This window comes from Dendropsophus ebraccatus, chromosome 1 (genome assembly GCF_027789765.1).
Source record: "Dendropsophus ebraccatus isolate aDenEbr1 chromosome 1, aDenEbr1.pat, whole genome shotgun sequence".
Taxonomy (NCBI): domain Eukaryota; kingdom Metazoa; phylum Chordata; class Amphibia; order Anura; family Hylidae; genus Dendropsophus; species Dendropsophus ebraccatus.
Window position 1 is genome coordinate 184,821,200 of NC_091454.1, and position 115,752 is coordinate 184,936,951.

The 115,752-nt window shown below is 45.0% G+C and overlaps 1 protein-coding gene across 5 annotated transcripts; it reads left to right on the forward strand.

The window, feature by feature from the left end:
- Positions 1-19,009: 19,009 nt before the first annotated feature.
- On the forward strand, positions 19,010-72,313 carry GLCE (glucuronic acid epimerase). 5 transcript variants are annotated; one of them, XR_011364802.1, is made up of 5 exons: positions 54,699-54,719; positions 61,387-61,961; positions 64,111-64,353; positions 66,174-66,353; positions 66,493-66,583. XR_011364802.1 is itself a non-coding variant. In XM_069986269.1 (4 exons), the coding sequence occupies exons 2-4, from the start codon at positions 61,400-61,402 to the stop codon at positions 67,515-67,517; spliced, it is 1,830 nt and encodes a 609-aa protein (XP_069842370.1). In that variant the 5' UTR covers positions 19,010-19,128; positions 61,387-61,399; the 3' UTR covers positions 67,518-72,313. The 5 variants fall into 5 exon arrangements, 4 of the variants coding, with proteins under 4 accessions (XP_069842370.1, XP_069842361.1, XP_069842378.1 ...); XM_069986269.1 differs by lacking the exons at positions 54,699-54,719; positions 66,174-66,353 and adding an exon at positions 19,010-19,128 and having other exon boundaries at positions 66,493-72,313; XM_069986260.1 differs by lacking the exons at positions 54,699-54,719; positions 66,174-66,353 and adding an exon at positions 21,256-21,312 and having other exon boundaries at positions 66,493-72,313.
- Positions 72,314-115,752: the final 43,439 nt, after the last annotated feature.

Here is a 115,752-nt window from a genome sequence, read left to right on the forward strand (position 1 = left end):
ATCCAGCTTAAGTTTTTCTTGACCTACAGAAGGGACAGAGACTAATGGTGCCTTTACACAGAGATTAAGTCAAAGCCAGGAATGTATTTGAAAGAAGGATCAAGTCTTTCCTTTGTGACCTGTTCTCTGTTTATAGTCTGTTCCTGGCTTTGGCTTAAAAAAAATCTGTCTGATAAATCTCTGCGTAAATGCATCCTTAGGGATGAAATAAGTAATTTTTCGTTTCCACCAATTAACGATAAATGATTGCAAACGAGCGCTTTTGGGAATGACCTGAAATCATTCACCATAATACATAGAACGATAGCTGTTAGTTACTATTGCAATAGTATATGAATGATAGTAATTACATACAAACGATTGGGGAGATTTATCAAACATGGTGTAAAGTGAAACTGGCTCAGTTGCCCCTAGCAACCAATCAGATTCCACTTTTCATTCCTCACAGGTTCTTTAAAAAGTTAAAGGCGGTAGCTGATTGGTTGCCGGGGGCAACTAAGACAACTCTACTTTACACCAGTTTGATAAATCTCCCCCAGTGTTAAGTGAAACTGGCTCAGTTGCCCCTAGCAAACAGTCAGATTCCACCTTTCATTTTCCAGAGTCTGTGAGGAATGAAAGGTGGAATCTGATTGGTTGCTAGGGGCAACTGAGCCAGTTTCACTTTACACCATGTTTCCTAAATCTCCCCTGATGTGTACATATACCAAAACATTTGTGAATGATTAGTGATCGATTAACAACGATTTTATGGTCAGCTCAAAAGATGCGATCAATGACATATAAACTAATTTTCATTGTTGCCTGCATACACACGGTAAGATTATCGCTTAAGTTCAAACAAAATAACATTTTTTTCCATATACAGTCATTGGGCGCTAAGTGCCATGGTGTTTATCCGTACTGAGGGGCATTGAACCCACCAACCCACAAATCTGAGCCAAGCAGAGTCATGGCTTCCTTTATAGATGGAAACCACAGCACTCATATGAACAAAGCCTTCCAGACACTACAATGAGCCTCTGATAAATGGAGCAAAAAGCATTTTTACTGTGTATCATGTTTGCATACACTGTCGCTTTATGGAAAGTATGGAACCATAGCCACTCTAGAAGCTCATGTAAAAAAATCAATGCATCTATAATAAAAAATAAAAAAAAACACAAAACAAATGCAAATTGTCTATTTCTGTAGCTCTTATGCAAACCTTAGTGTAATCTGATCCTGCAGCGATGTGCCCATCTGCCTCCTCTTCTACTGACTGTAGGTTACCATAAATAGATGACAGGGTTTCCTTGGACCTGTAACAGACCCAAATGGTAATGGAACTGTGGACACATCTGACCTCATTTTTTAAAGCTATAATGACTAAAACTTTATATAACAATAGAATTTTTTTTAAAATGGGTTCAAACTGAATTACAAATGACCTGCCCCTCCCCCCCACTGCGGTTGTTATAATGGTGCCTGATGCCTATAGATCTTCTGATCCTTGCCTTGACACACAAGAAATGTTGGCTTGGCTAATCACAGGGCACGTTGGTGACATGCCTCGGTTAATGATTGGGTGAGTGGGCGTTTCCTTGTGTCACGGCCCAGTAAGTGCTAACCAGTGGTGAGCAGACACAAATGGAATAGAAACAACAGGGGATCAGGCAAGTGAGTATCCCCGTTTTTTGTTTATGTGTTTATGCTAGCTTGAGATTTTAAAAATGTTTTAGTGCTGGATGATCACTTTAAAATTGTTCAAATTTGATCAAGTTTTACTTAAAGTGAATGTTCCAGCAGTACATTTGTTTTAAGTTTTTCACATGGATAGAATGGTGCTGGCACGGGGAAGCATTAGAATCAATGGAACCACATCATAGCGGGGGTATCCTCCAACTGGGGGCGGGCAGGCCCGCCTCCAGTGCTGCCGACGCCCGGGAATAGAATGGCACCGCACGCGGGAACTGGGAAAGAAGGACTATGGCACTGGCTTCCCTGCGCCGGCGCTGTTCTATCCATGTGAAAAGCCGAAAGCAAATGTACTTCTGGTACATTCACTTTAAAGTGTTTTTGTCGCCTAAGATTATATGTGCAAACCATGGGTGATAATATAAATAATTATGACAACTTGTATAACTTAACTTAGCAAGACTAGTTTCACACTGTTATGCAGTAAACCTCATGGCCCTCCAGCCGTTGCAAAACTACAATTCCCATCATGCCTGGACAGCCAAAGCTATAGCATGATGGAATTATTATATACAAAAAAGGTTCACAGTAGAGGGACTAAATCACCTTCAATATAAATACGGTACAACTCTAAACTGTAGCCCTAGGTGTCACTCTACCATATACACAGAAAAAACCCACCACAAGGATGAATACACGATAAAATTATGGGCATAAGTTCTGAATCATTGTAGAAAATATTTTATTTACCATGATTGTATTAATAACATGATAAGAACAATATAAAAAACACTTAAAAAGTATATTTAAAAGCAACCAAATCTTAATACAATTCCATATATTACCGACAAACAACATAGAATGAATGGATTAGCATTAGGTGCCTCACAGGGGATTGTCTAGTAAAATGCCACAATATTTATTACCATGGATTAAATAAAGTGAACTACTATTAAAGCAATATTTGTAAAAAAGACAAGCCACAAGCCCTTAGTCTTATCAGCACTCACCCATTCTTACTATGAGGGTCACAGCCGTCCCTCATAGTAACCCTCCGTGACCCTCATAGTAAGAATGGGTGAGTGCTGATAAGACTAAGGGCTTGTGGTTTGTCTTTTTTACAAATATTGCTTTAATAGTAGTTCACTTTATTTAATCCATGGTAATAAATATTGTTGCATTTTACTAGACAATCCCTGTGAGGCACCTAATGCTAATCCATTCATTCTATGTTGTTTGTCGGTAATATATGGAATTGTATTAAGATTTGGTTGTTTTTAAATATACTTTTTAAGTGTTTTTTATATTGTTCTTATCATGTTATTAATACAATCATGGTAAATAAAATATTTTCTACAATGATTCAGAACTTATGCCCATAATTTTATTGTGTATTCAGCATGATGGAATTGTAGTTTTACAACAGATGGAGCAGTGGCGTAGCTATAGGGGTCGCAGGGGTCGCCATGGCGACCGGGCCCCTACGCTAGGGGGGCCCGCACGGCCCCCCTTGCCACTTCCTCCTGTGCTCCCCCAATTCGGGGGGGCTGCGGCAGGGGCGGGCTGGACCGGGGGGCATATGCCCCCCGGCCCGGTCCCCCCGTGCAGTTAAATGACCGCGGCCGCCGGACCTCTTTAAGTTCAGTGAGCTTCCGGGTTGCCGGCCCTGGCCGGAAGCTCACTGATGCAGGACCGCGGCGCCGGGACTTCTCCTCCTCCTCGGCAGCTGACATGTGACGTCATCACGTCACATGTCAGCCGCCGTGCAGTATAGAGGAGAAATCCGGGCGCCGCGGTCCTGCATCAGTGAGCTTCCGGCCAGGGCCGGCAACCCGGAAGCTCACTGAACTGAAGAGAAGCTGGCAGGGAGATCAAGGATTCAGGTGAGGTGAGTTTATTTATTTATTTATTTATTCATTTTTTACATAAATGTTGCGATGTGGGGGGCTGCACAAGGGGTCTATACTGGGGGGGGGCTGCACAAGGGGTCTATACCGGGGGTTGGCTGTACAAGGGGGTCTATACTGGGGGGGGGGGCTGCACAAGGGGGTCTATACTGGGGGGGGCTGCACAAGGGGGGTCTATTTTGGGGGGGGGGCTGCACAAGGGGGTCTATACTGGGGGGGGGGCTGCACAAGGGGTCTATACTGGGGGGCTGCACAAGGGGTCTATACTGGGGGGGGGGCTGCACAAGGGGTCTATACCGGGGGTTGGCTGCACAAGGGGTCTATACTGGGGGGGCTGCACAAGGGATCTATACTGGGGGGCTGCACAAGGGGTCTATACTGGGGGGGGCTGCACAAGGGGTCTATACTGGGGGGGGCTGCACAAGGGGTCTATACTGGGGGGGCTGCACAAGGAGTCTATACTGGGGGGGGCTGCACAAGGGGTCTATACTGGGGGGGCTTCACAAGAGGTCTATACTGGGGGGGCTGCACAAGGGGTCTATACGGGGGGGGCTGCACAAGGGATCTATACTGGGGGGGGGCTGCACAAGGGGTCTATACTATGGGAGGGGGGGTACACAGGGGGTCTATACTATGAGAGGGTTACACAGGGGGTCTGTACTGTGGGGGATCTACACAGGGGGTCTATACTGTGGGGGGGGGCTACACAGGGGGTCTATACTGTGGGGGGCTACACAGGGGATCTATACTTTGGGGGGCTACACAGGGGGTCTATACTGTGGGGGGCTACACAGGGGGTCTATACTGTGGGGGGCTACACAGGGGGTCTATACTATGGGGGGCTACACAGGGGTCTATATCTACATTATCTGTACTCAGAGATATCACTGTGTTATCTGTGCTGTTACATAGGACTGCAGGTGACTACTACATTATCTGTACTCAGAGATATCACTGTTATCTGTGGTGTTACATAGGACTGCAGGTGACTACTACATTATCTGTACTCAGAGATATCACTGTTATCTGTGGTGTTACATAGGACTGCAGGTGACATCTACTGCATTATCTGTACTCAGAGATATCACTGTGTTATCTGTGCTGTTACATAGGACTGCAGGTGACAGCTACTACATTATCTGTACTCAGAGATATCACTGTGTTGTCTGTGCTGTTACATAGGACTTCAGGTGACAGCTACTACATTATCTGTACTCAGAGATATCACTGTGTTGTCTGTGGCGTTACATAGGACTGCAGGTGACTACTACATTATCTGTACTCAGAGATATCACTGTGTTGTCTGTGCTGTTACATAGGACTGCAGGTGACTACTACATTATCTGTACTCAGAGATATCACTGTGTTATCTGTGGTGTTACATAGGACTGCAGGTGACATCTACATTATCTGTACTCAGAGATATCATTGTGTTATCTGTGGTGTTACATAGGACTGCAGGTGACTACTACATTATCTGTACTCAGAGATATCACTGTGTTATCTGTGCTGTTACATAGGACTGCAGGTAACTACTACATTATCTGTACTCAGAGATATCGCTGTGTTATCTGTGGTGTTACATAGGACTGCAGGTGACATCTACTGCATTATCTGTACTCAGAGATATCACTGTGTTATCTGTGGTGTTACATAGGACTGCAGGTGACTACTACATTATCTGTGCTCAGAGGGATATCACTGTGTTATCTGTGGTGTTACATAGGACTGCAGGTGACATCTACTACATTATCTGTACTCAGAGATATCACTGTGTTATCTGTGGTGTTACATAGGACTGCAGGTGACAGCTACTACATTATCTGTACTCAGAGGGATATCACTGTGTTATCTGTGGTGTTACATAGGACTGCAGGTGACATCTACTACATTATCTGTACTCAGAGATATCACTGTGTTATCTGTGGTGTTACATAGGACTGCAGGTGACAGCTACTACATTATCTGTACTCAGAGATATCACTGTGTTATCTGTGGTGTTACATAGGACTGCAGGTGACCACTACATTATCTGTACTCAGAGGGATATCACTGTTATCTGTGGTGTTACATAGGACTGCAAGTGATATCAGGTGACTTCTCCAGGTTGCTGAAGTTCAAACTTCATCGTGCCCTGCTGACAGTTTATTATGGGAGTTTTGCATCATTTGGCTCTTCAGGTTGCAGCACTACAACCCCCATCGTTTCCAACTGGCAGTTCATGATGAGAGTTGTAGTTTTTCAGCTGGAGAGTCAAAGATTGGAATACAATGATTAGACAATGACACAGTACAGTCCATTAATTATAGGGGGCAGTAGTGCAGTACATGAGGTGGAGGCAGTGGCAGGGCATTAGAACATGGTGGCACATTAGAGTAATTGGATATAACGTTAGATAGGACTTTGCCTGATCGGGTGAGATGGGGGGCCCCAAGCTAACATTTTGCACCAGGGCCCATCAGCCTTTAGCTACGCCCCTGAGATGGAGGGCTGCAACTTTGACACCCCTGCCATAGACATACACATCAGGCGAAGTCCCTAATGTATTCGATCAATGTATGCATACTAAGTGCCATCCGTCATACATGGAGTCCTATAGTAAAAGGAAGTATACTGTGCGGTATAATTTCTTTACTGCATCCAGCTCAGTGGAATAGTGCAGAAGTTTGCGCTATTCTATCCAGAAGACTTTGCTGAATACATACTGAATTCAGGCCCAAACTACAAACTTTTGGCCTCTTTTGGGCATATGAGGGTCTATGGATCTGTTTAACATTTGTACCAGGACCTATTCTGGCGCTTACGTTAAGCAGATCCTGCTGTAAACTGCTTGATGAAGTGTTAAACTTGTGTTGGAGTTCCCATTTCCTTTGTAGCAGGTATTGTTATATGATGGAGCCAAGCTCATTTCATCATTCTGCTAAGGGCCCTATTACACATGCAGATTTATCTGACAGATCATTAAAGCCAAAGCCAGGAACAAGTCATAAAGGAAAGACTGAGATTTCTCCTCTTTTCAAATCCATTCCTGGCTTTGGCTTCAATAATCTGTCAGAATAATCTGTGTTTGTAATAGGGCCTTAAGACCTTATTCAGATGGCTATATTATATTATATTAACTGTCCATATTTCTGTCCAGCACTATAAATCCCTATGCTGATGTAAGTTTGGTCCAGTAGAATTGTATGTTACTGGTTTGCTCCTGTAGAGTTGCATGTTACTGGTTTGGTCCAGTAGAATTGCATGTTACTGGTTTGGTTCAGTAGGATAGGAATGTTACATCAGGAATACAGATGGCGAACTACAGGTAGAATCGTGACATCATGAGCAGGGTCAGGTGTTATCATAAGCAGGTCCATGTCAATGCTCTTCTGCCTTTAGCCATCAGAAAATCATCTTTTTCTTGTAAACTACGGCAACCTCTTATATATTTCTATGACAAACACAAGGCAATACATTACTATTACTATTGCCATTACTGTGTGTAATTCTTCAGCAGAACGATCACGTTAGATGTGTATGTCATCTTCCTGTTATATACACAATATAAATGGCATGAGCCTAACGTGCCCCGAGCTTGGCTGTAGTGATATAGTATATGACAGCTGTGAAGGCGGATGATCCTGATGACTCGCAGTCAGATCTCAGCAGCTTGGGAAGATGCCACTTGCAGCATAGACAGACATAGTAATTATAACCCATGTGCTGGTGCAGAAGGCCTGCTTATTAATCTGTCAGGTCTGAGAGTGCAGGAGAGAAGACGTGGACATGTTTCCATGGAGACATGACCTAAACTTCTCGCACCGATTCTGCCGTCAACTCAAGTGTATAGAGAGATAATGCTGAGCATTCATGTAGAGTCAAGTAATAAAGCACCTTACACTGTATACAAATAATGAATCTCTTCATAATATGCTGCCACTTACAGTCTTGCTAATCTTTCTGTTTCAGAATTTTTCCCTCCCAGATTTCTGATCTTTCCAAATCTCCACATCTTAAGCCGCCCAGACGTCGTCTACCTAGCACCTGTTCTTGTGAGACATGGCTCCATTCGCAGGACCCCCACTGTGTCAGCAGAAGGAGAACAATCACACGAACGTTACGACATGTGCCGTACCTTGCATATATGATGAGTCTCTGAAAGCTCCATGTACACAATCTTAGGTTTACACATGTGTGTGTGGGGGGGGGGGGGGGGTTGTTGTCATTAGGTACGCATGGCACAAAGGTCATTATTTTTATGGCGCAAACCCCACTATGCGTAAAGCCTTTGCAAATTTAAAGTGAATGTACCATCAGACCCACCGAATGACCCACAGATAGATCGGCGCTGGCGAAGGGAAGCTGGTGCTGTGGTCCATTTTTTGAACCGTGGCCCGATTCCCGTGTACAGCGCCGTTCTATCCACAGGTACCGGGCCGGGGCTGAAGCACTGGTGGCGGGCCGGCCCCAGTGGGAGGCATGCCCCGCCCCTCTATGACGCGGCTCCCTTAGAATCAATGGAACCGCGTCATAAAGAGACGGGGGATTACTCCCACTGGGGGCGGCCCGGCCCGCCTCCAGTGCTTTAGCCCTGGCCCGGTAACTGGGACACGGTTCAAAAAATGGCGCCGATCTATCCGTGTGTCATATTTAAGCGAATGTACCTGATGGTACATTCGCTTTAAGCAGTCTGTGCTGCCCTTACCAAGGGGATGAGAAGGGTGCGTGCAGCTATCATCAGAGGTGGCATAGCCAGTTTAATGATTATGCCGTTTTCTAATTAAACCTAGAATGATACACAGACCATTATTTCTTACTGCTTGGTCTGTAACGTTACTGGTTACCCATCTATTCCAGAATACTTTCCCTAACATTAAATACTTGTCTATTTTTTGTCTTATGTGTCCAGCCATGCACTGTGCTCTTCTACAGACCCCCCCGCTGTCTTCTTCCTTGATAACTATCTCCCACTCCTATATCTAAAGGCCCCCATACACTTTATATTTTTGTCGACCTGTAGGTATAAAGTGTATGGGCAGGGGTATAGCTAGGATTCATGGGGCCCATAGCAAAAAAGACTGTACGGGGCCCCAAGAATCTTGTATGACTCACCCCACATACTCACACAGCCTGGCACAGTACGCCATTGATACTACATTTTCCCAGCTCCCCAGTGCACAAGTGATGTCAGTTGTGCGAGAGGGAGCCAGAAGAATGATCGCTGGGGGACTACACCGGGCCAGGTGAGTATGAGTATGAGTATGCTGGTCCGGGGAAGGGGACGCTGGTGCCAGGGGGGTCTCATGGGTTTGGTCGCCGTCTGTGCATATTCTGCCTCCATGTTAGCCACAGCAGATTAACCCTCTCCACCAATCGTTCAGCTGACAGTTATTAAAGGTGTAAGACTTCTCTTCGTCTTAGGAATACCTTTTCCCATTTCTTAAGATGAAGGCCGGCTTACTCGAATGCTGGTCGCAAATAAAGCCCCGTCCCCATTTGCCCTGCCAGATTCATTAAGACTAGCATGCCTTTTAGTTAATCTGGCCTGACCTGCGCCTGCCATATGGCAGGCGCAAAAATGTACACCTGCTCCTGAGCAGATGTATATTTCTGCCACCAGGCGTAAATCACGGTAAATCAGGCGCGGAAGGGGGCAACGCCCATTGAGCGAGCTGGGGATATGGCAGGTGTACGCCAGGGAGAAGGGGCAAATTTGTGCCTTCTCCCTGGCGTACACCAAGGTTACAGCGCTTCATAAATCTCCCTCTAAGTGTACAAATCTTTAAAAACCCACATGTTCAAGGATGCCTAACAAAATACCTAGCTAATAAATTGTTCCGTGTGTTCCACCATTTTTATCTTTTAGCTGTCTATACTACCACTGTCAATATGCTGTCTCTGTAGCATAAAGAGGCTTTTGAAGCCTTGAATTGCTGATCCCTTAAAGCTATAGATTATTTCTGAAGACCTCTTGAAACCTATGATAAACCGTCGGGATTCTGCACCTAGGAAGCATCTGTTTTTCCTCCTATGAGCCACTGCTATTGGTCTGATCCATTTGCATCCTCATGACAAACCCACCTGGTTAGCTGTCAGGCCGATGAGCATTCAGATACTGGCCGTGTTTTCTTATTAATGCCTACAATTCTCATTGGGCCTATATAGGTCAATCCATTAGGGTGAGTTATACATATTATTCCAACATTACTGCCAGTACAGGTGCTTTTCCTCTTCTCTTCTGTATATATTTTTGGACGTTCTATGATATTATACGATGATTGCATTTCCTGTTTCCACTTTTTACAATTGTATTTGCATCCCCTGGATGCAGATATAGTTTAATACTCTCTATGGCTGATACAATCTCAACTGTACATGGATGTAAGCTGTTTTACTTTTTAAACAGCGTATTTGTTCTCTCTTATGTATATGTATATGGTACTATTGCTTCATGGGACAGCCCCCTTGAAGTGCCTGTGCACTTCTATAAGTCAACAATCTGATGGTCTTCTTTCTCTACATGCAGATCTGTAGGAGTGATAAATATTTCTATAGGAAAATCATATATTGCTTTGTCTAAATACAGCCACGGGATAGTCTGACACTAACAGTATATCATCTGTCTAGACTTTAGTGCACCACCTTTGTACCCTGTGACTACAATTATATTGAAATATTGACGAACTGGCCCATATCAAGTGATTTTTTAAAGACCAGGGGAGAAACTAGCAGGACCAAGAAATCACTAAGCTGTCTATATTATAGAAGCCTGTGAAGGCATCCTGGTGTGTTTCATCCACCTGCATAGTGCAGGCAGTAGCGGTCTTTGGCACCAAGCACCCCAAGCGATCGCTTGGGGCCCCCACGTCCTGCTCTAGTGCTCAAGACCGCTGGACAGGGCCGTTGCCCGGCTTGGTACTGCGATCTGAACTGTAACTAAGAGCACTCGTAATGAGCGCTCATAGTTACATGCAGCAGCAGCACTTACAGGGCGGGAGCCATTGGCTCCCTTCCTGTCAGTCACTCTTGTGGCCACAGAAAGTGTTTTCCCTGCGGTCACAAGTGGCCACTTTGTCCTTGTGGTGCCGGCGCTCCAGTGACATCACTGGAACATCAACGCCAGAACAAGGGGAGTGCAGCCTCTTGTGATCGCAGGGAAAACCCTTCCTGCGACCACAAGAGTGAAGAGAAGAGGAGACGCCCGGACCCAGGTGAGTACAAGTGTTTGTTTTATTGTGTTATATACTACATGGAAGGGAGAGCACACAGGGGTCTGTTTAACTGGGGGAGAGCACAGCGGGGGAATATATAAATGGGGGGAGCACACAGGGGGGTCTATATAAATGGGGGGAGCACACGGGGGGTCTATATAACGGGGAGCACCAGGGGGGCTATATATAACAGGGGGAGCACACAGGGGGGCTATATATAACTGAGGGAGCACACAGGGGCTATAGACTACTGGGGCTTCACAGAGGGGTCTATATACTACTGGGGGCAGCACACAGAGGGTCTATATACTACTTGGGGCAGCAGAATGGGGTCTATATACAACTGGGGGAGCACACAGGAGGTCTATATTGAAGTGGGGGAGCACACGGGGGCTATATACTACTGGGGAAGCACACAGGGGGTCTATATACTACTGGGGGAGCACACAGGGGGTCTATATATTGCTGGGGCAGCACACAGGGGGTCTATATATAACTGGGGGAGCACACAGGGGTCTGTATACTACTGGGGGCAGCACACAAGGGGTCTATATACTGCTGGAGGAGCTCACAGGAGTCTATATACTACTGGGAGAGCACACAGGAGTCTATATAATACTGGTGGGGCACACAGGGGGTATATATAATAATGGGGGAACCACACAGGGGGTTAATATACTACTGGAGGAGCACACAGGGGTCTATATCCAAGTGGGGGAGCACACAGGAGGTCTATATACAAGTGGGGGAGCACACAGGGGGGCTAAATACCACTGAGGGAGCACACAGGGGGGCTATATACTAGTGGAAGAGCACACAGGGGGTATATACAACTGAGGGCAGCACACAGTGGGTATATACAACTGGGGGCAGCACACAGGGGGTCTATATACAACTGGGGCAGCACACAGGAGGTCTATATACTTCTGGGGGAGCACATGGGGGCTATATATAACTGGGGGAACACACAGGGGTTTATATACTACTGCGGGAAGCACACAAGGGGTATATAATACTGGGGGTAGGACACAAGGGGTATATACTATTGGGGGCAGCACACAAGGGATATATACTACTGGCGGTAGCGCACAAGGGGTATATACTACTGGGGGCAGCACACCGGTCTATTGTTGTGGAGCGCATGTCCAGGGGGGGGGGTCCAGACATAACTTCGCTTGGGGCCCCAGAAATGCCAAGACCGCCCCTGAGTGCAGGATGATAGTCAGATGGAAGTAACAGGATCTCTAGGGAGCCCTCTGTTCCTGGGAGACTTGTTGGTAGACAGCAAGTACATGGAACACTTTGTCAGACACTGCACACCCAGGGTAGTGATACACATAGGGAAACTCTCTGGCATTGTGTATATGAACATTTTTGGCAAACCCTCTATATGGAGGCATATAGAACATGAATTCTGTCATAGCTATATGCTCTGCTAGTTCATCTAAATGGCAAATACTCTATTAAACCAAGCATAGTATATTCACTGCAGTGTGCCATCCCTGTGGGCCTGTGATTGGGTGTTGTACATTGTTATATGTGCCTTATTTAATGTACACTGATTTATAGTGTTTTATACAAATTAAATTGTGACTGTAGGTACCAGGCAAGGTTAAGAGCTATGTAAAGATTAAAGCATACCTGTGCCATTATTGAGCAGCATAGAGTAAGCAGCTCTCCCTGAGTTGTCTTCTTTGGGAGATAGCAGCTTTTCTTTAGAGAGAAAGAGATGGTGTGTTTACACAGGCAGATTTATCTGACAGATTTTTAAAGCCGAAGCCAGGAACAGACCATAAACAGGGAATGGGTCATAAAGGAAAGACTGAGATTTCTCCTTTTTTCAGATCCATTCCTGGTTTTTGCTTCCAAAAGATAAATCTGCCTGTGTAAACGTTTACACGGAACGATTATCGCTCAAATGCGATCGTTATTGCAAAAATTTGAATGATAATCGTTCCGTGTAAACACAGCAGTAGTCTGGACTCTCTATTGAGAGGGAGAGAGACTTAAATGAGAGGTTGTGAGAGGAGTGTAGTTCAGGTAAGACCTAGATTAAAAAAAAAGTCAGCCCAGGGCACAATCCTAACCTAGTCCTAATCTCAGTGCAGGAAGAAAAGAAGAGAGTAGTTTGGGGAGAAGTTGAGCAAGGGCCCACAACAAAATACCAACATGGGCTTCCAGCCAGGCCTAGTGCAGCGTGGCTTTCTGGCTACAAATCTTCAGATGTCCATCTGTTGTTTGGAATTACAGTAATGGTGAGACCCTGCACTGCTTTATTTAGCAGGTTAGTGACTGGAGAGAAGTCCCTATACGCTGAACTAATCACAGAAAATGATCTGTCATCTGATGGCCCTGAAGTTGCCTCTTTCCCTTTTGCTCTCATTGAGAAAGCCACAGAATCTGCTTACCCTGGGGGCAAAAAGGCTAGGTCAGACCCTGTTTATATTACATTTTGAGCCTTCTTAATTATACCTTAGTACGTCAGAAAACGGTAACATATCTCACTGTATAGACTCCCATTGTAAATAAATGAAAGTATATTGCATGGTGTATTTTTTTCACAGCTAGCACAGAGCCTACTCCCTGCTTTACTAATGCCTGTTATACATACAGGTCTGCATAACTGGGAGCCATGGCAGCCAAGGTGAAGAGCATCAGTCTGGGAGGTACATGTACATCCAGCTCTCCTCTTCTCTGTGTACACAGCCATTGGAGGATTTCCCACCATATACGTATGTATGAAGGCCAAAAAAACACCTTTGGTCTACTTTGAGCAATGTCATACCTATGGTAATGGAGGTTAGAAAGATGAATAACGGATGCTCACCCTAACCTCTCCCTACATAGGTGGCTCTGCCTATTACTGCGATATTACTGCCCTAAGGGCCCTATTCCACTGGACGATTATCGTTCAGATTATTGTTAAATCGTTCGAATCTAAACGATAATCGTTCGGTTGAAATGCAGTTAACGATCAACGACCGAACGAGTAATCGTTGATCGCTTTATAAGACCTGGACCTATTTTTATCGTTGCTCGTTCGCAAAACATTCGCAAATCGTTCGCATTGAATAAGGGCCCTTTTACACAGAAAGATTATCTGCCAGATTATCTGCCAAAGATTTGAAGCCAAAACCAGGAACAGACTATAAACAGAGATCAGGTAATAAAGGAAAAACTGGGATTTCTCCTTTTTTCAAATCCAGTCCTGGCTTTGGCTTCAAATCTTTGGCAGATAATCTGGCAGATAATCTTTCTGTGTAAAAGGGCTCTAAGACATAGTTCGGTTGTTCGCAATAGATACGAACGCAATAGCGAATAAATAGCGAAGAAAAAACGATCGCAATTACGATCATAAGTAACGATTATCGTTCCATGGAAATGAGTGAACGTTTTCAGGTCTTTCACAATAGCGGTCGTTTGAGATCGTTAATCGTTAACGATTATGCAAACGATAATCGTCCGGTGGAATAGGGCCCTTACAATGGTGATCTCGCTCTCGTCCCTCCTGGTGTACCCTTCTGGGCCCTATCCACTTCTAGGAGGAGGCAGTTCTGCAGTATGCCCAAACAATGTCAACAGGGGCGTAACTAGTAATGGCTGGGCCCCATAGCAAATTTTTGATTGGGGCCCCCTCTCCCCGCCCGCCCCCTCTCGACCGACCACTACGCCAACAACACACTCAGCTCTACACAGGTCCTGTACACCATATAAATTACAGTACAGTTATATCAGGTGACTTACAGGGGACGTCTTCTCTGATCGGAGTTCTTCCCTTTTCATTTTCTTCTCCATCTCCTTCTCCGAGCCACAAATCCACAGAATCTACCAGAAAAACATATTAGTCTCCTCACACTGGCACCATCCTCATCTCTCTATACTGCACATCTGCATTGGCCCCTTTACACCCTCATTTAGTGGGAAGGCTGACTCTATGATCCCATTTTATTATATGGCCCTCCTCTCTGTCGCCCCTCCTTATAAATAGCCCCCTTATGTTGCCCCCCTTATAGAAGCCCCCCATGCTGCCCCCCTTATAGATGCCCCCCATGTTGTCCCCTAATAGATGGTCCCCTATGTTGCCCCCCCTATAGATGGCCCCTCCTATGTTGTCCTCTTATAGATGGCCCCCTCTCCCCCCTATATTGTCCCTTTATAGATGTTCCCCTCTCCCCCAATGTTGTCCCTTTATAATATCCCTCTCCCCTATGTTGTGCTCCTCTCCCCTATGTTGTCCCCTTATAGATGGCCCCCTCTCCCCCTATGTTGCCCCCCCTTATAGATGTCCCTCTCCCCCCTTCCTTATAGATGTCCCCCTCTCCCCCCTTCCTTATAGATGGCCCTCTCTCCCCCCCTCCCTTATAGATGCCCTCCTCTCCCCCCTCCCTTATAGATGCCCCCTTCTCCCTCCCTTATAGATGTCCTCCTCTCCCCCCTCCCTTATAGATGCCCCCTTCTCCCTCCCTTATAGATGTCCCCCTCTCCCCCCTTCCTTATAGATGTCTCCCTCTCCCCCCCTTCCTTATAGATGTCCTCCTCTCCCCCCTTCCTTATAGATGCCCTCCTCTCCCCCCTTCCTTATAGATGCCCTCCTCTCCCCCCCTTCCTTATAGATGTCTCCCTCTCCCCCTTCCTTATAGATGCCCCCTTCTCCCCCCCTTCCTTATAGATGCCCCCTTCTCCCTCCCTTATAGATGTCCTCCTCTCCCCCCTTCCTTATAGATGTCCCTCTCCCCCCCTTCCTTATAGATGTCTCCCTCTCCCCCCTTCCTTATAGATGTCCTCCTCTCCCCCCCTCCCTTATAGATGTCTCCCTCTCCCCCCTTCCTTATAAATGTCTCCCTCTCCCCCCCTTCCTTATAGATGACCCTCTCTCCCCCCTTCCTTATAGATGCCCCCTTCTCCCTCCCTTATAGATGTCCCCCTCTCCCCCCTTCCTTATAGATGTCTCCCTCTCCCCCCCTTCCTTATAGATGTCCTCCTCTCCCCCCTTCCTTATAGATGCCCTCCTCCCCCCCCTTCCTTATAGATGCCCTCCTCTCTCCCCCCCCTTCCTTATAGATGTCTCCCTCTCCCTCCTTCCTTATAGATGCCCCCTTCTCCCCCCTTCCTTATAGATGCCCCCTTCTCCCTCCCTTATAGATGTCCTCCTCTCCCCCCTTCCTTATAGATGTCCCTCTCCCCCCTTCCTTATAGATGTCCTCCTCTCCCCCCCTCCCTTATAGATGTCTCCCTCTCCCCCCTTCCTTATAGATGTCCCCCTCTCCCCCTTCCTTATAGATGTCCCCTCTCCCCCCTTCTTATAGATGCCCCCTTCTCCCTCCCTTATAGATGTCCCCCTCTCCCCCCTTCCTTATAGATGTCTCTCTCTCCCCCCTCCCTTATAGATGTCTCCCTCTCCCCCCTTCCTTATAGATGCCCTCCTCTCCCCCCCCTCCCTTATAGATGTCCCCCTCTCCCCCCTTCCTTATAGATGCCCCCCTCTCCCCCCCTTCCTTATAGATTCCCTCCTATCCCCCCTTCCTTATAGATGGCCCTCTCTCCCCCCTCCCTTATAGATGGCCCTCTCTCCCCCCTTCCTTATAGATGCCCCCTTCTCCCTCCCTTATAGATGTCCTCCTCTCCCCCCTTCCTTTTAGATGTCCCCCTCTCCCCCCCTTCCTTATAGATGTCTCCCTCTCCCCCCCTTCCTTATAGATGCCCCCCTCTCCCCCCCTTCCTTATAGATGCCCCCCTCTCCCCCCTTCCTTATAGATGCCCCCTCTCCCCCCTTCCTTATAGATGGCCCTCTCTCCCCCCTCCCTTATAGATGCCCCCTTCTCCCTCCCTTATAGATGGCCCTCTCTCCCCCCTCCCTTATAGATGCCTCCTTCTCCCCCCTTCCTTATAGATGCCCTCCTATCCCCCCTTCCTTATAGATGTCCCCCTCTCCCCCCCTTCCTTATAGATGTCCCCCTCTCCCCCCCTTCCTTATAGATGCCCTCTTCTCCCCATCCCCCTTATAGATGCCCCCTTCTCTCTCCTGCCCCCCCCCCCCCCCCGGAAAGCAGGTTTAAAAAAAAAAAAAAAAAACTCACCTTACAACGCGCTCCCCCGTCGAGCCTTTTTCCTGTCAGTCCCCCGTCTGATGCGCGGCTGCCGGGGGTGTCGCGTCCTATCCCCGACAGCGCGCGTATCATAGAGCTCTCTGTGGGCTTGTGCTGCGGCCGCAACTTACGGCACACAGAGAGCTCTATGATACGCGCGTTGCCGGGGATAGGACGCGACACCCCCGGCAGCCGCGCATCAGACGGGGGACTGACAGGAGCGCTGTCGGTCGGTCCCGTGCTCCTCCTGGCCCAGTGACTCCTTTTCCCTATGGTTGGGGAAAGGAGTCGCCGGGTCAGAAGGAGCACGGGACCCACGTCACGGGCCCCCTGATGTGGCAGGGCCCCGTAGCAGCCGCTATGGCTGCTACGGCGGTAGTTCCGCCAGTGAATGTCAAACATAATGGTAGTAATGGTTTTGCTGGAAATACAAGTTCTGTTCATTGAGGCTTATTGAACTCCTGCCTGTCCTTCTGATTAGGCAGAGAGATGCATTTCACCCTGGGAGACAGCTGGGAGACAGGTTCTATGCATGAGTCATTTTAAAGGAGAAGTGCGGTGAAAATTTTTATTAAAGTATTGTATTGCCCTCCAAAAGTTATACAAATCACCAATATACACTAATTACGGGAAATGCACAAGTGCTTTTTTTCATGCACTTACTACTGCATCAAGACTTCACTTCCTGGATAACATGGTGATGTCACTTCCCGGATAACATGGTGATGTCACTTCCTGGATAACATGGTGATGTCACGACCCGACTGCCAGAGCTGTGCGGGCTGTGGCTGCTGGAGAGGATGATGGCTGAGGGACACTTAGGGACACAGAGCACTGGAGGGACAGTAAGCACCCCTTTCTTTTAGAGAGCAATACAATACTTAAATAAAAATTTTGCCATACTTCTCCTTTAAGTAGAATTAGGTTTGTACATTGATCCCAGTGGGCGCCATACCTTGGCAACCTGACTGTCCAGTAGAGAATGCGTAATTCCCATTTTAAAGAACTGGCAGTAGTTAAAGGGGTTATCCAGCGCTACAAAAACATGGCCACTTTCCCCCTACTGTTGTCTCCAGTTTGGGTGGGGTTTTGAAACTCAGTTCCATTGAAGTAAATGGAGTATAATTTCAAACTGCACCTGAACTGGAGACAACAGTAGGGGGAAAGTGGCCATGTTTTTGTAGCGCTGGATAACCCCTTTAAACTGGTACCCTCTAATCTGCTTGGTGTAGGACGCCACATTACACCTCAGAGGTTTTGTGCAGTAGATGTCTCCATCGGTCAGAGCTGATCAGTGTATAAAGCCAACCCACAAATACAGGCCACAAACCAATAACATCACTGTGCGCGTGACCTCACCAACATTACCATACTAGTGCCCCCTACAGACAGGTGCAGAGAGCCCCAGGTGGTTTACTGTAGTCTTCATAGACTTGTGTACTGAGGACCTTCCCATCATGGTTTCCCCTTACATTTGGAGGTCCCAGAGGTCTGACTGATCATAACATGATGGATTACACTAACAATAGCCCATCACTTTGTGAACACATTGGGGGAGATTTATCAAACATGGTGTAAAGTGAAACTGGCTCAGTTGCCCCTAGCAACCAATCAGATTCCACCTTTCATTTTCCAAAGAGTCTGTGAGGAATGAAAAGTGGAATCTGATTGGTTGCTAGGGGCAACTGAGCCAGTTTCACTTTACACCATGTCTGATAAATCTCCCCCTCTGTGTCCTGCAGTTTGTACATGAAGCCTTGGAATGAATAGCAATAAACGTCCCATCATGCCCGGACAGAAGCATTGTAGCTGTACAACTACTGGGGACCACTGCTATAGCTAATGAACCTTCTCCCTCCGCGCCTTTTATTTACAATTCATTTCAAAACCAAGCTGACGACGGGGACGTAATACTGCAGCCCCGCCCAGATTTGCGAGCCAAGCCTCGTTCTGAACTCGTCTCGCAATTCTGGGGGCGGGGTCTATCGGCGTCTACCTTTCAGAGAAGGTGTCTATATCGCTTTCTGATTTGCTGCTCAAGACAGCGAGAAACCCACGTGAACGACGGTTCTTGTCACTGATTGGCTGCTTGCGCCGTGCGGCATTTGCAATTTGATTGGTTCCGCTTTTCACTGTGGCAGGGATGCGATCCTGTGATTGGTTTTTTATTTTCTCTCCCAAGATCAGTACGACTCGATCTAGGAGCTGAGGCCCGGGAGGCAGCAGCGGATCCGGCGTAGTGAGCTGACCGCTCCCGGAACGGAGGTTTGTGCTGCGGTTTTTTTTCCTGTTAAATCGCATCGCTATCGTGTGCACTGGTAGTGGTTGTGTGTATATGTACCTAGAACGCTGTGTGATGAGTGTGTGTTTATACTCTGTAGTAGATCTCCCATCTCTGCAGACACAGTGCATTGGAGCAGATCTAGCTGCCTATTTAGAGTAACTGACAATCGGGAGACTTTGGGCCAATCAGATTGGATCTATTACAGGATCAGAGTAAGGAATCTGCTGACAAGAGTCCCCATTGTAGTCTATGGCTGCTGGTAGATTGCAGGGGTCAGATGGCAGTCCAGTGTCATGTATATAATGTGGAGACATAGTCACCTTATACACATAGTACTATACCAGGGGGCTCCATCCTGCAGCTGTCCAGGAAAACTACAACTCCCAGCATGCCTCTTGCCTGTCTGTGCATGCTGGGAGTTGTAGTTCCATAACTCTTGGAGACCATTGATCAGAATGCACAATGATGGTGGAAACTCAGTGGTGATTGTACGACTTGACCGTATATGTTGGTGCTATTTCATGTCACTGTATGACTTGCAATCATAATTCATTTTTATCTTTTTTTTTTTTTTTTTGCAACACTTGCACCGAAATGCAACACCTTTCACCAACGTTTTGCGCAAAGCCGCCATCTTTGTGTTGCTGGACAAGTCGCCATGTACTGTGCAACTTCATGTTGCCGCTGCACGACTTTTCCAGGACAGCTGAATAATCGGCCATTGGCTATAATGAGATGAGCAGAGTCAATAGGAAAGATAGTGACAACTTTCCTAGCTCTGCTGTCACTTTGTTGTAGTGGTTGGTTGGTTGGCTGGACGGACGGTCTGACCCCAGCCTGGTGAACGCTGTATAAGCAGTATGCCATCAGTGTCTGGTGGGTGTACTGGCATTGTGACTGCAGTGTGTGAATAGACCCATAGATCCAGTTACTCTTGTAGACGTGGCGGTGCTAGGATTTGTGCTTGTTCTGCACTTTCTGTTGTGTTTCAGCCTCATCCGACGTGGAGAGAAGCTGCTTCAGGCCGCCGTCCGCTTTATTTCAGGTGCAATCCTCACTTGTCGGGACACGCCGTCACAGTGCAATTAGATAGTAAAATTAATCACAGCTGTGGCCTGAACTAACCTGGGACATGAGGAGAATGTTTGTGCAGCAATGTTTAGGGTCCGCACCTTCCATCAGATGCTGTGAGGGTTTGTCTTATGACGGTTCATACTGGAAGCCATGAACAGATGTGACTAGAGGTTGACACTGTAATCTTGTACAGATATCCCTTACAGATCCTGATGCATCGCTATGATTTATTTTGTTGGCCATTAAAGGGGTTATCCAGCGGTACAAAAACATGGCCACTTTTCCCCCTACTGTTGTCTCCAGTTCAGGTGCAGTTTGCAATTAAGCTCCATTTACTTCAATGGAACTGAGTTTCAAAACCCCACCCAAACTGGAGACAAGAGAGGGGAAAATGGCCATGTTTTTGTAGCGCTGGATAACCCCTTTAAGGATTGACAGAAGAAATGCAACACGGCCTAAATTATAACTGTTTTATTGAAAGCCGGGATGGCTTATTATCATTTTACTTTATTCCCCCCCTCTTTCCTGCAAAGTCTGCCCAACTATTCCAGACTAGAGGCCGTAGTGTATCATTGCCTAATCACATAGATTTTGCATTCAGTACTCCAGAAAAGAGTGACACCTAATAATAATAGAGGCATACCGTAACAATTTAATTACTTGTTTTTTTTATTTTTAGCTTTGGCTGTCCAGGCATGATGGGAGTTGTAGTTTTGCAACAGCTAGAGAGCCTAGCTTCCCTACCCTAGTGGGAAGATAGCCCTATGGCTGTGTATCCACCTTCTGCAGCCATCGCTAATCAAATGCTACACTCTCTGGTGCGGACAGACCCCATCGTGCTTGAGTTGCTCTTATCTTTTGTAATGATAAGTGTTTTTGTGCCTTCAAAGTTTTTTTTTTTTTCTCTTTAACTGAGCCGGATACTTGTTCAGCACAGGAATATCTATCTATCTATCTATCTATCTATCTATCTATCTATCTCTATCTCAGGCTGTGAGAATTCAGATGAAGGCTTTCAGTATGGAGAGGAGCTGTCCTGTTCTCTCCCATTTGAGCAGCAGCCACCATCACAGGGTGTGAATGACCTCACAGTAAGTAAAAGTGAGTGACTGGAATGGTTCAACCAGTGGTATTTTGGCCGGAGGTTGTGGAAATCCTGTTTACAGTGTAGTCAAAGGGTTACTGACTTAGCGGAAAAACACTTGAAGCCCTAGAATAACGCTATTACTCATAATACGGCTGGCATTGAAGTCTGAATGGCAAACATACCTAGTTATGCACCTTGTGCATTGGCCATATTGTAGTTTGTTCTGCATGAAGTTGGAATAGTGCCCCCTAGAGGCACATGTGGCCATTACTGTACTTCAGCGTACCTTCATTTCCAACAAAGCCATTACAGTGTATGCTCCATAGGATGCCATATGTACTGAGGTATTCTCCACAGGAACATTGCTTCTAGGGAGAATACCTTCATAGCTGGAGCCCAGATGGAGCATGGTACGACAGCACACGTCCTCCCTGCGGCTCCATAGTATGGAAGCACATGGGACTGTGTATGCTGCCATATGGCCTCCTGCACACTCCTCCGCTTTCCGCATGAGGCCCTAGGCTCTGTTCATAACTTGTTTATAGGCTATGTCAGAAGAATATGTTTAGTTAGCAAAAAAAAAATTATATGTATATATTGATTGTGTTCATTACTATGGGCCCTGTCTCTTGGGCACGCCAGGGACGTTCTTTTGAGCATACTCTTACACTGTGGGACACTGGACACTGTGGGGGAGATTTATCAAACATGGTATAAAGTAAAACTGGCTTAGTTGCCCCTAGCAACCAATCAGATTTCACCTTTCATTTTCCAAAGGATCTTGGAGGGATGAAAGGTGGAATCTGATTGGTTGCTAGGGGCAACTGAGCCAGTCTCACTTTACACCATGTTTGATAAATCTCCCCCATGTGTCTTGGTGGTATTGAAAAGTGTAGTCTATCTCTATGTATACTGATTGACAGCAAGTAACTGCTCACGTTTAGTCTGCGACTATGTACATGTACAGTATTGGCATATAGATAGTCTTACATTAAGTAGAACAGTATGGTCACTATATACATTGTACAGATACACACACACACACACACATATATATATACACACACATACAGAGTTTCTCTGAAAAAAAAAGGGAGGTATACAGTATAGGGGCCTTACTGCAGAGGGGGTAGGGAGGTATACAGTATAGGGGCCTTACTGCAGAGGGGGTAGGGAGGTATACAGTATAGGGGCCTTACTGCAGAGGGGGATGTATACAGTATGGGGACTACCTGCAGAGGGGGATGTATACAGTATGGGGACTACCTGCAGAGGGGGGATGTATACAGAAAGGAGGAAGGACTACAAAGGGAGATAGGGAAGTATGGAGTATTGTGGCCTAACTGCAGAGTTGGGATACATTCAGTGGGGGGGGGAGAACTACAAAAGGGGAGGGAGTTATACAGTATGGGGGTGTAACTACAGGGGAACTTACAGTATAGGAGTCAAACAACATACCGTATGGCTGCTAACTACCGTGTAGAGTGGGGCTAGAATGTAGGAGCATAACGCAGTTCTTTGAAAATAAAACCTTCCCCAGAAATAAGCCCTAGACCTTTTTCAAAAGGAAAATAATATAGGACTGTGTCGGTTTTACAAGACCCATAAAGAGATCCTATTGTTACCCCTCTACCACCTGACACATGAGCAGCATGAAACAGCTGACCCAGTGCCTTGTTCTCAGCTTCACACCTATGATTCCTCTGCATCATACATAATTGTAATAAGGGATCCTGTCATGGTTGTATGCAGACTGTGGTTTGGGCAGCAAAAAATTGTCAGGTTCCTTTTGGTCACCAACCTTGCATAAATCAATAGTACAAGTCTATATCTTCCTATTGCACAGGGGACGCTATGTGTGTTACCCTTATCCTCTAGTCTACACCGTGCACTTAGTCGTTTACTCCTCGTTCCAGTAAGAGCATTAGGAGCACTGTCCATCCCCATAACATTAGATTGGCCTGCCAGGGAAGACCGGTGCTATGGCGGCGGGGCAGTGCTGCTAACGGGTGCTCCTGTACTCCTAATGGTCTCACCAGACTGAGGAGTAAACAACTAGGTGCACAGGAATGGCGCCAAGGATGAAGGTAAGAGACAAACCTTCATCCTCCTGCGCAATAGGGCGCTATCAGCACATTAGATATGTTTAAACTGCCTATAGTTCCCAGGCAGATTGTCTCCTATTCCTCACCTGTGTCAGCACGGCACATGGGCTGGATCGTTAAGGCACCTGTGCAGTGTTTAGACAGGAGAAAATGTTCCAGTGGCATGCCTAATGATAAAGAAGGTGGGGAGGAGGGACAGTGGTAAAGTTATGGCACAGATACTCTAAGCCCCGGCTGTTGGGCACAGGGCTGCATGTTTAAAAGTAGTTTTTTAGGACAATAACTGCATCACCTGCCGAATGGACCCCAGGACAGATCTTGGATTAAAAGCAGCTATCTGAAGGTACAAGAGGTTTGGGGGGGACAGATTATGGGTACAGAGTCACTTTAAAACAATGCCAAAAATCCACCTTTTAGATCTGCTCCAGGTTACAGCTGCCAATAGATGTCTGAGAGGGGGAAACTGCTACAGAGAGATGGCTGAAAGCTTTAATAAGTGTTCTACATGATCTTGATTTACAACTTACCCTGCTCAGTACTGCCCAATAATGTCATCCATACTTCTGCTTCTTCTGAGGATGCTCTATAGAGATATAGAGAGCAACATCCCCTCGTGTGTGTGTGCACGCGTGGTGTATGGAAGACATCATAGCAGCTAGTCTTTACTGATCAACTGAAAACATGAAAACTTGGGACCACTAACACCCATATTACAGAGGGTTATGTGGGGTCTAAAGTAAAAAGTAACCTCGTTTCTCAGTCTTTGTGGATGATGTGTAATCTCGGGTGTTTCTGGGGTATAAAATTTAATTTAAAGGTGTTATCCAGTGCTACAAAAACATTTGCCATCAGAGGAACTTACTGTATGTGATTTTTGTTGTTTGATATAATAGATAAAACGGAGTAAAAGACTAATTTAGTGGGTATGGCATAGCAATCCTGCGCTCTCTGTACAGTGAATTGATCAGCATGCTAGAGAGCCATCTATTATGTAAATCTCTTGTCTGGGTAATTGATGGCGGTCTGGGCGCTGACTGCTCGAATCGCATGATTGACAGAGCCTCAGTTCCACAAATAATAGGAAATCTGACCTTGCCTCTAATCTCATATGATCACTCACATCTAATAAGGAATATTAAACATGTTTATTTATATATCATTACCATCTAGAGCAGGCTCTCCAGCTGCTGCCACAGCCCAAGGCTGCCGTGGCATGATGGGAGGTGTAGTTCTGTTACAGCTGGAGAACACACAGGTTGGAGAACGCTGGTCTAGACTATTTGTACCGAGAAAAAAAGGTCATTATATGCGAAGTGTTAAACGTTACATGTGGAGAAGCCGTATATAGTGTATGAATAGAACTGCTTAATGTTCCATACTCGTGCCCTCATGGTGACTGGTACATCTGGTTACTATATAAAATTATTATTAATACCTCAGCAGCTGTGCCTTGCTATCAGTGAGTGAGATATACTGTATGTGTTGTTGCTTTACACATAAAGTTAGGCAGAAATTTGGAAGCATTTAAAGGGGTATGCCAGATGTGGGAGAAATCAGCTGGTGTTAAAAAGTTACACAGATTTGTAATTTACTTACTAATTTACTTACTATTTAAAAATCTCAAGTCTTCCAATACTTATCAGCTGTTGTATGTCCTGCAGGAAATGGCGTATTCTTTCCAGTCTGACACAGTGCTATCTGCTGCCGCCTCTGTCCACGCAGTAGCTTTCTATGGGGATTTGCTGCTGCTCTGGACAGTTCCTGTCATGGACAGAGGTGGCAGCAGAGAGCACTGTGTCATACTGGAAAGAATACACCACTTCCTGCAGGACATACAGCAGCTGATAACTACTGAAATATAGAGGTTTTGGTTTTTTTTTTTTAAGTAATTTACAAATCTGTATAACTTTTTGACAACAGTTGATTTGGAAGATTTTTAGAACCCCTTTAAATACATGGTCACCAGTGGATCGCCACTCAATGACGTCCATCTGCAGGGAGTGTGGAGAAACTTTCTCTACTAGGACAATTCCCAAATATTTGACAAAAATAAAACCTGAATTATAAAATAAAGGAAGAATGTTTTATGCGCTGTACATATATATATATATTTAGAAGCTAGACATCTGGCACATTGAGAAAATGCCACCCAGCACTTTATACCCATGGGCGCCTTCATGCAGTTTGGCATAAAAAAGCCTTGTGTCTAACTTAAGTAGAATTGTGAATGCACAGAACTAATAAAAATAAAATGTTAGGATGTATAGAACTACGGGGTATAGACCAAGAATCTCTGTGATCCATATGCCAAGAGTCCATAAATGTCCTGGTCAGGAGCGGTGAGGGGGTTAGATCTTCTTACTTCTGCTTTCTTCCAGACACAGCGCCATACCTCGTCACAGAGTGTGTTTGGTACTGCAACTTGGCCCCATTCACTTCAATGAAGCTAAGATGCTATAGTAGTATAGTTTGGTGATGTCTCTGGAAGAAAGTAGCCAGGTTTTTCGAGTCCTGGCATTTACAACCTCTCTTTCCCAGAAGGTATCAGTCTTGCACTTCTCAATGGCTCTTCTCCATCAGTAATGTTGCCAATTCAATTAATAGCCCTATAAATTCTATACTTGCCTGGCGTACAAGTTTTATGCAGTCAGCTTTAAAACCCTGGTTGTTGCAGTTGCTTTATTGCCGTCTTTTCAGACACTGTCTTAGATGTATAATACACTGTTGTCACATACACGGGGGATAATATGGGGTTCTGTGTACCCCCTGTTCATGGACATTTCAGCTATTCATGCACAGTACCAGGTGGGAAATAGATCTTGTGGGGTCACTGACATCCGTAGTCTCATGACATATACTCAAGCGTCAAGGCTGAGGCCTTTGATTGGCTGTAGCCAATAAATGATGTACGTGGCGGTGATGCTGGAGTGACAGCTGAGTATCCCAATCCATAGGCCTACTGACGCAAACTTATGAGGACCTATATGTTCAATTAACTTTTGTCATGTCACTCAGACAGTGAAGATCGGTCAGTGCTAGTCACCCCTGCCTGCCTGCCTGATCCCCACTCATTGCAGGCGATAGGGTCCAAAGACTTAAAGCAACTCTGTACCCACAATTTGACACCCCCCCCAACCACTTGTACCTTCGGATAGCGGCTGTCCTGGGGTCCGTTCGGCAGGTGATGCAGTTATTGTCCTAAAAAACTAATTTTAAACTTGCAGCCCTGTGCCAAACTGCCGGGGCTTAGAGTATCTGTGCCCTAACTTTGCACCACCCCTCCGTCCCTCCTTCCCACCCTCTTCATCATTAGGAATGCCACTGGAACATTTTATCCTGTCTGAACATTTGCACAGGTGCCTTAACGATCCAGCCCATGTGCCGGGCTGACACAGGTGGGGAATAGGAGACAATCTGCCTGGAGCATTCCTAATGATGAGGAGGGTGGGGAGGAGGGACAGAGAGGTTGTGCCAGCCTAATGCATACACAATCTAAGCCCCGGCTGTTGGGCATGGGGCTGCCAGTTTAAAAATTGTTTTTAGGACAATAACTGCAACACCTGCCAAACGGACCCCAGGACAGATGTTGGATTAAAAGCAGCTATCCGAAGGTACAAGTGGTTTGGGGGGGTCAGTTTGCTTTAAAGAGATTATCCAGAATAAGAAAAACATGGCCGCTTTCTTCTATAAACAGCCTCACTCTTGTCTCTAGTTTGCGTGTAGGTTTTGTGACTCTGTTCCATTCAAGGGAATGGAGCTGGACTGCAAAAACCAGAACCGAACTGTAGATGAGAAGTGCAGTTTCTGGAAGAAAGTGGCCATATTTTCTAATCCTTAATAACCCCTTTAACTACTCCTGCATTGAGTTGGGTCAGGTGGCTGTGTAGTAAAGTGCACTGATGTTATACCCTGCTATAAACTTACAATTGGAGGGGGTCTTAGCACTAAGACATCGACTGGTCTTAAAGAGGAAGTCTCACGAACGGTAAAAAACGTCAGGAGGGGTTGGGTGAGAAAACAAATAAACAAGTGAACACGCCCGTCACCCCCGGCTGGGTGGGCTATCATTTAGCCAGGGTTGTGATGTTGCAGCTAGCAGTGCTGCAGGACCCCAGCTGATGTGATTGGGAACCAGTAGTGGTGCTACAGAGGCACAAGGATGGGCGGGTTCACTTGTTTGTTATTTTCTTACCTACCCCAACCTGCCTTCCATTTTTACAGTTCATGGGACTTCTCCTTTTAACTTCTGAAAGTTTATGTAAATCATATAAGGGGCCATTCCTATGTCTGCAATATAAAGTCTGTGCACGAACTGTATACTGTGGACCAGACCTCGGAACTCCCGGCATCATCATTCATGGTACTGACACAACCAATTCACAGCTCCCAGCATAATGAATGATGATACCGGGAGGTCCGGGGTCTGGCCCGCAGTATGCAGTCTGTGCTTGGACCATATATTGCAGACGTGTCAATGGGCAATTCCTAAGATCCTCTAATACAGATGAACTGGTATATACATGAATTTTCTGAGAGCACTCATATATATGGAGGGGGGTCTTGCTCTGGGAGTGTGCACTTCCTGCTATTGTTAATGGTTTGAATGGGTTTTCAGGAATCTATAAAAGCCTTCAGCTTAACACGGTAAAACCACATAATCCACAATGTTCCTGTAACTGTTTTTTATGTTAATGGTATGTAAGATAAAATGTAGTCTCCAGAGCCGCTTTCATCCCTCAGTAACTGGCTGTCATAGAGGTGCACATAGTCCTAGGGTCAGACGTACACTAGTGGTTATGTGCAACCATAGCAAAGTTTTAGGATGAGATGGAGAACGTCCCAGGACTTGTGTCCATAAGCAGCGAATGGGTTCCTGTTTTATTTATGAAGTGTGGTTGTCACACATGGGGAATGTCAGGCTGCCTTAGAGGGCAAAGGCTAAACCTTAACCTGAGCGGACGGATATGAATGTCCTGACAGCTGTCATCCTGCTGGGGAAGGAATCCTGTCAGGGCTTATTACCTAAAGTGGATTGCAGTCTGTGGCCGTATCTCTGACCCTACTGGAGGCTGTGCAGTCTGTGGCTATACCTCTGACCCTACAGGAGGCTGTGCAGTCTGTGGCCATATTTCTGACCCTACAGGAGGCTGTGCAGTCTGTAGCCGTATCTCTAACCCTACAGGAGGCTGTGCAGTCTGTGCTGGTGTCTCAGACCCTACAGGAGGCTGTGCAATCTGTGGCTGTACCTCTGACCCCAAAGGAGGCTGTGCAGTCTGTGGCCATGTCTCTAACCCTACAGGAGGCTGTGCAGTCTGTCCTGCTGTCTCTGACCCTACAGGAGGCTGTGCAGTCTGTGGCTGTATCGCTGACCCTACAGGAGGCTGTGCAGTCTGTGGCCGTATAGCTGACCCCACATGAGGCTGTGCAGTCTGTGGCTGTACCTCTGACCCCACAGGAGGCTGTGCAGTCTGTGGCCGTGTCTCTGACCCTACAGGATGCTGTGCAGTCTGTCCTGCTGTCTCTGACCCTACAGGAGGCTGTGCAGTCTGTGGCCGTATCGCTGACCCTACAGGAGGCTGTGCAGTCTGTGGCCATGTCTCTGACCCCACAGGAGGCTGTGCAGTCTGTGGCCGTATCACAGACCCTACAGGAGGCTGTGCTGGTGTCTCTGACCCTATTTTTGTCTGTAATGCCATGGAGGTCTGGAAAGCTCCAGGAATTCCAGATGCTTTCCTGATGCACAGCATGAAAGCACCCGGAAATTCCGGACTGGTTGAGGAAGGGCACACCCTGCTGGACCCAGTGCCGGACCTCAGCAGCGATCCTCCGACCTCTCCTCTGCCCCTTTCCACTGGCAACTAAGTTTTGAGGTTGGGAAACTAATACATCAAGATGACTTCTGCAGTGTTGAACATGGCTGCCCAAGGGTAATGGATCTCTTCTTGTAACAATACAATCGGAAGCTTCATTATTTAGGATCCTATTACGTAGGTGATTTTCAGTTGTACACGGGGTCAAGGGTCTACAAAGAAGCCAATCACGTTTTAATCTGCAAAGAACATTGCTTGTTGGCCACGTGTCTCCCTGTGCATAAGGGGTTAGCCAGCACTCCAAAATTTTTAAGATGTTGCTGCCATATTAGTAAATATGACATGTTATACTTGCCTCTCCACGCTCCCCGAGTGTCTCAGTGCGGTTGCCAGTGTCCGCAGCTGTCTATAGCCGCCGTTACTTCCGAGACGAGCCCGTCTCAGGAGTGACAGCCTGCTCAGCTAATCACTGGCTGTGGTGATGTCCCATTTCATTCATTGATTGGCTGAGTGGGCTGTCACTCAGAAGACGGGCTCGTCTCGGAAGTAACTTCGGCTACAGACAGCAGGGGACTCTGGCGACCGCATTGGAAACCGAGGGAGCGAAGAGAGGTGAGCATAACATGTTTGTTATATACCAATATGGCAGCAACATGTTAAAAATGTTGGAGTGCTGGTTGATCCCTTTAAGAGGTGTCTGGCAGCGGTTAACTCCCATCTTTTCCTTGAGTACACTTGGCTGAGCCTCTACATGTATTGGAGTTGGGCCAGAATTTTTTTTTTCAACCAGCACCAAAATAAAAAAATTTCTTTCTATCACATCTACTGTTTTAGATTTTGATAGTTATAATGACGGTGACACTTTAAGCTGCCCCAGCTCCTTGCCTATCTTGGCTTTGTCCAGTCCCAGTAAAATTTGGGTTGGAGTTTCCTAAAGAGAAGAAATAATACAAAGTCCCAGACATAAGCCCCGGCTAAATGGAAACCGTCAGCTGGTGGGAAGAATATATTGAGCCCTAATGGAAGGTAATCACAGGGCTCAGCCATTGCTGTGTGTCCGGAATGATATGTTCCTACTAATCGCCGGTCGCAGACAAGCCTCCTCTCCCCGCTCCTTGGCAGAGTGGAGGGGCCTGTAATTCATATTGATTTCTCCTGATTGATGGCCCATTCTGGGACATGTTGATTCCAAGCGATATTTTATGCTTTTTGCTCGAACGCTAATGTATTCAGTCAATTTATGTGCGTGGGTTTTTTTTTTCCTTTTCCCTCCCCCTGTTCTCATGTCTAATGACTGGGGATTTGCACTCCAGCCCATGACTTTACTGACTAATTTATTTGTTGAGAATTGTTCATACTCCGTTTTTATAGGGCATGATACAAACGGGAACCGTGGGTTAAAAAATAGAATATAATGTTGCCTATGTGGCTGCACACCATTTAGGGTTCTCAAACATTCCTATATTGTTTTTCACACAAATGATAAAGAAGTTATAATTAAAGTGACTCTGTACCAACAATCTGACCCCCTAAACCACTTGTACCTTTGAATAGCTGCTTTTAACCCAAGATCTGTCCTGGGGTCCGTTCGGCAGGTGGTGCAGTTATTGTCCTAAAAAGCTACTTTTAAACTTGCAGCCCTGTGTCAAATTGCAGTGGCCTACAGTGTCTGTGCTCTAACCTTGCACTGCCTCTCCGTCCCTCCTCCCCACCCTCTTCATCATTAGGAATGCCCCTGGCAAAATTTCTTCTATACATCCACAGGTGCCTTAACGATCCAACACATGTGCAGTGTTCAAACAGGTGAGGAATAGGAAATCCTGCCGTGGGGCATTCCTAATGATGAGGAGGGCGGGGAGGAGGGATGGAGGTTGGGGTGCAAGCCTAATGCACAGACACTGTAGGCCACGCCAATTTGACATGGGGCTGCAAGTTTAAAAGTTGTTTTTTAGGACAATAACTGCATCACCTGCCACACGGACCCCAGGACAGATCTTGGATTAAAAGCAGCGATCTGAAGCGGTTTGAGGAGGGCAGACTGTGGGTACAGAGTCACTTTAACAGTCCCTGTGCCCCCACAGCACCAAGTCACCAGCTCACTCACCGCCTCCGCTCTTTAGTTTCTCACAGCTTTCTGTATCCTCACTCCCTGCCTGGCATTGGCTGCTTGGCCTTGGTCGCCGACTGGCTAAGCAGACATTTCTAAGCAAGGACCTGACGTCATCAGACCGGGAGCTGCAGGAGGGCAGCGGGGACACATTAGTATAGATTCTTTATTATGTCCCACCCCACCCCCTGCCAGAGAAGTCAGCGATATTTAAACATTTATAGCACACATGGACAGGGAGGCACATAATAAACAAGCTTACCTAACCTCTCTCCATGCCCCCAAAGCACTATCTTGACACTCCGGGATCCCTTGCTCCGGTGACGTCACGACACTATGGGTTGCCTGCTTAGCCAGTTAGTCACTGGGGCAGGACATCGCTGCAGTCACTGATTGGCAATCCCCCCTGAGTCATAACGACAACAACATTGTATCTCAGTGTGTGTGGGTGGGTGGGGGGGGGGTATTGGAATGAGTTTTGACCGGGTCCCGAAGCCTGTGATGCAGCCCATGGGGGCATGGGGAGAAAATATATAACACTGGTTTATTACTAGAGATGAGCGAACCTCGAGCATGTTCGAGTCCATCTGATCGTCCGGCATTTGATTAGCGGTGGCTGCTGAAGTTGGACAAAGCCCTAAGGCTATGTGGAAAACATGGATATAGTCATTGGCTGTATCCATGTTTTCCATACAACCTTAGAGCTTTATCCAAGTTCAGCAGCCCCCGCTAATCAAATGCCGAACATTCGGTTTCGGATCGACTCGAACCCGAACCCGGTTTGCTCATCTTTATTTATTACGTTCCCCCTGCTTCTGCCTGCTGCCAAATTTTAAAATTCACCCAACTTCTCCTTTTAAGTTCTTAGACAACCCTTTGAAAGAGAACCTGTTAGTGGAGAAATTGACATTTGGGAGTTACCATTTCCCTTGTCAATAATATGCGTCCCTTCAGTCTGACACTCCCACTACTGATTATAGGTGTACATTCACATGTACTTGCTGTGGTGGATGTTATTCTTTGGATTCTCAGGAGGTACAGAATAACACAAGGGTCTCCAAAATTATTTCATGTGAAACGTATTCTATTCCCCCACATGGCGCACTCTTACTTCTAGGTCGGCTGGGCTGCTATGATGTGGATCAGCCCTAGTCGGTGGGTCACTTTTTAGATGCTGATGGCATAATCCAGGCAGCAGGGATGTCGGAATGATTTTGGCCTGCCAGATGTACTTGCCATGAGACCAGTATCGTGCTGTACCCACCCCAACACCAGTTTTTCCAGAGCAGAAATATTCTTTAGCAGTTCCTGCTAGGAATTAATTTTATATAGGAAATGTAGAATGTGTTAGTTCTATAAACTACAGGTCATAAAAATAATATATTTTAGGAGTGTTTCCACAATATTCATCTGTCCAAGTATTGGTGTTGATCTTTCCACATCTGCCCTTCTTGGACTTGTTATTTGTGTGACATCTTCTGGGTAACTGGTGCCTCCTGGTCTGCCTGGCACTGGTAACGCCTATAAATTATCCGCTGTGCCTACCCTATTGTAAGGCTCAGTTGACATGTAGAGGTTTTGCTGTTGAAATCAACAAGACAAATCCACAGTAAGATTGATTTAGCAGTGCACATTTAAAGGGGTTATCCAGGCTTAGGAAACCATGGCCGCTTTCTTCTAGAAACAGCATCACTTTTGTCTTTAGTTTGGGTGTGGTTTTGCAGCTTATTTCTATGTTGAAGTGATAGGAGCTGAATGGTAATACGGTATACAACCTGAGGACAGAGGAGGTGCTGTTTTTTCAAAAAAAATAGCTGTTTTTTTTCTAAACCTTGATAACATAAACGCTCCTAAAGGTCCTGATGTGTATATTTAATGGGCAATGTCATAACCAATAAATAATGGTAAGTCAGCAGGGGAGGTTGTATACTGCATCTTTTCAATTTACTTTATTTATTTATTCATTTATTTTTTGCCTGTTTTAATATAAAATACAATGCTTTAAAATCAGCCACTAGGTGTCTCACTTTCTGGAAATCTGCAGTCGAGACTCTATCACTAAGGTCATTTGGTCTTTAGTAACAGCAAAATAAGAGACCAAATGCAGGAAGTGATGTCAGTTATGTCTCTGTTCTGCACAGGCTGGCCCAGTGAAGATGGATGCTGATTGGCCAGCAGCTGTACATGCCCCCCCCTGTACACGCCCCTGTGCACTGCTGCAGCTCAGTAAACTAACTGATCTAAGGGCCCCGGCACCAGCTCCAGTGGAGTTCTGAAGCCTGAGCAGCGCAATGAAACACTAAATACCGCTAAAGATTGCCGGAGCAATGAAAGTAAATTCAAAACAGAATACATAATGCCAGCATTAACTTTTTTTTTCTTATGTCATAACAGGTACACTTTAAACATATCCACTGAACTTCTTTTTTCTTTAAAATCAACTAGTGTCAGAAAGTGCCAGAGATTTGTTATTTACTTCTATTTAAATAAAAAAAAAATAACCTCCGCTCTCCCCACTTATCAGCTGCTGTATGTCCTTCCAGTCTGACACTGTACTCTCTGCTGACACCTTTGTCCAGAAGCAAATCCCCATAGAAAACCTTTTCTGCTCTCCAGACAGAAAAGAATATTCCACCACCTGCAGGACATACAGCAGCTGATACGTACTGGAATTTTTTAAAAAAAGAAGTAAATTACATATTCCTGGCACCAGTTGATTTGAAGGATTTTTTTTTTTTCATGGAGTACCCCTTTAAAGGGAACCTGTCACCCCCCGTGCCGGGGTGACAGGCTCCCGACCCCCCGTTAGAGCCCCCTATACTCACCTAATGCCGCCGGGTCCCGCTTCTGGAGGTGGTCGGGTGATGAAGATCTCAGCCGCTGCAGCCCGGCGCGCGCGCTGAGAGATGAGTCCAACGCTCATAGAGAATGACAGGAGAGTCCAGCGCTCCGTCATTCTCTATGGGTGTTGGACTCATCTCTCAGCGCGCGCCGTCACCCGACCACCTCCAGAATCGGGACCCGGCGGGATTAGGTGAGTATAGGGGGCTCTAACGGGGGGTCGGGAGCCTGTCACCCCGGCACGGGGGGTGACAGGTTCCCTTTAAGCCCCACAAAAAGCAGTATTTGCTTAATGTTCTGTCTGTTCAAATCATTGGATCTGGCATGAGTACTCTGGTGTATGTCGGCATACGTGCAATCGTTGCCTAAAGCCCCTGCTCGCTGCCATCGCTATTACACATGTCGTCAGCGAGCGGGTAAGAGCCGGGGGGGGAGCTGCGGGGGGCTGCCCGGGTGATCGCTAGAAGAAGATGATAGAGGCAGTCTGCTGCCGCCGCTTCTATTACAGGGGTGACGGCAACATATCGCTGCTATCTAGATCATTTCGCTGCTATCTAGATCGTTCATTTTTCAATATGTTGAAAGACTACGATCAGCCGACATCATGCATGTCAGCTGATCGTTGTCTTCTATTACACTAAGCGATTTATTGGCCGTAACGGTCGGTATATACAGCCAATAATCGCTTGTGTAATAGGGCCTTTAGATTTTTGCGGGAATTTATCAGTGCTCTCACCAGAAACCCAGTTTGGGGGGGGGGAGGAGTTTTAGCTCAACTATGTAAATTTTTGCGCTAAATACAGGAAAAGACACGATGGCTGATAAATTTACACCAAAACCATTAATAAATCCCACCTTAGTATTTTTCAAGGTATTCTCTTGCACATTTCCTGCACAGCCCTTTTAGGTTTTCTAACCAGTGCAGTGAATGGGTTGTGAGCAGTGACGCCTCCTGGATGAGCCCTATATAATCAGCATCCAGTTTACACTGACGATAATGTCCGTTTGTCTATCTCCTCCTCTGACCAGCCGCACAGTCCTGTCCATGTGAAGAAGCTAAACGGGAAGAGCAGAATATATTAGCAATGCGAGCGTGAAAAATAGCTTTAATATTTAAACCTTTGGAGTGGAGCGTCTGGAGACTTTGTTTTAATCCTTAAATATTTAATGTTCCAGAGCCGTCTGGCAGACGGGGGGTGTTAGTGCCCTTATTTTGCGCGTCGGTTACATAATGGGACGATTCTCTCGAGTCTGAGAGCCACTTGTTTACTTGACAGCCGTGCTGCAATTCTAAAAGCTGTCTAAATATTTGGAGAAGATCAGAGCGGATTTCTCTAACCCCTGTGGCAGTAATGGCAGTCTAAATGTAAGATGCTACGGGATACGGCTCATCATCCCGTTGACCTATTCTTGTCTCGGGCGGAGATGTGTGTTTTTTTGTTTTTCGACTTTTTTTTTCAGTACTGTATAATTCACAGAATCGTCTATGTGTCGTACAGGGATAAATGGGATATTTAGAGCAAAGCTTGGGTAATCTGTAAATTTTCACAGTTAGAGCATTTCCGCCACCGCTGTATCGAAGGCAACGGGGGGCAGGGGAGATATAGTTTTGGAAGAAGAATGTGAAAACCACCGGATCAGATGAACTTCAAACGGCATAATATAATAAAGCTGTGTTCTCTTCTCCGTCCGTCTTGCAGGGAACTTGTGAGGATGTGGCGCTTTCTTTTTGCTTTGCTTGAGTAAATGTGGATCTAGTCTAATGGTAATCCTCTGCCTTTCGCTGTAATTGGCACATATCTTAAAAAAGTGATATGCGGGCAGCTTACAGACATGGCTGCGGAACAGCTGTGCCTCAATCATATCCGTAATCCGTCCCAGCGACGCACATTCCAGATAGGCAAGCCTTCAAAGTATCCAGTCAGATGTCTGAGCCTTCACAAATTCAATCCGTATGGAAAATAAAGTTCTCGTTCCAGATACAGGCGATGAATCCGAGCCGCCGCCGCCGCCACCCCCTCCGCCTCTACCAGGCGAGGTAACATGCGTGGCACCTTGCAGAGAGCGACAGATGTGCACAGCCTGCAGCTGCTGTTTCTCATGCTGTGAAAAGACTAATATTCTGCGAGCAGCTATGTAAAGGCCTGGATAATACGTCGCCATAAGTCACTGGCACCGAGCGGATGAAAAGCATCTATCCAGCTGCACAGACGGTTATCACTTGTTGATGACAGAGGCAGCCTGAGGGCATGTACATAGCCATGACTTTATTCTCTCCCATAGACGCAAAAGGGAGACCAACAAAATCGGTAGGGAAAAGTGCACAAGCTGCCTATACAGCCTGTCCTGTTTGCTATCAAGACTGTTGCCATAAGCAGCTGCTCCACTTTTTACACTCTAGGCCTATAAGCCTGGTCTGGGCTGATATTAGCTCAGATGTGTATCCATGGGTGGTGTATATTCTAGGGGGTGAAAGGTCACACATGCCATACTCTGTGTTGTGCTATTCTTTTAAATTTAGGGCTTAAAGTGTTGCCTTTAATTTTGCTGTATGAAGCTAACAATGGCTTACTGCTGTAAGGACTAGGGCTGGTGAAAGTTAACTGGCTGGCACTGTCAGGTGGGATGATGCATAGTACAGAAGTGTAGATGGCCTATGGAAAAGAGGTTGCTGGGTTTGCAAGATGCTATGTGGCTGCAAAATGAAAAGTATCTGCTGCATCACAGCAAGGAAAGGGTTACACTAAGCACTAAACCACTACTGCTAATGATAATAGGTGAAGGAAGATGCGAATGCCATCCAGGCACAGCTGCCCAGTAACTCTATAAGTGGTCAGAGGGATTGATTTGCCTTTCATTCACAGTGCAGGAACACATCCCAGGTTTTCTCTTCCACACATAGCACATGATAAGCCACAACCCACTTTCTGTATTTTACTAAAGACAGACTGAGCCTAACAACAGGCAGTGAACATTAGATTGCAAAGAGGTATGACACCTAGTGGCCAAGACTTGAATGGTGCCAAAAACTTGAGAGAAGTAGCCATACTGAGCCCTTCTTCCACAGTCACTTTGAAGTAAGACTAGGGGACTTTTGGTTCCTGCGGAAACAGAGTATACAGAGACTGTTGTAGAAAAAAAAAATCCTGGTCCCTTCACAATAACCTGATCCCGTGTGACCCTCTGATCAGCTGTATTCTATGGGGACATGGCAGTAAGTGTTCAGTTTCCCCGTAGCGCCACCAGAGGGAAAAATGTAGCATTACACATGAAAACTGTATAGATTGCCGCAGCACATCTTATACATTGGGAATGGAGCATGCTTTATCATTTCCCTCATTGTCAGATGTTAGGCGGTGTACACATAGGGTGTGGAGAAGGAAACGGCCCACGTGTGCTTATAAAGCATCTGGAGGCCATCTTTCCCTTTTATGTTGGAATGTTTTCAGTTTGCAATCTAATTTCTTGAATTGTGCAATGTATTCTTGCTTTTCTGTCTAAAATACCTGTATAAATCAGGCTTGAAGATTGGTGACAACTATATATAATATAATAATAATATATAAATAGTACTTGCTGGTGGTCAAAGATCAGAACTCATGTTGGGCGGCTCTTCTGTGACTCCTGAGGATTTCATGTAAATGTAATGTTTATCCCCTTCATTGAACAAGAACAATAGGCCATGTTAACAGTCTTGTCGCTGGTTACATTATGGTAATATGGGACTCCATCGCTTCCGTGCTGCGGGTGTATATAGAGGGAAGGGTCTTCTTACACTACCTGTGTGCATTAGCAGTATATGTGGGGAATGCTCTGACATGTACCTCCAACATATACCTATGAGTAATGCTGCTTGGTGACATTCATTATTCATGGTCTCATTGTAAACAGAGAATTGAATATAGCTACACTACCTCATACAAATACCCTAATGTAACCCACCTTTTTTTTTTTTTCTAATTGGTATCAACTTACTGATATGTAATTAAACTGTACATCATTAGAGGGAAATGCCATCTTACCGCAGCTGTTAACAGCATTTCAAGACATACTTTACAGCAAGACCCACATAGGCAACATTCTGAAGCAGAACTGACATGAATGGGAGCATTTTCTGGACATGCTCTGCGACCTGTGCAAAGATCATTCTGCTGCAGTTATTATATACCTGTGTCACCTTTCACTGTGATCCTGTCTGTGATAATAAGGAGTACTCTCCCTTAAACCAATCTGCACCACACAAGGAAGTATCAGCTTGGTGTTCAGAATGTTTCATGTTTATTTTAAAATCTAGATGATTAAAACAGAAAATTAAAAAAGTCACAAAATTCTTTTAAAAAAAATTTGTCGCCCATTTGTTGTTGGCCGGGGTCTGAGTGTTCACACCCTGATGACCAATCAGTGAGGGGGAGAGAGAGATTAATATAGCAAGGCTGCACTACAAGAGATCTCATTAATCCATAAAGGGATCAGCCCTGGTATTTTCCAGAATAAAATGTGAGTGTCCCTATGTCCAATAGCATTTTCATTTGTATATAGCATAGAGTTTAATATCCAGCACATTTATGCATGAATCATGGGCGGCTTCTTCTGTTAACAATCTAAGCACATTCGTCCAGACCGCCAGCCTTGTCCACCCACTGCGCTCTTTCCGATGGTCGTAGCTAATTAAAAGCCAGATCAATATTGGTGCATAATTATAATGGTGGATTTATGGTTTGGGTTGGGTTGCAGTGTGGGAGAGCTCAGGAAGTCGCCTCTGATGATTTTATTCTCCAGGAATTCTGCATCTCGGGTTCTATGTGGTCTAGAGCTAGGTGAGAATTAAATAGTATCTGATCAGTGGGGCTCTGACCACTGGGGCCCACACCAAACATGAGGTCCCTTTTCCACCTAGCTAATAAAGTTTGTGTGCATACTTGATTGCCACTCCATTTACTTCTTAGGGCTTTACTCTGCTATCTTTGGCAGTCCCATAGCAAATAAATGAAGTGGCAGCCAAGCATACACGCTGTACCTCTAGTTACTCACAGGACAAGGGGTCCTCATTCTTGTTTTTGAGGGTCTCGGCGCTCCGATCCACACTGATCAGACACCTATCACCTATCCTATGGGTAGATAAGATACTAGAGATGAATGCATGCTCAGGTTTGTTTGAGTCCAAGCGTGTGGCATTTAATTACTGGTGGCTGCAGAAGTTGGATGCAGCCCTAAGGCTGCCCGGAAAACCTGGATACAGCCATAGGCTGTATCTACAATATGTTTTTCAGAACTCCCTAAGGCTGCATCCAACAACTTCAAATGTTGCATGTTTTAGGTATGGACAAACCTGAGCGTGCTCAAGATTCGCTCCTCTCGAATAGATACATTTTTAAAAATGGCTGCTCTATTCTGTTTTTTAAATTTGCTGTCTTGCTAAGAGCGATTTGTGCAGAGGAATTTTGGTAACTAGTAAAGTCCTGTGATCACAGCAGCATCAGCGCACTCTATCTCTGCATTGTAAGGGTATGTTAACACTGAGTAAATCAGGCAGAATCCCGCCTGTCTCAGTGTCCAATAGTCTGTGTATAGGAGGGAGTGTGCTCCTTCAATCCCGTTGCTCTCCATTTAAAGAAGGGAAACGTCACTTCTATGATCAGAGAGCGGCGGCAACGGAGGAGCGCACGCTCTCCCATAGAGAAGTGCCGCACTGAGACAGGCGGATCTTTCCTGCCTGATTAACTCAGTGTGAACATACCCTAAGGCCCCGTTCACACTGAGCAAGAACGTCCGAATTCTGCAGCAGAGCTCTCCGCCGCGGAATCCCGCCGTGCTCATTGTGCTGCTTTGAGCGAATGAGAGGGTGCACGCGCGTGCGTTTCCTCACCTTTCCGCTCAAAGAAATGACAAGTCACTTCCTCGAGTGGAGAGCGGCGGCAGCGGACATGCGCGCCGCCTTATTCACTAAAAGCAGCACACTGAGCACGGCGGGATTCCGACGTTCTTGCTCAGTGTGAACGGGGCCTAAGGTGGCAAGTGCAATGTGTATTCTAACGTTCATCAACTTTTTCTCCTCGCTTTCTAATTTTATTTTTACCCCAAAAAATTAGAAAATAATAATTTGAGACCAAATCAGAAAATCCTTATAATTCTAAGTAATGCATTTGCTCAGCCTGAACTATAATGAACAATTTAGGTGCATAAAGTCATACTGCAATTGCAACAAGTCCACATGTAGAGACGCTTGGTAATCCTGGTCCGGAGCGAGTCGGCCAAATCTGCTAACAGCCATATAATGAGCAGTATAAGAGATCCGGCTTCTTATGACCTAGTTCTCTATCTAGTATTTTCTGCCGCTCTATATAGAAGTACATAAAGTGAGGCACCAGTGAGATCAGTAGGAATCCTCTGCCGTCCTGATTTGAATTGACGTCGGCTTTCTGATGTGCGCTCACACAGTCTAAACATTCACAGTTTGGTCTTTTCAAAGATGGGAATCACTGGAAGGGGAGTACGGATTGTTTTCAGAAGCCGGCCAGGTCCTCTCTAAACACATGCAAAGCCTGTGAGAAGAGAAGGGAATTTACCGCCTGCTTCACAGAATGCTTCTGACAGGCGCATCGGCTGCTGCGGGTGAGAGCCTGAATTATTAAAGCTGCCTTTGTTTATTAGATTCATCCCGAGGCGTCGAGAGCATGTGTGATTATACGGTGAAAAATCTACCGTCTTCATTAGTTCCACCAGTCTGAAGTGTGTCGGCCAACGGGGATACAGACGGGAAATCCAAGGTATGGACTGCGGTGATATCTCTGCCTGGCATTCCTTCCCTGAAGATCCCCCTAGTATGCAGGCCAACAGGTTATGGTGTCGTCTTTTTAGAAGTTAGGTTCTTCAAGGGATTACGCATGAGAATTGTATATCTGTGTATCGGAACTCTGCATTCCCTGTTTTTGGTATTAGAGGAGACAAAGCTGCTTTGATGGGATGCAACGTTGACAGGTGGGCATTGCATATTGTAGTATATGAGAGCTAAGCATTGCTAATTCTTTTCCAGAATTCTGTGTATTATATGTTACAGTAGGTGTATGGTGCATGAAATGGGGGGGATTAGCAGGCAGATGCGCTATAGGCTATAGAGAACATGGGTTTACAGTGTAGAACAGTGGGTATATACATTAGGTGAAGTCTTAACTGTTGAGGCAGACGGGTTTGCAGTTGCTGCACAGTTAATAGGACAGTGGGTGCACGATGCGGCAGGTGGTGGTGGTGGTGGGTATGGTGTGTGAAGGTGTTCCTCTATAAAATGACTGAGAGACCAAAGTGCGATCTTCCTCAGAGTTTCACCACATGAACTTAAGACATAAGAGTCGCTGACTAGAAAATATTTAGAGGCAAAGCTAGAAAAAGTTGTTCCTCTGTCATCCCCTTAAACTTTTGGTGCCAGTCAGGAGGCATAGCTGGCCACAGATATATGGTCACATATGATCACACATTGTGGTTTTCCAGTAGATTTTCGGTAGCATTTACAAAAAAAAAAAAACATTTCCATAAAGCGATTCATATTTGGCAAAATCAATAGTGGATTCCACCTACACTTGTTGGCCTGGTGTCTATATCCATGAGTTGCTCTAATGTCCTAGAGGTAAGCTGTGCAATGGCTCCCCAGAGCTCAGGTGTCAAACTCTATACGCTTTAGCTGTTGCAAAACTACAATTCCCATCATGCCTGGAGAGCCAAAGCTTTAGCTTTGGCTCTTCAGGCATGATGGGAATTGTAGTTTTGCAATAACAGAAGAGACGCAAGTTTGACCATCCTGCCCTAGAGTTTATTTCTCTCATCTATCCTAGTGTAACACACGTCCCCTCAGCTGACAATGCTGCTTCTATGACCATATCACCAGAGTCTCTATGGGGAAGCTTCCTATAATTGCTGGATACTTGTTAACTCAGCCTTAGGAGTTTCTGCTCCTATTTCTCCATCCAGAAGAATCAATGAGTTTACAGATCTATATACCCTACTCTGTTACTTAGCCCTGTGTATTCCCTATGGAGATATTGAGCGCTGTTCCAGATTTCCGGCCTTTGACCAGCACTGAATGGGTTACAGCCTGGCTCCTGCGTTTCCCTACAGAAGCTGGTAGCTGCTGATAAGCTGGAGGATTGTATTCTGCCACAGGAAACTAGTTACCGCACCTTTGCCAGTCCCTATATAAATTAGTAATGTTTGGCCACAGGCAGGAGCGCTGCCCGGCTGCTGTGCGGAGCTGTCACTGCTGACCTGGTGTGTGCAAAGGTTTTTCATGTTATCGTAATACAGCATATAAAAGAATTAGAGGATTGTCGGCCAGCCTAGTGATCAGCTAACATCAAATAGATAGGAAATGCCATCATTATTCCAGCTCTGACCAGTCTCGGTCAGTAAATACATTGGGGGAGATCTATCAAACATGGTGTAAAGTGAAACTGTCTCAGTTGCCCCTAGCAACCAATCAGATTCCACCTTTCATTCCTCAGACTCTTTGGAAAATGAAAGGTGGAATCTGATTGGTTGCTGGGGGCAACTGAGCCAGTTTCACTTTACACCATGTTTGATAAATCTCCCCCTTTTGTATTTCTCATGAAATAACAGCTCTGGAGTTTCTTAAAAATCTGTGTTTTGCCAGGTCCCTGCTGTTCTTCCTGGAAATAATTTGACAACTGGGCATTAGCATTGCACTTGTCAATGGGGTGTGTTCCTTAATGCTGATGCTGTCCAATTAGTGTGGATACACTCTATTGACAAGAGAACAGTCTGACGAGAAAACGGCCAGCACATTCAATATCGTTATTCACACTAAGCAGGTGCACGCTGCCATGGCTGTAACAGACACTTACAGGGGTATTCCCCCCAAAAAAATTATTTTTGCATTAATACGTTGCCCACCCGTAGCTTTCTATCTTTCCAAAAGTTATAATGGATACTGCACAGTTTTGCTGTTATCTAGAAGCACTCACCCCCACGGATTGCATAGAATCATCAGCTCTCAGTCCACTCCGACACGCTCCCTGCTCCTGGCCCCGACCCTCCGAGACCGCATCACGTGTCCTCCATCTCTTCAATGTGCCGGGTTAGCACTTCTATCCCAGCCAAACAGAAGTGATGGAGGACACTGACAGGGGATGGCTTCTGTAAGAGAGGGAGACAGTGATCAGTGCAGCGGTCACTGTCTCCCTTTCTAACAGCAGCCACCTCTGTCACCCGCACCGTGTGGCCCTAGCTCCAGAGCTCACCCTCTGATGACTATACCCCCGCTGGTATAATTTGCGGCACCGCCCGCTGGTATCATTCGCAGCACCGCAACCCCCCCCCCCCCCCCCCCCCCCCCCCCCGGGGTCACTCACGGCACCCCTGTCATATACAGACGGCGCCTACCGGCGGCAACCTCCCCCCCCCTAACTAGCTATGGAACGGAAGCAGCTAGAAAGATGGAAGACGGCTCAAAATACTCAGGGGGGGCTTGGTGAGTAAGACTGGTTAGGTTTAGGAGAATTTTATTTTTTTAGCTCTTGGGGGGGAATACCCCTTTAAGAGATGGCAGTCTGTTCATTCATTTCAAGGTGGAATAATTGGAACAACACATTGCTCTGTTAAAATGTTCCAATATTGTTACTTCATTTGGAATAAGTAGTGTCTGAGTTGGGATAGTGTCCTTACAGGAGAAGTCCGGCAAAATTTTTTATTCAAGTATTGTATTTCCCTCCAAAAGTTATACAAATTACCAATATACACTTATTATGGGAAATGCTTATAAAGTGCTTTTTTCCCTGCAATTACTACTGCATCAAGGCTTCACTTCCTGGATAACATGGTGATGTCACGACCCATCTGCCATCATCCTCTCCAGTAGCCACAGCCCGCACAGCTCTGAGAGTCGGGTTGTGACATCACTATATATCCAGGAAGTGAAGCCTTGATGCAGTAGTAAGTGCAGGGAAAAAAGCACTTTATAAGCATTTCCCCTAATAAGTGTATATGGGTAATCTGTATACCTTTTGGGGGGCATTACAATACTTTAATAAAAAATTTTCACTGGACTTCTCCTTTAAGGCATCTCCTATCTATATGCCACCAGCTGATCATTATTTTAGGGTTACAGTTTCTGATTTAGGAGCAGTAAACTGAGCTGGTGTATCTGCTGCACAACAGACATCAATGTATCCTGAGTCACATAATTGACTTTAAAGGGGCACTATCAGCAGGTTAGATGAATCTGACCTGCTGATAGCTCCTTAGTGGGTATGGGGAGCTGAGGATGATGAAGTTATGTCTGCTTCCTTCATCCTCAGCGCTGTTCCCATGCTGTTTGTTCTGGTAAGGGCGGTAGGAGCACTGAGGGCGGGGTTACCGCTGCCCCGTACACCGATCCGGCCCGGTCACCTTTACCTTTACTGATGCCAAGGTTGTGCTGACCTCAGCAGTAAGAAGTGACGCACAGTATAGACTGGGTGTTGGGACAATGGAAGTTTAACTTAAAGGGGTTATCCAGGATTAGAAAAACAAAGCTACTTTTTTGCAAAAAGAGCACCACAACTGCAGGATTGCCATGTTCGTGGGCCCACAGAGTGGACTGATTTAGGTGCAGCAGTGTTAGCCCTATAGGATGGAGTGTATGGAGAGTGGAGAAGCTCTGCTTAGAGGACTGTGGTGTACAAGGAGGATCTCTGCGGTATAACTCTGCTCATACTCTTCACGCTCTGCTGGTAGGGTGATTACACAGTCCGCACAGGTTCACTGTCATCCAGATATGTTCTCTTTCCCTAATAGTCATGAATAATTCAGGGATCTTGAGCAGCCTTCGCTTTGTTCTACAGATATAAAGTTACTTACGTAGGTTGCACATATCTAGCTAATGATGATGGCACGGTGGCACTGCGGGGTTACCAAACATAACAGCCTCTATAAGCATAGTTTATATGGTGCTTAGTAGCAAGATGCCAAAAAGGTCAGATGTGTGCGTGAATTTTGAGCAAGAAGTTTCCTAGATATAGAATAGTATGTTTTGCAGGTTGGTTGTAGGGTTCACGTTTCTTCATTCTGGCTGAGCTGTCTCCTCATGAATGTACATGACTCTGTTCAACGTACCAGAAGTATGCAAAAACTTCTCATTAAAGATGAATTCCCATTCTCCTAAGTAATGGCATACCACAAGTCTCCCACTGACCTTCAAGAATGGAGAGGGCAACAGTGCTAGTTTACAGCTGTACAGGGATCTTGGTGGGGCCCAGTGGCAGTTCTTGGTTTGTGGTGCAGGGAATACTTTAAAGGAGATCTAGCACTAAATTTATTTGATTGTTCACATAATTGGAAGTTCCTAAAGTCCGCACCTCACTGATCACATATTGATGATATATCCTAGTAATGATATGGGAATAACCCTACAGTTCTAACTTTATCACTAGAGATGAGCACTACTTGAGTATGCTCAAGAACGATCGTTCGGCATTGGAATACCATTGGATGCAGCCCTAGGGAGTCATGGAAAACACGGAGCATACTCGAGTAGCACTCATCTCTACCTATCACCTATCCTCGAGATTTTCGAGAACCCAGTGATTGGACCTGATGGATCAGAAACTTATAACCTACTATGTAGCTATGTTATAAATTTACTTTCTTGGAATAACCTTTCATTCTAACCGCAAGACTCCTTTCCCACATTACCACCTATCGCTCAATTATCTACTGGATCGGCCATATCCTGTATTATTTATTTCCATTTACAACTTTATAGTTAAATAATTCAAAGTTCAATAATAAATGATAAGAAATCATACTCTGTAGTTGATCTGAAACCAATGGTCCTTCACAAAGAAGAGGGGGGGGGGGCCCAGCCATGTCGACCTGTTTGAATGCCCTTGTATCACATTGTCATTCATTTGAATGGGTGACTTGTAATACAACAATTCTGCACTAGAGATGAGCGTGACTTGAGCAAGGTAGAGTTGGATTGCTCTACATTTGAATACCGGTGGTTGACCAAGTTGAATGCAGCCCTAGGGAGTCCTGTAAAACATGGATAGGGCTAGGGCTGCTTCCAGCTTCGTCAGCCGCCAGTATTCAAATGCCAAGCGATCCAACTAGAGAATGCTCAAGTCGTGCTCATCTCTGTTCTGCACATATTTTCCACCTTCTCTTCACCACAATTTCCTTTTGAGTATTGGTGATTCGGAAACCGCAACCCACAGTGATCAGCCTGAATGTACTGTTTGGTCTCCACCTAGCTTTCCGGTGTTCATTCAGTCCTTCTGGATGTTACCATTCTTTTTTTTTTAAATAAGAATAGTCAGTGGACTTTTCGCTCTTATTATGTGCAATAAGAACATTTGACCATGTACTAGGCTTTATGATAATAAATTTGGCCTTTATCCTGCAGCTTTGGCCCCTTGTTCCATCCAGAGCGGCATCACGTTCCCCAAGCGCATCGCTCAGACACCCTTCTAGAGACAATGCAATTGAAATCCTTCTTACAGAATTTCACAGGCTGCTTGATACTACTTTGTCGATAGGCTTACTTTACCCAAGATCAATACGCCCCATTTTGGTGAGTGATTTAGAGAGTCTTTCTCCTCCTGTGCTGTACGAATGTTGTTCGGGGTGAGATTAATGGCTGGATGCACAGGGCTTGTCACTTCTCGCTCTGCACTTCTGATGGATGCTCATTACATTAACAACGGGGTGTAAATTTGTCTGCACAGTGATTATTTTGCATTTAGCTCAGGAATATTATTTATGATGTGTTGGGAGGCCGGAAATGGGAATATATAGGCTTTATCTGTCTAAACGGCTTGTGTGTTTCCAGACATTTCTGAGGGATTGATAAGTCTGGATTGAAAAATGATAGATAATTTTTTTTTTTGCTAGTACATGTTTAAGCTGCTATTGACATCTATGTCAGAGGTAACATTATGAGCGTCCATAATAAATTCTGTCAAAAATACAGCACGAATCGCAGCTCCCAGTGCCCACCTGTCACTATTACTTTCTGGTTGCTGTTGATGCGTTGTCTTGGCAACATTTGCTTGCTCAGCCAATCACTGGCTACAGCAGTGTCCTGCTTTACACCGGGGGCTGCAGGGGATTGAAGTAGGAAGAGTATTGTATTTTTATTCTTTCTATGTTTATTACACAGGCAGCAAAATAAATACATTTAAAAATACTGGCAGAGCTCTTGACTTATACTAGCTATTGGCTATACTGGCTAATACTGAAGTTCCCCTCTTTCCGCACGGCTTTGTCTTCCTGTTAAAAGACCAGTTTCAGTCCCACTGCTCTTCAAAGTGACTAGCAATTTTTTTTCTCTATGTAACGCTTTGAGATGCTTATTGGTAACTTCCGTTGTGTTAGATTTTACATTTGGAAATGTAATTTAATTTATTCTTACAGACCTTACAGGTCCTCCTCCGCCTCCTCTTCTCAGCCTCATACCTGCAGGCTGCAGTTCAAAGTCAAGGGGTCATTTGTTTTCGTGTAAACCAACTCTTAGATGTGTTCAGCTTTGTTGTTCGGGGCTTGTTTAGTCTGACTAGAGATCAGAGGTTTTGGTTAACAATTACAGCGTGTTACCCGGTGTCCTACCGCTTTTATCTCCTCCCGTTCGTTTCTATCAAAGCCTCAGCCACGTCCATCACCTTGTCTGCATCCTAGAAGTGTTTGTCCCTGTGTCTGCGGCAGATCAGGGGTCCGCTTCCCGTTCTACAGAAGGAGTATTTGATTGTTTTCCTTGTAAGCGGCCAATTTTCATCCCACTGTCCGGTACTACTGTAGCCAATGTGCAGTGAAAAAATATATACTCTGGCGCTACTCACAATGGTGTCTTGGCTCTAGCGTTGGATGCAGTGACTCCAGGGTGTATGAAGTGCCTTAGGTACACTACCGGGCTACTTTACCAGTGCTCTTCCAGGGTAAGTACAGTGGGACCTCGGTTCCCGAATTGGTTTAGGAGTTTGAGAACCAAGCTGTCTGAGAACCGAGCAGTGTCTTCCCATAGGAAATAATGTAAATGTGCTTAATTGGTTCCAGCACCCACCAATAATTCCCTACAGTACTCACTTATTACATTGAAAAGTGCCCACTACAGTACATTACAGAACAACACTATACTGTACAGTACATTACAGAACAGCACAATATACTGTACAGGACATTATACACAAGAAATGTTCATCAAAACCAGCAATTATAGTACAGCAGTCACTAACTCCTCACTCATCCTTTACTGTATAGATTCCCCCCCCATCTCAGCACTGTAAGGGATGGGAGAGTGTGGTGCACTGCATGTGCTACTACTGTACTGTATATGAACTCCTGCAGTCTTATATATTATTGTACTGTATCTGAAGCCTCTCCAGTGCTAAACTCACCAGGTGCAACCCACCATCCACGCTCGCAAAAACATTCAGGTACCGAACAAAGTTTAAATTTTAAACGTTACTTCCTGGGAAATTTGGAATCCCGTACGAATACCACGGTATTACTGTACTTCAAGACTCGGTGCCTGAAAAGTGTTTGAGAACCGAAGCAAACTTTCCTTGAAAATACTGTTTGAGTTCCCAGCAGTTTGAGAACCGAGGTACCGCTGTGTATATGTGTGTGTGTGTGTGTGTATATATCGCCGATACAATAAATTGTTTGTTGCACAAAAGCAGTCACCAGTGGACATTGGGAACTTAGGAAAGCGGATGGTGTTCCACAAGGACAACAGCTGTTTCACACAGTTGCGCTTTCTCTGGCCTTGTGGTACTGCTGTAGCCAATTCCACAGAGTATAATGATACAGCCGTCACATGGATGCCATTTGGTATATAATGGAGCAGCTGTACACAGTGATGGGGACTGCACCCGATCACTACTTGCTTCCTAGAGACCATCCAACAAGAGAGGAGGGAGGACACATCTCATATATTAGTACTGTGGATCACAAGTACGACCATTTTTACGGATAGGTTATTACAGGACGGTGAGCAGCGGGTACCGGGCAAAGTTAAATTGGCGGCAGAGTGCAAACAAAGTCAGAACAACAATGGCAGGAGATTGGGCTTTTTTATTTATTGTTTATATATCCTCTCTTTAAATCCATCCTTGTTTTAGCTAAAAAAAAAAAAAAAGAATAAAAAGATTTTGGGAACACAGCCGTAATGAATGACAGGCCAGCACGTTCTCATTGCTGGCACTGTGGGCATTGTGTCCGGTTTAGGTGAGGCAGATGTGAGCAGGTCTTCTGATCACTCGGCCTCCTCACTAGTGTCATACCTGCTTGTTATGTGTCTCCGTACAGTGAGAAGGCTTCAGAAGACTCCCTGCGGATATATCGGGATGTCTGCGGCACATCAGCCCCGTGCTCGCCTCCTCCACCACCTGAGAGATGCCAGTCACCTTAGCAACATTTCTACCTCAGGGACTGTGAAGTGTAGCTTACCGTCAGGTTGTGAGAGGAGAGTTCAGATGGGGGTGAGAGAGAGAGAATTTACTGGATTAGCGCATGTAGAATCATGGGAATAAGAAACCTTCCTGTGCTACGTGTATGTTAGCGAGTACAGTGTATAAAACCTGGAAACCCGAGGAACGAGGTCCATTGCTGCATAAGGATTATATCTAGGAGGTTATGTCCCAGTCCTGACGCCCTATTCTTCTCCCTAATTCACGATTTGGACATCTGTTTGTGCCCTTTTATCAAAAATGAGGAACCTTCGGCCCTCCAGCTGTTGCAAAACTACAATTCGGCTGTCCAGGCATGATTGGAGTCGTAGTTTTGCAACAGCTGGAGGGCCGAAGGTTTCCCATGCCTGCCTTATATTATGGGACCTGTTCTGGTGATGGGTTCCCTGCATCATTTACTTATCAATCAATTTTTTTTGCTTGTGTGTTTATTCCAGTAACAAAAGTAAAGCTACTACTGGTACCAGTATACCTCAGTAACATGCATGCTCCCTAGACGATGATCTCCAGGGGGGGGTTAACATCTTATCATCTTTTTAAAGTTTTATATCATAGACTGGGTATTACGGTGTCTTGCATCATCTATGTTTTTCCGTAGTTTGCATAAGTGACAGGTACTGAGTCTGTATTCTATAAGCTGGGATGCAACTGGGCACAGATCACCCTCCGATCGGCCTTTTACTACCTCATTGGAAAAACGTTTTCCTCATCATAACCCATCTCGTGAAAATACATTTAGTGGATGGCACAGATACTAAACAGACTACGTTTGGAATAGTTTATCGGCATTGTTACTGTTTGGAAAGCCAACCCGTGAGTTTACTATAGGAAATATACTACGGCAGCACTTGCCAGCCGCTTAGAGGATGTGATGCCAGCGGTCCAACCTCCATGTGTCCTCTGTGCTCACTGTCCTGGCACTGCAATCCTCTTGGCAGGTAAACTAACCACAGACACTTACCCACTGGCTACATGACAGAAGATAATGTAGCTTTGTAGTTATTGTGCTAGTATTTAATATCCCGACAAGCTGTGGATTTAGTCTTTGTTCGCCTACAAGGACGTCCAAGTACCCGGGCATGGTCTTCACAAGTCTTACGGCTGCCATATGTAAGGTGAAAGCATGGTAAGTATGACTATGACTGGATGTCATATCTTTATTTTATCATTGGTTGTGTCCATCTTTGTGTGTGTGTGTGTGTGTATGTATGTACATATATATATTACATTTCTTGCAAAAGGAGTCTTAAGAAATTGATGTGTATGCCGACCATACAAACAGAGGATTGCCAGAAGGCATTTTCCATCACCAAACATTGCTGTAGTCTTCTGTTTCTGTCAGTGTCGTAGACCGGTTATATAGTGATCCTACTATAGTCTTCTGTTTCTGTCACTTTCCTGGGTCACATAGTGTTTCTGTGCCCATCCAGGCAGCACCACCACTGACGTGACATACACTCACCGGCCACTTTATTAGGTACACCTGTCCAACTGCACGTTACCACTTAATTTCTAATCAGCCAATCACATGGTGGCAACTCAGTGCATTTAGGCATGTAGACATGGTCAAGACAATCTCCTGCAGTTCAAACCGAGCATCAGTATGGGGAAGAAAGGTGATTTGAGTGCCTTTGAACGTGGCATGGTTGTTGGTGCCAGAAGGGCTGGTCTGAGTATTTCAGAAGCTACTGGTCTACTGGGATTTTCATGCACAACCATCTCTAGGGTTTACAGAGAATGGTCCGAAAAAGAAAAAACATCCAGCGAGCGGCAGTTCTGTGGGCGGAAATGCCTTGTTGATGCCAGAGGTCAGAGGAGAATGGGTAGACTGGTTCGAGCTGATAGAAAGGCAACAGTGACTCAAATAGCCAACCGTTACAACCAAGGTAGGCAGAAGAGCATCTCTGAACGCACAGTACGTCCAACTTTGAGGCAGATGGGCTACAGCAGCAGAAGACCACCCGTTACTAGCATGGTGTACCTAATAAAGTGGCCGGTGAGTGTATATAGCATATCCTATGGATATGTTCTGGTGTTGGTGCCTGATGGTTCAAACACTGTTTTCCCCTAAATTCAATAGATGTCTTTTAAAGGGGCATGAAACGAGAACAGACAGTCTGTCACATCAAATCTATAACGTCCATCTTTTTCTTGCTCAACTGCAAAACATGAAAAACAGATAGAAAAGTGTACGCTTCTCTTAACAGGTAGCCATGTTTTCTCCCCTCTCTGATGGTAGAGCGTGCACAAGTAAAGAAGCTTAGGAGTAAGGGGACACTGAGGTTGGATACTTGTCTCTAGTGAGCATGGCCATTTTGTTGGAAGGAATCTCAGGGTATATGCACACTGAGTAAATGTCGTGGAAAACTTTGCACGGTCTGCCCAAAGAATTGATTAAAAATTCAATACACCCATTGATCGTTAGTGATTTAGTAGCGAATAATTCTAATAAACCAGTGCTTTTCAAACTATTTCTACTGGAGCCTCACCCAACAGACCAAGGCACAACCTGGGCCTCACCAGACTGACCAAGAGGATGCTGGGCCTCACTACATGTGGTGGAAGTCAATTTAAAGAGAACCAATCATGGACGAAAGTTAAAAAATTTTTATTCCCTAATTAGATGTAAATCATCATTTTATTAACATTTGTAAATATAATTCATTATTTTTATTGTCACGTTTTTTAATTATTCACTTTTTATTTTCCTGTCTCGAGCCGGCTCTTTTCAAAAGAGCCGGCGCGAGACAGGAAACTCCCGTCATGCAGAGCGGCAGGAAAGGTTCCCATGATCCTTTGCCCGCCGCTCCGTTAATACACAGTGATCTCGCGCTATACAGCGCAAGATCGCTGTGTATTTTCTAGTCCCTCTTCTCTAATCTATTTATGAAGATACAGACTGCCTCTGCAGTCTGTATCTTTATACTTTACCTATCCTCTTCTTCGGTGCAGCAAGGCCGGCGCCGCCATCTTGATTACGTCACTTGCGTTCCAGCGGTGGAACGCAAGGCCCGTAATCAAGATGGCGGCGCCCGGCCGTGCGGCACTGAAGCAGAGGATAGGTAAAGTATAAAGATACAGACTGCAAATACAGTCTGTATCTTCATAAAGTCTATCTATGAAGATACAGACTGCCTTTGCAGTCTGTATCTTTATACTTTACCCGATTCTCTGTTCCCTGGCTGTTCCGGCGGCGGCGCCATCTTGATGACGTCACGCTGGAACGCACCGCTGGAACGCAAGTGACGTCATCAAGATGGCGGCGCCTACCGGAACAGCCAGGGAACAGAGGATCAGGTAAAGTATAAAGATACAGACTGCAAATGCAGTCTGTATCTTCATGAATAGAGTTAGGGAGAGATATACTTTCATAATAGGGACAGTTACATTTAGGTGATTGGTCCTCTTTAAGTGCTGAAAATACTGCTAGGGCTACCTTTCACCCATCTACCAAGCTCTATATACTAATAAAGCAAGTACAAAATAAATTAATAATGTTGCTAAAATGGAGATTTTGGAGGACTGTGCAGATCATAGTTACTTTTGTAAAAAAAAAAAAACTGGCTCCCCGGCTGGGCCTCACCAACAACTAGGGGGCGCCTCACTGGTGAGGCCGCCTCACAGTTTGAGTAGCACTGTTATAAACGATCATCTTTGAGTGGTTATATGGTCGCTAATCGTTCCTCAGGACAACCCACACAGCATGTTTTATCTGTGAACGACTTATTAGATGAACACATGTGAACGATCGGCAAACTACTAACATTAATTTTTTGATTTGTTAAATGACAACAATTACCGGCTTTTAGTTCAGCTTGACAAATCTAACCTGCTGATAGCTCCCTATTGCACAGGAGACGCTGAGGATGAAGGTATGTCTCTTACCTTCCTCCTCAGTGCCATTCCCGTGCACTTAGTGGTTTACTCCAAGGTCTGGTAAAACCATTAGGAGCATTGCCCGCCTCCATAGCCTCACACACAGCCGCGCCGCCAAGCAGGTTATATATGCTCCAGGGGCTGCGGTTGGCAGGGGGGTCAAAGGGGCCAGCTTACATATCCGCAGTGGAAAGAAAATTTCACTGCGGATATGTAACCCCCATAGACTTTCACACTACCAGGATCTGCAGCGGATTGCGCTGCAACCTCACAGCGTGAAATCCGCTACGGATCCAGTACATGTGAAGCTACCCTAAGACTAGCCTACTACCAGTAGTACAAACCATAGTGCCTACATTTTGTGACCGACCCTAGTGCCAATAGTAGCAGCCATAGTACCGGTGCCTACACAATTGGACCAGCCATACTGAACGCTGCAATGTGTGCAAATATAGGAAAACACAGCAGAAACATAGGGGTATACTGTACATCCCTATGTTAAAACGTGTCTCTTAATTTCTTTCAGTCTTGTGTTATTTGTGCATTTGTTCACACTTGTCCTTGAGTTACCTGCGCTACTTAGTACTCCGAGCGAGCACTTAGAGGAGCGGTGACATAGGAGGGGGCTGGCATTCAGCGTGCTGTCAGGGAGGGCTGTGCTCACACTCAGTAGGCTGCACACTGATCTGAATTCAATTAGGGTTGAACCAATTAGCGTACATCTGTATTCACATTAAACAGTGGAACGCTGCTTTTTCTCCCACTCTCAGATTAGAAATGCATGGAGGAAAGTGGCAGCCAACACTGTGTGTGGGCTCCGGGATTTATAGCAACTGCTTCTCGTCTCCCCGTCTTGGCTGTCTACTTCTAGCAGGGAGGAGGTATTGTGAGGCGGTGAGTAGGTGGGTGATGCGTGTCCGTCGGGTGTAGCCCATCCATCTGGGCACGGAGACTTGTGATGTTTGTGCATGCTTAGGGGTGTACGCTGACTCTGAGATCTGGAACGGCATATGCCACTATGTGGTTTGGCTGACTGTTGCTGATGGATCTTGATATTGCTTTAATTATACTTGGAGCTCTTCAGAAAAAGCTTCTGGCGTTCAGTTGCCAAGACTACGGAATGGCCGGGACTTCCCTTTGGCTTCTCTCCCCGTCGCAATAAACTTCTGGCGAGTGCCAAACACTTTAGATATGGCTTTCCTGAGTACCCATCCATTAAGGTTGTATATTATACACAGTAATCCTTTTTTATTTTACTTTTGTAGTATTTGTTTTGTTTTTGTTGTGTGTTTTTTACTTTGTTTTTTCTTCACAAAAAATCTTAGCAAGCTTTCATGCAAAGACATATATATGTATATATGTATATGTGTGTGTTAATGCATGAACATCCAAATGGGATGGTTACTGGACATACGTTGGATATCATTATATTTAAAGGAGGCATAGCTAGTGGCCCGGGACACAGAAGAAAAGACGACTTTGTGTGTTTGTACAGTTTGGTTGCAGTATGAGACAAAATGTGATTGATGGGCGGAAAAGGAGAAAGAATTACTGGGATTTTTTTTGTGCGTGTGTTTTTTTATATTTGGTATCCTTTTAAAGGGCTTGTATGGAATTTAAAAAGTAAGCTACTTTCATGCAAAAACTTCGCTTTAAGGGGATACATAAGAGAAAAATAAAACCGTTTTATTATTATTATTATTATTATTATTTATTTATAGAGCGCCCTTAATTCCAGAGCGCTATACAATAGATAGGGGTAACGAGCAGAAACAACACAAGATCAAAACACATTACATGAAGGCAAATGGCAGACTGGTACATGGGGAAGAGGACCCTGCCCGCGAGGGCTTACAATCTATACTAGTGTCAAAAAGTTATACAGATGTGTAAATTACTTTAATTTAAAAACCTCAAGTCTTCCAGTACTTATCAGCTGCTGTATGTCCTACAGGAAGTGGTGTATTCTTTCCAGACTGACACAGTGCTCTCTGTTGCCGCCTCTTTCCATGCCAGGAACTGTCCAGTGCAGGAGAGGTTTCTATGAGGATTTGCTCCTGCTCTGGACAGTTCCTGTCTCGGACAAAGGTGGCAGCAGAGAGCACTGTGTCAGACTGGAAAGAATACACCAGTTCCTGTAGGACATACAGCAGCTGATAAATATTGAAAAAGTTGAGATTTTTTTTTAATAGAAGTAATTTACAAATCTGTATAACTTTCTGACACCCGTTGATTTAAAGGAAACAATTTTTTTCCTTTATAGTTCCCCTTTAATGTTACTGAGCTGCAAAACCACACCCAAACTGTGCTGGTGCTGTTGCTGAAAGAAAGCGGACATTTTTCTAATCCGGTATACCCCCTTTAAGTAAACAAGCATTTCAGGGTTTAAGGGTGTTCATGTGCCAGTCAAACTAGCCCACAGCACTACACCTTAGTATACTCCTTGTACTAGAAGTTATAGAACAAATTCTTTTAAATCAACTGGTGCCAGAGATTTGTAATTTACTTCTATTAAAAGATCTCCAGTCTTCCAGTACTTATCAGCTGCTGTATGTCCTGCAGGAAGTGGTGTATTCTTTCCAGTCTGGAGAGCGGGAGAGGTTTTCTATAGGGATTTGCTACTGCTATAGCCCGAGTACCGCCTGGAAATCAGGGAAACAGCCTATTACCTAGGCCAGTGATGGCTAACCCTGACACTCCAGCTGTTGCAAAACTACAATTCCCATCATGCCTGAAAAAGCTAAGATATGGCTTTGGCTGCGCAGGCATGATGGGAGTTGTAGTTTTGCAATAGCTGGAGTGTCAAGGTTAGGCATCACTGACCTAGGTAATAGGCTGTATCCCTGTTTTCCAAGCGGTACTCAGGCTGTCTCCACCTTCCCCACGGAACGGGAAAGCAGCGGGAGTCAAATGCCGATGGTTCAGGTTCCTACGAACCTGAACATCGGCCCTGTTCGATCATCTCTATTCCTGACACGGACAGAGGTGGCAGCAGAGAGCACTGTGTGAGACTGTAAAGAATACACCACTTCCTGCAGGACATACAGCAGCTGATAAGCACTGAAAAATTGGAGCTATTAAAATAGAAGTAAATTACAAAATCTCTTTGGCACTCCTTGTGGTGCTACCGTAGTGCTTTAGGGAGAATATCTCTGTAATATAGTATGTATCAGACCATATCCCTTGGTATAGTCTGGGCCCTTCTAAGAGCCCTCTTACACGGAACGATAATCGGCCAAATCGGCTCTATCTGGCTGATTCTCGTTCCGTGTGATAAACACAATGATCAGCTGACAACGATTATCGGCTGATCGTTAATATAGGTTTGGACCTATAATTGTCGGACGCCGACCGCTAAGTGTAATGGCGGTGCGTGGCTGACAATTTGCAAAGTGTATACATTACCCATCCGTGGTCCAGGGCTCCCCTTGTGGTCTGCTTCTCCCTGGTTCCCACGCGCTGCAGCTTTAGAGCTGCAGCTTCTGTCAGCTCAGACAGGCCGCTCAGCCAATCACTGGCTGGGATCGGCATGGCCAGTGATTGGTTGAGCGGCCTATCAGCTGTGACAGACCGCTCTGAAGATGCTGTGCACGACACCAGGGAGAAGCAGACCACAAGGGGAGCCCTGGACCATGGATGAGTAATGTATGCAGTTTAAGCAAGGGCTGCAAGGACATAGGTACCGATGTCCATGCAGCCCTTTTTAAACAATTATCGAGCCGTGTAATAGGCCCAGTAAACAGTGTACAGTTATTACCGGGTCGTGTAATAGTACCCTAAGTCTATGGTCTGTACCATGTGACCCAGAGCTATTGCCTGGTCTATAGGTCTATTGCACTATATATGGGGATTATAGATCTATTGCACTATATATGGGGATTATAGATCTATTGCACTATATATATGGGGATTATAGGTCTATTGCACTATATATTGGGATTATAGGTCTATTGCACTATATATGAGGATTATAGGTCTATTGCACTATATATGAGGATTATAGGTCTATTGCACTATATATTGGGATTATAGGTCTATTGCACTATATATGAGGATTATAGGTCTATTGCACTATATATGAGGATTATAGGTCTATTGCACTATATATGGGGATTATAGGTCTATTGCACTATATATGAGGATTATAGGTCTATTGCACTATATATGGGGATTATAGGTCTATTGCACTATATATGAGGATTATAGATCTATTGCACTATATATGAGGATTATAGGTCTATTGCACTATATATGGGGATTATAGGTCTATTGCACTATATATGGGGATTATAGGTCTATTGCACTATATATGGGGATTATAGGTCTATTGCACTATATATGGGGATTATAGGTCTATTGCACTATATATGGGGATTATAGATCTATTGCACTATATATGGGGATTATAGATCTATTGCACTATATATGGGGATTATAGGTCTATTGCACTATATATGGGGATTATAGATCTATTGCACTATATATGGGGATTATAGGTCTAATGCACTATATATGAGGATTATAGGTCTATGTGCTGTGTATCCAGGCTCGGGAAGTGCTAATGATATGCAGTGAATAGAGTGACTGTTGCTGCTCATAAATTTGCACAGTAAATGCGAGTTGTGCTGCTGTACAGGGCTGGGCAGGGTTGCAGCACACTCCTGGCATGTGATGCGTGCCTAGATGTGCAGCATATGCGCCATGTATCTATGCCCTGAGCTGTAAACCATCACCAGCCGGGTTTATAGGGAGCGTGCAGATTGGAGATTGTTGTGTGTCTTGTATTTTTATGGAGGCAGAGCTCTATAAATGTGTATGTGTGTTCCGATCCAGATGGATGATGCTGTGGATTGTGCTGACAACCCTGTGAGCGGCTGATTTAATAGACACTGCTCTCCCAGTCTTATCGCTCCTGTCCAGAAATCCTGCTGCTGACATGGAGCATTTAGTCAGCTGTTGCCGCTTCCATTGGCTTAACTTTTATCACATCCCGGATTTATCAGCGCAGCCTTTAACGTTCGGCGGGGAAGGTATACTATTTCTCACCGTTTTTATATACTTGTATTTTTTTTCTTTTTTATGTATGTGTCTGAATGTATTTCCAATGACATAAATAAGGTTTCTCCCCCACAGATGGTTATTTCCGGAATCGCTGCCATATGCTGCACTCTAGGTGCCCGTACACACAAGGGGGTTCCTGGCGTTGTCTGCCAAATGGCATATCATGCAGTTTTTAGGCTCATTTTAATGACTTTACATTGTAATAAACCCTTTGAGCTGAAACATGACTTTGGATGGGGATTATATAGCTGACCATGGGAAAAACGTCTTATCGGTTTACTCCATAAATGAGTCGGGAGCAGATGTTGGCCGGTGTGGTCATTGTAGTTTATGGCGGCATCATATACTTCATACTCTTTGGTTATGGTGCATGGCAAGATCTGATCCAGGGTTACTTTTATTGTTTGTAATGTGTTTTAATAGGTGGTACGGTACGACCTTGCATATGGTTGATATATAGTTGTATTGGTACATTGACTAACAACTGTATGGGAAGCAAAATCAAGTCACCTTTCTGCAGGATAGATGCTAAATGTCTGATCACTGGGCACCCCACTGCTTAGGGGTTGCCAGCCCCGCTCCTCCTCACTACACCAACAGCGTAAAGACCCATTTAGATAAAAAATTAGGATGCCCACTACCTAAATTCTCCCCTCATACTCTGCACTTAAACTTGTCTTGGGGATCAATTATGAGTTATTGGGCCTTAGAGGACTTAAAGGGGAACCTTTTGGAGAATTTTTTATTTCTTTCAAATAAACTGGTGTTAGAAAGTTATATAGGTTTGTAGTTTTTACTTTTTATTTAAAAATCTCAAGTCTTCCAGTTCTTATCAGCTGCTGTATGCCCTGCAGGAAGTGGTGTACCTCTCTGCTGCCACCACGAGAGGTTTTCTATGGAGATTTGCTACTGCTCTGTATAATTCTTGTTCACATGACCTTCTTATATAGTATAGATTCCTCCATTGAGTCACCCCGGCCCAGTTGAAATGTCTGGGAATTTGATTTTCTCCTAGATTTTCTACTAGACTCCTTCCTTTCTTGTCTTTTGTACTCTTCTTCCTCAAGCAGTACTGTCTCCTCAGTGCATTTTTGGGGATTATAGACACTCTCATATTTGGTGCTCTCCTTCTACATTCTTCTCCTCTGGGCTAGAAAACCCATCTATATGGGAGGGGGTCTGGGGATGGCGCTGTACTTGGTTAGTGAAAGTCTTGGTCACCCTTCTTTTTCTTTTTTTTGTGGTTTTTGATTTCATGTTTTGTTTTTGTTCTACCCCCAGTGGTTTCTCTAGTCTTAGATGAGCGAAGCTCATCCAAACCCAAACCCAAACGCTCTACATTTTACTTACCATGGCTGAAGAAGTTGGCTGCACAACACAGAAATTGGCAATCGCTTTCACAGGGCAATATGCAGCCGATAATCTTATTAGGGTGCCTTTACACAGAGAGATTTCTCTAACAGATTTTTGAAGCCAAAGCCAGGAACAGACTATAAACAGAGAACAGGTAATAAAGAAAAGACTGAGATTTCTCCTCTTTTCAAATCTGTTCCTGGCTTTGGCTTCAAAAATCTGTTAGATAAATCTGTGTAAAGGCACCCTATGCCACACAATAGGTGCAATCTGGTATTTGTCATCTGATCGCTGACCTTTACATGGGTCACTTATGTGGAATGATCATTCCTATGAACGCTGGTGCATTCGATTTAATTGGCTCTTATAAAGTAGCCTTGAGACATTTTTCAGTGGAGTAGCGGTCATACTTACACCCTGAAGCTCCATTTGTTGGAGTAGTAATACATGTGACTACCATATCATTCACACCCCCTTCACTGTGGTCATGGTATAAGGGCGAACAGGGCTCAGGATACAAGTTCTAGTGATCGGTGGGACCCCATGCAATTAGTGTTTTTCGACAGATTACCTCTTTATTCTGGCCGTACATTATAATGTTCAGCACAGCAGCTTCTTAGATTAAAATGACAAATTGAAGATCAATCTCTGCCTTAATCTAGGACATGGACCTGGCTTCTGCCCTGATCTGTAACCTTTACGGGGCTTATAGTGATGGGGCTTATAGTGATGAGGCGCCCTTCTGCCGTATGACTTCTATGACTTTCCATGATGAACTGCACCCAGCTGAGCCTCTTTAATGTTTCCATCAACTCTTAGGCTGGGTTTACATATATCCGGCGGTCTGGAATCCTTCTTTTGTGACAACTGATGGCAGAAATGCATCAGTTGTCCTGTCCTTTACATTAAACATCAAGGCCAGAGGGCAGAATGATGCCAGCACCATTCTGACATCCGGCAGCGCTATTAACTCACAGGATGCTTGAACTGATCCCATCCATTTCAATGGGACAGTTTAAAAGATCCATTTTCATCCAGCGCTTTTCTCCTGCGGAGGAGGGAAACGCTGTTGGATCTCCGGGTGAATGTAAACCTGGCCTTACCTGCAGTTGCTGTACTATGTAACAGTGGTGCAAGATTTTTCAGCATTGACCCATTGAATTGAATGGGGCAGTGCTGGAGGACCTTGCATCACTGTTACAAATGGTGCAGCAACCACAAGTGGGAGTTAATGTGAACTCTGAAGAGGCTGCAGCAGTCACCCTCCAAGAGGCTCATAGGTAAGAAAAAAAACACAAGAATTTTATTTATGCATACAACTTTGCACATTACTTGGAAATGGCTAATAACAGCATTTTTTTTTTTTTTACATTTTGGTATTAAAATTGCCCATGGGATAACACCTTATTGTAATAATAGCACATTGATGCAGTTGGTGTAAAAATAATTCTTCCTTTGCTCTTATTCTTATAGGTATGGTGTGAACATGCGTTGCCTGGCAGCTCGAGTCAATTATAAGACTCTAATATTTATCTGCTCACTCTTCACCCTGGTGACTGTCTTGCTGTGGAACAAATGCTCCTCCAACGACCATTCCTCTTCCCTCCCCTGGGGACCACAGCCGGGCTTGAGGGTTGACAGCCACGAGAAGAGGGTGGCAGCCGCTTCGGAGAGTAATGCTGCCAATGGACAGCTCCGATCGGAAGAGGCCTCGCCACAGGAGCAGCAGAAGGCGCCACCTCTGGTGGGCAGTAAGGGGACAGGACTGAAATATGAGGAGATAGACTGTGTGATCAATGAAGATCAGAATGTGCGATGCAGGAGAGAGGGCAATGAAGTGTACATGCCATTCTCCTGGATGGAGAAGTACTTTGAAGTTTATGGAAAGATTGCTCAGTATGATGGCTTTGAACGTTTTGAGTTTTCCCACAGCTACTCCAAAGTGTATGCACAGCGAGGCCCGTACTATCCTGACGGAGTATTTATGTCCTTTGAAGGTTACAATGTGGAAGTCAGAGATCGGGTCAAGTGCATCAGTGGTGTAGAAGGTAATCTGTCCTGGTCATCTTCTGTGTCAAATAAGACCCCAAATTGTATGCACTTCAGCATTCCCATAGCAAGTGGGGGGATAAGGAACCCCCGTTCTTGTGATTTAGTGTGGGATCCAGCAACCTGACCCCATCAATGTAATATTTATTACCTATAATGTGGACATGTCATACATTGTTAATAACCCCTTTAATTATAATAAAAAAGGTTTAGCTAAGACCTGTTGGAGAAGGAAATTGTGAATAAGTTTTAGGATTTCCTAAATATATTAAAAATATATATTACTTATTCAAACGATTATTCTACAGTGCCATAGAGCACATACTATACTTACCCCACTGTGCTGACCAGTGTACATATGAGATGGTATTGATCTTGGAAGCACAATTTCACAAAGTCGAATCATTTTAAATGTACAGGATCAAAACTCTATTTATGGTTTCAACATAAGTATTGCTGACTGTTGGCTGGAGCCTGGGAAGCGTGAGGTTCCCTAACACACATAGTAACAGGAAAATGTGAGTAAAGGCAACCATGGCAAATGTCAGCGTGCATGGCACAGTACCAGTGATTGCCAAAGTAAATCTACAAGCTAAGAAAAAAGAACTGTGACACAGTGACTTTGGCTGCACAACCTGAAGATTGCAGGGCTGCATTTCATCATCACGTAATGATTTGTCACATTACATTTGCTCTTTGTAACTATAACAATCACAGTTGTCAGAGTTCAAAAGCTTAAAGAAGGACTCCACATTATTTTTTTAATTTGTCCCCTGGCATCAGGCTGGCACATATACTTAGTAATGATGATCAGTGGTCTGCATCGCGGCTTCATTCTGGTCCTGTGGCAATATTCAAATTCTGCGGTCACTCACATGACCTCTCCGATGACTGGCTTGAACTAAGGAGGCCTAAAAATAATGGTCTCCAATGCATCTCTATGAGAGTGCTGTCACAGAGATGCATTGAAGACCCCGATGCCTGGCCTTCAATAGCCCTGGAGAAAGAAGAGGGTCAGAAGAGCTGTGATTTTCGCCCTGTGCAGGATATGAACAGCGCCGTAGCACCAGAATGAAGCCAGCCTGCTCACAGATAAAAAAATAAAAATAAAAATGTGGAATGCTACTTTAAAGCATGTTGTTGTTTTACTGCAGCCCTAGCCTAATATACCAATTTTAGTACCCTGTACCCACAATCTGACGCCCTTCCCCCCCCCCCCCCCAAACCACTTGTACCTAGCTTCTTTTAATCCAAGATCTGTCCTGCGGTCCGTTCGGCAGGTGATGCAGTTATTGTTCTAAAAAACAACTTTTAAACTTGCAGCCCCGTGCCCAATGGGAGTATCTGTGCCCTAACTTTGCACCACCTCTCCTCTCCGTCCCTTCTCCCCACCCTCTTCATCATTAGGAATGCCACTGGAACATTTTCTCCATGCTGAACATTGCACAGGTGATTAACGATCCAGCCCATGTTCTGGGCTGACACAGGTGGGGAATAGGAGGCAATCTGCCTGGAGCATGCCTAATGATGAAGAGGGTGGGGAGGAGGGATGGAGGGGTGGTGAAAAGTTAGGGCACAGATACTCCTGTTTGGCACGGGCTGCAAGTTTAAAAGTTGTTTTTTAGGACAATAACTGCATCACCTGCCGAACGGACCCCAGGACAGATCTTGGTTTAAAAGCAGCTATCTGAAGGTACAAGTGGTTTGGGGGGGGTCAGATTGTGGGTACAGAGTCACTTTAAACAGGTTTATAGGGTTAAAAACAAGGGCTTTGTACTTGAATGTGCCAGGCGAAAAATCACAGAAGATGACATACAATTTTGTACAGTAAAATGCATCAGGAGAGATACATAGTATTCTGTATATTGTACAGGACTGACAACCTTTAATGTTTTCTTCTGGACAATGTAGCCTACAAATACTGGTTGCCAGAATTGTTATAATTCAATTTAAAAGCAAAAGTGTATGATAAAGATTATGGGGGGTAATTAATCATTACCTGTGAAGAGAGTAATAAATCCCCACCCCCATTCCCCATGTTTATGTGCCGTGGACAACCCCAACTCTTGTGCACGGTTTGTCCTGTTTTACCTCCACATTCTTTCTTTCTTAACCAATGTTGGTACTACTTGTGTCCTCTTTCCTTAGGTGTCCCATTATCCACCCAGTGGGGTCCACAGGGGTATTTTTACCCCATCCAGATTGCCCAGTATGGGCTTAGTCACTACAGCAAGAATTTGACAGAGAAGCCTCCGCACATGGAGGTATACGAGAAGGCGGATGACAAAACAGAAGGAATGCTGGGCACCTGGACTGTTCCTAAGGGAGCGTCAGTCACTACAGTCTATGATAAGACAAGGAATAGTCATGTCAGACATTTTGTTGTACCAGGTGAGTCTGGGCAGTCATTCTCTTGTTAACGTCTTCTAAGATGATGATGCCAAGCACAAACACATTAAAATGTCACTATCGTTTCACAAAACTTTTGACGTGTCAAAAGTTTTGATTGGTCCGATTGGGAGATAAAGCCGGGAGAAGACCACGCTAAGTGTGGTCATCTCCCTGCTCTGTGTTACGTGATCAGTCGGGCTCCATAGAGTTTCCATAAAGTCCGACTGATCAAGTGACACAGAGCCCGGAAAGGACCGCAGTTAGCGCATTCTTCTCCCGGCTCTATCTCCTGATCGGTACAGGTCTGAACACTCAGATCTCGACCGATCAAAACTTTTCACATGTCTCTATGCCGTGGCAAAAGTTTTGTGAAAGGGCAGTGGCACTTTAAAGGGTACTATTACACAACGCGAATATTGGCTTTACTTGGCCGATTATCGACTGATAATCGTTTCGTGTGATGGCTCATGTTGAAAGGTAACCATCAGCACCATGTCTGCTGATCGATGTTCTCAAACACGAACCAAAATACGATGGTGAGAATCTGCTGGCCATCGCTTCGTGTAATAGGAGCAGTGGCATCAGACCACTGCTATCTTCTATGGGCCACCCGGATGATCTAAAGATTGTCGGGCAGCTTCCTGCGGCCCCCACTGATCCCCGCTCGTTCTCTGTGCGTGTAATAGCACATACCGCAAGCAGGTAACGAGCAAGCGAGCGCTGACCTTGACAGGTTGCCACTCGCTTACTCCTTATATTGGCCCGTCTAATGGTACCCTTACCTGTGATGCAGCATGTTTTATGGTGGTTTTTATGGTGCCAGAATAAATACTCTCAACAGTTAAGTGAGTATATATAATTTATTTATTATAAAAAAGCCATATGCTGTATTCATATTTTCCTGGACTCCTTAGGGCTGCTTCCAACTTCTGCAGCTGCCAGTAATCAAATGCTGCATGCTAAGGTTTGGACGGGATCAAGTATGCTCGAAGTTCACTAAACTGTATTGATTGGTGATACACATTTATTTCAGTTGTATAAGATAAATGAGTATTTGGAAGAAATGACAAGTAACAAAGGAATTCCACTTTTATAACCGGTCATCAATAGTGTGGGGGCGTTAGGAATCTCGCCATTTCTCAAAAAGCCAGGAGCCATTGTCATACATTATTGACTTCACAGGAATGTTCCATTTACTGGAGTAAAGCTAAAGTGTGAAAAACACCTGTGTCCTCTGCAACAAGTGGTGTCCCAGAAAATCTGAATTCAGTCTTAGAATGATCCATTCATAGTACAGTAAACATCTCCCGTACATCTCTGGTGGACAGCACCACCTGTATCCATAGTGTTTCTCCTGTTCTCCACCTGGATGCAGGGTTCTCATTGGGAGATGACCGAATAATTTGTTGTCCGTTTCTTATCAGAAGGCGGGAAGAAAGCCTGTCCCCCAATCCCAACCCGGTCTAGTCTAGAAGGTGATAACAAAAGTGACTTTATTGTTTCTTGAAGTGATTGACTTGTTAACCCTAATGGGTATTGATTAGAGAAGCTTCAGTACGTTAAAAGCTTGTTAAAGAGGCCGTAACGGCGGGGAAAACAATAATGGGTCTCAATAGAGGAGAATGGTCATAGATTTATTCTCACTTTAGGCACATTCCTTATTTACATAGTCCATCATGGGATGGGACTTATTATCCTGGTACTCTTGTAGTTGGGTATATTTTACTGTTTTGTTTTGTTTTGTTTTTTCCAACTATTGTCAATTTCACCATTCACAACCGGCTATCTAACGTGTTTAATCATTGTCATTGCTTTTAAAGAAGTATTCCTATCCTGAGAACTAAGGAACCAGAAACTCATGTGTAGTAGCTCAGGGGTCCCGATAGTTTGAAGCTCTGCTGCCAGAAAATGTTAGCATAGCCTAGGAATATTCCCTTACTTCTGGAGGAGTAAACCCGTCCTTGTCAAGCGTGAAACAACCCGATTAAACACTATAACGGGTAGGTGAAGTGGCAAAGGTCTAAATATGTGCAGCATCATAGAGAACATACTGGGGAGAAATGAAATGTACATGTGCAGTATTTTCCTTCTTTCAGTCTCTTCCACTTACACTTATTTTCCACTTTGTCTTCTCACCAGAAGCTTCAGATGGAGCGTCACTAATGCTGGGCAACACAAAAGATTTCATTCTGTCCCTTGACTTGAAGTTCTTGACTAATGGCAGTATCTCCGTGGTGCTGGAGACCACCGAGAAGAACCAGCTGTTTACTATACACTACGTGACCAACACACAGCTCATTGCTTTTCATAATCATGATGTCTATTACGGGATCGGACCTAGAACCACTTGGACTACACTAACCCGGGATCTCCTGACTGATTTAAAAAAGGGGGTTGGACTCTCCAACACAAAAGCTGTACGACAGACTAAGATCATGCCGAAGAAGGTTGTCCGCATTGTTGCAAGGGGCAGTGGGTTCTTGGATAATATCACCATCTCAACCACAGCCCACACAGCTGCCTTTTTTGCTGCCAGTGATTGGCTTGTAAAGAACCAGGATGCTAAAGGTGGCTGGCCTATTATGGTGACCAGAAAACTGGGGGAGGGATTCAAAGCTCTAGAACCAGGGTGGTACTCCGCAATGGCCCAAGGGCAGGCCATATCTACACTGGTCCGTGCCTATCTGTTGACCAAGGAGCAGGTGTATCTTGACTCTGCGCTAAAAGCAACTGCCCCTTTCAAATTGCCCTCAGAAAAACATGGCGTGAAAGCGGTTTTTATGAACAGATATGACTGGTATGAAGAGTACCCTACTACGCCAAGCTCCTTTGTGCTAAATGGGTTCATTTATGCTCTGCTTGGCCTATATGATCTGAAAGAAACTGCTGGGGACAAACAGGGCAAAGAAGCAAGGCTGCTATATGAGCGAGGAATGGAGTCCCTCCACGCCATGTTGCCTCTTTATGACACAGGTTCTGGAAGTATTTATGATTTAAGGCACTTCATGTTAGGTACTGCCCCTAACCTTGCCCGTTGGGACTACCACACTACCCATATTAATCAGCTTCAGCTTCTCGCTAGTATTAACGGGTCTCCAATATTTAGAGACTTTATTCGTCGTTGGAAGTCCTATCTAAAAGGAGGCAGGGCCAAACATAACTAGAAGGTAGCCAGGAAACCAGCCAGAAACCAAAAGCTGTCAGGGTGCAACCAATGCCCAAGTCCAGCTCTTTCCCATAGGCTTTGCAGACAGTGGTCACCATCTGCTGTTGAGTTACAAATCCGATCAGTACAATGGGCAGATAAAGCTGGGAGCTGCTCACTGTACAGCCTTGCCATACTGTGTGTTAAACATACTAGTGTTTTCTTTTATTGGTTTGTCTTTGAGAAGCTAGAACCAGACTTAGACTATAAGCATGGTTGGTTTTAAGCTGTAGTTTTCTTCCTGATTTGAATCTGTGCCTTCTGTCCTTATGATGTCATAGAAACGGAGGGAACAATGTTTAAAATCTCATCATCTGTTAAAGGGACTTGAGGTTTTGGTTGCTGGTGACTTGAACTCCCAGTGTAGATATATTTTGTGTTGACAATCATAACAGGTAACTAGTTATCTTTCCATGACATCATGGACTGAAACGCGCAGCGCTCATACAACTTCCTTTTAAAGCTCATATTGTAACTTAAAGGAGTTTGCCGGGACTCTTTCTATAGAAGTCTTTGGTAAATCAGATCTTCTTTCCCTTCGTAATATAGTTCTTCTTTGAATTTTGTCCTGCATTACATGATCTTATATCTCCATTTCTATGGGCCTGGTTTAGCGGTTTCTTTCTAACAGTGCATGAATGTACAAAGTAGACAAGTTGGTTTTACATGTATGGGCCAGGCCTCAGCACTACTTCTAACGCATGAATGTGCACAACCGACTGCATGTGCACAGTGAAAACTTGAAGAGGCTAATGTATGTCAGGTTCCCTTGGTATTAAGAAGGTGTATTGAACAAAACCAGGCTGGCAGAGTGCATGCTAAGGAATATGGGTTATGTGGTTCAGGACTAAATTCAAGAGTTGACTAGAAATGAGCGAACCAACATTAAGAAGCATTAAAACCAAATCTAATGAACTGGCTGTTGATTAATTCAGTCTTGTAAAAGTTCTGCTTTGTCCAGAGAGTGTGGCAATGAGACCATCCTAGGAGACCCCAGAGCATGGGTCTCCAAACTGCGGCCCTCCAGCTGTTGCAATACTACATTTCCCATCATGCCGGGACAGCCAAATCCAAAGCTTTAGCTGTCCGGGCTGATGGGAATTGTGGTTTTGCAACAGGTGGAGGGCCGCAGAGTGAAGACCCATGCCCCAGAGTCTCATTCCAGATGATTTGAGTAGAGATGAGCGCAACTTGAGCATGCTCAGTTGCTCGAGTCTAGTGTACAGTATTTGAATACCGTAGGCTGAAGTTGAATGCAGCCCTAGAGAGTCTAGGAAAACATGGATACAGCCTATGACTTCATGCATCCAATGGAATGCATCCAACTTCAGCGGCCACCGGTATTCAAATACTGAACGATGGGCATGCTCGAGTTGCGCTCATCTCTATTCTTAAGGATATCCAAACGATCTTTAGAAGACCAAACACAGTGACAGCCATTCATTAGTTTTGGGTTGTGCCAATCCTAGTGTGGATTTACTGGTCCACTTATGGCACCTACTGTAAATCAACTAGGAAAACATGTGGCATGTGCCAGGAGGAATATCTAAAAAGAAAATTAAATAAAACTTTCTAAATTATCTGTATTTCATAAGAGAAAAATGTTGTCCAAGCTTTATGGCGACTTCTGAACACCTGGAAAACTCCTTTAACAAAATACTAGAATTCCTGTCTAATGCACTTTAACTCCCCCTAGGTTCTTGTATTCTGCTCAGTATGAAGTTACCACCGCTTGCTTCAACTTTTACTCAAGGTTCCAAAGATTCTGCCCCAAAGTTGCGACTCCTCCCTGATGCAGAGCTGAGTGTTTCTGTAAAACAAATGATAGAATATTTACATTGCATCCACATATAAAATACATAGTTTTTATACCTGCCAAAAAAAGAATAATTTTATCAGCGGAATCCCTTTTATTTTCCATAGTATAGAGTATTACTTATTACAGAGAGATTTATAAATGACTGCTTCCACCCTGGAATCCCCTGCAGAACACTGTGACAATGCCTTTATCATACAGGTAACTACCAAGCCGTGTCGTCGTGTGTTTGCTCCCCCGTATGTCATTGCGTCTGTGATCTTAAACTGTATCATTCCTGCACTGTACATCAATGAAAAACTTTTATCCTCAGAACAATTTTTTTTTTCTGTACCAATACAGTGAGATACAACTTCCAATATTGCGTACACTTACACATTAAGGCTGGGGGCTATGTGGCAACATTGGCACAACATGAAGACCACAGTGTGGCACTGCAACAGGAGAAAGTTAAAAAACAGCCGTTTTGATGTTGTTTCTGCACTAAAGCCAGATGTAGTGCTACTAGGACGTTGCTATTGCATGTTCTTCTGATTGATTTAAAGTCCTTTATAATTGCCCCGCAGTAGATCCATTTATAAAGCAGAATTGTCGATTCTCCCGACATGCGTAGATAAACTTACACCTACATGTTACCATACCCCTTGTTAATAACGTGTGTCCCTATAGAGTCTGACACTATGTAAGGACATGCACTATTAACAATGTCACTCTAGACCTATTGATTCTGCCTTTAAGTGTATTCATAGGGTTGGGGCAGTATTGACCTGTATATGTGGTTACAGCCAGTTATGCCTTATTAGTTCATTCACTGTTGCTTTAGGTGAGAATTGAGGCTGATGACTTAATGTACATGCTATCTAGCAGCACACATCATCCCCATGGCTAGGCGGCACCCTGCGTGCTGCTTATTGTGCCTCTGTACAGCACCATATTATAGAGATTCTACCCTAGAAGCAATTCTTCACCATAATATGGCATCTGATGGGCCGTACCACAGTTTAGGCTGTATTCTCGCACAGCTTTTGCAGACGTCTTTTGTACCAAAAATGGCCATTATTTGACCATTTTGCAGTGCAAAAAATGGTTTAAAAAAAGCCCTCTTTTGAGCAAAAGAATGCTTCAAAAAGACAAAAGAAAAACCTGTGTGAACATGCTCAAGGTGTTCTATTTGAATCTGAAAAAAACTGAATTAAATAACATGCATGCAAACTACATACATACATAAATACAGGTCTACAGTGTATCCCTGCAAGCTTGTACAGAGCCACAATAAGATGGTGTGGATGAACTGTAATGTTGGACAGTCCCAACAGACAGAAAATCACGGACATGACATCCAAACTTATAGTAAGTTCTAATCATGTAAACCAGGGATGGGGAACCCTCGGCCATCCAGCAGTTGCAAAACTACAATTCCCATCCCCAAAGGCTGTCCAGGCATGATGAGAATTGTAGTTTTGCAACAGTTGGGGGGCTGAAGGTTCCCCGTCCCTAATATAAACCCTTTAGTAACTAGTTAAAGGGAACCTATTAGGTGCTGGGTTCACACTACGTTTTTGCATCAGTTTTTTGCAAAACGGATGGAAAAAAACGGATGCATGTTCGTGCATCTGTTTTGATGAGTTATTTCCATTTGAATTCCATTATAAAAAATAAAAAAAACTGATCTGTTTTTTTATAATGATATTCAGTGGAAAAACAGATGCACATACTTGCATCCGTTTTTTTCCATCTGTTTTTTACGGATGAAAAAAACGTAGTGTAAACCCTTACACTGAAAATAACGTCCAGTCTACAGGCAGCATGTTATAGGCCGGGAGGAGTTAAGCAGATAAATATATAGTTATGTAGGAGAAGACTTTGTAGAATTAGTCTGCTTTATATTAGATAATGGGTCTAGTATTAGCAAAATCGTCTTCCACCAAAATATATAATATTCTGCTTACTTTGCTTTGTAACATGGTAAGTGCAGATTGGACCCCATTTTCAATATGATGGGTTCCCTTTAAAGGGGTTGAAGGGGTCATTTTCTTTGCTATTTGCTATAATTACTGTTCCTGCCACTGTGCCCCATTGGGCTCCTACTAGAAGAGCAGGTGTGGATTTTTGCCATGATTTATTACTGCTAGCAGATGTAAATCAGGTGCGGGAGGAGACCACACCACCTTGCCTTGCCGTGCACCCCTGTTCACCCATCAGGCAAAAATCTGCACCTTTTCGTGGGGCACATTGATAAATTCCCTCCATACAGTACCTAAGAAAAAAAAAATAACCAATCCTTTAAATCACTAGGATTTCATTGCCAGAATCTGTAGCCTGTAGTCTTGGACTGGCAGCCACAACACTGCAGTTTAGTATCTTTAGAATTTTCCGGTTGTCTATATGAAGGGTCCTTCTTTTTACTAACATGGAATCCAGTAATCTTTCCCTGGCCTTTCTATGTACTGTAATATACTATTTTTCTATAAAACCCAGTTATGATGTGTGGATTTGGTGCAATATGAATGCTGGTTACTCTGGCTTTGTTCCACATCGGATGAGTCTGGATCTACGTCCTAGGGAATGATTCTGCGCTGTGGTGAAACGTGCTACCAGTCACTATGCATCTGAATTACAGAGCAGGGTATAGGAGTGGCACACAGTGGGCAAAACTGGATTCTTCTTCCCTTGATGATATTTTGGGGGGGTTCAAATTTAGTTTTTTATCACTTACTGACCTTCGACAGGTGGGTATATGCCATGTGTTTGTGAGTGTGTGTGTGTGTGTGTGTGTGAGTGCGCATATATAAAAGCACGTGTACACACATATATATGCAATACTTTGTTTACTGGATCCCTTGTGGTGAGGCGGTCCTTCTGAATGCTGTATAGACTTTGCATTTTAAGCACAATGTGCCCATGATAATTTTATACACAGATTTTTTTTTTTTTTTTTTGCAGAAAATAAGAGTTATCTGTTGCTATGTTTATATAAAGAAAGACGGATCAGCATCATGCTTCAGTAAGCTGCTTTATAAGATTGTAAAATAAAAATTTTTATCTTCTGAATGGCATGTGTACTGTTGTATTTTTTTTCTATTTATTAGAATGCCAAGAGAGACTGAATGTTTCATATGTGTAAAGAATGTGATGTTACTGCCTGATGACAAGGGCAAATATGTAGGACTGCCACCATGCCCCAGAGACGGCTCCTGTTTCTCAGAAATGGCTGCTCTGAAATCAGAGTATTGATTTCTTCCTTGCTTTTCCAACAAGCGATTGGTCAAAACTGTCAAGTGGGCACTAGGCAGTAAGTAAAGCTTCTGCCGAGATGGATGACTACAATCTGAGATTGGTTTTTGGTAGAAATTCCAATAGACTGGGCCCAAATGACCATAAAAAATGGCTTTGTCAAAAAAATAAAACCTGTCCATAGCAACCACATGGATCCCAGCAAAGAGCAAGACACTGCATAAGGGAGAGCCCAGGAATCATTGCTGGATCATTTGTGCTCTGCTTTTATTGTTTATGGGCCACACATCCCCTATTACAGGGGGAAATGCGCAGCTGACAAAGGAGAACTTGTTAGCAAGATAAAACAAAGCTATCCTCTCATCGCTTACCCTATTAGGGTGGGTTTACACAACGGAACGCGATCGGATAACCCACCTCTGATTCCGTCGCATCTCCGCCCGTGCAATAGACTTCATTCCATAGTCAGACGAATTCCACCATCCACCAAAAGAATTGACATGTCAATTCTTTGGGCGGACGGCGGAATCCACCCGACCATAGAATGATGGCTATGGCATGGGTGGAGATGTGCACGGGCGGGAGCAGCGGAATCCACCCGGATTTCATAGTGTAAGCCCACCCTTACACAGGACAATGTTGGGCAGTTCAACCAATAATTGCTAATAATAGTGTTGAGGCTGAACCCAAATGCTTGGCATTCAGCAACTCCTGGTGTCTGGAGATGGATACAGCCTATGGCTGTATCCATGTTTTCCACAACTCCCTAGGGCGGCATCCAACTTCTTTGAATGCCGGGAGTTGAATGTTGAGTGAACTTCTGAACACATGACCAAAATTGGAAACTTTTATGCAGTTTGCTCAACACTAATATTACCCCTATGTAACAGGGTCATAAGAATGCACCAGATTTATCAAACAGCCTGAGCTACATTAATAAATCTGCAGCTTTTTTTGCCGAACAGGACTAAGTTTCAGTAAATCTGGGCCATTGTATGAGCTCTGCACAACACCTGTTTAACATGCTTGTAATATATCCACAACACCTGCCGTACGGAGCATAAATCATCAGAGGGCTCTATGGTTGTCAGTTCAGTTCAGTACAACTGTGGGGGATAATAAGTTTGAGTGTTTTCTGCCCTAATACAGATGCTAGATTGGGTCAGTTTAAGGGTAGCTTCTTGCGTACTGTATCGCAGGTGATTTGATGGTGCGGCTTTGCTGCAGACTTGTTCTAAATAACGGAGCACAGTATCAAATCTGACCGTCAAATCAGCTGCCGATCCTGGACGTGTAAAGCTACCCTAAGGCTATGTTCCCACACAGTATTTTTGCAACAAAAACCAGGAGTGGATTGAAATCGCACAAAGGCTATGTTCACACACTATTGAAATTGAGTAAATGGCCATCATTTCATGGCAAATAATTGCCGTTATTATGAGATAACAACAGCTGTTGTTCACCATTAAATGACGGCCATTTACTCAATTTCAATAGCATGTGAACATAGCCTTTCTGTGATTTCAATCCACTCCTGGTTTTGGTTGCAAAATACAGTGTGGGGAACATAGCTTAAAGGGGTATTCCAGTGGGAAGGGGGGAGATGTAGTGTGTGTGTGTGTATGTATGTATGTATATATATATATATATATATATATATATATATATATATATATATATATATATATATATATATAACTACATTTTATTATATAATTATATTATAAATGTAGATAACTTTTTATTAAACGAAAGTGTGTGTTTGTATTTATACAACTTAGAAAAAGTTGGGGATATTTAGTTTGTAGGTGAAATTTATGGCAAGCTTAAAAAGTTCACACTCCATTGATATATCATGTAGTAGGGCATTTAAGTAGAGGTATGCAATGGTGATTTCCTCATCTCAAATTTATTGAAATAAAAGCCAACAGCAGTGATGGGTATACCCCAACAATAAATGTCGCTGCCTCAATAACTTGTCATGGGTGACATTACATTTGGGTAAGCTGTCTTTGTCTTTAACGTAGCCCAAGTGGAATGTTTTGTTCATTTTTTTTTTTTGTGTGTGTGTTTTTTTATCTTTTATATTTTGATTCAGTGTTGCGTCAGTACAACAAAAAACTGCTCCTACTATAGCACCAACAGTCCACACAAGTGAGAGAAAGAACCGGCACTACACACTTGTTGCCATATACAGTGTTCACACTGGGAGACGCAATTTTTTATCCAGACACATGGGTTGCACAATCCAAAGAAGGAGGATAACGAGAGGCACTCACCATGTAGTGTCGTTTATTTATCTTCAGCATACGTAGTCCATGTTAGCAGGCCATGAGGATGCCAACCACCTCGCTGAACAATGTGACAACTGTTTCGCACGTGTTCACATGCTTCTCCAGACCAGGTTTTTTATGCTGAAGATAAATGACACTAACGACATCGGGCGTAAGTATACACCCCTGCAGGGTGGGCTTTAACGCAAACGGGCGTATACTTATGCCCGATGTTTCACCGATCACTGTGTGTTCACACACAGCGGTCGGGGAAGATGGCCTGCTATAATGTATAGCAGGCCATCTCTGCTCGTCGGCACGGGTGGTGATTAACCCCTCCCGTGCCGACGATCGCTGCTATATGCTGATCTATACAGATCAGCATATAGCAGCTGAAAACAGCTTTCCGGGTCATCGGTGACCCGGAAAGCAATGGCAATTGGTGCTGTCCGAGACAGCACCAATCGGCATTAGTGTCCCCACTAAAGATGGCGCCGATGCCACCCCCACGATCGCCGTGATAGGCCGGCCAGTACCGGCCGGCCCATCATGGCGATCAAACTGTAAAAAAAACAGTTTTGTCGCGTTCTGCACCCCTCAGCTAGGTAGCTGAGGGGTGCAGAACAGGTGTGTGTGGTGCAGGTAAACCATACTCACATGATCTGGGCGTCCGGAGCGACGATCTGCGGTCCGCGCCGTCCTTGCGTCTTCTTCGCTTCAATTCCGGGTTCGGTCGTCCAGCGTCGGAAATCTTCGGAAACGCTCGGGTTCGGCGGGTCTCGGCAATCTCTGGCAGCGTCGCTCTACTGCCCCCTAGCGGCTGATCAGTGAATATCATTCACTGATCAGTTGCTTTGGGTTAAAAAGATTTTCTTTTTTTTTCCAATTTTTTTTTTTCTTTTTTTGCGCCCTAACGCCGCTGAGTGCTGATCAGCATCGCGCGTAAGTGCGCCGCTGATCAGCAACTCCTCCTTTTTGGCGTAGGGGCGTTTTCCCCCCTATATCCTACCGCCACTGGCTGCTGATAAGTGCCGCACATAAGTGCGGCATTTATCAGCAGCTCCTTTCTTGGCGTAGGGATATTTTTTCTTACTGTCAAAAAAACACGTAAAAAACACTACACTACACTACATGAAATAAAGTTTTACACTACACCACTACACATTTACATACCCCATATACCAATCCCCGTATAAAGATGGCTCCCAGGGTGTTTTCGTTGTTGGACGCATACGCTATTATTGCCTCCGACACCGAAACAGCCAGTGAGGATGAATGGGGGGGATCCTTCTTTCCTCCATTCATCCTCATCATTCAGTGACGTGTCTGGGGGTAGCGTACGGTGCCCCCCAGACACGTCTTTTCCACCAGTACCGTCCCAATAAGAGATGACGGTATGGCGTGAAATTCTACACACTCTGTGAGAGTACCTCGGGGTACACTTACAGATCCAGGGTACGTGCACACTGCGCAATGGCGAAGGATAACCCTTTGTGCATTCCGCAGCTGGCACCCGCCGGCGGACTGATTGAGGCGAGCGTCTCCACCCGTGTCATAGACTCCATTCTATGCACGGGCGGATTCCGTCGTCCGTCCAAAGAATGAACACATTGGACAGAGGGCAGAATCCGCCCGTGCATATAATGGAGTGTGACACGAGCGGAGACGCGCGCCTCCATCAGTCCGCCGGCGGGTGCCAGCTGCGGAATGCACAAAGGGTTATCCTTCGCCATTCCGCAGTGTGCACGTACCCTTAGAGTGTATGAAGGAAGAGACACCCAAATCCAGCCCCCAGATGCCCCCCCCCCCCCCCCCCCCCCATCCTCCGAGTTAGTGGGGAGATCGTTCGGGAACTGATCTTCCCACTGCTAGATAAAGGTTACCACCTGTACGGGGATAACTTTTATACCAGCACCCCCTCTTCCGGTCCCTCGCTGCCCAAGCTACTGTAGCTTGCGGCACGATCCGTAAATATCAGAAGTAGTAATAAAGCCCTAATATTTAGCAGCCATGGAGCGGACCCAGCGCTTCTGGATATGAAGGACCCCGTATCGCACCAGGAAAACATTTTCCAGGTGACGTCCCCCACACTGGAGAAAGGGAGACCCCAGAAGAAGTGCAGAGTGTGGCGTAACAGGGGGATCAGGAAGGACGCCATTTTCCAGTGTGACGCCTGTCCTGATCACCCCGGCCTCTGCATACTGGATCGCTTCAAGGCGTACCACACGTCATTGGGGTTCTACATTATCTAAATTCTGTCCCTTATTCCTATTTCACGGGTCACGTTCATCCACGGATTATTCTGATCGCCATTATGGAGTCGGGAAGGAATTTTTCCCCTGTGAGGAGGCTACTGTCGTCTGCCTCACGAGGGTTTTTTGCCTTCCTCTGGATCAACACAGGTTGAATTTGATGGACATCTGTCATTTTCAACCTTATAAACTAATAATTGGCCTAATACCCCCAAATAAATTAGAATGGTCCCTTTTCCCCAGCTAAATAGGTATGGCCGCCATTCCCATTAGAGGATGCCATGATGCAATTACAAAGCCTCTGTGCGGCCAGGACAGTAGAAACCCCCCACAAGTGACCCCATTCTGGAAACTACACCCCATAAGGAATCTAACGAGGGGGGCAGTGGGGATATGACCCTCTGGTGACGGCCACATTTGGGCCGTGAAAATGAAATTTTTTTTATTTTTTTTTATTTTCTTGGCACATGTTCCACTTATGTGCCCGTCACCAGTGGGGTCCATATGCTCACTGTACCCCTTGTTGGATTCCTTATGGGGTGTAGTTTCCAGAATGGGGTCACTTGTGGGGGGTTTCTACTGTCCTGGCAGGACAGGAGCTTTGTAATTGCGACATGGCCTCCATCCTCCATTCCAGCCTCTAAATGGCGCTCTGTCCCTTTGGTGGCTTGCCCTGTGCCCATATGGCACATTATGTCCACATGTGGGGTATTTTCGTACTTAGGGGAAATTACCCTACACGTTTTGTGTTCATTTTCTTTTTTAACCCCTTGTGGAAAAGGAAAAAAATCAAGGCTAGACCAACATTTAGTGTAAAAAATGTTTAATTTTTACACTAAATCATTGATCTTGTCTTAATTTTTTCATTTTCACAAGGGGTTAAAAGATAAAAAAAACCACTAAATGTGTAGAGCAATTTCCCCTGAGTATGGAAATACCCCACATGTGGACATAAAGCGCCATGCGGGTGCAGGGTAAGCCTCCAAAGGGAAAGAGCGCCATTTGGCTTTTTGAGGCTGGATTTGGCTGGAATGGATTTCGAGGGGCCATGTTGCATTTAAAAGGCCCCTGTGTTGCCAAGACAGTTGAAACCCCCCACAAGTGACCCCATTATGGAAACTACACCCCTCAGGGAATGTAACAAGGGGTGTAGTGAGCATATGGACCCCACTTGTGACGGGCACAAATGTGGAACAATATGGCGTGAAAATGAAATATTACATTTTTTACACTATAATGTTGGTTTAGCCTTAAATGTTTCATTTTCACAAGGGGTTAAAAGAGAAAAAAACACACAAAATGTGTAGAGCAATTCCCCCTGAGACCGTAAATACCCCACATGTGGACATAAAGCGCCATGTGGGTGCAGGGCAAGCCTCCGAAGGGAAGGAGCGCCATTTGGATTTTGGAGGTTGGATTTGGCTAGAATGGATGATGAACGCCATGTCGCATTTACAGAGCCCTCGTGCTGCCAAGACAGTGGAAACCCCCCACAAGTGACCCCATTCTGGAAACTACACCCCTCAAGGAATCTAACAAGGGGTGCAGTGAGGATATGGACCCCTTGATGACGGCCACATTTGTGCCGTGAAAGTGAAAAAATGAAATTTTTCCCTTTCACGTCACATTGTTCCACATTTGTGCCCGTCACCAGTGGGGTCCATATGCTCACTGAACCCCTTGTTGGATTCCTTGAGGGGTGTAATTTCCAGAATGGGGTCACTTGTGGGGGGTTTCCAGTGTTTTGGCAGCACGAGGGCTCTGTGAATGCGACGTGGCCCTTGAAATCCATTCCAGTAAAATCCAGCTTGCAAAGGCCAATTGGCATTCCTTCCCTTTGGAGGCTCGTCCTTCGCCCGCTTGACACTTTATGTCCACATGTGGGGTATTTCTGTACTCGGGAGAAACTGCACTACATGTTTGGTGTTTTTTTTTTTTCTTTTATCCCCTTGTAAAAATGAAAAATGAATGCTAGAACAACATTTTAGTGTAAAAAATAGAATTTTTCGTTTTTTACACCACATTGTTCTGAAAATCTGTGAAGCACCTGTGGGGTCCAAATGCTCACCGCACCCCTTGTTACATTCCTTGAGGGGTGCAGTTTTCTAAATGGTGTCCCTTTAGGGGTGTTTTTTAGGTTTTGGCACCCCAGAGCCTCTGCCAACCTGAAGTGGTACGGTCAAAAATGACCAAATATAACGGAGGTGTTGAAATTCACTAGGCGCTCCCTTATGTCTGAGGCTTGTGGTTGCGCAATAGGGTCACATATGGGGTATTTCTATAAACTGCAGAAACGGGGCAATCAATTTTGGGGTGCATTTCTCTGGTAATAGGTTTATCATTATGCAAGATATTGGATTACAATAAAATCTCTGCACAGAAAATAAATTTTCAAAATTTTAAAATTTCTTACACACTTTGCTTTTATTTCTGTGACTCCTCTAAAGGGTTAAAAAACTTTCTCTTTTGCAGAGTTTGGGGGGTGCAGTTTCCGAAATGGGATGCTTTGTGGGGCTTTCTAACATACAGGCCCCTCAAATACACTTTGAACCTGAACAGGTCCCTAAAAATATCTGATTTTGAAATTTTACAGAAAATTTGGAAAATTGCTGCTCATGTTTTAAGCTTCCTATTGTCTAAAAAAAAATGAAATATAGTTTAATAAATGCTGCCAACATAAAGTAGACATGTTGCTAATGCTAATTTATGTGGCATAACCATTTTCTGTATAAGCAGAAAGGTATCAAAGTTTGAAAAATGCATTTTTTCACAATTTTTCACGTTGTTATTTTGGTGTTTTTCATAAAGATTCGTTATGAGTATTGACTCCATTTTACCAGAAATGTAAAGTACAATATGTCACGAGAAAACAATCTCAGAATCAGCCGGATAGGTAAAAGCATCCCGAAGTTATTAATGAATAAAGTGACACTGGTCATATTCATAAAATTTGTCTCTGTCCTTAAGGCCATTTCAGGCTCTGTCCTTAAGGGGTTAAAAATATAATAATAATAATAATAATACCAGCTACAACCTTCCCTCCCAAGGTTCTCAGGTGCCCGTGTCATTGGCCAGCTGCATTAGTACTGACAAGAGTTTTGCCTCTGAGATGTGGGCCAGCTTTATACATATGTACAAATGTGTTGAGACGCATGTCTTGTGTGTAAAGTTCTGTACTGTTCCATTGTTACTTGTAAACAAGTTCTCTAGCTGCCTGTCATTCAGTCTCCAACAAGCTGTCATTGAGATCACTGATCTGAGTGTCAGACGCTGCTAGCACCCTGACAGCAACCATAAAATCAGCAGTTGTGTAAATTATGTATGTAATGTTTTGACCAGGCGTGCCCTGCTGTCAGAGCATAGTACTCCCTGTGGACAGGTGCATTGAAATGTCCATATAATACTATGTGACAGTAAAATATTGCAGGTTACCGTCTATTTATCACATCCACGTCAACATACTTGCCGCAGGGCTCTGAACCTAAAACTGCCCTTAGTCTGCACAGTATTTTAGTTTTCAAAGCATTTTCTTAATGTTTGAGACTGTGTGCCCATAACACTTATGACTGTACTGTGGATATAGAAACATGTTTTTGGACATTCTAGCAGTGTCCTTTGTCTCCTTCCAGCCTAGGGCTGCGTTCACACTACGTATATTTCAGTCAGTATATGTATATTTCAGTCAGTATTGTGGTCCTCATGTTGCAACCAAAACCAGGAGTGGATTAAAAACACAGTAAGGATCTGTTCACATAATGATGAAATTAAGTGGATGGCCGCCATTTAATGGCAAATATTTGCTGTTATTTTAAAACAACGGCTGTTATATTGAAATAATGGCAGTTATTTACCGTTATATGGCGGCCATCCACTCAATTTCACCATTATGTGAACAGATCCTTTCTGTGTTTTTAATCCACTCCTGGTTTTGGTTGCAATACTGACTGAAATATACTGACTGAAATATACGTAGTGTGAACGCAGCCTAGTTGTGTTTTGTATATTTTGAACTTTTTCCAGTATTGGTGCGTTTACACAGAGATTTATCTTACAAATTTCTGAAGCCAAAGCCAGAAACAGACTATAAACAGAGAACAGGACAAAGAGGAAAGACTGAAATTTCTCCTCTTTTCGAATCCATTCCTGGCTTTGGCTTCCAAAATCTGTCAGATAAATCTCTCTGTGTGAACACATGCGGTGCACTCGTGTGAGGCTCAACCGGTCACTTGCCGCTGTGTGACACCACTGCTGTGGTGGTTGGTCGAGATATAACTCAGCCAGATGGTATACTGTTGTGACGCCAGTGCCAGGTAGGCACACAGGTATGGGGGCATACCTGCTTTTTTTTTTTTTAGAGTGGCGAGCTATACTCTTTCCCCTGTGCTCAGTTACCTTCTGGGCTGCGAGGGGGTCCCTTGGGTACTTATCACGGTGGTCCGAAGTGGAGTCGTGACCCACCCGGACTATCAGTAACACCACCCACAGAAAGGAGAGATGACCCAAGGATGTGGTGTTAACTGTGTAGGTGCTTGGGTAATAATGAGTCCCGTTAGCATAAATAGATCTTCTTTACTATAGAAATACTTTGTACAATAGCTGATAGCAGACTGTAGACTTCATAAGACAGGAGCTGTACTAAGGACATTTAGTGTTAAGGAGCTGTGAGTAGTTGAGAGGAGTTTGAGCTGAGAAGTTTAGACTGCATGGTTCAAAGTAGAGCAGGGGAATGTGTCATGAGAGTCTCAACCCAAGTAGTAGTGTGCTCTTCCGGCACTTTTAGAAGAAGTAGAATACTGAAGACTTAAAAATAGACGTTTACTTGTGCCCGTGTTTCAACCTTTGTCGCTATACCACCTTTTGCCCAGCAGTGTCGGGTGACCCGTCCTATGAGGGTGACACAAGCCCCAGACCTCGTTAACTGGATTGAGCAGAGTGGCCAAGATTTCCTGGTTACACCTGGGCTGCGAGATAGAGTGTGTAGGCTTCTAGCAACTTTCCTTTTTTTATCAGAATACTGTCCTGCACCTTTAGACTTGTTCTTGGCGTGGGTTGGTTACCTGCAGTTGGTTACATTTGTTTACCTGCAGCTGTGCAAAACACAAGTACAGTTACAGACAACCGTGACATCTTGTGATAAAACTTAGGTACTGCTTCATTACTACAGTTTACTTGGAGTACAGACTTTTGCAAATGGTGCAACAATAGGCAACACTTGTGGTGGGACACCACACACACCATTCGCCAGCTGAATCATAATCCCAGTGTGACTACCCAGTCAACCATTGCTCTTGTACATAAACATGAAGTCTGTGTGCACCTTGTAAAGAACTTCCTGTAACCAGGCCTTATAGCATCAAATCCCTTCTTGTGGCTCTCAGACCCCTTCCCACCACTCTCCAAACTCCTTGTTCCTTTTCATATCCACCCATGGATAGTGCAGCTTAAGAGAAGATTTTTGCCCTAACAGACCAGGAGAGCAGTGATATAGCAGATAAGTCCTGATGATTATTGGCTGCATTTATAAAACTCTGCTGACTCGCACTGCTTGTCCTTTATCTCCTATGAGATTTAAATGGGTTTTGCTACAATGAACACTTAGCCCTTATCTAAAGGATAAAGAATGTGAGATCAGAGGTGTCCAAGGAACCGGGCAATATTGAGAACAGAATTCTTGAAGAGTGCACATTCTCAACCATTGCTCGATTTATTGTCTGTTGTGCTGAACAAAGCTGAGCAGTGTACAGTACTTGACTCTCTTTGGAACTTGCATAGACAATGAATAGAGTAGGGGTGGAGTAAGTGCTCCACTTTAGACTGTAGCTTTGGGAGTCCCACCCTTGAGTTCACAGGGGGTGCTAATAGTTGGAACCCCATGATCATACACCTAACCCCCTATCCTGTGAACATGTATTTGTTGACAACACCCCTTTAACAGCTTTTCTCTACTTCCTGTTTGTGTCTGATTTCTCTCTGTCAGGTATAAACAGGAAGTAGAACATGATGTTGTGTCTGGTAGGAATACTTTGGAAATTTTGGGAGTTAGGGAACAGCAGTTTGATGTCGGTAATCTAGTCTTTTACATAGGATTGTTAGAGAACAACAGGTGCAATGATAAGATTTCACCTCTCTGCCTCTAAAAAGTCAGAGACCTCATGGGAAATGTAGGCAGGAGGGCCGCATCTGAGACTTTACTACTGTGACAGAGGAGGATGGAACATTTATAGCACGTCAACTAAAACAGGTATATGCAGAGATTATGCAAATGTCTACATTATTCCCTAAAGTGTTATTTGGAAAAACTTTTGACAAGACATGAGCCGTACCGATCAGGAAAAAAGCGGGAGAAGACCGCACTGAAAGGCTCCATAGACTTACATTATTACCCTGACTTTTTTTTTTTCCTAGCAAAGCGGGGTGTAGCGTGGCCTTCTCCCGACCGATACGAGTCGAAACAGTCAGACCTGGACTGATCAAAACTTTTGATATGTCTCTATTACATGTCGATAGTTTTTCCAAATGACAGGTACACTTTAGTAATAGCATAAAATAGAGAACAAAAGTTTTGATATGCCACAGAGACATTTCAAAAGTTTTAATCTGTTAGGACCTAAGTGTTCAGACCCCTGACCTACAGTATGAGGAGAGTCCACACTCAGGGGGAAATTTATCAAGAGTTTTGCACCTATTTTTAGGTGAAGAATTGGATTTTTTGCCCATTTTTGGTCTAAGTTCTATTTATGAACCAGTATTCGACGGGTGAATATTTTTTAGATGCAACTTTTTTTTTAAATCTGCCTGTTTTGAGTATTCATCCAAAAGTTCACATAATCCGGGATTAGCGCCCAATTTATCATTTGCAACTTTTTAAAAAGTCACACAAACAGGTGCAGATTCGGCTGTGTAATAAATACAACGATCAGCTGATGACAACGATCATCGGCTGATCGTGGATATAGGTTAGAACCTATATTTGTCGGTCGCCGACCGTGCACAACTATGTGTAATAGCGGTGCGCGGCTGGCGAATGACATTATACATTACCTATCCACGTTTCAGGGCTCCTCCTGCGGTCCGCTTCTCCCTGGGTCCTGCACGTTCTAACTTCAGAGCGGCCTGTCAGCTGACAGGCCGCTCTTAAGCTAGAGCGCGCGGGACCCGGGGAGAAGCGGACCACAGGAGCAGCCCTGGAGCGTGGCTAGGTAAAGTATATAGTTTAAGCAAGGGCTGCAAGGACATCGGTAATGATGTCCTTGCAGCCCTTGTTAAACGTTTATCAGGCCGTGTAATAGGTCCAATAATAATAGGCCCAATTACAGGTATTATACCATCCTTACCTCTGGTCAGTACCAGGTGAAAAGAATTGCGCAACTTTTTACTTAGATACATTCACTATGGCAGTGTTACATTTTATTGAATTAGTCACAAGCTATTGGAACAAAATACACACCAATCCCCATTAGACTAGTTGCACACCAGGGGCGGATTAACTTTACCATAGGCCCAGGGCTGTTCACCGAACCTGGGCCAGGCCCGCTTCTGCCATGAGGCAGACTGAGGCTTCTGCCTCAGGCGGCAGCTCCTGTCATCCTGCAGGGGGCGGCAGAATCTTCTCTGCCACTGCCATTTTAGTAAAGTTTTACTTCACTGAAATGACAGCAGCCCCGGCCCCCTAACATTGCTCAGTCCCTGTCCGGCCCCATACAGTGTCGGACTTGCCCTGTACTGTAAGCCGGCACTCACAGGCTCGAGACCCCTCCCCCAGCCAAGATAAAAACCCCAGTCTGATCTTTACCTGTCTGCTGTATGGCTCTGTTGTCACTTGGCCTGGGAGAGGGGCCTTAGCCCTGTGCCGGCTTACAGTATAGGGGAAGAGAGCAGTGGATAGAGGAGTCCCGTTGTGTGAGTAGGGGGAGGGGGGTGCTTTCTCCTCCTGTCACTGTCAGGCCCGTGTCCCAGTGTAGGTGGAGGAGAAGGAGATGAGGTTACCCTGCTGCTGCTAAACTTTGTGCTGGGAAGTCTGTATGTGTGAGGCAGCTTTAGGGTTAATCTTCACAAGAGGTGCTTCCCTGTGGTGGAGGACCTGTGACCTGTGCACGGCCTGTGTGCCTCCTCCTACCTCTTCAACCTCCCTGGACAGCGTCCAGGACCTTCTGTCTCCCTCCATGTCTACCCCTGGCTTTTGAGTAAGAAAACTTGTGCTCACTGTCTGTCTGTATTAATATCTATATCACCTCTTTTATTTTATCTATCTATCGCCCCCAGTGTACATATATATCCACACGTGTTACTATTTACCACCCCCTCCACTAATATACTACAATATGCATCCACATGTGCTGCAATATATACTCTGTACACTACACTGCCCTATACCACACTATACTGTTAAATAGTGTGGAGTGGCAAGCTGCCATGCTGTGCAGACTAGTTAGTAGTGAAGCGCACAGCTTGTCTGGATTCAGCCCTCAGCCTCTCTGTGCTGGAACTTGTAGTACAACAATTTCATCTTAAATATTATGCCTGGTATAAAGTAAGAGTCTTATGAGGTTCTGCAGCAGCAGTGGCGTAGCGACCGTGGTCGCAGCGGTCGCTGCTGCGACCCGGCCCGCCACGGAGAGGGGCCCGCGGCCCCTCTCCCTGTATCCTCTGCGCCCGCCGCTCCACTCTCCAGGACGGCCCCCGGCTGACGCAGGCTCCCTCCTTTCATCCCCTGTGCCCGCCGCTCCGCACTCCCGAACTCCCGGCCGATGCTCCACTACCTGGCGGTGTCCCCGGGATTCCCCTGCAGCACACGCATCAGGGAGCTGTGTACGCCGGGGCTGTTACTTCCGGGTCAGGGAGCGCTCCCTGACCCGGAAGTAAAAGCCCCCGCGCACACTGACCTTCCGGGTGCATGTGCTGCAGGGGAATCCCGGGGACACCGCCAGGTAGTGGAGCATCGGCCGGGAGTTCGGGAGTGCGGAGCGGCGGGCACAGGGGATGAAAGGAGGGAGCCTGCGTCAGGCGGGGGCCGTCCAACACCGCAGATGAGAAGGGAGCTGCGAAGGGGGAACGAGGTTAAAGGTGAGTTGTTGTTGTTGTTCCCCCCCCCCTTTTGTTTTTATCTGCTTGACAAGGGGGCATATACAGTGGGGGCATAAATATGGGGGCAACATGGTGGGAGCATCTACATGGGGGGGGATGTATACGAAGACAACACAGTGGGGGCATATACATGGGGGGCAACATAGTGGGGGCATATACATGGGGGGGTAACATGGGGGGGGATGTATAAGACGACAACACAGTGGGGGCATATGCATGGGGGGCAACATAGTGGGGGCATATACATGGGGGGGTAACATGGGGGGGGATGTATAAGACGACAACACAGTGGGGGCATATGCATGGGGGGCAACATAGTGGGGGCATATACATGGGGGGGTAACATGGGGGGGATGTATAAGACGACAACACAGTGGGGGCATATGCATGGGGGGCAACATAGTGGGGGCATATACATGGGGGGGGATGTATAAGAAGACAACACAGTGGGGGCATATACATGGGGGGTATGTATAAGAAGACAACACAGTGGGGGCATATACATGGGGGGATGTATAAGAAGACAACATAGGGGGGTATGTATAAGAAGACAACACAGTGGGGGCATATACATGGGGGGTAACATAGGGGGGTATGTATAAGAAGACAACACAGTGGGGGCATATACATGAGGGGGAAAGTATAGGAAGACAACACAGTGGGGGCATATACATGAGGGGTAAAGTATAGGAAGACAACACAGTGGGGGCATCTACAAGGGGGGGGAAACATAAGGAAGGCATCTATATGGGGGAAAAGATAAGGGGGACAACACAGAGGGGACCATCTAAAAGGGGGGACTACACTGAGAGGGTCTGTCAAGGAGATGCACATGGGGGCCATATATATGGAAGACTGAACAAGGGTCCATCTCTACACAGAGGGGGGCATATACTATAAGGGGGGGGGGGGGGTAACAGAGTCAGACTACCCACTAACTGAGGGTGTAAAGGGGCCAATACAGATGTGCAGTTTGTATAGAGATGAGGATGGTGACAGAGTGAGGAGCCTAATATCTCTGTCTGGCAGATTCTGTGGATTCGTGGCTCGAAGAAGTTCTCATAATGGCCCAGATGGAGAAGATGATGAAAAGGGAAGAACTCCGATCAAAGAAGACGTCCCCTGTGAGTCACCTGATGTAAGTGCACTGTAATGTATATGGTGTACAGAACCTGTGTAGAGCTGGGTCTGCCTCTTCTGGATGAGGTGATAGTGATCTGTGTACAGTGGATGTTATTCAGTACCAGCGGTGGTATTAGTCAGTATGTGGTGGTGTTAGTCAGTAGCAGCAGTGGTGGTAGTATGTGGTGGTATTAGTCAGTATTGGTCTCAGTATACTGGATTTGGTCAGTAACAATATGGTGGTGATGGTAGTGGTTGTGGTGTGGCGGTAATATTTGCGCCTTGGTAATATTGGTCTCAGTATACAGGATTTGGTCAGTAACAGCATGGCGGTAATATGTATGGTGATTATATTTCCATCCTATATACTGGTATTATTGGTAATATCAGTCTTTATCTATCTATCTATCTATCTATCTATCTATCTATCTATCTATCTATCGCATAGCTTGGTCAAGGAAGGGGGGGGGGGGGCCCAAGTTGAACTCTTGCACCAGGGCCCAAGGGACATTAGCTACGCCCCTGTGCAGCAGCTGAGGTGTGTTATGAGGTCCAGCATAACATCATAATACACATTGAAAAAATAATAAGTTTACTTATAGCTGCGGTATTCACACGGGAATAGTTGATAAACAATTGATTCTAGGATTGGGGGGGGGGGGGGGCGCCATTTAAATTTTCGCCTCAGGCAGCACAAAAGCTAGAATCGGCCCTGACCTGGGCCCCCCCCCCCCCACCCAACTGTAACTATGGCAGCACTAGCGTGGCGTTGGATAGATAATGTCATAGTGACCTCATAATGACCTCATTTGTGCAAAATTGTGTTAAAAGCAGTGATTTTTTGCAAATCATGGCAGAACTGTAGCCAGAAGATAATACACCACTGAAAGTATAAGTCTGTTTGGGTAGCCATGGGCCCCTCAGCGCTCGTTTACTCCTCGTTCCCCGCTCGCTGCTACCGCTATTCCATGTGGGTGAGTCTGGGGGGGGCCGCAGGGAGCTGTGGGGGGGCTGCCTGGGGGATTGCTGATCGTCCGGGCAGCCCATAGGATATAACAGCGTCTGCTCCCGACGCTCCTATTCCACGGAGCGATGGCAGAAGATCGTTGCTGTATCAGTCGTTTGTTTTTCAATATGTTAAAAAACAAACGACTGCAACGATCAGCCGACATGAACGATGTCAGCTGATCGTTGCTGTCAATTCCACGGGACGATTATCGTCTGTAACGGGCGATATCGGCTGAATATGGCCAATAATTGTTCCGTGGAATAGGGCCTTAAGAAAAGGCACAAACAATTCTGGACATAAATGTGACTAGTTATGTAAAAATTACAGGATAAGTCTAATTTAACCCAACAGCTTGTGATGGCAAATTCATAAGGCTACATTCACACGTTTCGTAGATATGGTCTGTGCACAAATGCTATGGACTAGAACTCCTGGCATCATCATTCATTATGATGCTGTGCACACTCTGAAAGTGTTAAATCTCAGAACTACTGTAATAATACACGGCGTGTTAGTACAGTAGCGCAAACTTTTAACAGTTTCGGAGCTTATGGCATCATAACAAACAAAGATTCCTGCATTTCCAAGGTCCGGTCTATAGCATACAGTTCGTGCTGTATCTATAAAACGTGAAGGTGGCCTAAACCACATTGTCCCCAACAGCCGCCTTTTTCATGTCCAAAATTGGTACTATTACATTTTTTATGCCCCCCAGGTTGTGGAGAGCAACAAGCTGTAAAGTTCCCATGGCCATGAATAACGATATCCTGGCATTCAGGCACTTCCATCATGTGCTTTAAGGACCAGAGACCATTTTTTTTTTTTTTTTTTTAAATCTGACCATTTTCCAAAGCACTTATATTTCTGCTCTTCCTTTTAGATAAGAATCAAGCTCTACCATGACCCACCTTGAGGAGCTCACCCAATCCACATAAATTCTGTTGCTGTGCTGGAAAAGCTTTTACAGAAATACATGAAGTTCAACATCAATAAATAAAATAATAACCTGAGTTTAAAGGAGGAAGCATACTAAAGCTTGCAAAAAAAAAATAAAAAAACACACACACAAAGATTTTGGACATAAACTTGACTTACCTTGAGAAAATTACAAGATTACCATATTGTTATGTTCAATAATTCTTATGTGTTTAATAGAGATGAGCGATCCTCGAGTCGATCCGAACCCAAACTTTCGGCATTTGATTAGCGGTGGCTGCTGAAGTTGGATAAAGCCCTAAGGCTATGTGGAAAACATGGATAAAGTCATTGGCTGTATCCATGTTTTCCAGACAACCTTAGAGCTTTATCCAAGTTCAGCAGCCATCGCTAATCAAATGCCGATCGTTCGGGTTCGGATGGACTCGAACCCGAACCCAGTTCGCTCATCTCTAGTGTTTAACTATAGAGATTCTCCTCCCTTCCTTTCTAACCAAACACCCAAAAGCATATCAGTGCAGTAATTCAGTTAGTCCGCTCTTTACAACAAAAACTCAATTTAGAAGAAACATTTCGTAGAATCTAAAATTTTGTTTTGATGCAACTCAAACAGGAAATGGAACATGTGGCAACATATTTTAGAGGTTCAACCAATTGACTTAAATTGTCTTTCTTTAACACCAAACCTATGACAGCAATACATATATTGACCACAGGATCACTATAGAAATTAAACTACAACCAAACTTCAAACAACAACTAACAGCATATCAGTGCTTGCGATTGACACACTAAGCTGAACCGCACTGATGAGCTCAACCAATCAACATAAATAATTGCAAAGAAAAAATTCGGGCACTCACCACTGTAGTTGCAATATCTTCCGATTCACTTACAAAATTTCCATACATGCAGGGAGAAGAGATGGCAGAGCAGCTGTGTCCTCAAAAGACTACGATCGTTTCACACACTAAGCGCTTCTTCTGGTCAACCAGAAGAAGCGCTGAGTACATGAAACAATCGTCTTGTGAGGACACACCTGCTCTGCCACCTCTCATCCCTACATGTGTGAAAACTACAATTCCCATCATGCCTGGACAGCCTAAAGAGTTAGCTGTCTAGGTATGATGGGAAATGTTTTGCAACAGCTGGAAGGCAAAAGGCTCCCCGTTCCTGTGCTAGAGCATACAATAGAGAAATGTAACATGTTTAACATGGGCTACCTCTGTATATTGAAAAATACATTTTGGATTTTTGCATTTAAGACATTCTCCCATCTAGTGAACTAACATGTAATAGAGCATGATGGGTGTCACAATTTAAAATGTGTTTTCTAAATAATAGTTTACAATATAAATGGACTAGTCATATACTAAGGTAATATTTTTTCTTCTAGAAAATGGACTTAAAAATGTGCCAAGTGACACCGGCCGCCCGCAGTGCTAACACCAGCCTTTCTTCTTCACAGTTTTCTTGATGTTCACAGGAGAATGCCACCGTAATCCAACATAGCGGAATGATTTACTTTGCTGCATGTTGTTTTTGCACAAGAAATAGTCTAGGGAAGTCATTATCACCATCACCATTACAATCACTTTTTTTTTTTTCTATAACATCGAGTATTCTCACGTTGTTGAGTATTAGAGGAAGGGCAGCAAGGTCACAGCCAGTGCTCAAACACTGTGAATCTTTTATGTAGCCCACGATTGTAAATGAGTATAGAATATATCAAAGCTGATCTACAGCTAAACTCATTTGAGTATGTGTGATATATTAGTGGTAACATTATTAAAGTCTGCTCCATATTTATTTCATAACTGTAGGACTGTTACAGCAATAGACCTGCAGTTTTTTTTTTTTTTTTTTGAACCACGGCCTGATTCCCGCGCACGGTGCTGGTCTGTTCCCAAGCACCAGGTGGTCATAATGCACTGGAGGTGGACCTGCACAGCTAACGTGGCTGCTGTGTTTTTGACACACAAAAAATACAGTATGTACCAAATTTGGCATTGTTAGTGGCTTTGTTTCCACGTATGCATTCAGAATGCAATCCAAACACGGTGGAAATCATACCCCCATTCTTCCTCGATAGTCATGCAATCTTGCCAACAACTATGGGGTGTGGTTTCCATCGTGTTTGGAACGCATCCCGAAAGCATATATGGAAAACCATCTTTAGTAGAGATGAACGAACCAGGTTTGGGTTCGAGTCGATCTGAAACCGAACGTTCGGTATTTGATTAGCTGGGGCTGCTGAACTTGGATAAAGCTCTAAGGTTGTCTGGAAAACATGGATACAGCCAATGACTATATCCATGATTTCCACATAGCCTTAGGGCTTTATCCAACTTCAGCAGCCACCGCTAATCAAATGCCGAATCTCATAGGGCCAGGAGAAAGTAAATGAAACAGCATGAAAACAGTCTTTGCGGAGCACGACCAGGAGAAGGCAGTGCAAGCTTAGTGCAAGCTTAGTGCAAGCTAAGGGTATGTGCACACTACAGAATATGTGCAGAGACTTCAAGCGGATTCCATCACGCAGCCTCCGCTAGAAGTTCCACCCGTCCCATAGACTCAATGATATTTGCCAGCGAATTCCGCCGTCTGCCCAAAGAATTGACAGGTCAATCATTCAGTCTATGGGACTGGCAGAACTTCAAGCAGAGGCCGTATGTGGGAATCCACTTAAAGTCTCTGCGCATGTTCTGCAGTGTGCACATACCCTAACAGAGGAGGAGTTTTTCGCTATTACAAGGTATGAGTAGTGCCAGTGTTTTCTGTTGCTGCAGAATATCGATCTCGCCAATCTTCTGTCAAGCTGATTTCTGTCATTTTGAGCTACCAATTAGGGATGGTACGAACCCGAACCCTCGGTAATGAATGCCGCTGTCTGCCCGCTCCGTGGAGCGGGCGGATCCAGAGGGAGGACCACCTGGAAAACTGGGATACAGCCATAGCCATAGGCTGTATCCCAGTTTTCCAGGAGTTCCTCCCGCTGTATCCGCCCGCTCCACGGAGCGGGCAGACAGCGGGAATCTGCTGCCGAGCGTTCGGGTTCATACAAACCCGAACCTCGGCAGGTTCGGACCATCCCTACTACCAATATGTGGGTAGAAATCAGCCTATTAGGGTCCATTCATATATACAGTATTTTCAGCTGTACGGCTTTAAAGCTGTTTTTTATTTTGCTTCCTTTTTGGCTTTATACGATAAAAAAAATACAGCTTTAAAAACATGCAGCTGAAAACGCTGTACATGCGAATGTAGCCTTAAAGAAACATACAAGGTTACTGCACACAACGTTACCTGCACAAGTATTGGTCCATCAGCCGCCATAGTCTGAGCTCATATATATGAAATGTCACATTTACAGAAACAACTCATGGCTCCCCGATAAGCCTCTGCTACTGCAGACTGTTCTACAACAGATGGAAGCTCTGCAGCAGCTCTGACCTGTCTGCACTCCTGTCACTTATATTTCTGACTGCAGACATTGATGAATATAACACATAGCTGTAAATAACAAGCCATGCCTGGTTGACCCTGAGTACAAATAAAGGCATGCCTGAGGATCATTTTACGCTGTGTTCTGCATCTGAGCATTGGTTTCTGCATGGAGCATTGTCATTGCTGCACTAAGGCTATGTTCACACGCTGTACAAACAACGCCCATTCTCAATGAACGGTCATTGTTTAACGCTACCTATGGCTGGAATTAATGATCATGTACAGTGTGTAAACATAGCCCAACTGTAGGTTCAGCATCCCACCGAGGAAGGAAAGTAACAGATGCCATTCAGTTCAATGGTCAAACAAAGTTACCTAGTGACTCATTTTGGGTTGTACATACTAATTTTAATGGGTTTGAATAGCAGAACGGATGCATTTACAAAATGCAGTGTGAACCTACCCTTATCCACACAACCCCAATATATACCAGCTGAATGGAAGCCATAGGGACACTTTTTGATCTTGGTCCAATGAAAGGAGGTCTATGGACCTATTTGATATATACACAGCTGCTCCAACACATACAGGTCCCTAAAATGTAGTATGAAACGATGTGAACATTGTCCAAAACACCAACATTTTTTGGAAAATACAACTTGAAAGTTTTTTTTTGGGGGGGGGGGGGGGGTTAAGCCAAAACCAGGAATGGATTCAGATAAAATTAGAAATTTAAAGGAAAGATTAAGATTTTGTTTTCCTTTTCCCCCCTATTTTTAGATCAGCCAGTGTAAGTTATTTGGACTTGATATTGGCTACCACCTTGTGTTCATTTAGTGAACTGCATTTCATTTCTGGTTGCAAAAATATTATAGATCTATGTTCACACAGTCAGGTTTTTATTTGCAATTAATGTAAACAAACATCCATATATAATCTGTTATAACTAGAGACTGGAATCAAATAACTTCTTATCAAATTAGTAACACTGTAAAGTGGTGAGTGAAGATTTGTGCATGCGCTACTTTTACTGGTAACATCTAGCAAAGGCAGGGCTGGTTTTAGGTCAAATATGGCCCTGGGCAAAATATTAAAATTGGGGCCCTAAGTGCTAAGATATTGTACCACAATATAGTCATAGTTAAATAAAAAATGTGGTCTGACGGGAGCATTGCTGGGGTCTAAAAAGATCTGGCATACAAGCCCCCTACACATGCACAAAAAATATTTCTATGCATTAGTGCCAAATAATACTGCTTAAGGCTATGTTCACACAACATCAAAAATAAAGAAAAGGCACCCGATTTTTATATTTAAACGTCCATTATTGCCGCGATTTCACTGACTGCAATGGCAATGCATTGAAGTCAATGGGAAGACAGACGTCCAATGCACACAATGTATTGAATAACAGACGTTTTTATCGCGGGCGTCAAAATAATGAACATGATCATTATTTTCAGACGTATTTAGATCAGCGGACATTTTTTATTAGTTGTTCACACACAGTTTTTCTTTTGTCACTGTTCTTTCTCCGTTTTTTCTATTAAATTCAATGGACTTTCCAATTAAGCCGCATCCAAAGTCCAGTTAGTAACCCCAAAATAAAATAAAGTACCAACAGCCGTCATTGCACTAAGCGGAGGCCAGACAGCTAAATGACGTCCGTTATTTTAGACTCAAAATAACGGACGTCATTTTAAAAGGAGCTGAAAAAAATGTTGTGTGAACATAGCCTAAGGGTGCGTTCACATGTACAGGATCTGCAGCACATCTGCAGCAGATTTGATGGCACAGATTTGAATCTTCAGCAAATAAACTGCAGATTTGATGGCCCTGATTTGATTTGCTTTGAATCTGTGACTTCAAATCTGTGCCATCAAATCTGTATGGATCCTGTATGTGTGAACACACCCTTAAAGGGGTTCTCTAGCATAAAGAACAAGTTTACAATGCTTCTGGGTTTGTAGGAAACAGAGAGGTATACTTACCTGTTCTGTTGTATTGCAGCTGGTGGTTCCTGTGCCCTCCGCTGTCATTGTTGTGTCTACTTCCGCAGATGTGCCGTTCCCACAAGAAATGGACGCTCAGCATAAACAGAATTATACTGTTCTAGACACTACTGTGTTATGCTGAACAGCCATTTCCTGTGGGAACAGCACATCTGCGGAAATTGTCCAAATGAGAACATTGTTGGACAGAGGGGCGGCTGCAGCAGAGTGGGACAGGTAAGTATACTGCACTGTTGTGCCCCTCGCAGCCCTCTTTAAGTGGAGAGCAATAGAAGCAGAGGTACGTGAGCCCTCCCATAGAGACATTGAGGGCGGTGGGGAGCACCGCCGCTGAATTCCGCCTGTTTTACTCCATCCCTATGAGAAGAATAGTGTGAAGGTCTATAGGTGAGGGATGTGTCAGACAGGGTGCAGTGAGCAGGTCTGTAGGAGAGGAATGGAGAAGGCGAGTGCAAGTCTGTATGTGAGGGTGCAGAGTTTTTTACAGGTGACCACACCTTTCTAGTAATTCAGTGTTATCAACCACCCAAAGTAGAGAGAGCATGCAAAATTGGATGCAGGATGAGTAATTTTATGGTGAGAATTATAATTGCTTTTTTTTCCTCTATAAACCTATTTTAGGCCTCCTGCTAAGCCATGTGTCCTGTGTGGCTCTTTACTCTGCAGACACACAGTCACAGTGGTTTTATATAAGCAGAGCTTTTCTCTCTCCAGCTCTATACTCAATAGTCATACACAGTAAAATAAAAGCAAAAAACAATGGTGAAAAAAAACCTAAAAATTTCTTTTTTGCAATTTGTTCACAGACTTTAATGTGACACATAATTTCTTTAAAAAAAAAAGTTTGCATTTTATAAATATTTTATTGCCGTATTTTGCTTTACTTCGATACTCGGTGCTCTCAACTTCTATGGGTTTACATTCTCTAAACTGTTTTTTTATTATTTCAGAACGTCCTATTATTTTGCAAAACAGATTGCTGATCTATGAAAAAGTGGAAGGTGTGAATAGCACACTAGAAATCAATGGACACTAATTTGGTCCGTAACTGCAGATATTCAATCATGGACGACTTTGCGGAACGTATGAATAAGACCTTTTGCTGCATTTTGGAAAAACCGAATGATAGGCACTCTTTAAGGGTACAAACCCACACACCGTATACACAGCAGATACGCAACAAATACGCAGCAAATACGCAGCAGATTTGTTGGTACAGATTTGATGCTGTGTTCAGTTATTTAGATATAATCTGCTGCGTTTTTGCTGCGTGTTTGCTGCGTATTTGCTGCGTATCGCAGCAGTAAATACGCTGCTTATACGGTGTGTGGGTTTATACCCTAAGAGCGACTCCCAAAAGGGAGTTTACTCTATAGAAAACAATGGAACAAGCACTGTTCTCCCCCTGCAATACAATGTCCTCTAGTTATTACATATCTATTAGATCAATAAAAGGGGCTGTATATTCTGTAGAAGCATTATGTTACCCTGGCCCACCAGATTTCCTGTTACTAGTTTTTACAAAACTTTTATGTACTTATTTAGTCACCTGCTAATATCCTTGTCTGATTGGCTAATCAGATGAGTGGGTGTGGTTTGGTGATGAGCAGAGAACATTCCAGCAGCCTTCTCATCTTTCATGAGGTTGCCATCTGGGTTTATGTGAGTGTGCATCTAGTACATACTTATTTATGTTGTTGAGAAATGTATGTGTCACAATAGGGCCTATTTGTCCAAAAAGTCTTTAAAAAAAAAAAAAGAAAAAAACATTCACTGTTTGTTTTGTGGGGGTTGTTTCTGGTACTTGTTTACTGCATTGTTTTAGCTCAGTGGTAGTTTTTCAGATTTGGAACATGGGGTGGGGGTCCAGGCTTGATGAACAGCCCGGGGCCTATGGGAAAGTTAATCCGCCCCTCGTGTGACTAGTTTATAGTAATAGTAAAAAGAATGAGAGGGACACTTATCAAGGTCTGTACTTAGCACAGAGAAAATTCAAAAAATTTTGTGCAAAGCCCCAGGTTGCAAAAAGTTTTTTGTGACACTTCATGCTGGTTTCACACATGTTTTTTGAACCAAAACCAGAAGTGGATTCAAAGTAATGGGTGAACTAAAGGAAGCGCTGATAACTCTCCTACCTGCCGGATCCACTCCTGGCTCTGGCTCAAAAACTGCAGAGGCAGCTTTCCAAAAATTTACCATGTGTGAAACCATTTGTTGGTCTGCATCCCTCTCGCTAACTTGGCAGAAAGGGCCACACAGACCTAAATTACAAGTAAAATTTTTGCCTATGAGCTGGCATAGATTTCTGAGGCTGTGCGCCTTTCAATAAACTTGTCGGAGCCGACATAGACAGGATTTTAGATAAGAACAGTGTATAAAATGCTAAACTTGATAACTTCCCCGGGGGCTTCTCTATTCAAATGGGTTATCCAGGATTTTAAAAAAAGAGAGCTACTTTCTTGCAAAAGAGTTGAATTGTAATACCACACACTACCTGAGGACAAGGGTGGTGCTGTTTTTGCAAGAAATTAGCTGACATTTTTTTCTCAGTCCAGGATAACTCCCAAAGGTGCGTTCACACGTTTCTAGTATTGCAGTGCCAGTGAAATCTGCGGTGATACTTAGTACCACTATAGTCTATGGCATTCCACCAGTGTTCCCGCTCGGCCATCACTAGACAGCGCACTGATTGGCTGAATGCGACATCAGTGAGCGGGGACCCAGAGACTCAAGCAGGAGGGTGCCAAGGGAACGCATGTAGGTAAGTATTGGCTGTTTATTATTTTTACCGGCATGGCAGTTTAAGATTAAGAATGAACATCTCAGAATGAAGAGCCATAGAATATAGTGGTACAAAGTATCACAGATTTTTCGGATTTCACTGGAAAAATCTGCAGAGGATGCATCATAAATAAAAAACTGCAATAAAAATGCAATCATTGGCACATGTTTTTTTTATGTTTTTTGGCTCAAAAATGCTGTTGCCAGATGTTATCAGAGAGTCAATAGGGATATATGAAATACCATACCAAAGCAATGTCTATATGGCATATTGGCATTTTTTTTCTGGTGTTAACCCCCCCCCCCCCCTCCTCCCCTTCCCTCCGCCTTCAAAATGTATCTCAAATAGAAACAAAGAAACATAGCCTTACATTTTTTTTGTTTTGTTTTCATGTTTTTCCGGTATTGAATAGGAATAAAATAGATGGATTGGGTCAGGATGAAAAGTTTTTTAAAAGCCTGTTAAGTTCTTAAAGGGGTTTTACGGGGCTTAGTTGTTGAAGGTCTAGCCTTATGCTACGTTTACACTGAGCGATAATTCGCCCAATCGATCGTTTAACGATTTTAAAGCAACAATTTGGTTTTTATAACGATCAGCGTTTAGACGAATAAATCGTAAGAAAAATCGTTAATGCGATAGTTTTTAAGATCGCTTAAGCCCATCTTTTACATAGGGTGAATCTTTGAAAGACTGTTTACACGAAACGATCTGCGAATTTTTAGCGAGCGATGAACGACGATTTGAGAACATGTTGAAAGATCAAAATGAACGATTTTTCTTTCATCGCTTGATCGTTTGATTGTTTACACGGAACGATTATCTCTCAAATGCGATCGTTATTGCAAAAATTTGAACGATCGTTCCGTGTAAAGGCAGCATTAGAATAGGCCATTATAATTACAGGGATAACAGGGATATGGCATGCAAGAATGCGCTGCAGTACCTGCCACAGCCACTACAAATTGTGCAGCGTTGTCCCTAGTAAACAATGATGGGTAGATCTCACTTGGCAAAGCATGTATATTCATGAGGCCTAATAGATTTACACAGAATGGTAATGGTTCTACTAGGATGCACAAATCTGTGCAGCTCAGTTTGGCTTGCTGGATTGCTTTTGTATCTCATCGCTCAAATTGCTAGAGAAGCCCAGGCCATGACCTGTAATTAAGAGTATTCCAATAGGCCAGAAATTTTTTTATTCAGTTAGTTATCTTTAGAGAAAAGTAATTTTTGAATATTTTTACAGGTTCTATAATGTGTTTACACGGTGGGGTTATCTTCCATCATGAACTCGCCTCAAGTGGGTCTTCTGTGCCCCCAACTTCGAAGAAGAGACCTTAAGGATATGCCTGTCTTTGGATCAAAATAAACAGGTATGATATGTTTCGGTATATTTTTATCACTTTAGTCCTTCGGAGCTGTTTCCAGTAGAGCCCCATTTCAGAGAATTAGGCCAGTTTCCCACATGATGCCATCGGTTGGAGATATCAGACCAGTGGTCAGGCTGGAACTTGTGGCCATAATGCATAGAGAAAACCGCAACCGTATTACACTCATGGTGCAGCCGACTTGTAGTTTCTGCATTGCAACTCAGCCAAACCCCTCTTTGTAGTTAATCTTATTTGCCAGGGAAAAAATTGCACAGCATGCAGCACTATTTGTTGTACAATAAAATGCTGGACACCACAACACAAACTGCTGGACTCCAGTCACTAAAGTTTGAATTAAACCTGTTCCTATAGAGCAGGAGACACTGAGAATGGAGGTCATTTTCTTACCTTCATCCTCAGCGCCTTTTTCCTGCAATCCTCCATTTTGCTAATATGTTAAGACAGCTCCAGTGAAAAGCTTTTTCCTAGTAATTGAAACACATTACACAGTTATTTAACTCTGTAATATGCTTGAATCACCTATCTGCCCCCCTTCCCTGTCTTTTCCCCCCCTCCACCCCCCACCGGGAAGTGAAGTAAACTCATTCTTACCTAATGACTGTTGACCCCAGGCTGTTCTGTGGCAGCCATTTTGTGACAATGACATCATCAAGAGGGAGGCGGGTCTAAGCCCTGTGTTAGATATGTTAGTCACTGTGTTAGATATGTGTATTTGGAAGCTGCACAGCTGAAGTGTATAAAGGGTTATTGTTTCTTTGTATGTCACATGTTTCTGCAAGCCAATAGGAATCTGTTCTTCTTCTCAGCTCTCTCTTTACTCACCCTCTTCACCCACTCACAGCGCACATTAGATGCCCTGGGAGATAGGAAGTCACATGGGTAGAGGAAGTGTGCATGGTCTTTCTGTGTTGGACATTGCAGGGCCGTTTTAATACACTGGTGGGCCCAGTGCACAGACCTCAAGAGTGGGCCCCCTCTCCTTATAAAGCTTAACTGAATTATATTTATCAGGTATTATCACTGGTGCATTATACTAGGCGGAGGACTGGGGGGACACAGGATCTTACAGACTAGGAGGAGGACTGGGGGGACACAGGAGTTTACAGACTAGGAGGACTGGGGGACACAGGAGCTTACAGACTAGGAGGACTGGGGGGGGGACATAGATGCTTACAGGCTAGGAGGAGGACTGGGGGGACACAGGAGCTTACAGACTAGGAGGAGGACTGGGGGGGGGACACAGGAGCTTACAGACTAGGAGGAGGACTGGGGGGGGACACAGGAGCTTACAGACTAGGAAGAGGACTGGGGGACACAGGAGCTTACAGACTAGGAGGACTGGGGGGACACAGGAGCTTACAGACTAGGAGGAGGACTGGGGGGGACACAGGAGCTTACAGACTAGGAGGAGGACTGGGGGACACAGGAGCTTACAGACTAGGAGGACGACTGGGGGGACATAGGATCTTACAGACTAGGAGGACTGGGGGGACACAAGAGCTTACAGACTAGGAGGAGGACTGGGGGGGACACAGGAGCTTACAGACTAGGAGGAGGACTGGGGGGACACAGGAGCTTACAGACTAGGAGGAGGACTGGGGGGACACAGGAGCTTACAGACTAGGAGGAGGACTGGGGGACACAGGAGCTTACAGACTAGGAGGACTGGGGGACACAGGAGCTTACAGACTAGGAGGACTGGGGGGACACAGGAGCTTACGGACTAGGAGGACTGGGGGACACAGGAGTTTACAGACTAGGAGGACTGGGGGGACACAGGAGCTTACAGACTAGAAGGAGGACTGGGGGGACACAGGAGCTTACAGACTAGGAGGAGGACTGGGGGGACACAGGTGCTTACAGACTGGGGGGACACAGGAGCTTACAGACTAGGAGGAGGACTGGGGGACACAGGAGCTTACAGACTAGGAGGAGGACTGGGGGGACACAGGAGCTTACAGACTAGGAGGAGGACTGGGGGACACAGGAGCTTACAGACTAGGAGGACTGGGGGACACAGGAGCTTACAGACTAGGAGGACTGGGGGGACACAGGAGCTTACGGACTAGGAGGAGGACTGGGGGGGAACAGGAGCTTACAGACTAGGAGGACTGGGGGGACACAGGATCTTACAGACTAGGAGGACTGGGGGGACACAGGAGCTTACAGACTAGGAGGAGGACTGGGGGGACACAGGAGCTTACAGACTAGGAGGACTGGGGGGACACAGGAGCTTACAGACTAAGAGGAGGACTGGGGGACACAGGAGCTTACAGACTAGGAGGAGGACTGGGGGGGGGGACACGGGAGCTTACAGACTAGGAGGAGGACTGGGGGGACACAGGAGCTTACAGACTAGGAGGAGGACTGGGGGGACACAGGAGCTTACAGACTAGGAGGAGGACTGGGGGGGGGGACACAGGAGCTTACAGACTAGGAGGAGGACTGGGGGACACAGGAGCTTACAGACTAGGAGGAGGACTGGGGGGGGGGGACACAGGAGCTTACAGACTAGGAGGAGGACTGGGGGGACACAGGAGCTTACAGACTAGGAGGAGGACTGGGGGGACACAGGAGCTTACAGACTAGGAGGAGGACTGGGGGACACAGGAGCTTACAGACTAGGAGGACTGGGGGACACAGGAGCTTACAGACTAGGAGGACTGGGGGGACACAGGAGCTTACGGACTAGGAGGACTGGGGGACACAGGAGTTTACAGACTAGGAGGACTGGGGGGACACAGGAGCTTACAGACTAGAAGGAGGACTGGGGGGACACAGGAGCTTACAGACTAGGAGGAGGACTGGGGGGACACAGGTGCTTACAGACTGGGGGGACACAGGAGCTTACAGACTAGGAGGAGGACTGGGGGACACAGGAGCTTACAGACTAGGAGGAGGACTGGGGGGACACAGGAGCTTACAGACTAGGAGGAGGACTGGGGGGACACAGGAGCTTACAGACTAGGAGGAGGACTGGGGGACACAGGAGCTCACAGACTAGGAGGAGGACTGGGGGGGCACAGGAGCTTACAGACTAGGAGGACTGGGGGGACACAGGATCTTACAGACTAGGAGGACTGGGGGGACACAGGAGCCTACAGACTAGGAGGAGGACTGGGGGGACACAGGAGCTTACAGACTAGGAGGACTGGGGGGACACAGGAGCTTACAGACTAAGAGGAGGACTGGGGGACACAGGAGCTTACAGACTAGGAGGAGGACTGGGGGGGGGGACACAGGAGCTTACAGACTAGGAGGAGGACTGGGGGACACAGGAGCTTACAGACTAGGAGGACTGGGGGACATAGGAGCTTACAGACTAGGAAGACTGGGGGACACAGGAGCTTACAGACTAGGAAGACTGGGGGACACAGGAGCTTACGGACTAGGAGGACTGGGGGACACAGGAGTTTACAGACTAGGAGGACGGGGGACACAGGAGCTTACAGACTAGGAGGACTGGGGGGACCACAGGAGCTTACAGACTAGGAGGAGGACTGGGGGGGGGGGGACATAGGAGCTTACAGACTGGGAGGAGTGGGGGACACAAGAGTTTACAGACTGGGAGGAGGACTGGGGGGACATAGGAGCTTACAGACTAGGAAAACATGGCCACTTTCTTCCAGAGACACCCCTCTTGTCTCTGCAGGGGAGGCTATTTTGGGATCTGGCAAGGGAGGATGTGACTGAGAGAAAAGACGTCCACTCACCTCCCCGGATCCAGCGGCGGGTCCCGCATCGCAGCCCTCCGGTCCCCGGACGCTTCCTGGTGTCTGACGCGGGCTCAAGACGTGACGTGATGTGAAACGGATCCCGCCTCTGTCACTGACAGGCTGAGCAGACTTGTGACGTCACGTCTCGAGCCCGTGTCAGACACCAGGAAGCGGCCGGGGACCGGAGCGCCGCAATACGGGACCTGCCTCTGGATCCGGGGAGGTGAGTGGACGTCTTTTCTCTCAGCCACCTCCTCCCTGGAAAGATCCCAAAATAGCCTTCCCGCCGGAGTACCCCTTTAAACTCTATTCATTTTAATGAAACTGAGTTGCAAAATCTGCACCCAAACTGGAGACATGAGCGGTGCTGTGTGTGGAAGAAGTGGCCATGTTTTTCTAACACTGGATAACCCCTTTAAGCTTCTTCTGACTTATTTTTTTTTTGTTTCAGGGGATAAAACTTACCCTATATTGTGCTACCTATGAACTCCAGGAAAATGAAATTTAAAGTAAGGCTGGGTTCACGCTGTATTTTTCCATCCGTTTTACTGTATGCATTTAAGTACGTGGTTAACCACATCTTGTACATTAAAACATGTACAATAAGTCAATGGAAAACAGACCCTGCAGTATGGCATTTAACACCATCCATTTTTGCATCTGATTTTACCTTTAGACATATTTAATAAACAAACTGCATGAACGCAGTATGAACCCAGTATAAGGGTATGTTCACACTGAGTAAATCAGGCGGAATTCCACAGTGAAACTCTGCGCCACAGAATTCCGCCTGTCTCAGTGTCCCATAGCCCGTGTTTGGGAGAGCGCACGCTCCTCTGCTGCCACGGCTCTCCACTCAAAGGAGTGACGTGTCACCTCTTTGAGCAGAAAGCGACGGCAGCGGAGGAGTGCGCACTCTGCTATAGACAAGCTATGGGATACTGACACAGGAGATATTCTGCGGTGCAGAGTTCCACTGCAGAATTCCGCCTGATTTACTCAGTGTGAACATACCCTTATAATATAAGACTGGATTCACACTGTGTTTGTCCATTTCACTATGTATACATTTAATGTACTTTTTTTTTTCTTTATAATGTAAGGCAATGGGAAACAGATTCTGCAGTTTGGCATATAACAGCATTCATTTTTGCCATCAGTTTTTCCACTTTTTAAGTATACGTTAAACAGACAGAAAAGCACAGTGTGAGCCCAGTCTTGGGGCCGTATTACATGGCCCGATCACTTTATTACATGAGTGCCGATCTGCTAGACCGGTGCTCTTTTACAGAGTCTATGACTTGATTATCGTGCAGCAAGGGCTGTGATATATATATATATCATTAGTGATGTCCGTGCAGCCCTTAAAGCTTAATAATAAAGTTCATACATTACCACTCCATGCTCCCATGTCTTCCTGTCTTCTCCAAGCCGCTGGTGCAATTTCAGAGCTGTTTTCTGACATGACAAGCCGCTCAGCCAATCATTTAGTGGCCTGTCATTTCAGAGTACAGCTCTGAAGTTGTACTGGCAGCTGCGGGCAGCATGGAGGAGACACCGGGAGCGTGGAGAGGTAATGTATTCATTCATTATTTTCTTTACACCTAGCAATGCGTGCCTGATGGCCGATGATTTAGCCGACACGCTGTCATCAGCTGATTGTTGTCTTTATTACATGGAGAGATAATCTGCTGAATTATCTGTGAAATAGGGCCCTTACATTACGGAGATCACATCATGTCAGTTAACATATTGAGAATGTAGTGTCACACTAAAAGTTGTTGAAAACTGTAAATAAGAATAAAATGTAATCTGCCCCTAAAAAGAAAAAAAGTATCATGTGAACGCAGCCTTAGGCCATTAGGACAGTATTTCAGTCAAAATCTGTAAGCCAAAACCAGGAGAGGAACAAACACCGAGGTAAATAGAAGGAATTACAATCCTTTTCACACATCAGTAATGTTTAATATGTCTGTTTTTGTAATTTTTCTTTTGTATTCCGCAAAAAGTAATCAGTATTTTGCAGATCTGAAAAAAAGAGAAAAGTTGTCTGTAAAAGAGGAAGAAAGGCAGGTAACTGATCCACGAATTGTTTCCCCAATTTGCACAGATCCACTGACTTATATGGGTTAGTTAGTCCGGGCCACAAATATGGGCCATATATTGGCTTGCCAGGATTTTTTGCGACCCCCAGCACGGATCAGTAAGAAATACTGATGTATGCAAGGGGCCACAGAAATCAATAGGTACAATAATGTCTGCAATTACTCATTCGTATTTGCAGACAGTATTATACTCGTGTGTTAGCTTTGGCTTCCGGATATTGATGCAAGATTCTAACCAAAATACTGCTGTGTGAAAATGGCCTTAGGTGTTAGAGTATTTTAATCCTTTCAGGGTTTTTTTTTATCCTTTCTTCTGTTACAAAGGAGTGGCCGGAATTGAACCATAATTCACAGCGCTCTGAAAGGTTAAGAGTGTCCACACCCAGAGAAAACTTGTCTGTAAAATCTAGTTCATTGGCAAACGTTGGTAACAAGTTAAATGATTACCTCTACCAAGGGTACAGTTAACCATTCCTTTATTCTAGTTTGAAACATGTTTATTACAGTTTGTGGAATTCATTATCAGAAAATTGCCTATTTTTGAAATTTTTGGTGCTTTTTGTAAAAAAAAAATGTTCTTAGTTTATATCATAAAACAAATCCTGAAACCTTGCAGTTTTGAGTCTAGATACTAGACCTAAAACTAAGAACTGTCTCTGACCAGTAAAAAAAAAAATCTAGACAATGCATTTCTTTTAGGGGCTACTCACACGTTCTAGGCACGGTCCTTATATGTGGAGGATGCGCTGCAGAACGGAATGTGGAGCTCCCGGAATCATGTATCATTGTGATGTGGGGAGCTCTGAATAGGTTTTAATTTTTGCGCTATTGTACTGATGCACAGATGTGACCAGTGTCGAACTGGGGTATCTGGGGCCAACCAGAGGAAATGATTCTGGGGGCCCACCAATGAAGAACCAGTGAAAAAAAGAAATGTCATTCAGTGTTAGTGCAGATTCTAAAGCTGGGGGCCCACTGGAGGATCCCCGGTCTTCTGGTGGGCCAGTCCGACACTGGATGTGACCGTATAGTAGCATGAAAATTTAAACTGCTTCAGTGCCCCCAGCATCATAATGAATCATGAAGCCATGAGTTCGGTGATTCTGGAAATGGTCACGGAACGTGTGACTCCCCCCTTAACCCTTTCACGACCATGGGTCATTGATTCCTCAATGCCCAGGTAGTTTTTGGACATCAGTTTATGGGATCATAATGATCCCAAAAGCTGATGTTCCTATGACTGCCCCCTCTCCTCTGTCCCCTGCCACGATCTTGTGACAGTAGCAGGGGAGAGAAGGGGGGGGCCAAAGCGCTGCGTGGCAGGCGCGCACCCTCCCTCCCCTCTCCCCGGCACGCGCCCTCCCTCCCCCCACTGGCCTCCATAGCCAGGAAACCGGAAGCCTGATACTTCCGGTTTCCATGGCTACCATTGGGGCTCTGCGATCACTTCGCAGAGCCCAGATGGAAACTGGACAGACAATTCTCCCTCTGTAGAGGGAGAATTCTCTGTCAGGAGCCCTATACATGCTGCAGTTTTGCTGACCGCAGTATCTATAGGGTTAACTCTCAGCACCGGAGCGCGGCTCCGATGCTGAGAGTTGCGGCGGGTCCTCGGCTATCTCTTATAGCCGAGACCCACCGAGGATGACACAGGCGCAACTTCTACGCCTCTGGCATATATTGCAGCGATGTTAATTTCCTGTGCAGCAGAGGGAGGTCTGTTGAATTTTAACAGATTTTTTTGAAAATTCTTGGTTTAACCCTTGATGATTGTGTAGGGCACAAATTATTTGCCTGCACAAATGTCCTGTAGGGCAGCTGTTATTAACTACCTACCTCCAAGCATCAAAACACCAAACCATTCCAAACTTTTTCTGCACCTCAATCAATGCAGATTAGAGTGCAAACAAAAATAAAAGTGAAAGAAAAAATAGAATTGGATGTACCGGTAATTTAGTTTTTATGGTGACCGCACCATAGGAGTATGGTGATTGGTCCTAGAAGAGACAGGAAAAATTACTATACTCCTATGGTGCTGTCATGAAGATGAAGGGAGAAATTTAATTTGATTTTATTTTAAACTGTTAACAATCAAACAAAATAATCACCCAAAAATGCAATGTGTACCATAAACCTGTCACTATATTTGACACCACAGTTCGGTGTAGAGATACAGCTGACACCAGAAGATTGGTTGCTGAGGAGAGTCCCACACTCCATGCACAAGCCGTATTCTAATTAATAGGGATTGTGCACGGGACTCACTGGGCGTACGAAGTTTCCTCAGCAACCTGACCTTCCAGTATCATGCCTCCATGTCAAACTGTAGAAATGAGCATAGTGATAAGTATCCTTTAATAAATTATTTTAATATTCAATTAAAAATGCACACATTACCCAGAATAATAATCAATTTTGTTAATTACAGTAATTGGGGGTTAGAATTTTTTTAAAAAAATATTAGACTGTCATAGCTTAACGCCAAATAACACCCGTTTTCTATGATGATGGCTGTTATTTGCCGTTCTCTGAAGGCCGTCGAATAAAAATGTTTGTCATTTCAATGGTGTGTGAACATAGCCTAAGAATGGTTTCATACAGCATTGCTTAGAAAGAACACCAATTCAGTTATTGATGCAACTTTTGTGAGCAACTTTTAAGTGAGCAAGTATACACCCTTCATTTAGATTTCCCATTCCATTTATTTATTTGTTGTTAAGGAACAAACTTCTTTTGCAGGGCCGGCGTCAGCACAGGGCTTACCTAGGCAAGTGCCCGGGCCCCAGTGGCCTAGAGAGGGAGAGGGGCCCGGTGTTCTGATGTTTAGCCTGCTCACTGTAGTGCAGGGTGAGCGTTGAACATCAAAAGACACAGGAGAAAGAGCAGGACCTGCCAACATCCTGCAGAGAGAGGGATAAAGGACCTGATCACATGATTGGAAGGTCCTCAACCTAATTAAACAGTGTGGAGACCAGCCTAGCAGAGAGAAAGAGGGAGACAACTTGCTGTGTGTGTGTATGTCAGTCAGTCAGTAACGTGTGTCTGTGTCAGTAATGTGTGTTTGTGTATGTTAGTGGTGTCTCAAGTGATTGTGCATAGTGTGTGGATAGATGAGGGGCCTGCTAAGGCTCTGTCGCCCAAGGGCCCCCAAAAACCTGGAGCCGGCCCTGGCTGTATGCAGGGCCGTCTTATCCATTGGGCAGGGTAGGCGGCTGCCTGGGGGCCCTTGCGTCCTAGGGGGCCCCTGCCCTCTGTGACCTGTATTTTTAGCTTTATAAGACGCACTTATAAAACTAAGTGCGTCCTATAAAGCAAAGACTGCTCCCAAGCAGTGCTGAGCACCGCAAGGAAGCCGTCCCGCCCGCCCCCTCTATTGCCGCTCACTATGCATATGCATAGTGAGCGGCCCTGAGCCACCCCCTCCGCCCGCCCCTTCTATCGCTTCTCAGCTGACAGCCGATCAGAAGCCCAGGAAAGTGCAATGAGCAGCACTTTCCTGGGCTTCTGATCGACTCAGCTAAGCGGCGATAGAAGGGGCGGGCAGTCCAGGAACTCACCCGTCCGGCGGCCCCAGCAGCTCCTCTCCCGACAGCGCTCACTCCCGTCATCCTCCTGCACAGGCAGCGGGGTACAGAGTCTCTCTGTACCCCGCTGCCTGTGCCGGAGGATGACTGGAGTGTGCGCTGACGGGAGACATCAGCTGCTGGGGCCGCCGGACGGGTGAGTAACTGGTTTGTTGTTTTGGGGGGCACTGGCTAATATGGGGGCACTGGCTACTATGGGGGGGGGACTGGCTACTATGGGGCACTGGCTACTATGGGGGGGGATTGGCTACTATGGGGGGCACTGGCTACTATGGGGGGCACTGGCTACTATGGGGGGGGACTGGCTACTATGGGGGGGGACTGGCTACTATGGGGGGCACTGGCTACTATGGGGGGCACTGGCTACTATGGGGGCACTGGCTACTATGGGGGGCACTGGCTACTATGGGGGGCACTGGCTACTATGGGGACACTGGCTACTATGGGGGCACTGGCTACTGTGGGGGGCACTGGCTACTATGGGGGCACTGGCTACTTTGGGGGGCACTGGCTACTATGGGGGGCACTGGCTACTATGGGGGGCACTGGCTACTATGGGGGGCACTGGCTACTATGGGGGGCACTGGCTACTATGGGGGGCATTGGCTACTATAGGGGGCACTGGCTACTATGGGGGGCACTGGCTACTATGAGGGGCACTGACTACTATGGGGGGCACTGGCTACTATGTGGGCACTGGCTACTATGGGGGGCACTATATGGGGGGATTGGCTACTATGGGGGGCACTATATGGGGGGGATTGGCTACTATGGGGGGCACTATATGCAAAGATGTGGGGGATTTGATGGTGGCGGTTGGGGGGGGCCAATTCGCACCTCTGCCCAGGGGCCCAAACTACTGTTAAGACGGCCCTGGCTGTATGTCCTGCAGGAAATTGTGTTTTCTTTTCAGTCTGACACAGTGCTTTCTGCTGCCACCTCTGGCCGAGGCAGGAACTGTTCAGAGCAGGAGAGGTTTTTTATAGGGATTTTCTGCTGCTCTGGACAGTTCCTGTCTCGGACAGAGATGTCAGCAGAGAGCACTGTGTCAGCCGAAAAAGAATACATTTCCTGCAGGACATACAGCAGCTGATAAGTATGGGAAGACTGGAGATTTTTAAATACATGTAAAATACAAATCTATATAACTTTGTAAAACCAGTTGATTTGAAAGAAAAATATTTTCACTGGATTAAAGGTTTTTTTTTTTTTAACATGTGGATGATTAAACAGGGCGACATACTGCCATACCGTTATGAGGTAGGGAGTGTGCATTTTTCTGATTTCTTATCACCATCTGCACTGCTTATTAATGGGAAAGCATTGAGGCAGCAGTAACTCTGAAAGCTGAAGGGCATGTTTGCACCTGACAAATCCACATGTAACATGAATTCCCCCTTTATGAATAGTGTAAGCAATCTGTGATAGAGAAAGCATGCTACAGTTACACTTCTGCAGATCTAATCCACCACGTGCCAATGGGACCACATGGGTGTGAACCAACGTCCCGTGCCAGCTATTACTTGTATTTGTTTCAATAATAATATAGTAAAATATTTGTTAGAATTAGTGTTGCCAGGGAACAGGTCCAATACACAGTATTATTTCTGCCGCAGATTCCTGCCCCAACACGTTCAGGACATTTGCTGAGTCTTTTTAAGTGTTCATGAAAGAGTATTGTTCTTGCAAGGATATTCCTTCCGGATTCGGATATGTGCAAAACACATTAAAGTGAATGCAGAATGAATCTTCGACAAGTTGCTTGGCTGTAAGAACAAGGTGAAAGGCATGTGTTCAGCTGTAGACTTGTAGAGGTGAGATAACTGTGTGTAAACTACAACCACTTCTTAGTGTATTATAATGGTTGGGGATCATTGATCCTTATAGTGGTGAATATGCTGTCTACATCCTTTGTGTTCAATTACAAAGCAGGATCTACACTTTACAATACAGACCGTACTTTTACAGAGAAAAGAAGACATTACAAAGTTATAAACTAGTCAGCAATTCACACTAGAGTTGGGAGGTGCTCATAAGAGCTTACAATCTATGCCCAAGTAGGATGGGTACATATAGATCTATGCACATATAGGACAGATCCTTTACATACATAAGAAGTGGGGAGTTCTACTTACAAAAGCTTACGATATATGAGAAAATAGGGACGCACAAAGGATAATGATGTAAGAAATCCCTTCATGTTGGATTTGTTGCCATTGGTTGCAATTACAGAAATAGATATAAGGAGACAATGTTCACAGAGGTCAGTCAGAATGAGGGATGAGAAAACTGGTTCTTGAGAGGAAAATGGACTAAAGGATTAATATTTGTCATTGAGGCCGTTCATGTCCCACTAAGAATCCTGGTTAGAAGGATATGTAAAGTAGCTTTCCCTTGAAGTCAATGTTTGATCCCTTCTAGGGATGGTCCGAACTCTCCGAGGTTCGGGTTCGTATGAACCCGAACGCTCTGCATCAGATTCCCGCTGTCTGCCTCTGGCTGTGGCTGTATCCCAGTTTTCCAGGCGGTCCTCCCGCTGGATCCGCCCGCTGCCCGGAGCGGGCAGACAGCGGGAATCATTACCGAGAGTTCTGGTTCGTACGAACCCGAAGCGAACTCGGTTCGGACCATCCCTAATCCCTTCATGAAGCCTTAAAACATGACTAAGGCGTTTCTGGCTTGGATTATTAAATCCCTGGTCATGTTTTAAGGTTTCGTTTTAAAAGGAAACCATCACCCATCAAAATGCTACCTAAGCAATTGGCATCATATTATAGAGCAGAAGGAGCTGAGCGGATTGATATATGTCTTTATGGGGGAAAAAAATCAACATAAGTGTAGCTTCACGTGTACCGACTCGCAGCGTTAATAACGCTGCGAGTCAGCTAGGTCCTGGCAGATCACTTTTACTACATACACGCAGCGGTCTGAACGATCACTGCATGTATGTAATTCTGCCGGCCGCTTAACCCCTTTAGCTGCCGCCTGGCTCCCGCTCTGTATACATTACCTGTCCTCGCTGCATGGGGTCCCAGCATACTACGGGGTTAAGCGGCCAGCAGAATTACATTCACGCAGCGGTCGTACAGACCGCTGCGTGTATGTAGTGAAAGTGATCTGCCAGGACCTAGCCGACTCGCAGCGTTAATAACGGTACGTGTGAAGCTACCTTTACTTGTAATTTATTGATTGAAATCTGTGATGTTATCATTCTAAAGTGTCCAGTCCATTGAGTGACACCGCCCCCTGGACTCCTTTACACAGAATTAGCAGGGATTTCAATCGACATGTTGAAAGTTATACTGAATCTTTTCCCACAAAGCTATATGTCAATCTGCTAAGTTCTTCCTGCTCTATAACATGATAGTGATAGATTAGATATCATTGTCTTGGTGACAGGTTCCTTTTAAAGAATCAAACACTTGACTTGAAAGGTAAGCCACTTTTAAAAGCTGCCTTGCTTGTCCTTCTTGATGGAAATTGCTTTTAATAGGAGAGCCTTAAAGGGGTTATCCAGCACTACAAAAACATGGCCACTTTCTTCCAGAGACAGCCCCGCTCTTGTCTCCAGCTTGGGTGGGGTTTTGCTGCTCAGTTCCATTGAAGTGAATAGAGCCTCATTGCAGACCGCACCTAAACTGGAGACTGAAGAGTGGTGTTATCTCTAAAAGAAAGTGTTCATGTTTTTGTAGCACTGGATAACCCCTTTAATTGTGTGTGACTGTTCCATTTCCTGGCAGCACCTACCCATTTAAATGTAATACATAGTCAGTGGCGGTCTTTGGCACCAAGCACCCCAAGCGATCGCTTGGGGCCCCCAACATCCAGGGGGGCCCCCACGCCCCGCTCTTGTGCTCAGGAAAGCTGCCTCGCTTGCTGCTGCCATCTGAACTGTAACTATGAGCACTCGTAATGAGCGCTCATAGTTACATGCAGCAGCACTGACAGGGCGGGAGACATTGGCCCCCTTCCTGTCAGTCACTCTTGTGGCCGCAGGAAGGGTTTTCCCTGCAGTCACAAGTGGCAGCTTTGTCCTTGTGGTGCCAGCGCTCCAGTGACATCACTGGAACATCGGCGCCAGGACAAGGGGAGTGCTGCCTCTTGTGATCGCAGGGAAAACCCTTCCTGCAGCCACAACAGTGAAGAGAAGAGGAGACGCCCGAACCCAGGTGAGTATAGTGTTTGTTTTATTGTGTTATATACTATATGGGAGGGGGAGCACACAGGGGTCTGTTTTACTGGGGAAGCGCACATCAGGGGTCTTTATAAATGGGGGGAGCACACAGGGGGGCTATATAACAGGGGGAGCACACAGGGGGGCTATAGACTACTGGGGCTTTACAGAGGGGTCTATATACTACTGGGGGCAGCACACAGGGGTTCTATATACTACTTGGGGCAGAAGAATGGGGTCTATATACAACTTGGAGAGCACACAGGAGGTCTATATCCAAGTGGGGGAGCACACGGGGTCTATATACTAATGGTGGGGCACACAGGGGGTCTATATACTACTGGGGGAACATACAGGGGGTCTCTATACTACTTGTGAGGCACACAGGTAGTCTATACATAACTGGGGGAGCACACAGGGGTCTGTATACTACTGGGACAGCACACAAGGGGTCTATATAATACTGGTGGGGCACACAGGGGGTCTATATACTACTGGGGGAACCACACAGGGGGTTTATATACTACTGGAGGAGCACACAGGAGGTTTATATCCAAGTGGGGGAGCACACAGGGGGGATAAATACCCCTGGGGGAGCACACAGGGGGCCTATATACTAGTGGGGGAGCACACAGGGGGTATATACAACTGGGGGCAGCACACAGGGGATCTACTGTATATACAACTGGGGCAGCACACAGGAGGTCTATATACTTCTGGGGGAGCACACGGGGGCTATATATAACTGGGGGAACACACAGGGGTCTATATACTACTGGGGAAAGCAAACAAGGGGTATATACTACTGGGGGCAAGACACAAGGGGTATATACTATTGGGGGCAGCACACAAGGAGTATATATTACTGGCGGTAGCGCACAAGTGGTATATACTACTGGGGGCAACACACAACGGTCGATTGTTTCGGAACGCGTGTCCAGGGGGGGGGCCCAGACATAACTTCGCTTGGGGCCCCAGAAATGCATAGACCGCCCCTGTACATAGTAAGGTAAGTCCACCTCTTGCAGTTGTGCTCTGCTTCCCCTTCAGTGACATGACTGTTTCCTAACAGATTATATGAATGGGTTGTCATAATAGGACCACACCTTCAATGCAAGGCTGCTTCCCTACCCTAGGGTGGCACTCTCTAATACCTTATCTAATCTGATCATCTGAAACATATTCTACCTATGCAGGCTATAGAAAAAGAAGAAGTTGTCAAGTGTTTGTATAAAACGCTCAAAAAAGAAAAAAGACATAGACCAGGGAAGGATAAAATTTATCCTTTGTCCCTAACCGTGCTTGTCTCATCATTTATATTCAGCTTTTTATTTCCTCCTATAATGAATGACAGGTGTGAACAAAGTAAGTTCTACATTTGCAAATTTATTTCTACAACCTCCTATTACATAAAACCATTTTCTAATACACGGACACATACATAGACGCCACCATAGGCATCGATATATAGACTTCTTACCTACTTTTAAGTTCTTAACTTTTACCAACCTTAGGCCTTATTCACACGTTCAGTAAAGTTGTCCATAATTGCGGATCCGTAATCACAGTTCAAAGGAGAGCACATTGATTTCTATTGGGCTATTCACACAGTCCGTTTTAATTTTGATCCGTATTCAGTTCCGTAAAAAAAAAGGACATAATCTAGTGCAGATTGTGATTGCGGTACAGGTTACCAATAGAAGTCTATGGGATCTGTATTTTTTACGGACATTACGGATGTTACATCCGTGATGTTCATAAAAAAAATACAGATCAAATGAAAATTAGTACTATTCACATTTTACGGATATGAAAGTGGATGCAAATACAGATGAATTTATACGGACTGCGGAGTCATCGAAACTGGTAGGATCAACCAACACTTATCTGATGTGTATCACAAACTTAATACATGGGCATTAGAACACCTTTCACCATCCCTTAATACACGTACATTAGGACTTAGGGCCGTATTAGATGGCTTGACTCTAGCTGTAAGCGAGTATGAATCTACTATATTGGCGTTGGCTTACCAAGCCTATTACATGACATGATAATCATGTGAGTGGGGCTGCATGGACATTATTAGCAATGTCTGGGCAGCTCTTACTTAAAGGGGTAAAAAAAATAAAAATGTTTTATACTTACCTGTGCCCACTCCCCTGTGTCCTCCTGATGTGACTCTGTGTCCCAAGCTGACTGCCATCACTGGAACTTCTGAGCCCGTCTCTGCAGTGACCATCACTGACTGAAACAGGATGGTGCCATGGCCAGTGATTGGCTGAGTAGGCTGTCACTGTGGATTTAGAAGTGTTAGCAGGGGACACATAGATAAGGCAGGGGGACACCAGGGGAGCGGGGACAGGTAAGCATCATCTTTATTATTTTATATACACAGAGTACCGCTTTCACTAATGTGCAGCCGGTGATTTTTAAACATGTTGAAAGACTATGATCAGGCGACAAGCGGATGATTGCTCACTCCTTGGCTGATTGTTGTCTTTATTACATAGAACAATATCTGCTGGATTCGACAGATAATTGCTCCGTGTAAGAGGGCCCATAGAGCTCTCACCTACTCCTGATAAACTGACAACGGGACATAGCACCCTTACCTCCTTCTCATACTCAGACACATACAGTATCTCCTAATATACAAGACATTAGGACCTGTAGCTCTTTTCTGCTCTCAATATACAGACATCTGGGCACTGAGCCATTCTATTTTTTCTATTAAGTGATGACTCTGTTTGTTTAACAGAATTGTTTAATCATTGATCTAATTCTGATAAGTCTGTCTAGAAATGCTAACCATGTTCACTTATTTCATAATGTAAAAGTAGGAATTTAATTGTATAACTTAAAGAAATATTAGGGAGAGAAGTCTTGGACTTAATGGGAGTCCAACATCTAGGGGCATCAAATTATTGAGGAGGAGGAACTGAGCAAACTAATACTTAGTTTGTGGGAAAAGAATCAGGATAACTTGTATTTTCTTCATGTAAATATCGGCTCATTCTGGGTTTAAGAGTCCAGTGGGTGTCCCTACTTAGTAAATGACATCCTTCAGGAAGCATGAGCACAGTAATAGCTGACAACTAATAGGACCGCCCACTGGACTCTTAGGGCCAGAATGAGCTCAGAATTAAATAAATAAAAGGAAAAGATGTACTGCACCTTATCCCAGAAAACTATATATCAATCTTCTCCACTCTTTCTGCTTTATAACAAAATGGTAGGAAATCAGAAAGCATGCT

What these genes read in the sequence shown, in the direction of transcription:
- GLCE (XM_069986260.1), top strand. An exon ending in GTGCATCAGTGGTGTAGAAG is followed by an intron (nt 61,962 to 64,110) that starts GTAATCTGTCCT and finishes CTCTTTCCTTAG; the next exon opens with GTGTCCCATTATCCACCCAG. An exon ending in CAGACATTTTGTTGTACCAG is followed by an intron (nt 64,354 to 66,492) that starts GTGAGTCTGGGC and finishes TCTTCTCACCAG; the next exon opens with AAGCTTCAGATGGAGCGTCA.